The sequence below is a fragment of the Taudactylus pleione genome, unplaced genomic scaffold (genome assembly GCF_031769625.1).
Source record: "Taudactylus pleione unplaced genomic scaffold, aTauple2 ptg000584l, whole genome shotgun sequence".
In the NCBI taxonomy this organism is placed as follows: domain Eukaryota; kingdom Metazoa; phylum Chordata; class Amphibia; order Anura; family Myobatrachidae; genus Taudactylus; species Taudactylus pleione.
Genome location: NW_028284986.1, coordinates 319482 through 463660, shown reverse-complemented (window position 1 = coordinate 463660; position 144179 = coordinate 319482). Strand labels below are relative to the sequence as shown.

The following is a 144179-nucleotide window of genomic DNA, read 5'->3' as shown; positions in this document are numbered from 1 at the left end:
AGCGTCTCTCTTATGTGACTGTTCTGGGTACAGCTATGAACAAAAGTTTTGAGAATTGGTATTACCAGTTTGCTACTTCAGTGTTTTTAGACCTTTGTGTCAGATGTTACTATGGTATACTGAGATAACATTACAGCATTACATAAGTGTCAGATGTTACTATGGTATACTGAGGTAACATTACAGCATTACATAAGTGTCAGATGTTACTATGGTATACTGAGGTAACATTACAGCATTACATAAGTGTCAGATGTTACTATGGTATACTGAGGTAACATTACAGCATTACATAAGTGTCAGATGTTACTATGGTATACTGAGGTAACATTACAGCATTACATAAGTGTCAGATGTTACTATGGTATACTGAGGTAACATTACAGCATTACATAAGTGTCAGATGTTACTATGGTATACTGAGGTAACATTACAGCATTACATAAGTGTCAGATGTTACACTGAGGTAACATTACAGCATTACATAAGTGTCAGATGTTACTATGGTATACTGAGGTAACATTACAGCATTACATAAGTGTCAGATGTTACTATGGTATACTGAGGTAACATTACAGCATTACATAAGTGTCAGATGTTACTATGATATACTGAGGTAACATTACAGCATTACACAAGTGTCAGATGTTACTATGATATACTGAGGTAACATTACAGCATTACATAAGTGTCAAAGGCTTTTATTGACAATTACATTAAGTTTATGCAAAGAGACAATATTTGCAGTGCTGACCCTTCTTTTTCAAGACTTCTGCAATTCGCCCTGGCAGCTGTCACTCACCTTCTGGGCCACATACTGACTACTGATGGGCGCCCATTCTTGCCTAATCAATGCTTAGGGCGGTATTCAATTGGTTTCGCACCCGCGATCATTTTTCGCCTGCCGGACTTTTCGCCTACATCGCGTATTTTAGCCGTGGAAACTTATCGCGTCCCCGCGATTCATCCTATTAATTTCCAAAACACTCGAAAACCTGTGAATGCAAACCAGACAAAGTGCAGTTGGAAATTGGGGAAATCAGCCTTACACCCCCTAAAAGATGCACTAACATTGGGGATCAATGTACATGCCCCCGAATAGCCCTAATAGTTATTTGGGGTACTTAAGGGGTGTCAATTTCTTCTAATTAGCGTCTTTGCACAAGGGGTGAAGAATAGCATTAAGCAGTATTTTTTGGTGAAAAGAAGTACTCCTGTCAAATTTGGGTTACTTGAAAAAGGGTGCTAGCATGGTTTAACGTAGTTAAAGTAAAGTTTTAAAAAACAAACCTGAAGCAAGCACCTGCAATAAATAAACCTCACCCCTACTTGCAGACCCCCCAAAAGTCTATTTCGCTAGCTTTTAAGTTTGTACTTTGAAAAAGGGGGAGAAAAAGAGCAATTTTATGGGGTGTTCCTCATTTTTTAAGTTCTTTTGGGGGGCTGTCCCAACGGTGCTGAGTGGTTTTCCCACCATTGCACCCCAAAATCGCGATTTTGCACTTTTTTTTTTTTTTCACCTATTCATAGGCGAATCTTTTTTTGCCTATTGCATTGCATTGTGTTTTCACTTACTTGAAAAGTGAATGCAATTGAATCTGAGGAGTTTCCGCCTGGCGAAAAGTCGCAATCGGCAATACTTTTTAAGGGATTCTGACTTTTCACGGTTATTTGAATACAAGCCTTGGAGTTTGTCAGAATTTATGGGTTTTTGTTTGTTCACCCACCTCTCGAGGATTGACCACACGTTCTCAATGGGATTAAGGTCTGGGGAGTTTCCTGGCCATGGACTCAAAATTTCGATGTTTTGTTCCCCGAGCCACTTAGTTATCACTTTTGCTTTATGGCAAGGTGCTCCATCATGCTGGAAAAGGCATTGTTCATCACCAAACTGTTCTTGGATGATTGGGAGAAGTTGCTCTTGGAGGATGTTTTTGTACCATTCTTTATTCATGGCTGTGTTCTTAGGCAAAATTGTCAGTGAGCCCACTCCCTTGGCTGAGAAGCAACCCCATACATGAATGGTCTCAGGATGCTTTACTGTTGGCATAACACAGGACAAAGACTTTTGGAGGATGGCCTGGTGTCAAGAAGGGCAGCAAAGAAGCCATTTCTCTCCAGGAACAACATCAGGGACAGACTGATATTCTGCAAAAGGTACAGGGATTGGACTGCTGAGGACTGGGGTAAAGTTATTTTCTCTGATGAATCCCCTTTCAGATTGTTTGGGGCATCTGGAAAAACGCTCTTCCGGATAAGGAAAGGTGAGCGCTACCATCAGTCCTGTGTTATGCCAACAGTAAAGCATCCTGAGACCATTCATGTGTGGGGTTGTTTCTCAGCCAAGGGAGTGGGCTCACTCAAAATTTTGCTTAAGAACACAGCCATGAATAAAGAATGGTACCAAAACATCCTCCAAGAGCAACTTCTCCCAACCATCCAAGAACAGTTTGGTGACGAACAATGCCTTTTCTCCTTCATCCACTAGGGGACACTGGAGTCTCAGTACAGTGGGTATAGATGTGGGATAACCGGGAGCTGGCACTTTAATAAATCTGAATAGTAGCTAGCTCCTCCCCCTTTATACCCCCCTAATGGTCAGTCTTAATTTTGTGGGGGGGAGAAGCTAGCTACTATTAAGTGCCAGCTCCCGGTTATCCCAAATCTATACCTACTGTACTGAGACTCTAGTGTCCCCTGTGGAATCGGAGAAAGGGATTTATCGGTAAGTACCAAAATCCTGTTTTCCAGCATGATGGAGCACCTTGCCATAAGGTAAAAGTGATAACACCAGTATATATGTATACAGATGTCCTTACTCCCCTTATATGTATACAGATGTGTCCTTAGTCAGCTTGTACTAAACATTATACACAAGCAGTGATATTACATGTATAACCACCAGTATATACAGTACCAGTCAAAAGTTTGGACACACCTTCTCATTCAATGGTTTTTGTTTATTTAAATTATTTTCAACGTAGTAGATTAATACTGAAGACATCAAAACTATTGCTGGCCATACACGCTACAATTATCGGGGCGATCCGCCTGATATCGGCGGATCGCCCCGATAATTGTAGCGTGTGGGGTGGGCGACCGAGGGTTAAATATTGCTCGGTCGGGCATGCCGGATTGTCCAGCATGCCCGTCCGATGTGATATTTCCCGGTAAACTGCTGGCCCAGCCACGGCCGACAGACAGACATTTCCTGTGTTCCTTCCTACGGAACAGGGAAATGTCGGCGACATCTGCAGCCGGCCAGATAAAATGTCTGTCGGTCTGACAGACATTTTATCTGGCCGTGTATGCCCAGCATATGAAAGAACGCATGGAATTATGTTGGAAACAAAAAGTGTTATACAAATCAAAATGTTTTATATGTTAGATTCCTCAAACTAGTCCCCTTTTGCTTGGATGACCGCTTTGCACACTCTTGGCATTCTCTCAGTCAGCTTCATGAGGTATCTCCTGGAATGGTTTTCCAACAGACTTGAAGGAGTTCCCAGAGGTGCTGAGCACTTGTTGGCTGCTTTTCCTTCACTCTGCTGTCCAACTCATCCCAAACCAGCTCAATTGGGTTTAGGTCGGGTGATTGTGGAGGCCAGGTCATCTGATGCAGCACTACATCACTTTCCTTCTTGGTCAAGTAGCCCTTACATAGCCTGGAGGTGTGTTTGGGGTCATTGTCTTGTTGGAAAACAAATGATGGTCCCAGTAAGCGCAAACCAGATGGAATGGCATGGCGCTGCAGAATGCTGTGGTAGCCATGCTGGTTGTGTGCCTTGAATTTTGAATAAATCACCAACAGTGTCACCAGCAAAGCACCCCCTCACCCTCACACCACCTCCTCCATGCTTCACAGTGGGAACCACAAATGCAGAAACCATCCGCTCACCTTTTCTGCATCTCACAAAGACATGGCGGTTGGATCCAAAAATCTCAAATGTGGACTCATCAGACCAAAGTACAGATTTCCACTGGTCTAATGTCCATTCCTTGTGTTCTTGGCCCAAACAATTCTCCTCTTCTTGTTCATCCTCAGTAGTGGTTTCTTCGCAGCAATATGACCATGAAGGCCTAATTCACGCAGGCTCCTCATTACAGTTGATGTTGAGATTTGTCTGCTACTTGAACTCTGTGAAGACTTTATGTGGTCTCTAATCTAAGGTGCTGTTAAGTAGCGGTTTCTGAGGCTGGTAACTCTAATGAACTTATCCTCTGCAGTAGAGGTAACTCTTGGTCTTCCTTTCCTGGGGCGGTCCTCATGAGAGCCAGTTTCAGCATAGCGTTTGATGGTTTTTGCAACTGTACTTGAGGATACATTCAAAGTTCTTGAAATTTTCCGTATCGACTGACCTTCAATGTCTTAAAGTAATGATGGACTGTCGTTTCTCTTTACTGAGTTGAGTGGTTGGTGCCATAATATGGATTACAACAGTAGTCAAATAGTGGTGTCCACTGTGTACTTACCCTACCTCTGCACAACACAACTGATGGTCTCAAACACATTAAGAAGGCAAGTAATTCCACAGATTGACTATTGACAAGGCACACCTGTTACTCCAAACCATTCCATGAGACTACCTCATGGTGCTGACTGAGAGAATGCCTAGAGTGTGCAAAGCTGTCATCCAAGCTAAAGGGGGCTACAGACGGTGCAGCTAATCGGGCAGCACAGACGGTGTAATGGTTAGCATTACTGCCTCACAGCACTGAGGTCATGGGTTCGATACCCACTATGGCCCTAACTGTGTGGAGTTTGTATATTCTCCCTGTACTTGCGTGGGTTTCCTCCGGGTGCACCGGTTTCCTCCCACACTCCAAAAATATACTGGTAGGTTAATTGGCTCCCAACACAAATTAACCCTAGTATGTATGTGTGTGCGCGCATGTGATAGGGAATATAGATTGTAAGCTCCACTGGGGCAGGGAATGATATGAATGGACCAATATTCTCTGTAAAGCGCTGCGGAATATGTGTGCGCTATATAAATAACTGATGATGATAATAATAATACTTTGAGGAATCTAAAATATAAAACACATTTTTGATTTGTTTAACACTTTTTTTTGTTTACAACATAATTCCATATGTGTTCTGTCATAGTTTTGATGTCTTCAGTATTAATGTACTATGTTGAAAATAATTTAAACAAAAACCATTGAATGAGAAGGTGTCCAAACTTTTGACTGGTACTGTATGTGTACAGATGTGTCCTTAGTCAGCTTGTACTAAACATTATTATACAGAAGCAGTGATATTACATGTATAATCACCAGTATGTGTACAGATGTGTCCTTAGCTTGTACTAAACATTATTATACAGAAGCAGTGATATTCCATGTATAATCACCAGTATGTGTACAGATGTGTCCTTAGTCAGCTTGTACTAAACATTATTATACAGAAGCAGTGATATTACATGTATAATCACCAGTATGTGTACAGATGTGTCCTTAGTCAGCTTGTACTAAACATTATTATACAGAAGCAGTGATATTACATGTATAATCACCAGTATGTGTACAGATGTGTCCTTAGTCAGCTTGTACTAAACATTATTATACAGAAGCAGTGATATTACATGTATAATCACCAGTATGTGTACAGATGTGTCCTTAGCTTGTACTATACATTATTATACAGAAGCAGTGATATTACATGTATAATCACCAGTATGTGTACAGATGTGTCCTTAGTCAGCTTGTACTATACATTATTATACAGAAGCAGTGATATTACATGTATAATCACCAGTATGTGTACAGATGTGTCCTTACTCAGCTTGTACTAAACATTATTATACAGAAGCAGTGATATTACATGTATAATCACCAGTATGTATACAGATGTGTCCTTAGTCAGCTTGTACTAAACATTATTATACAGAAGCAGTGATATTACATGTATAATCACCAGTATGTGTACAGATGTGTCCTTAGCTTGTACTATACATTATTATACAGAAGCAGTGATATTACATGTATAATCACCAGTATGTGTACAGATGTGTCCTTACTCAGCTTGTACTAAACATTATTATACAGAAGCAGTGATATTACATGTATAATCACCAGTATGTGTACAGATGTGACCTTACTCAGCTTGTACTAAACATTATTATACAGAAGCAGTGATATTACATGTATAATCACCAGTATGTGTACAGATGTGTCCTTAGTCAGCTTGTACTATACATTATTATACAGAAGCAGTGATATTACATGTATAATCACCAGTATGTGTACAGATGTGTCCTTAGTCAGCTTGTACTAAACATTATTATACAGAAGCAGTGATATTACATGTATAATCACCAGTATGTGTACAGATGTGTCCTTAGTCAGCTTGTACTATACATTATTATACAGAAGCAGTGATATTACATGTATAATCACCAGTATGTGTACAGATGTGTCCTTACTCAGCTTGTACTATACATTATTACACAGAAGCAGTGATATTACATGTATAATCACCAGTATGTGTACAGATGTGACCTTACTCAGCTTGTACTAAACATTATTATACAGAAGCAGTGATATTACATGTATAATCACCAGTATGTGTACAGATGTGTCCTTAGTCAGCTTGTACTATACATTATTATACAGAAGCAGTGATATTACATGTATAATCACCAGTATGTGTACAGATGTGTCCTTAGTCAGCTTGTACTAAACATTATTATACAGAAGCAGTGATATTACATGTATAATCACCAGTATGTGTACAGATGTGTCCTTACTCAGCTTGTACTAAACATTATTATACAGAAGCAGTGATATTACATGTATAATCACCAGTATGTGTACAGATGTGTCCTTAGCTTGTACTAAACATTATTATACAGAAGCAGTGATATTACATGTATAATCACCAGTATATATGTATACAGATGTGTCCTTAGTCAGCTTGTACTAAACATTATTATACAGAAGCAGTGATATTACATGTATAATCACCAGTATGTGTACAGATGTGTCCTTAGTCAGCTTGTACTAAACATTATTATACAGAAGCAGTGATATTACATGTATAATCACCAGTATGTGTACAGATGTGTCCTTAGCTTGTACTAAACATTATTATACAGAAGCAGTGATATTACATGTATAATCACCAGTATGTGTACAGATGTGTCCTTAGTCAGCTTGTACTATACATTATTATACAGAAGCAGTGATATTACATGTATAATCACCAGTATGTGTACAGATGTGTCCTTAGTCAGCTTGTACTATACATTATTATACAGAAGCAGTGATATTACATGTATAATCACCAGTATGTGTACAGATGTGTCCTTAGTCAGCTTGTACTAAACATTATTATACAGAAGCAGTGATATTACATGTATAATCACCAGTATGTGTACAGATGTGTCCTTACTCAGCTTGTACTAAACATTATTATACAGAAGCAGTGATATTACATGTATAATCACCAGTATATATGTATACAGATGTGTCCTTAGTCAGCTTGTACTAAACATTATTATACAGAAGCAGTGATATTACATGTATAATCACCAGTATGTGTACAGATGTGTCCTTACTCAGCTTGTACTAAACATTATTATACAGAAGCAGTGATATTACATGTATAATCACCAGTATATATGTGTACAGATGTGTCCTTACTCAGCTTGTACTAAACATTATTATACAGAAGCAGTGATATTACATGTATAATCACCAGTATGTGTACAGATGTGTCCTTAGCTTGTACTATACATTATTATACAGAAGCAGTGATATTACATGTATAATCACCAGTATATATGTATACAGATGTGTCCTTAGTCAGCTTGTACTATACATTATTATACAGAAGCAGTGATATTACATGTATAATCACCAGTATGTGTACAGATGTGTCCTTAGCTTGTACTATACATTATTATACAGAAGCAGTGATATTACATGTATAATCACCAGTATGTGTACAGATGTGTCCTTAGTCAGCTTGTACTAAACATTATTATACAGAAGCAGTGATATTACATGTATAATCACCAGTATATATGTGTACAGATGTGTCCTTAGTCAGCTTGTACTAAACATTATTATACAGAAGCAGTGATATTACATGTATAATCACCAGTATGTGTACAGATGTGTCCTTAGTCAGCTTGTACTAAACATTATTATACAGAAGCAGTGATATTACATGTATAATCACCAGTATGTGTACAGATGTGTCCTTAGCTTGTACTATACATTATTATACAGAAGCAGCGATATTACATGTATAATCACCAGTATGTGTACAGATGTGTCCTTAGTCAGCTTGTACTATACATTATTATACAGAAGCAGTGATATTACATGTATAATCACCAGTATGTGTACAGATGTGTCCTTAGTCAGCTTGTACTAAACATTATTATACAGAAGCAGTGATATTACATGTATAATCACCAGTATGTGTACAGATGTGTCCTTAGTCAGCTTGTACTATACATTATTATACAGAAGCAGTGATATTACATGTATAATCACCAGTATGTGTACAGATGTGTCCTTAGTCAGCTTGTACTATACATTATTATACAGAAGCAGTGATATTACATGTATAATCACCAGTATGTGTACAGATGTGTCCTTACTCAGCTTGTACTAAACATTATTATACAGAAGCAGTGATATTACATGTATAATCACCAGTATATATGTGTACAGATGTGTCCTTAGCTTGTACTAAACATTATTACACAAAAGCAGTGATATTACATGTATAATCACCAGTATGTGTACAGATGTGTCCTTACTCAGCTTGTACTAAACATTATTATACAGAAGCAGTGATATTACATGTATAATCACCAGTATGTGTACAGATGTGTCCTTAGCTTGTACTATACATTATTATACAGAAGCAGTGATATTACATGTATAATCACCAGTATGTGTACAGATGTGTCCTTAGCTTGTACTATACATTATTATACAGAAGCAGTGATATTACATGTATAATCACCAGTATGTGTACAGATGTGTCCTTACTCAGCTTGTACTATACATTATTATACAGAAGCAGTGATATTACATGTATAATCACCAGTATGTGTAGAGATGTGTCCTTAGCTTGTACTAAACATTATTATACAGAAGCAGTGATATTACATGTATAATCACCAGTATGTGTACAGATGTGTCCTTAGCTTGTACTAAATATTATTATACAGAAGCAGTGATATTACATGTATAATCACCGGTATATATGTGTACAGATGTGTCCTTAGTCAGCTTGTACTAAACATTATTATACAGAAGCAGTGATATTACATGTATAATCACCAGTATGTGTACAGATGTGTCCTTAGCTTGTACTAAATATTATTATACAGAAGCAGTGATATTACATGTATAATCACCGGTATATATGTGTACAGATGTGTCCTTAGTCAGCTTGTACTAAACATTATTATACAGAAGCAGTGATATTACATGTATAATCACCAGTATGTGTACAGATGTGTCCTTACTCAGCTTGTACTAAACATTATTATACAGAAGCAGTGATATTACATGTATAATCACCGGTATATATGTGTACAGATGTGTCCTTAGTCAGCTTGTACTAAACATTATTATACAGAAGCAGTGATATTACATGTATAATCACCAGTATGTGTACAGATGTGTCCTTAGTCAGCTTGTACTATACATTATTATACAGAAGCAGTGATATTATATGTATAATCACCAGTATGTGTACAGATGTCCTTACTCAGCTTGTACTAAACATTATTATACAGAAGCAGTGATATTACATGTATAATCACCAGTATGTGTACAGATGTGTCCTTAGTCAGCTTGTACTATACATTATTATACAGAAGCAGTGATATTACATGTATAATCACCAGTATGTGTACAGATGTGTCCTTAGCTTGTACTAAACATTATTATACAGAAGCAGTGATATTACATGTATAATCACCGGTATGTATACAGATGTGTCCTTAGTCAGCTTGTACTAAACATTATTATACAGAAGCAGTGATATTACATGTATAATCACCAGTATGTGTACAGATGTGTCCTTAGTCAGCTTGTACTATACATTATTATACAGAAGCAGTGATATTACATGTATAATCACCAGTATATATGTGTACAGATGTGTCCTTACTCAGCTTGTACTAAACATTATTATACAGAAGCAGTGATATTACATGTATAATCACCAGTATGTGTACAGATGTGTCCTTACTCAGCTTGTACTGAACATTATTATACAGAAGCAGTGATATTACATGTATAATCACCAGTATGTATACAGATGTGTCCTTAGTCAGCTTGTACTAAACATTATTATACAGAAGCAGTGATATTACATGTATAATCACCAGTATATATGTGTACAGATGTGTCCTTACTCAGCTTGTACTAAACATTATTACACACAAGCAGTGATATTACATGTATAATCACCAGTATATATGTGTACAGATGTGTCCTTACTCAGCTTGTACTAAACATTATTATACAGAAGCAGTGATATTACATGTATAATCTCCAGTATGTGTACAGATGTGTCCTTAGCTTGTACTAAACATTATTATACAGAAGCAGTGATATTACATGTATAATCACCAGTATGTATACAGATGTGTCCTTAGTCAGCTTGTACTATACATTATTATACAGAAGCAGTGATATTACATGTATAATCACCAGTATGTGTACAGATGTGTCCTTACTCAGCTTGTACTAAACATTATTATACAGAAGCAGTGATATTACATGTATAATCACCAGTATGTGTACAGATGTGACCTTACTCAGCTTGTACTAAACATTATTATACAGAAGCAGTGATATTACATGTATAATCACCAGTAAGTGTACAGATGTGTCCTTAGTCAGCTTGTACTAAACATTATTATACAGAAGCAGTGATATTACATGTATAATCACCAGTATGTGTACAGATGTGTCCTTACTCAGCTTGTACTAAACATTATTATACAGAAGCAGTGATATTACATGTATAATCACCAGTATGTGTACAGATGTGTCCTTACTCAGCTTGTACTAAACATTATTATACAGAAGCAGTGATATTACATGTATAATCACCAGTATGTGTACAGATGTGTCCTTACTCAGCTTGTACTAAACATTATTATACAGAAGCAGTGATATTACATGTATAATCACCAGTATGTGTACAGATGTGTCCTTACTCAGCTTGTACTATACATTATTATACAGAAGCAGTGATATTACATGTATAATCACCAGTATGTGTACAGATGTGTCCTTAGTCAGCTTGTACTAAACATTATTATACAGAAGCAGTGATATTACATGTATAATCACCAGTATGTGTACAGATGTGTCCTTAGTCAGCTTGTACTATACATTATTATACAGAAGCAGTGATATTACATGTATAATCACCAGTATGTGTACAGATGTGTCCTTACTCAGCTTGTACTAAACATTATTATACAGAAGCAGTGATATTACATGTATAATCACCAGTATGTATACAGATGTGTCCTTAGTCAGCTTGTACTAAACATTATTATACAGAAGCAGTGATATTACATGTATAATCACCAGTATGTGTACAGATGTGTCCTTAGCTTGTACTATACATTATTATACAGAAGCAGTGATATTACATGTATAATCACCAGTATGTGTACAGATGTGTCCTTAGCTTGTACTAAACATTATTATACAGAAGCAGTGATATTACATGTATAATCACCAGTATGTGTACAGATGTGTCCTTAGTCAGCTTGTACTAAACATTATTATACAGAAGCAGTGATATTACATGTATAATCACCAGTATGTGTACAGATGTGTCCTTAGTCAGCTTGTACTAAACATTATTATACAGAAGCAGTGATATTACATGTATAATCACCAGTATGTGTACAGATGTGACCTTACTCAGCTTGTACTAAACATTATTATACAGAAGCAGTGATATTACATGTATAATCACCAGTATGTGTACAGATGTGACCTTAGCTTGTACTAAACATTATTATACAGAAGCAGTGATATTACATGTATAATCACCAGTATGTGTACAGATGTGTCCTTAGTCAGCTTGTACTATACATTATTATACAGAAGCAGTGATATTACATGTATAATCACCAGTATGTATACAGATGTGACCTTAGTCAGCTTGTACTATACATTATTATACAGAAGCAGTGATATTACATGTATAATCACCAGTATGTGTACAGATGTGTCCTTACTCAGCTTGTACTAAACATTATTATACAGAAGCAGTGATATTACATGTATAATCACCAGTATGTGTACAGATGTGTCCTTAGCTTGTACTATACATTATTATACAGAAGCAGTGATATTACATGTATAATCACCAGTATGTGTACAGATGTGTCCTTAGTCAGCTTGTACTAAACATTATTATACAGAAGCAGTGATATTACATGTATAATCACCAGTATGTGTACAGATGTGTCCTTAGCTTGTACTATACATTATTATACAGAAGCAGTGATATTACATGTATAATCACCAGTATGTGTACAGATGTGTCCTTAGTCAGCTTGTACTAAACATTATTATACAGAAGCAGTGATATTACATGTATAATCACCAGTATGTGTACAGATGTGTCCTTAGCTTGTACTATACATTATTATACAGAAGCAGTGATATTACATGTATAATCACCAGTATGTGTACAGATGTGTCCTTAGTCAGCTTGTACTATACATTATTATACAGAAGCAGTGATATTACATGTATAATCACCAGTATGTATACAGATGTGTCCTTAGTCAGCTTGTACTAAACATTATTATACAGAAGCAGTGATATTACATGTATAATCACCAGTATGTGTACAGATGTGTCCTTAGCTTGTACTATACATTATTATACAGAAGCAGTGATATTACATGTATAATCACCAGTATGTATACAGATGTGTCCTTACTCAGCTTGTACTAAACATTATTATACAGAAGCAGTGATATTACATGTATAATCACCAGTATGTGTACAGATGTGTCCTTAGTCAGCTTGTACTAAACATTATTATACAGAAGCAGTGATATTACATGTATAATCACCAGTATGTATACAGATGTGTCCTTACTCAGCTTGTACTAAACATTATTATACAGAAGCAGTGATATTACATGTATAATCACCAGTATGTATACAGATGTGTCCTTACTCAGCTTGTACTAAACATTATTATACAGAAGCAGTGATATTACATGTATAATCACCAGTATATATGTGTACAGATGTGTCCTTAGTCAGCTTGTACTATACATTATTATACAGAAGCAGTGATATTACATGTATAATCACCAGTATGTGTACAGATGTGTCCTTAGCTTGTACTAAACATTATTATACAGAAGCAGTGATATTACATGTATAATCACCAGTATGTGTACAGATGTGTCCTTAGTCAGCTTGTACTAAACATTATTATACAGAAGCAGTGATATTACATGTATAATCACCAGTATATATGTGTACATATGTGTCCTTACTCAGCTTGTACTAAACATTATTATACAGAAGCAGTGATATTACATGTATAATCACCAGTATGTGTACAGATGTGTCCTTAGCTTGTACTATACATTATTATACAGAAGCAGTGATATTACATGTATAATCACCAGTATGTGTACAGATGTGTCCTTAGTCAGCTTGTACTAAACATTATTATACAGAAGCAGTGATATTACATGTATAATCACCAGTATGTGTACAGATGTGTCCTTAGCTTGTACTATACATTATTATACAGAAGCAGTGATATTACATGTATAATCACCAGTATGTGTACAGATGTGTCCTTAGTCAGCTTGTACTATACATTATACAGAAGCAGTGATATTACATGTATAATCACCAGTATGTGTACAGATGTGTCCTTACTCAGCTTGTACTAAACATTATTATACAGAAGCAGTGATATTACATGTATAATCACCAGTATGTATACAGATGTGTCCTTAGTCAGCTTGTACTAAACATTATTATACAGAAGCAGTGATATTACATGTATAATCACCAGTATGTGTACAGATGTGTCCTTAGCTTGTACTATACATTATTATACAGAAGCAGTGATATTACATGTATAATCACCAGTATGTGTACAGATGTGTCCTTACTCAGCTTGTACTAAACATTATTATACAGAAGCAGTGATATTACATGTATAATCACCAGTATGTGTACAGATGTGACCTTACTCAGCTTGTACTAAACATTATTATACAGAAGCAGTGATATTACATGTATAATCACCAGTATGTGTACAGATGTGTCCTTAGTCAGCTTGTACTATACATTATTATACAGAAGCAGTGATATTACATGTATAATCACCAGTATGTGTACAGATGTGTCCTTAGTCAGCTTGTACTAAACATTATTATACAGAAGCAGTGATATTACATGTATAATCACCAGTATGTGTACAGATGTGTCCTTAGTCAGCTTGTACTATACATTATTATACAGAAGCAGTGATATTACATGTATAATCACCAGTATGTGTACAGATGTGTCCTTACTCAGCTTGTACTATACATTATTACACAGAAGCAGTGATATTACATGTATAATCACCAGTATATATGTGTACAGATGTGTCCTTACTCAGCTTGTACTAAACATTATTACACAAAAGCAGTGATATTACATGTATAATCACCAGTATGTGTACAGATGTGTCCTTACTCAGCTTGTACTAAACATTATTATACAGAAGCAGTGATATTACATGTATAATCACCAGTATGTGTACAGATGTGTCCTTAGCTTGTACTAAACATTATTATACAGAAGCAGTGATATTACATGTATAATCACCAGTATATATGTATACAGATGTGTCCTTAGTCAGCTTGTACTAAACATTATTATACAGAAGCAGTGATATTACATGTATAATCACCAGTATGTGTACAGATGTGTCCTTAGTCAGCTTGTACTAAACATTATTATACAGAAGCAGTGATATTACATGTATAATCACCAGTATGTGTACAGATGTGTCCTTAGCTTGTACTAAACATTATTATACAGAAGCAGTGATATTACATGTATAATCACCAGTATGTGTACAGATGTGTCCTTAGTCAGCTTGTACTATACATTATTATACAGAAGCAGTGATATTACATGTATAATCACCAGTATGTGTACAGATGTGTCCTTAGTCAGCTTGTACTATACATTATTATACAGAAGCAGTGATATTACATGTATAATCACCAGTATGTGTACAGATGTGTCCTTAGTCAGCTTGTACTAAACATTATTATACAGAAGCAGTGATATTACATGTATAATCACCAGTATGTGTACAGATGTGTCCTTACTCAGCTTGTACTAAACATTATTATACAGAAGCAGTGATATTACATGTATAATCACCAGTATATATGTATACAGATGTGTCCTTAGTCAGCTTGTACTAAACATTATTATACAGAAGCAGTGATATTACATGTATAATCACCAGTATGTGTACAGATGTGTCCTTACTCAGCTTGTACTAAACATTATTATACAGAAGCAGTGATATTACATGTATAATCACCAGTATATATGTATACAGATGTGTCCTTAGTCAGCTTGTACTATACATTATTATACAGAAGCAGTGATATTACATGTATAATCACCAGTATGTGTACAGATGTGTCCTTAGCTTGTACTATACATTATTATACAGAAGCAGTGATATTACATGTATAATCACCAGTATGTGTACAGATGTGTCCTTAGTCAGCTTGTACTAAACATTATTATACAGAAGCAGTGATATTACATGTATAATCACCAGTATATATGTGTACAGATGTGTCCTTAGTCAGCTTGTACTAAACATTATTATACAGAAGCAGTGATATTACATGTATAATCACCAGTATGTGTACAGATGTGTCCTTAGTCAGCTTGTACTAAACATTATTATACAGAAGCAGTGATATTACATGTATAATCACCAGTATGTGTACAGATGTGTCCTTAGCTTGTACTATACATTATTATACAGAAGCAGCGATATTACATGTATAATCACCAGTATGTGTACAGATGTGTCCTTAGTCAGCTTGTACTATACATTATTATACAGAAGCAGTGATATTACATGTATAATCACCAGTATGTGTACAGATGTGTCCTTAGTCAGCTTGTACTATACATTATTATACAGAAGCAGTGATATTACATGTATAATCACCAGTATGTGTACAGATGTGTCCTTACTCAGCTTGTACTAAACATTATTATACAGAAGCAGTGATATTACATGTATAATCACCAGTATATATGTGTACAGATGTGTCCTTACTCAGCTTGTACTAAACATTATTACACAAAAGCAGTGATATTACATGTATAATCACCAGTATGTGTACAGATGTGTCCTTACTCAGCTTGTACTAAACATTATTATACAGAAGCAGTGATATTACATGTATAATCACCAGTATGTGTACAGATGTGTCCTTAGCTTGTACTATACATTATTATACAGAAGCAGTGATATTACATGTATAATCACCAGTATGTGTACAGATGTGTCCTTAGCTTGTACTATACATTATTATACAGAAGCAGTGATATTACATGTATAATCACCAGTATGTGTACAGATGTGTCCTTACTCAGCTTGTACTATACATTATTATACAGAAGCAGTGATATTACATGTATAATCACCAGTATGTGTAGAGATGTGTCCTTAGCTTGTACTAAACATTATTATACAGAAGCAGTGATATTACATGTATAATCACCAGTATGTGTACAGATGTGTCCTTAGCTTGTACTAAATATTATTATACAGAAGCAGTGATATTACATGTATAATCACCGGTATATATGTGTACAGATGTGTCCTTAGTCAGCTTGTACTAAACATTATTATACAGAAGCAGTGATATTACATGTATAATCACCAGTATGTGTACAGATGTGTCCTTAGTCAGCTTGTACTATACATTATTATACAGAAGCAGTGATATTACATGTATAATCACCAGTATGTGTACAGATGTGTCCTTAGCTTGTACTAAACATTATTATACAGAAGCAGTGATATTACATGTATAATCACCGGTATATATGTGTACAGATGTGTCCTTAGTCAGCTTGTACTAAACATTATTATACAGAAGCAGTGATATTACATGTATAATCACCAGTATGTGTACAGATGTGTCCTTACTCAGCTTGTACTAAACATTATTATACAGAAGCAGTGATATTACATGTATAATCACCGGTATATATGTGTACAGATGTGTCCTTAGTCAGCTTGTACTAAACATTATTATACAGAAGCAGTGATATTACATGTATAATCACCAGTATGTATACAGATGTGTCCTTAGTCAGCTTGTACTATACATTATTATACAGAAGCAGTGATATTATATGTATAATCACCAGTATGTGTACAGATGTGTCCTTACTCAGCTTGTACTAAACATTATTATACAGAAGCAGTGATATTACATGTATAATCACCAGTATGTGTACAGATGTGTCCTTAGTCAGCTTGTACTATACATTATTATACAGAAGCAGTGATATTACATGTATAATCACCAGTATGTGTACAGATGTGTCCTTAGCTTGTACTAAACATTATTATACAGAAGCAGTGATATTACATGTATAATCACCGGTATGTATACAGATGTGTCCTTAGTCAGCTTGTACTAAACATTATTATACAGAAGCAGTGATATTACATGTATAATCACCAGTATGTGTACAGATGTGTCCTTAGTCAGCTTGTACTATACATTATTATACAAAAGCAGTGATATTACATGTATAATCACCAGTATATATGTGTACAGATGTGTCCTTACTCAGCTTGTACTAAACATTATTATACAGAAGCAGTGATATTACATGTATAATCACCAGTATGTGTACAGATGTGTCCTTACTCAGCTTGTACTGAACATTATTATACAGAAGCAGTGATATTACATGTATAATCACCAGTATGTATACAGATGTGTCCTTAGTCAGCTTGTACTAAACATTATTATACAGAAGCAGTGATATTACATGTATAATCACCAGTATATATGTGTACAGATGTGTCCTTACTCAGCTTGTACTAAACATTATTACACACAAGCAGTGATATTACATGTATAATCACCAGTATATATGTGTACAGATGTGTCCTTACTCAGCTTGTACTAAACATTATTATACAGAAGCAGTGATATTACATGTATAATCTCCAGTATGTGTACAGATGTGTCCTTAGCTTGTACTAAACATTATTATACAGAAGCAGTGATATTACATGTATAATCACCAGTATGTATACAGATGTGTCCTTAGTCAGCTTGTACTATACATTATTATACAGAAGCAGTGATATTACATGTATAATCACCAGTATGTGTACAGATGTGTCCTTACTCAGCTTGTACTAAACATTATTATACAGAAGCAGTGATATTACATGTATAATCACCAGTATGTGTACAGATGTGACCTTACTCAGCTTGTACTAAACATTATTATACAGAAGCAGTGATATTACATGTATAATCACCAGTAAGTGTACAGATGTGTCCTTAGTCAGCTTGTACTAAACATTATTATACAGAAGCAGTGATATTACATGTATAATCACCAGTATGTGTACAGATGTGTCCTTACTCAGCTTGTACTAAACATTATTATACAGAAGCAGTGATATTACATGTATAATCACCAGTATGTGTACAGATGTGTCCTTACTCAGCTTGTACTAAACATTATTATACAGAAGCAGTGATATTACATGTATAATCACCAGTATGTGTACAGATGTGTCCTTACTCAGCTTGTACTAAACATTATTATACAGAAGCAGTGATATTACATGTATAATCACCAGTATGTGTACAGATGTGTCCTTACTCAGCTTGTACTATACATTATTATACAGAAGCAGTGATATTACATGTATAATCACCAGTATGTGTACAGATGTGTCCTTAGTCAGCTTGTACTAAACATTATTATACAGAAGCAGTGATATTACATGTATAATCACCAGTATGTGTACAGATGTGTCCTTAGTCAGCTTGTACTATACATTATTATACAGAAGCAGTGATATTACATGTATAATCACCAGTATGTGTACAGATGTGTCCTTACTCAGCTTGTACTAAACATTATTATACAGAAGCAGTGATATTACATGTATAATCACCAGTATGTATACAGATGTGTCCTTAGTCAGCTTGTACTAAACATTATTATACAGAAGCAGTGATATTACATGTATAATCACCAGTATGTGTACAGATGTGTCCTTAGCTTGTACTATACATTATTATACAGAAGCAGTGATATTACATGTATAATCACCAGTATGTGTACAGATGTGTCCTTAGCTTGTACTAAACATTATTATACAGAAGCAGTGATATTACATGTATAATCACCAGTATGTGTACAGATGTGTCCTTAGTCAGCTTGTACTAAACATTATTATACAGAAGCAGTGATATTACATGTATAATCACCAGTATGTGTACAGATGTGACCTTACTCAGCTTGTACTAAACATTATTATACAGAAGCAGTGATATTACATGTATAATCACCAGTATGTGTACAGATGTGACCTTAGCTTGTACTAAACATTATTATACAGAAGCAGTGATATTACATGTATAATCACCAGTATGTGTACAGATGTGTCCTTAGTCAGCTTGTACTATACATTATTATACAGAAGCAGTGATATTACATGTATAATCACCAGTATGTATACAGATGTGACCTTAGTCAGCTTGTACTATACATTATTATACAGAAGCAGTGATATTACATGTATAATCACCAGTATGTGTACAGATGTGTCCTTACTCAGCTTGTACTAAACATTATTATACAGAAGCAGTGATATTACATGTATAATCACCAGTATGTGTACAGATGTGTCCTTAGCTTGTACTATACATTATTATACAGAAGCAGTGATATTACATGTATAATCACCAGTATGTGTACAGATGTGTCCTTAGTCAGCTTGTACTAAACATTATTATACAGAAGCAGTGATATTACATGTATAATCACCAGTATGTGTACAGATGTGTCCTTAGCTTGTACTATACATTATTATACAGAAGCAGTGATATTACATGTATAATCACCAGTATGTGTACAGATGTGTCCTTAGTCAGCTTGTACTAAACATTATTATACAGAAGCAGTGATATTACATGTATAATCACCAGTATGTGTACAGATGTGTCCTTAGCTTGTACTATACATTATTATACAGAAGCAGTGATATTACATGTATAATCACCAGTATGTGTACAGATGTGTCCTTAGCTTGTACTATACATTATTATACAGAAGCAGTGATATTACATGTATAATCACCAGTATGTGTACAGATGTGTCCTTAGTCAGCTTGTACTATACATTATTATACAGAAGCAGTGATATTACTTGTATAATCACCAGTATGTGTACAGATGTGTCCTTAGTCAGCTTGTACTATACATTATTATACAGAAGCAGTGATATTACATGTATAATCACCAGTATGTGTACAGATGTGTCCTTAGTCAGCTTGTACTATACATTATTATACAGAAGCAGTGATATTACATGTATAATCACCAGTATGTATACAGATGTGTCCTTAGTCAGCTTGTACTATACATTATTATACAGAAGCAGTGATATTACATGTATAATCACCAGTATGTATACAGATGTGACCTTAGTCAGCTTGTACTATACATTATTATACAGAAGCAGTGATATTACATGTATAATCACCAGTATGTGTACAGATGTGTCCTTACTCAGCTTGTACTAAACATTATTATACAGAAGCAGTGATATTACATGTATAATCACCAGTATGTGTACAGATGTGTCCTTAGCTTGTACTATACATTATTATACAGAAGCAGTGATATTACATGTATAATCACCAGTATGTGTACAGATGTGTCCTTAGTCAGCTTGTACTAAACATTATTATACAGAAGCAGTGATATTACATGTATAATCACCAGTATGTGTACAGATGTGTCCTTAGCTTGTACTATACATTATTATACAGAAGCAGTGATATTACATGTATAATCACCAGTATGTGTACAGATGTGTCCTTAGTCAGCTTGTACTAAACATTATTATACAGAAGCAGTGATATTACATGTATAATCACCAGTATGTGTACAGATGTGTCCTTAGCTTGTACTATACATTATTATACAGAAGCAGTGATATTACATGTATAATCACCAGTATGTGTACAGATGTGTCCTTAGTCAGCTTGTACTATACATTATTATACAGAAGCAGTGATATTACATGTATAATCACCAGTATGTATACAGATGTGTCCTTAGTCAGCTTGTATTAAACATTATTATACAGAAGCAGTGATATTACATGTATAATCACCAGTATGTGTACAGATGTGTCCTTAGCTTGTACTATACATTATTATACAGAAGCAGTGATATTACATGTATAATCACCAGTATGTATACAGATGTGTCCTTACTCAGCTTGTACTAAACATTATTATACAGAAGCAGTGATATTACATGTATAATCACCAGTATGTGTACAGATGTGTCCTTAGTCAGCTTGTACTAAACATTATTATACAGAAGCAGTGATATTACATGTATAATCACCAGTATGTGTACAGATGTGTCCTTAGTCAGCTTGTACTATACATTATTATACAGAAGCAGTGATATTACATGTATAATCACCAGTATGTGTACAGATGTGTCCTTACTCAGCTTGTACTAAACATTATTATACAGAAGCAGTGATATTACATGTATAATCACCAGTATGTATACAGATGTGTCCTTACTCAGCTTGTACTAAACATTATTATACAGAAGCAGTGATATTACATGTATAATCACCAGTATATATGTGTACAGATGTGTCCTTAGTCAGCTTGTACTATACATTATTATACAGAAGCAGTGATATTACATGTATAATCACCAGTATGTGTACAGATGTGTCCTTAGCTTGTACTAAACATTATTATACAGAAGCAGTGATATTACATGTATAATCACCAGTATGTGTACAGATGTGTCCTTAGTCAGCTTGTACTAAACATTATTATACAGAAGCAGTGATATTACATGTATAATCACCAGTATGTGTACAGATGTGTCCTTAGCTTGTACTATACATTATTATACAGAAGCAGTGATATTACATGTATAATCACCAGTATGTATACAGATGTGTCCTTACTCAGCTTGTACTAAACATTATTATACAGAAGCAGTGATATTACATGTATAATCACCAGTATGTGTACAGATGTGTCCTTAGTCAGCTTGTACTAAACATTATTATACAGAAGCAGTGATATTACATGTATAATCACCAGTATGTGTACAGATGTGTCCTTAGTCAGCTTGTACTAAACATTATTATACAGAAGCAGTGATATTACATGTATAATCACCAGTATGTGTACAGATGTGTCCTTAGCTTGTACTAAACATTATTATACAGAAGCAGTGATATTACATGTATAATCACCAGTATGTGTACAGATGTGTCCTTAGCTTGCACTAAACATTATACAGAAGCAGTGATATTACATGTATAATCACCAGTATATATGTGTCCTTAGTCAGCTTGCACTAAACATTATACAGTCAGTCGGTAGCAGGGTCTCCTATACACATACAGCAACAAGGAAAATGAAACGGCAGCAGTGACCAATCACAGCACAGTTTGGTCTCTGGCGCCGGTGTCGCTCACAGGCTGTGGCCAATGACAGCCTGAATGGGGTGTGTCCGCAGGGTGGATGATGACGCAGCATAATTGACAGCGGCACGCTGGTAACGGGTTGTGAGGGGCTCCGGTCTGGTGGCAGGTGCCAGCGGCACACAGACAAGCGACCTTAAAAAAAAAAAATAAAAAAAAAAATAAAAAAATCCCAAAAGCAAGAAACCAGTGGCAAAAAATAAAAACTTGCTAAAAAAAACCCAGTACCGCTTGCTATAAGCTGAATTGCCAGCACTGATTGTGCCTGTCTGTTTAGACTGGTACTATGCCAAGTGATTCAGAAGTGCTCCATGGCCATGAGATAATGACTTTTGCTGAGCGGTGATAGTTTTGTTCTCTGCGCAGTAACTTGTGATTGGCCCCTTCTTTACCAGTAATTTAATGTCCTCTACTTTCTGTGAATGTTTTAATGTTATACCTCAGTATAAGGAGCCAGTGGATCCCTTGGGATAGATCTCTGTTTGACGCGCTCACGTCCATTCTGTCTCCCACAGCTCCAAAGCGGACGACTTATCCACCGCAATTTTGAAGCAGAAGAGCCGACCCAATCGCTTAATTGTAGATGAAGCTATCAATGAAGACAACAGTGTGGTGTCTCTGTCCCAGGTGTGTATAACACAATGGCGTTATTATTATTTCTCATACAGGATAAATATAAGAACCCTTCACATTACCAGAGCGTAAGTACAACAGATAACGTAGCGCGCGCACACTGGGTGGAGCAAATAACAGGGGCAGAGCCACTCTGAAGCCTGAAGGCGCATGCAGCGGTGAGTCGTGGGTGCAAATCATTTCAGTACTCTATCTTGCACTCAGTGTATGGCTGTGGAGGGGGGGAAGCTGGTCTGCACACCCTAATTTTAAACATAAGTGGTGCTGCCATGCTGGGACTTGCAGTGTCATGCTGAAAATAGAAAAGAGAATGCAGGTGCACACTCTGAGCACTAAGAATACTGATGATTAGAACATTATGAAATTTACTCTAAAAATTGACATGGAGTTTCAATACGGTTCTTAGTACGTTTGTCCAAAAATGTATGCCCATCTACCACGTCACAGTGACCCTCATCAGGCGGGTCCCAAACATACAGTGCATCCGGAAAGTATTCGCAGCGCTTTACTTTTTCCACATTTTGTTATGTTACAGCCTTATTCCAAAATGGAATAAATTCATTTTTGTCCTCAAAATTCTACACACAATACCCCATAAGGACCAACGTGTAATGTGTTTTTTGTTTTGAGATTTTTACAAATATTAAAAAAAAAAAACTAAGAAATCACATGTACGTAAGTATTCACAGCCTTTGCTCAATACTTTGTTGATGCACGTTTGGCAGCAATTACAGCCTCAAGTCTTTTTGAATATGAGGCCACAAGCTTGGCACACCTATTTTTGGGCAGTTTCGCCCATTCCTCTTTGCAGCACCTCTCAAGCTCCATCAGGTTGGATGGGAAGCGTCGGTGCACAGCCATTTTCACATCTCTCCAGAGATGTTCAATCGAATTCAAGTCTGGGCTCTGGCTGGGCCACTCAAGGACATTCACAGAGTTGTCCTGAAGCCACTGCTTTGATACCTTGGCTGTGTGCTTAGGGTCGTTGTCCTGCTGAAAGATGAACCGTTGCCCCAGTCTGAGGTCAAGAGCGCTCTGGAGCAGGTTTTCATCCAGGATGTTTCTGTACATTGCTGCATTCATCTTTCCCTCTATCCTGAAAAACATCCCCACAGCAAGATGCTGCCACCACCATGCTTCACTGTAGGGATGGTATTGGCCTGGTGATGAGCGCTGCCTGGTTTCTTCCAAACATAATGTCTGGCATTCACGCCAAAGAATTCAATCTTTGTTTCTCATGGTCTGAGAGTACAGGTGCATTTTGGCAAACTCCAGGTGGGCTGCCATGTGCTTTTCTCTTTCATCCACTAGGGGACGCTGGAGGTGCAGGTGCTTACGCTGGGGTATAGAGGCGTGGATAGCTGGAGCCGGCACTTTAAATAATTTAGAAGTGTGAAGCTCCTCCCCCTCTATGCCCCACCAGCCCTCAGTTTAGAAAATGTGCCCTTGGAGCTGGTCACAACCTGCTGTGCTCCAGCAAGTCAAAGAGTTTATTTCTTTTATTTAACATATATTTATTTATTTTTGTTTTATTATTCTCTACATCTTTTACATTTTTTTTTCTGAGTACCCTTCCCCACCTCTCTAAAGGTGGGGTCCGGGTTACTGGCACCCTGTTAACTCCATGGGTTACAGGAAGGAGTGTGCAGTGCTTCACTAAAAGCATCTGCCAGCTCCTTACTGCCGCACACAGCACACACACACACGGAAGAAGAAGACTGTGAGTGCTGTTCACGAGGAGCCGTCCGGATGGGAGCGCAGTGAGTATAAATCATCTGCGCATCCCCAGTCCCCTGTCCTGCGGCCAGCTCTGGCTTGTTAGAGCGCGATAGCGCTGTTTACTATATAAAACTCTCTCCCCGCTCATGGGCGCGGCTAGCGGCTCCTACTCAGCGGGGCTTGCACAGAGGGGAGAGGATCCTGCAGGCGGGGGCAGCCATTTTCTAGCCCTTAGGGCATAGAGAAAGGGGGCGGAGCCTAACAGCGCGGGCTCACTGTCCTAATAGAGCGGCTCCCTGTCTAGAGAACGCGGCAGGGGCTGTGTGCACAGCGTGGCTGCCATGTTTAACTCATAAAAGAACTGCATCTCTCCACTACAGACTGTATGCAGTGATTACAGAAGGCTGATTCTCCTGGCTACATCCCTGGCAAAGAGGTTGTGAGTAACTGGGGTGTTTGGCAGGGAATCTAATTGTGGGAAAGAGTGGGGAGTGCCTCTTCCTCTGTGTCCCATACCAGCCTTCTGTTCTATTTCTATTTCTCTTTTCATTGCTGTACTCTGTGTCTGGGTGACTGTGTGTATCCATGTCAAACAGAACAAAAGCTGCTCAAAAGATGTTTGTCTGTTCTAAGTGTAACAACAAACTATCCAGGCCGCATGCTGCCGGGTCCACTTTATGTGAGGCTTGTATAGCAATAGATCCGCCTATGACTATTACGGCCGCACCTGCTCCCCCATGGGCCGCTGACATGGTAGGTGTGATGACGGATTTAACGTCTGAGTTAGCTGAGGCACGTAGGTCTCAACCTCCCTGGGTGGAAGGGCTAACTAAGTCTCTAGACACCCTTGTACAGGTGATGGGTACAGTGGTGCCTGCACCCTCCACCTCCTACCAAAGACCGACACAAAAGCGTACTCTGGCGACTGTTCTCCAATCAGAAGAGTCGGACGAAGAATTCCTCGCTACGGAGGAAACAGAAGAAGGGGAATTGGAAGAAGCGTTACAGGATGCTTCTCCTCAAGAATTAGAGTCCACCTCTCCAGGGGTGGAATCTCTAATTTTGGCGGTCAGAAAAGTTCTGAATCTACCTGAGGATGTACTACCTGCATCCCAGGAGTGTGAATTATTTCATGAACGACCAAAGAGCTCTACGGTTTTTCCATTCTCACAGCAGCTTCAACAGCAGCTCTCAGTGGCCTGGAAGCAACCGGATAAACGGTTCCAAATTCAGCGCCGGTTTACGTCTAGTTATCCCTTTCCATCAGCCATGATGGAAAAGTGGGAAACACCCCCTCCAGTCGATGCGTCAGTCTCCCGTCTCTCTAAGAAAACAGCACTCCCAGTACCGGGAGCTACAGTACTAAAAGATCCTTCGGATTGTAAGTTGGAGACAACGCTAAAATCAATTTATACTGCAGCGGGGGCTCAACTTAGACCCACCCTTGTTACCGCTTGGGTTAACAAGGCAGTGGTCGGCTGGGCTGACCAGTTGATTACCGGTTTGGACTCTGGTACATCAAGAGCAGAGTTACGTCTACTAGCAGAACACATCCGTGAGTCTGCAGTTTTCCTGGGAGAAGCTTCGAAAGATATTAGTCAGATTAGTTCTCGCATATCTGCTTCTGCTATTTCCGCCCGCAGAGCCCTGTGGTTGCGCGCTTGGCAGGCAGATGCAGAATCCAAGCGTGCGGTGGAGGGTTTACCTTTCACAGGCGATATGCTGTTTGGCCCGGAACTGGACAAATGGATATCCCAGGCCACGGGGGGTAAGTCTTCCTTCCTTCTGTCGGTTGCTCCAGCTCCCAGGAGATCTTATAATGGACCTTCCTTTCAGTCCTTTCGTGCGCCACATTCCTTTCGTGGTAGAGCCAGAGGTGCTCCCACGCAACATAGAGGTGACAGAGGTAGAGGTCGTCCACACCCTGTTGCACGTAGACCAGAGCCTAAACCAGCGGAAAAGCAGGTGGCATGACGGTCTTCCGTCCCACCTGGGACCTCCTGCAGTAGGAGCCCACCTGAAAGATTTTCAACAGGTTTGGAACCAGACCTCTACAGAACCGTGGATCCGCAGACTAATTTCCCTGGGGTACCGAATAGACTTCGAAGTCCCCCCTCCACCTCGGTTCTTCACCACAAGTCTGCCAACGCCTGCAAGCAAGGCCAAGGTTTTACAGGAGGCTATCCAGTCTCTAGTAGTATCCTCTGTACTAGTTCCGGTCCCGGAACATCAGAGAGGTTTGGGGTTTTACTCGAACCTGTTTGTAGTACCAAAACCAGATGGCTCGGTCAGGCCTATCTTAAACCTCAGGTCTTTGAACCTGTATCTGAAGATTTATCGCTTCAAAATGGAGTCTCTGCAGTCAGTCATAGCGAGCTTGGAACCAGGGGAGTTCCTATTATCCATGGATATCAAGGATGCCTATCTCCATGTCCCCATTTGGGAACCTCACCAGGCTTTTCTGCGTTTCGCCATATTGAAGGATCATTATCAGTTTCGGGCATTGCCGTTAGGGTTATCCTCGGCTCCCCGCGTCTTTACCAAACTCATGTCAGTAATGATCGCTCTCCTTCGGTCAGCAGGAGTGAACATAATCCCTTATTTGGACGACCTGTTAATCAAGGCTCCATCGGTATCTCTTCTATCAAATCAGGCCTTACTGACATATCAGACCCTAATCCAACACGGTTGGATAATCAACTTCAAAAAATCACATCTCACTCCGTCCCAGAAACTTCTTTTTCTGGGCATGATCTTGGATACGACCTCACAACGGGTTTTTCTTCCATTAGACAAGGCCCGGGATATCCGGTTGTTAGTTCAGCTGGTCCTCAGAACAAGGAAGGTGTCCCTGCTTCTTTGTCTGCGCCTCTTGGGGAAGATGGTAGCAGCTTTCGAGGCGCTACAGTTCGGTCGATTCCACTCCAGGGAGTTTCAGCTGGAACTGCTATCACAGGGGTCAGGGTCTCATCTGCTTCTTCATCGACAGATCCGTCTGAGCCCGGGTACCAGAGTGGCCCTTCTTTGGTGGACGCAATCCACCAATCTGTTAGCGGGCAGAAGATTCTGAGTGTGGGACTGGATCATTATAACAACAGATGCCAGCCTTCGAGGTTGGAGAGCTGTAGTCCTCGATCATCACGTTCAGGGTCGATGGTCCCATCGAGAACAGAAGTGGCCGATAAATGTGTTGAAACTCAGAGCGATTTACAATGCTCTGATAGAGGCAACAGACTTGCTAAAGGCTCGTCCGGTAAGAGTTCAGTCCGACAACGCGACGGCCGTCGCTTACATCAACCGCCAAGGAGGGACTCTGAGTCGCATGGCTATGCGGGAAGTAACTCAGATCCTTTGGTGGGCCGAAAGACAGTCAGTAATCCTGTCGGCAGTATTCATACCGGGTGTGGACAACTGGGAAGCGGATTACCTGAGTCGACAGGATATGCATCCCGGGGAATGGATGCTTCATCCAGAGGTGTTCAACGCGCTGATACGTCGATGGGGATGTCCTCAGGTGGACCTCATGGCGTCGCGATTGAATCGTCAGCTCCCAGTATACGTTTCAAGAACTCGGGATCCGCAGGCAGCAGAGGTAGACGCCCTGACAAGTCCGTGGATCTACGACTTCGTTTACATTTTCCCTCCGATTCCGCTTCTTCCTCGTCTTCTAAAAAGGATAAAACAAGAAACCGCCTCTGTAATTCTTGTAGCTCCGAACTGGCCTCGGAGAAGTTTGTTCTCGGACCTTCGGTCCCTATTGTCAGACGATCCGTGGCCCCTTCCTCTACGCCTGGATCTTCTACAGCAGGGCCCATTCGTACACCCCAATTTAGCGCAACTGCGTTTAACGGGGTGGCTCTTGAAACCGATATCCTAAGACGCAGGGGCATCCCGGACGCGGTTATTCCCACCATGCTACACGCCAGGAAACCAGTTTCGGCTGCGCATTATCATCGCATCTGGCGTGCTTATATCTCATGGTGTTCTAGTCGGGGTCTTCCGTCTAGAATTTTTCGGTTGTCCCGGTTTCTACTTTTCCTTCAGACTGGTCTGGATTCTGGTCTTCGGCTAGGAACTCTAAAGGTGCAGGTTTCTGCCCTTTCCATTTTCTTTCAACAAAAATTGACCCTCATTCCTGAGGTGCAGACGTTTCTTCAAGGAGTCTTGCGGGTGCAGCCTCCTTTTGTACCTCCGATAGCTCCCTGGGACCTAGACTTAGTGCTTAGGTTTCTTCAGTCGCCCATGTGTGAACCTTTTGGAGGAGGTTGATCTTAAGTACTTGTCTTGGAAGACTGTCCTCCTCCTGGCTCTCGCTTCGGCTTGTCGAGTTTCGGAATTGGGTGCTCTGTCCTGTCGGCCACCGTACCTTGTGTTTCATGCTGATAGGGCGGAACTCCGGACGGTAACCTCCTTTCTTCCCAAGGTTGTGTCGGCTTTTCATATCAATCAGCCTATTGTCGTACCGTCGTTGCGGGAGGACTCTGGTGGATCTTCTACCTTGGATGTGGTTAGGGCTCTCCGCATCTATGTTGCCAGGACGGCGTCTCTCCGTAAATCTGAGTCATTTTTTGTCCTCTATGATGCTGTTCGGAGGGGTTGGCCGGCATCTAAGCAGACTTTGGCACGTTGGATCCGGCTGACTATTCATCAGGCTTATAATAGTGCTGACCGTCGTCCTCCTTCCTCCATTTCAGCTCATTCCACACGTTCTGTGGGTGCGTCATGGGCGGCCGGTAGAGGAGCCTCCACGTCACAATTGTGCCGTGCGGCTACTTGGTCTTCAGTTCACACGTTTGTCAAGTTTTACAAGTTTGATACGTTTGCTACTTCGGCATCCCGTTTTGGCCGCCTTGTCCTGCAGGCGCCGCAGAGCGCTCCCGCCCGTGGGGAAAACTTTGGGACGTCCCCAGCGTAAGCACCTCCAGTGTCCCCTAGTGGATGAAAGAGAAAATGGGATTTTGGTACCTACCGGTAAATCCTTTTCTCTGATTCCACAGGGGACACTGGACGCCCACCTCAGCGCTCTTCGCCTGCCTGTTCGGTTTGTTCCGTATGTTTTAATTATTGTGTGTTCTTCTCTCCCTTTTACTCCGCTTGTTCTCAATCTCCTCTCGGTCTTCATTTTCTAAACTGAGGGCTAGTGGGGCATAGAGGGGGAGGAGCTTCACACTTCTAAATTATTTAAAGTGCCGGATCCAGCTATCCACGCCTCTATACCCCAGCGTAAGCACCTCCAGTGTCCCCTGTGGAATCAGAGAAAAGGATTTACCGGTAGGTACCAAAATCCCATTTTTACTAAGGAGTGGCTTCTGTCTGGCCACTCTACCATACAGGCCTGATGGTGGATTGCTGCAGAGATGGTTGTCCTTCTGGAAGGTTCTCCTCTCTCCACAGAGGAATGCTGTGATAGTGACCATCAGGTTCTTGGTCACCTCCCTGACTAGGGTCCTTCTCCCCCGATCGCTCAGTTTAGATGGCCGGCCAACTCTAGGAAGAGTCCTGTTGGTTCCGAACTTCTTCCATTTACGGATGATGGAGGCCACTGTGCTCATTGGGACTTTCAAAGCAGCACATTTTTCTGTACCCTCCCCCAGATTTGTGCCTTGAGACAATCCTATCTCGGAGGTCTACAGACAATTCCTTGGACTTCATGCTTGGTTTGTGCTCTGACATGCCCTGTCAAGTGTGGGACCTTATATAGACAGGTGTATGCCTTTCAAAATCATGTCCAATCATCTGAATTTACCACAGGTGGATTCCAATTAAGTTGTAGGAACATCTCAAGGATGATCATTGGAACCGGGATGCACCTGAGCTCAATTTTGAGCTTCATGGCAAAGGCTGTGAATACTTATGTACATGTGACTTCTTAGTGTGTTTTTTTTTTTTATTTTTTTTTTAATTAAATTTGCAAAAATCTCAAACTTTTTACACGTTGTCATTATGGGGTATTGTGTGTAGAATTTTGAGGACAAAAATGAATTTATTCCATTTTGGAATAAGGCTGTAACATAACAAAATGTGGATAAGGTGAGGCGTTGTGAATACTAATCGGATGCACTGTATATTATAATGATATTGGTATTGTTAGTGCTTAGAGTGCACCTGCAATTCCTTTTCTTTCTGTACTCGGTGTAGACCATGTTAGTCTCTGAAATAGGAGAAGGAGAGACAGAAGCAGAGCGTTGTATTAAGGACATACCACAGGGCAGAGAACCCTGCCCATGAGAGCTTATATACTATTTCCACCATAGTAAGAATGCTTGTGTCCACTAATTGGTCGGTGCTATATGGATTACACAGTCACCTGCAAGTTAGTAATTTTGTGTTCTGTAAAGAGAACCTGTCAGGGTGATTTCCTCCCTCTGGATACAGAAGTCTGTGCTCTATATTTACCAACGTACAATGACGTCAAGGTCTACTTGTGTTTTATGGTAACTCAGATGTGTGGCTTTAACGTGTGACCCATAGCGAAGTCCTTTAGTAACTTAGGCCGCCGCCTGTGTCTTACAGTGTAAAATGGACGAGCTCCAGCTGTTCCGCGGAGACACCGTCCTTCTGAAGGGGAAGAAGAGACGAGAAGCTGTGTGCATAGTCCTCTCTGATGACACCTGTCCCGATGAGAAGATCCGCATGAATAGGGTTGTCCGTAATAACCTGCGGGTGCGGCTTGGAGATGTTATGAGGTAATGTTTCAGCTAAATAGAGCAGACGTGTTGTTGTTGTAATATGGAAGTGACCATGTGGTCTGCATGCAGTGGAGGCCGCCATGTTGTGGACACTTCACTAGGGACTGATGACCTCCCTGAAGCACATGGACTGTATGTTCTCTGGCCTTGTACACAGTAATCCTCCTGGGTCACAGCCTAGGAGCAGCTGCTGTAGTTATTACAGTAAATATGGGATTTTGTGTCTTTTGGTCCTGTGTGTTAGAACTGGTCTTGTGTACATTTCTCAGCATAACCCGTCTCGCACATTAATGTTGTGCTGCTCTGTCACTGGATGAAAGGGCACATTCATTGGTTTAGTAGCCAGTCTGTGCTGCATTCCCTATAGAGACCCCCTGTCGGCTAGATCCAGCTGGGGAGGGTATTGGCTCTTCTGATGATTGTCTGTTTCTATGGTCGGCCCTAAAGTGCAGCTGTCTGTGCAGAAGTGTAAGTTAATTTTCTCCATGTTACATTGGGTAACCCGGGAATGACCAGAGCAGGCCCTGCTTTCTCCAGGAGTCCTCCATCTGCGCCGATACCCCAGCCATGAAACGCTTTTATTGTGGACCCGTTACCGGTTCTTTCACCCAGGTTGCCCTTCTCTTTATTTTTTTTTTGTATGCCAGACAGTTGTCAGCCTATCACTGGAAATCTGTGTATCTAGCAGAAAATGGGAACCGGTAGTCCCCATTTTCCCCCCTGTGCAGTGCCCCCAGTACTATTCCCCTTATATAGTGCCACCAGTAGTAGTCCCCCTATGCAGGGCCCCCAGTAGTGGCACCCCCTATGCAGTGCCCCTTTTACAGTGCCCCCGGTAGTGGTCCCCCCCTGTACAGTGCCCCTTGTGCCCCCAGTAGTAAGCCCCTTATACCTTTATATAGTGCCCCAGTAGTACTCACCCCCCACACCCTTTATATTGTGCCCCTAGTAGTAGTCCAGACCCCCCCCTTGTAATGCCCCCAGTAGTATCCCCCCTTGTGGTGCCCCCAGTAGTAATCCATCTCCCCCCACCCACAGTAGAGACTTAATAAAAAAATACAAAAAAAACCACTTACCTGAAACCCGCTCCTGGTCCCGCCGCCGATATCGGCTCCTTCGTCCGCCGCTTTGCATTATGGGAGTGACGTCTCTCCCATTACCCACTGCGGGAACCGGAAGATGTCCGGCAGTGGGAGCAGCAGCCGATGAGTCTGTCTGGCTCTTATCAGCTGCTAAAGCAAACACACAGCTGCCAGAGCCGGCGGCTGTGTGTTTGTGCTGTGTAGTGCTGACCGAACTCCGCCCGGTCAGCGCTACACACGCGGTGCAGCTGTGTCACAGAGACACAGATGGCCCGCATGGTATGCAGCTGAGGCGCCTTCCACTATGTGGCGTATCATGCGTAACGGGAGAATCGGCCCTGATCACTACACTAGCATATACAGTCAGGTGCATAAATATTGGGACTTTGACAGAATTTTCATATTTTGGCCTCTTTTCACCACCACAATGGCTTTGAAATGAAACAAACAAGATGTGCTTTAACTGCAGACTTTCAGATTTAATTTGAGGGTAATTACATCCAAATCAGGTGAACGGTGTAGGAATTACAATGGTTTCTATATGTGCCTCCCACTTTTTAAGGGGCCAAAAGTAATGGGACTATCAACTCAAAAGCTTATTTCATGGACATGTGTGGGCTATTCCCTCGTTATTTCATTATCAATTAAGCAGGTAAAAGGTCTGGAGTTGATTCTAGGTATGACATTTGCATTTGGAATCAGTTGCTGTTGACTCTCAATATGAGATCGAAAGAGCTGTCACTATCAGTGAAGCAAGCCATCATTAGGCTGAAAAATCAAAACAAACCCATCAGAGAGATAGGAAAAACATTAGGTGTGGCCAAATCAACTGTTTGGAACATTCTTAAAAAGAAAGAACGCATCGGAGAGCTCAGCAACACCAAAAGACCCGGAAGACCACGGAAAACAACTGTGGTGGATGACGGAAGAATTATTTCCCTGGGGAAGCATGGTGGTGGTAGTGTCATGGCGTGGGCATGTCTGGCTGCCAATGGAACTGGTTCCCTTGTATTTATTGATGATGTGACCGCTGACAAAAGCAGCAGAATGAATTCTGAAGTGTTTTGGGCAATATTATATGCTCATATTCAGTCAAATGCTTCAGAACTCATTGGACGGCGCTTCACAGTGCAGATGGACAATGGCCCGAAGCATACTGCAAAAGCAACCAAAGAGTTTTTTTAAGGCTAAAAAGTGGAATGTTATGCAATGGCCAAGTCAATCCCCTGACCTGAATCCGATTGAGCATGCATTTCACTTGATGAAGACAACACTGAAGGGAAAATGCCCCAAGAACAAGCAGGAACTGAAGACATTTGCAGTAGAGGCCTGGCAGAGCATCACCAGGGATGAAACCCAGCGTCTGGTGATGTCTATGCGTTCCAGACTTCAGGCTGTAATTGCCTGCAAAGGATTTGCAACAAAGTATTAAAAAGTGAAAGTTAGATTTAGGATTGTTTAGTTTGTCCCATTACTTTTGGCCCCTTAAAGTGGGTCGCACACATATAGAAACCGTTGTAATTCCTACACCGTTCACCTGATTTGGATGTAATTACCCTCAAATTAAATCTGAAAGTCTGCAGGTAAATCACATCTTGTTTGTTTCATTTCAAAGCCATTGTGGTGGTGAATAGAGGCCAAAATATGAGAATTCTGTCAATGCCCCAATATTTATGCACCTGACTGTATACCTAACGCCATTAGAGTTCCCCAGCTGAGGTGTAATATGGAAGTGACCAGAACTGCCTGTGCGACCTCTGTATAGTAATGTTACCTTTCACACTTCTTATTGTGCATTTCCTCATTACATTGCTTCTGTCTGCAGCATTCAGCCGTATCCTGATGTGAAGTACGGCAAGCGGATCCATGTGTTACCCATAGACGATACCGTAGAGGGCATTACCGGCAACCTGTTTGAAGTGTATCTCAAACCATATTTCCTGGAAGCCTACAGGCCAATCAGAAAAGGTATTTACCCGCTGAATAGCTCTCCGGCCCCCGTCCTCCTCTTGTGTCCACGTCCTGTGCAGCCTAATACTGTGCTCCTCACTGTCCCGTAATCTGAAGTCCTCAATTCTGTTACTACCTCGTCCTTTCTACTTGTCATTGCCCGTTTATTGTAATTGTTAGTAGCTGTATTATATTAGCCAATTTGTGCCTCTGCAGTTTCTAGTGACCCTTTAACATCTATTCCTAGTACACCGCTACAGCCGAACAATAATAACTGACCCTTATCCTCACAATGCAGTTCTTCTTCTTCGCCCTGGAGATTGGAATCCCAAATCCACAGCGCCATCGGCATTTCCTGTCTCCCATTATCTCAGTATTGGGGTGTTGGTCTCTCTGAAATTAAAGGGGCTCACTTATCGTTTCAGTTTATAACCTGAACTGTTACATCGTTCTGTGCATTCCATTAGTAAATGACTTAATGGGTGTTTGTATCCCAGGTGACATCTTCCTGGTGCGTGGTGGGATGCGTGCGGTGGAGTTCAAGGTGGTGGAGACAGACCCCAGCCCGTATTGTATAGTAGCCCCGGATACTGTGATCCACTGTGAAGGAGAGCCTATTAAACGGGAGGTAAGTACAGGGGTACACAGACCGGGTGAGCAGGGTGACCGGTAACCCGGGCTAAGTGTTACTGGGAGGATGAGTAGTAGTGTCACTTATGGCTCAGAGATGGCTGTAATGAGACCTCATCACAGCGAGACATCTATAGAGTATAGAGACATCCTTACTGCTACAGTGCTCCATGCGTCTTACGTTTTGTCCCGGCAGGATGAAGAGGAGTCTCTAAATGAAGTGGGCTATGACGACATCGGGGGTTGCAGGAAGCAGTTGGCTCAGATTAAGGAGATGGTGGAGCTCCCGCTGAGGCATCCGGCTCTATTCAAAGCAATTGGCGTAAAGGTAAATGTAGATTCTTCACTTCTCCCAGTGTGTTTCCCTTTTACGGGTCCATACGACATTATGAAATGTATTTTATTGTTAAATGCAGCCTCCCCGTGGAATCCTGCTGTACGGACCCCCAGGAACTGGAAAGACCCTCATTGCCCGAGCTGTTGCTAATGAAACTGGCGCGTTTTTCTTCCTCATTAATGGTAAGAGATCTCAGAGTGGTGAATTTCAGCAGAGACCGTGTGTGTCATTTACCTGCTCATATTGTACCTAAACCTGCTTCATTAGCCCAAATACAGTGTTCAGTCAACGGATGTCCCTACAGCCTGGTACCAGTGTTCCCTGCAGCCTGGTACCAGTGTTCCCTGTATAGGCTGCTGCTTTCTGCATCCGTATCACCCACTTCTGATGGGTTGTCCCGCTCCCTTCCGATGTGCTCCCCGGCGCGACTTGTGTCGCTCCCTTCCGATGTGCTCCCCGGCGCGGCTTGTGTCGCTCCCTTCCGATGTGCTCCCCGGCGCGGCTTGTGTCGCTCCCTTCCGATGTGCTCCCCGGCGCGGCTTGTGTCGCTCCCTTCCGATGTGCTCCCCGGCGCGGCTTGTGTCGCTCCCTTCCGATGTGCTCCCCGGCGCAGGTAGTACATCACGTGGGAAATGTCCCTGGTCAGATATGTTCTCATTCTCCTAGCATTTGTGAGCCGTTTGGCAGGAGATGCTTGGTGCGACTTGGGTGCTCTGCCACAGGCAGTTGGTCACACACAAGTGAAATGCCAGCGCCAGTAGTCGGGGCACCAGTGCATTGTACTTTTGTCGCACTAGTGATGTGAATAATTGTGTAAAAGACGCTGGATGGACATTTGGCGCGGCTAAGTTAGTGTGTGGCGAGTTTGGGCTATTTGCATTTGGACACATCTGTATGTCTGGTAATTATAAGGTAATTATTTCATCGCCTATCCTCTTATATAGCCGGATAGGTGATGAAAGTGTTTGTTCTTTTTTTCTTTTTCTGGAAATGTCGTACCCGTTATTTTTAGATCATTGATACCAATAGTACTTTGAAGTCCCCAGACACCTTGTATTGGGGAGTTAGTGGTTAGGGTAATGCCCAGTGTAATAACGTGTTCCTCACCTGCTCTGCCCAGGACCTGAGATTATGAGTAAACTGGCTGGAGAATCTGAGAGCAACCTGCGCAAAGCCTTTGAGGAAGCGGAGAAGAACGCCCCTGCCATTATCTTCATAGACGAACTGGACGCCATCGCCCCTAAGAGAGAGAAGGTATGTATGTGTGTGTACAGATTGACGTCTGTTTCCCGGCTGGTGGGTTATATGAGCATAACAGTCAGACTCATGCCCGTAATCTCTGCAGACTCACGGAGAAGTGGAACGCCGGATTGTCTCTCAGCTGCTAACATTGATGGACGGTCTAAAACAGAGAGCGCATGTCATAGTCATGGCTGCCACCAATCGACCCAACAGCATTGACCCAGCACTAAGACGTTTCGGTAAGCCCCCAGACATGGGACGTCCGTGGCTGCTGAAACACTTCCTATAATCCATGGTCACATGTCTGCTGTCACTCTTCTCCTCTAAGTTATATTGTGCCCCCTACAGGCCGCTTTGACAGGGAGGTTGATATCGGGATCCCCGATGCTACCGGCAGGCTGGAAATTCTACAGATTCACACCAAGAACATGAAGTTGGCAGATGATGTTGATCTAGAACAGGTCAGGTTTACATTTTGCATTATGAATATGGTCCCTAAAGGGGTTTTGTCATTCTGTGTATTATCATTGGCGGCTTATCCCGGACAGCTTAGAATTTGTATGTTATTACAGTGTGTCTCCCCTAAGGTGTACTAACAGCTTAATGATTCGTCATTAAACATTACAACCCACTTTCACCGCTGCCCTACGTAGCATGGCATCTGCATAGTGCAGGGGAGTGTCTGTGGGCAAACCCCCCCTACACGGCCACTCCTTTCCACAAGGCCACACCTCTTTTGGGGGCGCTTAGGTTTTCCCTCCCTCTGCCCCTATATGTTGGATGGGGGTGTGTGAAGTTGTCACGCTTTTGTTGCTGTAGCAAAACTTTCTACCAGACCGTTGAGCGCTGCAGCACGTGGGGTCGGCTGGGTACCTCTCTCCATCTTCCCACGTGGTCTTGAATCCATAGTCTGTGACCATAAATTACCGAATCACCAAAATCTGCTCTTCCAAAACAGTCGGCCCTGCGCTTCACACTTCCATATTCTCTTGGGATAGAATGCTGTAAGGTTCTACCTGTGATGACACAGGGGTCAGGGATCCATTGTGGAAGAGTCAAACCTGTAAAGCGTTAAATTCTGTAAACCTTGGAAGCTGTCTGACTGTTCCTCTCTCCTGCAGGTTGCTAATGAGACCCACGGTCACGTAGGAGCCGATCTGGCCGCTCTGTGCTCTGAGGCCGCTCTCCAAGCCATCCGCAAGAAGATGGACCTCATAGATTTGGAGGATGAAACCATAGATGCTGAAGTGATGAATTCCTTGGCTGTCACAATGGATGATTTCAGGGTAAGCGAGATGCTGTCACTTTCCATTCATCAGTTCTGTCCGGCGTAGGGACCCAGATGTAAATGTATAGTGATGGATTACAATTGTTTCTCCCCTGGCAGTGGGCACTAAGTCAGAGTAACCCCTCGGCCCTGCGTGAGACGGTGGTGGAGGTACCACAGGTTACCTGGGAGGATATTGGTGGCTTGGAAGATGTGAAGAGGGAGCTGCAGGAGCTGGTACAGGTGAGTTTATCCGGACATTTGCCCCCTCTTCTGTTAGTTGGAGCTCTGTACCTCATGTGCACCTAATACCTATGTGGGAATGGGTGGTAGCGCTTCCTAAAACTATGCCGTAACCTCGTTGTCTCAGAAATGTCTAATGTCTCTTGTGGGTTGTGTGTGACGGTAAGCTGTACATTGCAATTAGGCTTGTACTCTGTTCCATTCTCGCTTGTTTTCTCCTTTCAGTATCCTGTGGAACATCCAGACAAGTTCTTGAAGTTCGGGATGACCCCATCTAAAGGCGTACTGTTTTACGGGCCACCTGGATGCGGTAAAACTTTGTTAGCCAAGGCCATTGCCAACGAATGTCAAGCCAATTTCATCTCTATCAAAGGCCCCGAGCTGCTCACCATGTGGTTCGGAGAGTCTGAGGCCAACGTCCGGGAGATCTTTGACAAGGTGAGGAATGGCTGTCTCTAAGCCTATATGGAGATCATACTTTGCATCTCACGGGAGCTCTCTTAAGAGTTTGGCGTCTGTGTTTTAGGCTCGGCAAGCCGCTCCCTGTGTTCTGTTCTTTGATGAATTGGACTCCATTGCCAAGGCCCGTGGTGGTAACATTGGTGATGGCGGCGGAGCTGCTGATAGAGTAATTAACCAAATCCTGACCGAGATGGATGGAATGTCTACCAAAAAGAATGTCTTCATCATCGGAGCCACCAACAGGCCGGACATCATTGACCCCGCCATTCTGCGTCCTGGGCGTCTGGATCAGCTCATCTACATCCCACTGCCAGACGAGAAGTCCCGTATCGCTATCTTAAAGGCCAACCTGAGGAAGTCTCCAGTTGCCAAGGTATGCGGTCTCTTATATACAGATAGACCTAGATTATTGCGTTTTGTCTATTGTTTTCAGCGCTGGACAGTCAGCGATAGGGCTCTGCAAGGCATCAGTTTTGTGTCTCCTAACAAATGGGTAACAATCTGTGCCATAGCCTACGATAGCATTAATAATCCGTGTGTGTCCTGTAGGATGTGGATCTGGACTTCCTGGCCAAGATGACGAACGGTTTCTCTGGGGCTGACCTGACAGAAATTTGTCAGCGGGCCTGCAAGTTGGCCATCCGGGAATCCATCGAGAATGAGATTAGGAGAGAACGTGAGAGACAGACAAACCCTTCCGCCATGGTATGGATAGGGGAAACCTGATTTTTTTTTTTTTAATCCCTGTATTTTTACATTCTATGTTTGACCCGTTTATTTGATTTTTTTTTTTTTGATTTTTTTTTCCCCCCCCCAACACAGGAGGTAGAAGAGGACGACCCCGTACCTGAAATCCGCCGCGATCACTTTGAGGAAGCCATGCGCTTCGCCCGTCGCTCAGTCAGTGACAATGACATCAGAAAGTATGAAATGTTTGCACAGACCTTGCAGCAGAGTCGCGGTTTCGGCAGTTTCAGGTAAATTGCTGCCGTTATTCACCCATTACCTGTGGTCTCGGCATTCTGGCACTTAAACTGGCAAAATGACTTCTTGACCGCACAAACTTGGGAAAATCCCATTATATTGAGGTCTATAGTATCTCTGTAGTGGGCAGGAGAGCGAATGTACCATAGCTGTACAGTATAAGGTTCACTATTGGGCCGCGGAGGGGCTTAGCACTATGAGTGGTGATCTCTAGGTCCATTACAACGAGAGCGGTAACTTGTCAGCGAGGTTCTATATGTTACATGTCCACGTTCTGTGCAGGCCCCCAAGTGTTTCCTCCTTTGTGCTGATGGCAGCCTGGGAAGGTCTACAGTCCGCCGGCTTCCCGACTGTCAAATCCCGGCAAGGTACTAATGACAGGCGTCGAAACCCCGACGCCTGTCATTAGACCTATGCTGGGAGCCAGACGCCTGGCATACCGAATGAAGGTAAGCCAGGCGCGGACAGCCGCGGGAGGAGAGGGTTAGGTTAGTTCCTAAACCTTTTCTCCCCCCACCCCCCCCTTCCCTCCCGGGAGGGATAGGTTTAGGAACTTAGAGGGGGGTTAGGCACTAGAGGGGAGGTTAGGCACCCCTATATGAGGCTGGCGGTATTACATACTGATCCCCATGGGATAGTTAATTTGTACTGTTGGGGTTTATTAGTCGACTAATACCCAATGGTTCCCCTCTTTATATTCCTGTATTGGTCATTGTTTAAGACAATGAACCAATATTTTATATACGGTGTTGTATGTTTATACTGTACAATATTTGCTCTCCATAGATTTCCCTCTGGGGGCCAGGGAGGAGCCGGCCCAAGCCAAGGCACAGGTGGCGGTGCTGGTGGAAGCCACTTTGCTGAAGAAGAAGACGACCTCTACGGCTAGACGAGCCCCTGGCGCCATCTGACTTGTACAGCAGCGATATTCCTACGTTAATGGACACTTTGCTTTCCATTCCTCAGTCTGCGCACCCCACTCCTCCTCGTTTTTTGTTTTGTTATCTGGGTGTGAGAAGACGGGTGATGGGGCTGTTGGGCTGAAACCTTTTTTTTTTTTTTTTTTCTCCCCCCTCCACCTCCGGGTTACAGAGCGTCTCAGCGCTGTACGAGCTGTGTACAGCGCAGGGCAGCCGTTCCTCAGGCCTGACATTGCGACTCCGCAGTACCCGGATCCGGCCTGTATTTTGTTGCTTGATATTTTAAACCCACAGCTCTGATGCCTTCAGCCCCCTCGTCCAATCTAGAACCAGGATCCGGACCTTCCGACAAGCAGAGTCACAGTTAGCCGTGTAGTTGCCGTTGTGCGCAGGCTGGCGGGTGCTGGCCTCTGGCTTTTTAGAAGGTTAATATTTATGTGTGTTTGTGGGGCAACTCGAGCGACAAATACACGTTCGGATCCGTATTAAATAAATGCTGCACCGCGAGTATCGTACAGCAGGAGATGGAGAACGTGCAGCGGGTTTTTTTCTATCTTAGTATTGGCCATATAATGTTATTGGATTAAAGAAACAAAACGCAGGTTGACGTCTAACATGAGAATAAACTGATTTATCACTGACTTTGCTGGCTGTCAGATTTCATTTCAGTACTGTAGCTTGAAATTGTTACCCCCATCGTTCCTCTTGCTGATCTCGAGTACTTGGGATGGGCAGGTGGGACGCAGTATTGTGGTGAGAAGACCTCTGCCCTTGGCTGCTAAGCCGCTGTTTACACGGTCGGTGGGCTGGCTGCTTTACAAGTAAAGCTTATAAAAATGTAGCCGGAAAAGGGAATTATTTTTTTTCCAGAAACGCCGTGTAATATGCTGGCGCTGAATAAAGGTATTATTCCCAGATCTGTGTTCTGGCTGGACACTTGGTTATGATGAAGTACAGGGGTCCTGGGCTCTTTGCCCCAGTTCTGTGTACATGAGCTGACTGGCGCGGCCACATTCGCAATGCACTGGCCTGCTGGATACTACTAGTCATTCACTAGGCCACAGGTTCTCAAACTTGGTCCTCGGGACCCCAAACAGTGCATGTTTTCCAAATCTCCTCACAGAATCACAAGTGAAAAAACTATCTCCACTTGTGGATCTTTTAAAATGTGTCAGTGAGTAATGAATACACCTGTGCACCAGCTGGGTAACCAGGGGAATGTGTCAATGAGTAATGAATACACTTGTGCACCAGCTGGGTAACCAGGGGAATGTGTCAGTGAGTAATGAATACATCTGTGCTCCTGCTGGGTGACCTGTGTCAGTGAGTAATGAATACATCTGTGCTCCTGCTGGGTGACCTGTGTCAGTGAGTAATGAATACACATGTGCACCAGCTGGGTGACCAGGAGAATGTGTCAGTGAGTAATGAATACACATGTGCACTTGCCGGGTGACTTGAGAACTGGGGTCCTGAGGACCCGAGTTTGAGAACCACAGCACTAGGCAATAACAGTGGTGTTCATGTTCTCATTACCAAACCCGGGTGTTTTTATAATATGTTCACTGTAACCAGTTTCGTTGACTGAGCTCATTGCTAAGGTCCAGAATCTGTGTCTCTTAGGGTAATCTTATAGTACAGGGGTAGGCAACCTGTGGCCCTCCAGCTGCTGGGGAACTACACACTCAAGCATGCCATGCCACAGTTTAAGCTTAATCTAACAGCAAAATTGTCAGGGCATGCTGGGATGTATAGTTCCATAGCAGCTGGAGTGTGCTGCACATTGCTTACGCCTGCATCCACCTTCCTTCTGGGTTTTCTATTGCCTGGTACTTGTGACATAATATGTATTAGTGCTTAAGGAAATTGAATTCGTTGAAAGAGATTTTTGACACACACAGAATAGAGCATGGTTACTCGTCCCTGAGTGGGATCACTTCACCAATCCTAGGCATTCACTCAAGTAACCAACTATTACTGACTCCTCCCACTGCGTAGTGGGCGGGTAACTCTCCTGCACCACCAGACTCCTCCACCAGCACCTGGACCCACTTGTTTTATCCAGGCTCCTACCACCGGCACATGTAGCCGCCAATTTATGGGTATATGTGGACACCTACTGGTTGGTATTGGTTAATTCCCACTGTTCCTCTCTCACTACGGACCAGTCTGCACTGAGTAGCTGGCAAAGGGTTTCGGCTTGGAGGCACCAGGCTCAATCCAGAACAGCCAGAGAACAGTTTGGTTCTGCACTGGTGGTCAAAGGATACAAGCAGATGCAGGCGTCTTAAGGTTAAGATGTTTATTGCTTAAAATGTGTTTGTTTTTTTTTTTTTTTTTTAAAAAGACAAGTCTCTTGCCAAAGGTGCTCGGCACAATCACAGCAGTGCTCAGAGGATACTCCCTTATCCAGTATAAACAGTATCACAAGGGATATACACGCACTGAGGGGTCTATTTACTAAGCAGTGTTAGGAGACAGGAGCTGATTGGCTGGCACCTTATCACTTTTCACTCTGGCTCCTAACACTGCTTAGTAATAGACCCCTGAGTCTCTTAACCGATCAAGCTAAGCGCTTGTAATGTGCATGGACAGAGGGAGTGGTTACTCCACCTGGGCAGGTAATTACACCCCGGGTGCTGTCAAGTCTGGGGTGCAGGATGGTTCCTTCCAAGATTCTGCTGGGGGATCTAACTTCTCGGGCAGAGTTTGGGCTCTAGGGAGAGGGAAATCTCTATTCTACTGGCCATTGAATCAGAAGCTCTGGTAAAACAATTGGCTGACTGCTGGCCAGCTCTCCCTGCACACTCTGCTGCATGAGAAGACATTCCGGCTCTATGTGAGGTGGACTGGGGGGAACCAGACTGGGGGGCTCCAGATCCCCCTATAGCCTAGACCACCAAGGAAACTGTTAGAGCATTGTAACTAATAAATACACCCAGTGCTTAAAGTGGCTCTGGAGACATGGTGGAACTCACTCCCCCCCCCCAATATATTAATAAGGGACAGTGTGTGCCTACGCTAAGGGGTGTGGTCTCAAAAGAAAGGGTGTGGTCACAATAGTATCCCCAATTCAAATTACGCCGCACAGTGGCACAATATTCACAATACACCACAGTTATGACACAGTAGTGCCCCTTTTATACAGTGCCCACAGTATAGTGCTCCCAGTTGTGCTCCTTATACAAAAAAAAGAAACAGTAACAATACTTACCTTAAGTCCCGCTCCTGCGTCCACTGCTGTCCGTCTTGACTTCGTGTCAGGTTACCGCAGCTCAGGACTTTGCCCAGGCTGCGCCACTCAGCTACTGTTCTCTCCGTGCTGAAGGTGTACCAGGAGCTGGTCCCCAGCGCTAAGCAGCATATCTGCTCTGTAGAGCTTGGCTGCCAGGGGCTGGGCTCCCGGTCCTTAACGTTTGGCGCTCAGCCCTGCTGTCTGGGACTATGTCCTGGCTGCAGCAGTTTTCTACTTAAGGGTCCATAGGGTATCCACAGGATACCTTGGGGTATAGGTGTGACGTCAGTCACTGGGCACCATAGAGTTAAGCTTTTCAGCCTCCAGGATGCACTAGGGTCCCCCTCCTATACCCCGCCCCCGAGCCAAGGCACCTCAGTTTAGTTTGGTGCCCGGCCGGAGTCGGGTGCACCTGTCGGAGTGGGGGCTAGAAGAGCCCCTGAAGCTTTTTCTTCATGCAGCTGTGGCTGCACATCTGGATGTACAGCATGGACAGTCAGTCCTGACGTCCATGCTGTCTTCCCTACACCCCCGCCGGTACCAGAACGCCGGTACCGATCCGGGGATGCTGGTGAGCATCTGGGGTCACAGCTAGCGGTGACCCCAGATGTTCCGGACCATGGCCGGATCCAAGGGGGACAAAGGTAAGCAGCCGGGTCCCGCGGTGGGTCCCCCGCTGGTCACATGGTCCTAAGTCCCCAGGCAGGGGGCTCCCTGGGGACTAGCTGCAGCGTGGAGCCAGGCGACCAACCTGCGCTTTCCACTACCCCCTGGGACAGCGGACCGCAGCAGAGCGGTAGTGCTGCGGCGTCCCAGGGGTTAAATGCATGCCAGGGGAGCGCGCCTTCCCTGTCTCACAGCCGGCGCCTCCCCCGCTGCACACAGCCCTCTCTGCACGCTGCCGACTGGTCCTGTGGCAGCGCTCCTCCCCCAGGCCAGCCTCTTCTCTGCTCCTCGGCGGCCATCTTCTCCAGAACGCATGGTGAACGCTGCTGGAAGCGCTGGACGGAAGCATCGTGGTCTGGGTCCCCCCGCATACCTCTCCTCCGCTGTGGTCAGGTCTGTGTATGCAGCGCTGTGTCCTACCAGGCCCTGTGTCTGCGTAGTTGAGTGATCAGCGCTGTTAGTGCAGGAATTGATTTTCTTAGCATTGTATGTGACTGTGCTAGCGCTGCTGCCTGTAACTTTTCTCAACTGTCAGCTTTATTACTGTCCCTGTTCTTTCTGCTAAGCCCTTGCGGTGCGGTGCTGCAGGGTGGTCTCTCGCCTATTTAAGTTATAATTGGTGAGAGAGGTCACATACGTGGTGCCATCATGTCCAAAAGTGATTTTCCCCTCCAGCTACAGTGTACTACGTGTAAAGTACCGTTAGCGGAGGGGGAGGGTAGCGCGGAGGGCCTTTGCCGGCAGTGTTTGTCCATGGCGCGGCCTCTTACGGTTACAGCACCGGTACAAGAGCCGCCCTGGGCTTGTTTCGCTCAGGCGCTTACAGCCTTAGTGGGCCAGTTAGCTTCGCAGCCCGCGTTTACACCGATGGGTTTATCCCAGCAGTCAGTGGTGTCGTCACCCATGCAGGGTTTCCCACGACAATTGGTGGTACCCCACAGTCTCCCTATTTCCCCGCTCCCGGTTTCTCAGGAGCCAGCGTGGGTTAACTCCCTGACGAGTTCTGTACAGCACTTGTCGGATGTGTTGCAAGGGGAGTCTGTGATGCGGCCGCATAAACGGCCGGTGGCGTCTCTGTCGGCTCCTTATGAGGATGACGAGAGGACGTCTGATGATGGGGAGATTCTGGATCCTTACGATCAGGAACCTCTCCATACTAAGGACGCTGATGCTAAGTCCAAAGTATATATTCCTGGACTTATTCGGGCGGTCCGCACAGCCTTGGTGATTGAGGACGAAGTTCCCCCAGCGGCTAAATCTAAGTATGCCTTTTTCAAAGATGTGAAGGGCGATGCCACAGTCTTTCCTCTTTCGGGTCAGTTGGTGGACCATTTAGAGGAGGCGTGGAAACAGCCTGGCAAAAGATACCAGCCGCAGAGACACCTGGCGGTGGCTTATCCATTCGCGGATAATTATTTTGCAAAGTGTGAATCCCCTCCACAGGTGGATTCTCACGTGACCCGTCTTGTCCGTAGTGCCACATTGCCGATGCCATCTATGTCCTCCCTTAAGGATGCTACGGACCGCAAGGTGGAGATCTGCCTGAAGTCCGCTTATTCCCTTGCGGGGGGGGGGGGGGGGCAGCACGGCCGGCTATGGCCATTTGCTGGGTTGCCAGAGCGATGGAGCGCTGGGCGGATTCATTAGAGGCTTCTTTTGATTCCGACTGTCCGGCCGAACAGGCGGAGTTGATTGGTAATCTACGTGATTCGGCCACTTATATCAACGAGGCGGCCCTAGACATTAGTTCTCTGGTGTCTAGAATTTTTTCAGCAGCGGTGGCTGCTCGTCGCACCTTGTGGCTGCGATTCCAAAAAGGGTCTGGAGGCGTTGCCGTTTACCGGAGAAGTTCTCTTCGGTCCGGATCTGGATAAGATTGTGGCCACGCTGGCGGCAGCCAAATCGGCTTGTCTCCCGCCAAATCGGCTTGTCTCCCGTCGGCCGCTGCTCCTTCTGGTTCTGGACCATCGTCCTTTCGGTCATCCAGGGCAGGCCCAAACCACAGTCGTTTCCTCGACAGGCTGGCCCTAAGAAATCGGCCAAGCCCCGGAAGCAGGCATGGAGTACCAGACGTCCGGCCCCCAAGCCAGATGACAAGCCTGCGGCCTGACGGTCCGGGCCTCCCTTTGGGGGATCCCAGGGTGGTAGGCCGCCTGCTGCAGTTCGCCCAGTGTTGGTCGGGTTCTGGAGGTGGTTTCCCACGGATACGCCTTCTCCTTCCAGCACAGACCCCCGGCTCGATTCTTCACCACGGGTCTACCATCAGACCGGAACAAGGCTACGGAGCTGCGGAAGGTATTGCACACTATGCTCCAGGCTGGAGTTATAGTGCCTGTTCCATTCTCCCAGGGGGGCCAGGGTTTCTATTCAAATCTATTTTTGGTACGGAAACCCAATGGGTCGTATCGTCCGATTCTCAACCTCAAAGCACTCAAGTCTTTGCGGGTTCCGAAGTTTTGGATGGAGACCCTACAGTCCATCATTCTGGCGCTGGAACCTGGGGACTACATGGTGTCATTGGACATACAGAACGCTTACCTGCATGTCCCTATTCTTTTGCGCCATCAACAGTTCCTCAGGTTTGCAATCCGCAGCGACCACTTCCAGTTTCGGGCATTACCTTTTGGCCTGGCGATAGCACCACGTGTTTTCACCAAGGTGATGGCGGTCATGGCGGCTTCTCTGCGGCTGCAGGGAGTCCGCATGTTGCCGTACTTGGACGACCTGTTATTGGTGGCAGGATCTCCAGAGCTCCTGTTACGCCATTTGGACCTGACCATTGCACTGCTGCAGCGGCACGGCTGGCTAATCAACTGGCAGAAGTCCACTCTAATCCCGTCTCGGAGGATTCTGCATCTTGGAGCCTTATTGGACTCGGGACAGCAAATGATCTTCGTGACGGAGGACAAGATCTCTGCTTTACAGTCAAGGGTGTCCCTACACTCGGCGATGAGGTTACTGGGTTATACGCCCAGTTTCACTCCAGACCTCTGCAGCACCTGATCCTGTCCAAGTGGAACGGGCTGCCTCAGTCTCTGAAGTTCCAGACGATTGTGATCACCCCGGAGGTTCGCCTGTCCCTTGCGTGGTGGTTACAGACGACCCACCTCAACAAGGGACGTCCGTTCTGGGTTCCAAATTGGGTCCTGTTGACAACGGACGCCAGTCTTCGGGGCTGGGGAGCAGTTTCGGGTCCACACTTGTTCCAGGGCAGGTGGACGCCGACAGAAGCGGAGCTTCCAATAAATATCTTGGAACTCCGTGCGGTCTTCAATGCTCTCCAGCAGGCACATCGGTTTCTCCAGGGTCACCCGGTGCAGGTCCAGTCGGACAACGCTACCACCGTGGCCTACATAAACAGGCAAGGAGGAACTCGCAGTCGGGCGGCTCTCGTAGAGGTCTCTCGGATCCTGGTTTGGGTGGAGCGCAATCTTCCGGCCATATCAGCGGTCTTCATCCCGGGAGTGCTAAATTGGGAGGCGGACTTTCTAAGTCGCCAGGACGTTCATCCGGGGGAATGGTCCCTGCACCCGGACGTTTTTCAACTGCTGGTGGACAGGTGGGGTCTTCCAGAGATCGACCTCATGGCGTCCCGGCACAACAAGTTGCCGGTGTACGGGTCTCGCACAAGAGACGAAGGGGCGTCTCTGGTGGATGCTCTGTCCGTCCGGTGGACGTTCCGGTTCGCATACCTGTTCCCTCCGGTCTCCCTTCTTCCACGGGTAATCCGGAAATTCAAACAGGAAGGAGGGACGCTCCTGTTGATAGCTCCCGCGTGGCCCAGACGGCACTGGTTCTCAGACCTTCAGGGTCTGTCCGTGGACAGTCCTCTGCGGTTGCCGCTACGACCGGAACTTCTGTCTCAGGGTCCTTGTCTTCACCCGGGCCTGACTCGACTGTCTTTGACGGCGTGGCTGTTGAGACGGCCATGCTGAGGTCCCGGGGGTTTTCCAGCTCTGTGGTACATGTTGCGAGCACGGAAACCGTCTTCCGCGAGGATATACCATCGCGTGTGGCATACGTTCTTCCAGTGGTGTCGACCGAGAGGTTATGCACCGCGGGAGTTTCGTCTGTCTCGGATTCTCGCCTTCCTACAAGCGGGACTAGATGATGGGCTTCGCCTTGCTTCTTTGAAGGTACAGGTTTCGGCCCTATCTGTCTGGTTTCACCGTAGGATTGCTACAATCCTGGATGTGCGCACCTTTATGCAAGGTGTTCTTTGCATTCAGCCGCCCTTTGTTCCACCTGTGGCGCCTTGGGATTTGGCTGTGGTCCTGAGGGCTCTCCAAGGACCGCCGTTTGAACCACTGGGCTCAGTGGATCTTAAATGGCTTACAGCTAAGACTGTTTTCCTTCTGGCTATTGCTTCGGCCAGACGTGTTTCTGAGTTAGGGGCTCTTTCTTGTAGACCCCCTTTCTTGGTTTTTCATGGGAACAGGGCAGTGCTCCGCACTCGGCCCGAGTTTCTTCCCATTGTTGTTTCCCAGTTTCATGTTAACGAGGAAATCGTTGTTCCAGCCTTTAACTCACCGGGTCTTTCCGTGGGTGAGGTCTCTTTGGATGTTGTGCGGGCCTTAAGGACTTATGTTGACCGCACTTCTTCGTTTAGGAAGTAGGACGCTTTGTTTGTCCTCTATGGCTTCCGTAAAAAGGGTTGGCCTGCTTCAAAGCAAACTTTGGCAGCCTGGATCCGTATGGCTATTTCTGAAGCTTACCTTCATGAAGGCCTACCGGTTCCTCCTTCTCTGAAGGCTCATTCCACTAGGTCTGTGGGTCCTTCGTGGGCAGCTCGACGTGGTGCCTCGGCAGTTCAGATCTGCAAGGCTGCTACGTGGTCCTCTGTCCATACCTTCGTGAGGTATTACAGGTTTGACACCTACGCCTCTCAGGATGCTTCCTTCGGGCGGCGGATTCTCCTTTCTGCACAGGAGCGTCCCCACCCTTAAAGGATACTGCTTTGGGACATCCCCAAGCTATCCTGTGGATACCCTATGGACCCTGAAGTAGAAAATATGAGATATGGTAAGAACTTACCCTTGTTATCTCTATTTCTACGAAGTCCATAGGGTTCCACAGGACTCCCGCCCTGTCGCACCTGTGCTGCAGATGGGCTTTGCTCTGGCCACCGGTTTTCCGTCTCCCTCTGGTGAGAATGTGATTCTTGTATGTGTCCAGATCTTTTTTCTCTCTCTTCCTTCCCCTCCTCCGGCCTATGGCTTGATAACTAACTGAGGTGCCTTGGCTCGGGGGCGGGGTATAGGAGGGGGACCCTAATGCATCCTGGGAGGCTGAAAAGCTTAATTCTATGGTGCCCAGCGACTGACGTCACACCTATACCCCAAGGTATCCTGTGGAACCCTATGGACTTCGTATAAATAGAGATAACAAGGGTAAGTTCTTACCATATCTCATATTATTCATTTATTAACTGAATCACCTGGTCCAGACAACACCATTCTGTGGTGGGAGCAAATTGCTGATTGTCATTTACTTTCATACCTTACCAGATTTTCATTCCAACCAATCAACTGGATGGTTGGATAGAAAATCTTTACGTGTGTACCCAGCCTTACTTGATAAGCCAGATAATCTTTTGTTTTTGAAGTGTCAAAGATTCTGCAAGGAAAATACATAGTAACAGTGTAACTTGACATATCAGAAGTACTATAAAGTGTATATTGACATATCTAGGAACAACAATACACTAGGTTGGGGATTTGGGCAGGGCAATCCATGATCTTTTTGGGCAAGTGTACAGTATCTGTTATTTGAACATCCCTTGAAGACAAGAAGCATAGGTGGCATGGATAATGCTAGGGGAAAAACCAGAGGTTAGAGGTCCCTGCCTATGAGATCTTCCTGTCTCTGAGGGCATGTCAGTTGATCTGCTTGTGAAGTAAGATTGAACAAAGTTGTTCCTTCGTTCTTTGGGACTTAAGTGTCACCATGCATGCTAGCCTTCAGGTCTGTGCATATTACTCTTAAGTGTCATCTGCAGGCACTTTGGTCTCAAGGAGTCATAACTCTTCCTAGACCCTCTAGAATGGAGTGGGGAAATGCCTTTAAAGCTTTAGTCAGACAATGTTTTGGTGGTGGCATCAAGCTCCTGGCCGATGAAGGAGATACTTTGAATCCTTGGATTTAGTGGACTTGAAATTACTTTTTCTTTTGGCCACGTGCACAGTGTGGAGAGTTTTGAAACTTGGGGCTCTATCTTGCAGATCTCCATATCATATTTCTTGAACACACAGCTTCCAAATTCCACTTATATCAGGATTTTGTCATACTGAACTTAGGCAGTCTCCATTGGGTGATCTTAAGGCTTTGAGGACTAGAACTTTGCAAAACGAATTAACCTTTTTAGTACTCTTTGAAGTCCACAGGAGGCTTCCAGTGACTCTGACAGGCTTGCAGTCCAATGTTCCTCAAACTGTAGGTGCAACGTCTATTAGATGGGCTAGTGCCCCCCTCTCTCTCATATATGGTCTGTTTACACCATCCTCTGGACCGTAGACTAGTGGGTGGCAATTTGGTCATCAGACCGTTATCTAACCGATTACAACAGTGTAGCAGAGTGTCTGCCCTAAGTGGCAGGAACTCATGCCCAAGATGTGAGAGACAAATACCACCACCACATGTCTCCCCTATATGGGGTTACCCCAACCAGCCATCCTCCCATCACAGGGTATACCGCAATTATTAGTCTTCCCCTGGGCCTCAGACTGTTAATCCATATACGGGGTTACCTATGTATTTTCAGTCTCCTCCGGTGACACAGCAGTCTGTCATTCCCTTTAAGGGACTTCCTCAGGCGGGTCAACCACCTTGGGTGGATGTGTTTTCCAGTTCAGTCCAGAGTTTGGCGGCCTCATCTTCAGCCTTTCAAACTGTTACGGAGTGACAACAGGGCGTTTAGACGCCTTCTGAGGCTTATGTCATCCCAGTCTGCGCACCTATCAGACTCTGATGCGTCCTCGGATGATGAGGACTCTGACTTGGATTCCCCTGACCGGGAAGTGGAAACTAAATCTTCCTGGCATTGGAAAGGGCGGTTTGATCCATTCTTGATATAGAGGATGGCGCACCGGCCCCTAAATCCAAATTTCAAACAGGCAAAAGTGACTGCGGCTGTTTTCCCTCTCTCTGATCATATGGCGGAGGCCTGGCAGTCGCCTAGTAAAAGGTTCCAGCCGCAGAAACGGTTAGCGTCTAGTTATCCATTTCCTTCAAGTCATTGCAAAAAAGTGGGAAACTCCTCCTGCGGTGGATTCTCATGTTACTCGCTTAATCAAGAGTGCTACCTTGCCTATGCCTTCCATTTCATCCTTAAAGGATCCCACGGACAGGAAAGTGGAGACTTGTTTAAAATCAATTTGTTCTCTCTCAGGGGCTGTGGCCTGTCCGTCCATGGCCATCTTCTGGGTGGCTAAAGCTATTGAGAGCTGGGCCAATGAGCTGGAAGATACCTTTCCTGAGGAAGCTCTTGAGGTTCAGAGAGCTTTAGTGGGATAGATGAGGGATGCTGCTACCTATACCTATATTGGGGAGGCATCTTTAGATGCCAGTCTTCTCACTTCTAGAGTGCCTGCAAGAGCGGTCTCTGCTCGCAGGTCTTTGTGGCTACGTTCTTGGATGGGGAGATATTGTTTGGCCCGGACCTGGACAAAATTGTAGATACCCTGGCAAAGTCTGTCAGCTTTTCTACCTTCGGCGGCTGCGCCTTCTAAGGCTAGGACCTCTGCTTTTTGGTCCTTTCGTACTCAGGGGATGTCCAAGGGTCAGTCTTTTCCTGAGGCAGTCGGCAACCAAGGCCGCCCCTAAACCAAAGAAGCAAGCCTGGAGTGCTAGACGCCCTACTTCCAAGCCGGAGGATAAACCTTCAGCCTGATGGGACGGACCTCCCTCTGGGGAATCCCAGTGGGAGGCCGACTTCTTCAATTCGCCCAGTGTTGGTGCAACACCACCACGGATGCTTGGGTACGATAAGTGGTCTCTCATGAGTATGCCCTTTCCTTTCGTCACAGACCTCCCAACCAGTTCTTTTGCATGAGTCCTCCTCAGGACGAGACCAAGGCCTTGCAGATTTAGAGAACCATAGAGTCCTTGCTGAAAGCAGAGGTCATTGTTCCCGTTCCGCTTTCTCAACTCGGGACGGGTTACTACTGTACTCTGTTTCTGGTTCGGAAACCCAATGGATCTAATCGACCTATCCTCAATCTAAAGTCACTGAACAAGTTCCTCAGAGTGCCCATAATTCAGGATGGAAACTTTGCATTCCATAATTCTGGCTATGGAACCTGGGGATTACATGGTCTCCCTGGCTATCCAGGACGCCTACCTCCATGTACCTATAGCATCTTCACACCAGCGGTATCTGCGGTTTGCTACACGTCAGCACCACTTCCAGTTTCAGGCTCTGCCCTTTGGCCTCTCCACAGCTCCAAGGGTATTCACCAAAATTTTGGCTATCATGGCTGCCCATCTACGGAGCCAGGGTATACGGCTTCTGCCGTATCTCGACTACCTCCTATTGCTGGCAAGCTCTCCGGAGGTACTTCTACAACATCTACACCTGACGATCACTTGTCTGCAAGCGCACAGGTGGCTGATAAACTGGAAAAAGTCCTCCTTGATTCCGTCACAAAGGATGGTTCATTTGGCTGCCCTCCTGGATTCTCGTCAGCAAAGGATCTTTCTGACTCCAGAGGAGATTTCTCCCTGCAACTATGGGTGCGCAATTGTCTGAAGAGTTGCCGGGTGTCTGTTCACTCGGCAATGAGGGTTCTAGGGTCCATGGTGTCGGCGTTCGACATGGTGGAGTTTTCCTAGTTCCATTCCAGGCTCCTGCAGGGGCTGATTCTATCCAAATGGAACAGGTTACCACACGGATCCGGACTCGGATGCTGGTGTTGCCTCTGGAGGTGCACCTGTTGCTAGCTTGGTGGCTTCAGACATCTCATCTCACCAAGGGTCGCCCCTTTTGGATCCCAGATTAGCTTCTGCTCACGACAGATGCCAGTCTCCGGTTTTGGGGTGCAGTGACAGGTCCCCTTTCACTTCAGGGCCGTTTGACTGTGGAAGAAGCTGTTCTCCCGATCAACATTCTGGAACTTCGGGCCGTGTACAGGGCCTTCCAGTTGTCAGGTTACGCTCTTCAAGGAAGGGCCATGCAGGTTCAGTTCGACAACGCCACCACGGTGGCGTACATCAACCATTAAGGGGGCACTCGCAGTCTAGCAGCTATGGCAGAGGTATCACGCATCCTGTCTTGGGTGGAGTGCCAACTTCCGGCCATCTCGGCAGTCTTCATTCCAGGAGTCCTCAATTGGGTGGCGGACTTCCTCAGCCGTCACTTCGTGCATCCCGGGGAATGGTCGCTTCAAACAGAGATGTTTCAGCTACTCATGGACAGGTGGGGACTGCCGGAGGTGGACCTCGTGGCCTTGCGTCACAATCACAAATTTCCCGTGTACGGGTCCAGGACAAGAGATGCCGACGCAAGCCTGGTGGATGCGCTGTCGGTGAAATGGACGTTTCAACTGGCATATCTATTTCCTCCGATATTCCTGCTGCCTCGGGTCCTGCAGAAATTCAAACAGGACAGCGGCACGCTTCTGCTGGTGGCTCCGACTTGGCCCAGACGTCCTTGGTACTCCGATCTTCGGAGCCTCTCCATCGACGTTCCGTTCCTTCTGCCTCAACATCGGGACCTGTTGTCTCAGGGTCCCTGCCTTTACCCAGATTTGGGCCGTCTGACTTTGACGGCGTGGCTCTTGAGACTTCCATCTTAAGGTATGGGGGTTTCTCCAGCTCAGTCATCAGCACGAGTGTGGCATTCTTATTTTCAGTGGTGTGAGTCGAGAAAGTACGATCCTCAGGTGTTTCATGTTTCTAGGATTTTGGCGTTCCTTCAGTCTGGTTTGGACCTAGTCTTACGCCTAGCTTTTTTTGAAAGTTCATGTGTCTGCACTATCTGTGTGGTTCCAGTGAAGGATAGCTCCACTACCAGATGTCCGCACCTTTTTCCAGGGTGTTCTCAGGATTCAGCCTCCCTTTGGTCCCCCAGTGGCTCCTTGGGATTTGCCGGTTGTGCTTTGGGCCCTCCATTCGAACCGCTTGAGTCGGTGGAAATCAAGTGGTTGACAGTTAAGACTTTTTTTTCTCCTGGCGATTGCTTCGGCCAGGAGGGTGTCAGAATTGAGGGCGCTTCCTGACTTCCTCCATTTCTGATATTTCTAAGTTCCACATTAATCAAGAAATTGTTGAGCCGGCCTTTCAGTCACGTGATCTCTCGGCTGGTGAGGCTTCCTTAGATGTCCGTGCTCTCAAGGTTTACGTGGACCGGACTAGTTCCATTCGGAAGTCTGATTCCTTGTTCGTCCTCTTTGGTTTTCACAGGAGGGGTTGGCCTGCCAACAAACAAACTCTGGCCCGTTGGCTTTGTTTGGTTATTTGTGAGGCTTCTACATGGGTAGTGTTTGCCTGTTCCAGCCTCTATTAAGGCTCATTCTACTCGGACTGTGGGTCCCTCATGGGCAGCTAGCCATGGTGCCTCGGCTGTCCAGCTGTGTAAGGTGGCCACATGTTCTTCCATACAGACTTTTCTGAGGTTCTATGACACCTTTGCCTCTCAGGCTGCTTCCTTTGGGCGCCGGATTCTCCTTTCAGCACAGGAGCATCCCCGTCCTTAGTTGGACTGCTTTGGGACATCCCCAAGGTCAACCCTGTGGACCCCTTATGGACCCTGAAGAAGAAAATGAGAGTTATGGTAAGAACTTACCATTGTCATCTCTTTCTTCGAAGTCCATAGGGTCCTCAGGGCGCCCGCCCTGACGCACCTGGCTTCATATGGGCTGTGTGGCTGGTCACCGATTTTCCGTCTCCCTTTCTGTGAGTATGGTTTCTTGTGTGTTCCAGTCTTCCTTCTCTCTGTTGTTCCTCCTCCGGCCTTGGCTACTTACTAACAAAGGTGCCTGTGGCTTGGGGGCAGGGTATAGAGGAGGATGGGCCCAGTACATCCTGGGAGCTGAAGTTTTAACTGTGTGGTGCCCGTGGATCCAGATTCAGCTATAACCCAAGTTCAATCCTATGGACTTCGAAGAAAGCGAGATAACAAAGGTAAGTTCTTACCATATCTCTAAATTTTTTTAATGGATACTTCTTTGACTTGCCAGCTCTTAATGATCTAGTTATGCAGGGAATGGACAGATCATTATCTATTTAGTTATTTATACAGTACATACATGTTCCACAGCGCTTTACAGACAATATATGGTTATTTGCATCAGTCCCTGCCCCAATTGAGCTTACACTCTATATTACCTATCACATGTACAGCCGTAAATTTATGTCTGACGCAAAGTAACCAACCAGTGTGTTTTTGGATTGTGGGAAACTGGAGCACCTGGAGAGAGAAAACCCACACGAACTCGGGTAGCATATTCAAACCACCCAGTTAGGGCCATGGTGGGAATGAAACCCAAAACCTCAGTACTGTGAATCAGTAATTCTAACCATTACACCAACCGTGTTGCCCCCATCCTGGCACTTTATTTTTTTTTTTTTTTAATACCTTTAACAATATTATCAATTCGAATAACCCTTAACTCAGGGTGACCTGTTCATGGGAACATTTGCACCACTGGACCCCTCCTTCTCCCAACTGTACTACTCAAATCAGTATATGACTCCTACCTGCACTACCCACAGTAATACATCTCTCACACTTTTCCTCCTCCCCCACCCACCCTACTCGCACTGGTACACCCTCACGCCTCCCCTCGCACTGGTACATCCTCACGCCTCCCCTACTCCCCACATACTCTACTCGCACTGGTACACCCTCATGCCTCCCCTACTCCCCCGCCTACCCTACTCGCACTGGTACACCCTCACGCCTCCCCTACTCCCACACCTACCCTACTCACACTGGCACACCCTCACGCCTACTCTACTCGCCACCTACTCTACTCGCACTGGTACACCCTCATGCCTACCCTACTCGCCACCTAATCTACATGCACTGGTACACCCTCACACCTACCCTACTTCCCACCTACTCTACTTGCACTGGTACACCCTCACGCCTACCCTGCTCCCCCACCCACCCTACTCACACTGGTACACCCTCACACCTACCCTACCTGCACTGGTACACCCTCACGCCTACCCTGCTCCCTCACCCACTCTACTCGCACGGGTACACCCTCACGCCTACCCTGCTCCCCCACCCACCATACTCGCACTGGTACACCCTCATGCCTACCCTGCTCCCCCACCCAGCCTACTCGCACTGGTACACCCTCATGCCCACCCTGCTCCCCCACCCACCCTGCTTGCACTGGTACACCCTCACGCCCACCCTGCTCCCCCACTCGCACTGGTACACCCTCACGCCCACCATGCTCCCCCACCCACCCTACTCGCACTGGTACACCCTCATGCCTACCCTACTCCCCCACCCCCCCTATTCGCACTGGTACACCCTCACGCCCAACGTGCTCCCCCACCTACCATACTCGCACTGGTACACCCTCACGCCTACCCTACTCACACTGGTACACCCTCACGCCTCCCCTACTCCCCCGCCTACCCTACTCGCACTGGTACACCCTCACGCCCAACGTGCTCCCCCAACTACCCTACTCGCACTGGTACACCCTCACACCTCCCCTACTCCCCCGCCTACCCTACTCGCACTGGCGCACACTCACGCCTACCCTACTCCCACACCTACCCTACTCACACTGACGCATACTCATGCCTACCCTACTCCCCACCTACTCTACTTGCACTGGTACACCCTCACGTCTACCCTACTTCCCACCTAATCTACTCGCACTGGTACACCCTCACGCCCAACGTGCTCCCCCAACTACCCTACTCGCACTGGTACACCCTCACACCTCCCCTACTCCCCCGCCTACCCTACTCGCACTGGCGCACACTCACGCCTACCCTACTCCCACACCTACCCTACTCACACTGACGCATACTCATGCCCACCCTACTCCCCCCACCCACCCTACTCGCACTGGTACACCCTCACGCCTACTCTACTCGCACTGGTACATCCTCACGCCTACCCTACCTGCACTGGTACACCCTCACGCTTACCATGCTCCCTCACACACTCTACTCGCACTGGTACACACTCACGCCTAACCTGTTCCAAGTCCTACTCGCACTGGTACACCCTCACACCCACCCTGCTCCCCCACCCACCCTACTTGCACTGGTACACCCTCACGCCTACCCTGCTCCCCCACCCCCCCTATTCGCACTGGTACACCCTCACGCCTAACATGCTCCCCCACCCACCCTACTTGCACTGGTACACACTCACGCCTACCCTACTCCCCACCTACCCTACGTGCACTGGTACACCCTCACGCCCACCCTACTTCCCACCTACTATAGTCGCACAGGTACACCCTCACGCCTACCCTTCTCCCCCCACCCACCCTACTCGCACTGGTACATCCTCACGCCTACCCTACCTGCACTGGTACACCCTCACGCTTACCATGCTCCCTCACACACTCTACTCGCACTGGTACACACTCACGCCTAACCTGTTCCAAATCCTACTCGCACTGGTACACCCTCACACCCACCCTGCTCCCCCACCCACCCTACTTGCACTGGTACACCCTCACGCCTACCCTGCTCCCCCACCCACCCTACTCGCACTGTTACACCCTCACGCCCACCCTGCTCCCCCACCCACCCTACTCGCACTGTTACACCCTCACGCCCACCCTGCTCCCCCACCCACCCTACTCGCACTGGTACACCCTCACGCCTACCCTGCTCCCCCACCCCCCCCTATTCGCACTGGTACACCCTCACGCCTAATGTGCTCCCCCACCCACCCTACTTGCACTGGTACACACTCACGCCTACCCTACTCCCTACCTACCCTACGTGCACTGGTACACCCTCACGCCCACCCTACTTCCCACCTACTCTAGTCGCACAGGTACACCCTCACGCCTACCCTTCTCCCCCCACCCACCCTACTCGCACTGGTACACCCTCACACCTACTCTACTCGCACTGGTACATCCTCACGCCTACCCTACCTGCACTGGTACACCCTCACGCTTACCATGCTCCCTCACACACTCTACTCGCACTGGTACACCCTCACGCCCACCCTGCTCCCCCACCCACCCTACTCGCACTGGTACACCCTCACGCATTCCTTGCTCCCCCACCCACCCTACTCGCCCTGGTACACCCTCACGCCCACCCTACTCACACTGGTACACCCTCACGCCCTCCCTGCTCCCCCACCCACCCTACACGCACTGGTACACCCTCACGCCTACCCTGCTCCCCCACCCCCCCTATTCGCACTGGTACATCCTCACGCCTACCCTACCTGCACTGGTACACCCTCACGCTTACCATGCTCCCTCACACACTCTACTCGCACTGGTACACACTCACGCCTAACCTGTTCCAAATCCTACTCGCACTGGTACAACCTCACACCCACCCTGCTCCCCCACCCACCCTACTTGCACTGGTACACCCTCACGCCTACCCTGCTCCCCCACCCACCCTACTCGCACTGTTACACCCTCACGCCCACCCTGCTCCCCCACCCTCCCTACTCGCACTGTTACACCCTCACGCCCACCCTGCTCCCCCACCCACCCTACTCGCACTGGTACACCCTCACGCCTACCCTGCTCCCCCACCCACCCTACTCGCACTGTTACACCCTCACGCCCACCCTGCTCCCCCACCCACCCTACTCGCACTGGTACACCCTCACGCCTACCCTGCTCCCCCACCCACCCTACTCGCACTGGTACACCCTCACGCCCACCCTGCTCCCCCACCCACCCTACTCGCACTGGTACACCCTCACGCATTCCTTGCTCCCCCACCCACCCTACTCGCCCTGGTACACCCTCACGCCCACCCTACTCACACTGGTACACCCTCACGCCCTCCCTGCTCCCCCACCCACCCTACGCGCACTGGTACACCCTCACGCCTACCCTGCTCCCCCACCCCCCCTATTCGCACTGGTACATCCTCACGCCTACCCTACCTGCACTGGTACACCCTCACGCTTACCATGCTCCCTCACACACTCTACTCGCACTGGTACACACTCACGCCTAACCTGTTCCAAATCCTACTCGCCCTGGTACACCCTCACACCCACCCTGCTCCCCCACCCACCCTACTCGCACTGGTACACCCTCACGCCCACCCTACTCACACTGGTACGCCCTCCCTGCTCCCCCACCCACCCTATGCGCACTGGTACACCTTCACGCCCTCCCTGCTCCCCCACCCTACTCGCACTGGTACGCCCTCCCTGCTCCCCAACCTACTCGCACTGGTACACATTCCACATAGCTAGTTTGAATAATTCTGTACAGTATGTGTATGAATCATTCTATTAATGGGTTATCTGTGCTTTCACACTGTGCTTTGTTAATTTGACAGAAAAATACATTCTTAATGACCTTTAATGCAGATTTTTTCTTTAATTTGGGTAAAAAAGTTTTAAATTTGTGACTATCAATTCCTAATGGTCACAGCTAGAGGGCAGTGTGGCAGCATATAACAGTTACCTGTAGTTAGTGACCAGCAGTGATCTGTATTTGAGAATTCTGCACAAAGCAACCAAAATTTCTGTTATTTTTTTAGAGTAAACTTGATGTGTAGCTTTTGAAAATAATGGATCTTTTCCATGCAAAACATAACATGCACTCAACATAGATATTTACTTTCTAAGAGGTTATATGGTTTTGTTTGAGAAATGTGACCTGTCCTGGCTACTGACACAGTGCAGGGAGGAGAGAGACCTGTACAGAGCACACACCAGTCTCCTGCTCTAACCCCTGAGTATTAGTGTGTAGTAAGTGGTGTGAGATCCTGGCTGCTGTGTGACCAGTCCTGGCTACTGACACAGTGCAGGGAGGAGAGACCTGTACAGAGCACACACCAGTCTCCTGCTCTAACCCCTGAGTATTAGTGTGTAGTAAGTGGTGTGATATCCCGGCTGCTGTGTGACCTGTCCTGGCTACTGACACAGTGCAGGGAGGAGAGAGACCTGTACAGAGCACACACCAGTCTCCTGCTCTAACCCCTGAGTATTAGTGTGTAGTAAGTGGTGTGATATCCTGGCTGCTGTGTGACCTGTCCTGGCTACTGACACAGTGCAGGGAGGAGAGAGACCTGTACAGAGAACACACCAGTCTCCTGCTCTAACCCTGAGTATTAGTGTGTAGTAAGTGGTGTGAGATCCTGGCTGCTGTGTGACCAGTCCTGGCTACTGACACAGTGCAGGGAGGAGAGAGACCTGTACAGAGCACACACCAGTCTCCTGCTCTAACCCCTGAGCATTAGTGTGTAGTAAGTGGTGTGATATCCCGGCTGCTGTGTGACCAGTCCTGGCTACTGACACAGTGCAGGGAGGAGAGAGACCTGTACAGAGCACACACCAGTCTCCTGCTCTAACCCCTGAGTATTAGTGTGTAGTAAGTGGTGTGAGATCCCGGCTGCTGTGTGACCAGTCCTGGCTACTGACACAGTGCAGGGAGGAGAGACCTGTACAGAGCACACACCAGTCTCCTGCTCTAACCCCTGAGTATTAGTGTGTAGTAAGTGGTGTGATATCCCGGCTGCTGTGTGACCTGTCCTGGCTACTGACACAGTGCAGGGAGGAGAGAGACCTGTACAGAGCACACACCAGTCTCCTGCTCTAACCCCTGAGTATTAGTGTGTAGTAAGTGGTGTGATATCCTGGCTGCTGTGTGACCTGTCCTGGCTACTGACAGTGCAGGGGGGAGAGAGACCTGTACAGAGCACACACTCTGTTCTAGAAGGTGCTAGATAAATGTTAAGTAGAATCTGATTGGTTGCTACAGGCAACATCTTCACTTCAAAAAACCCTGCACTTTAGTAAATATACCCCCTAGCGGCTAGCGTCTATACACCATACGGCACTACTTAGACACTCAGAGGACTAGTGTACCATATTTTACATCTTACTGGCATCATAGAAGCATCTTACCACCAGTCAGTGTGGGCTAGAGTCGCAGTCAGAACTTAGCGTGATTCAGACTTGGTTGCGCACGTTCAAATGACGCAAGTCACATTAATCTCTAGCAATGTAGTTTTCTTCCTCCAAGTTGTTTAATTTGTGCCAAGAAAAAAAACATTTTAAGCAAGACAGCCACTCGGCACGGACAAGACGCCCGGATCCTGGTGCGCTGAGGGGGGCTATTTGCTGCGACATGAGCAACAGTGTATAAAAGGATACATCTGTATTTGATCATTTAGAAACAAAGAGAAAAAATAAAACTTATTTGACATACAAATTATTGGTATTAGACAGGGCTGTAGTATTCATAAGGCTGAAGCCTTAGAGGCCCTGCAGGGAAGAGGTGTAAAGGCACACTTGTAGTCAGCTGAGCTTTGTTTTGAGACAATGGTGGAAGGGGACCAAGTCAGAGTTGTTACACCTCCATGAGAGGACACGTGGCTGCCACCATCACAACTGCGGTCACCACCGCTCCCTGAAGGAGGTTCTCGCTCCTCCAGATCTCAACACACACACAGGGACAGGAGATTCCGCAGGACTTGTGGGGATTCCAGCTGCCCACTAGAGAGTCACCATCAAGTGCAGAGCAAGGAGACCCCCAGCATAGGGACGGAGCCAGCTGGATAGAAGATACAGATTGCACACACCAGGAGGGACGCTGCAGCCTACTGGCCCCCCCAAACCCTGATGACCACCTTCAAGGCCCGAAATCTTTGGATTAATATGGCCCTGGTATTAAGGTGTATATAAATACATCTGTCCCGTGCAACAAATCCTCACTATATACATACACATCACAAACTGCAGCTGGAAAACTCATCCAATAACATTGCTTTACTGTTGGCATGACACAGGACTGATAATAGCTCTCACTTTTCCTTCTCCGGACAAGGGTTTTCCAGATGCCCCAAACAATCTGAAAGGTGATTCATCAGAGAAAATAACCTCAGCAGTCCAATCCCTGTACCTTTTGCAGAATATCAGTCTGTCTCTGATGTTTTTCCTGGAAAGAAATGGCTTCTTTGCTGCCCTTCTCAACACCAGGCCATCCTCCAAAAGTCTTTGTCCTGTGTCATGCCAACAGTAAAGCATCCTGAGACCATTCATGTATGGGGTTGCTTCTCAGCCAAGGGAGTGGGCTCACTCACAATTTTGCCTAAGAACACAGCCATGAATAAAGAAAATATCCTCCAAGAGCAACTTCTCCCAACCATCCAAGAACAGTTTGGTGATGAACAATGCCTTTTCCAGCATGATGGAGCACCTTGCTATAAGGCAAAAGTGATAACTAAGTGACTCGGGGAACAAAACATCCAAATTTTGGGTCCATGGATAGGAAACTCCCCAGACCTTAATCCCATTGAGAACTTGTGGTCAATCATCAAGAGGTGGGTGGACAAACAAAAAACCCACAAATTCTGACATACACCAAGCATTGATAAGGCAAGAATGGGCGGCCATCAGTAGTCAGTATATGGCCCAGAAGTGGATTGACAGCATACCAGGGCGAATTGCAGGGGTCTTGAAAAAGAAGGGTCAACACTGCAAATATTGACTCTTTGCATAAACTTAATGTAATTGTCAATAAAAGCCTTTGACACTTATGAAATGCTGTAGTTATACCTCAGTATACCATAGTAACATCTGACAAAAAGGTCTAAACACACAGAAGCAGCAAACTTTGTGAAAACCAATACTTGTGTCATTCTGAAAACTTTTGGCCATGGCTGTAGATGGCAAATACATGTTCTGTTATACTTAGGGGTCTATTTACTAAGCTGTGTTAGGCGATAAAGTGAATGGTGTTAAGGTACCAGCCAATCAGCTCCTAACTGCCATGTCACAGGCTGTGTTTGAAAAATGGCAGTTAGGAGCTGATTGGCTGGTACCTTATCACTGTTCACTTTATCTCCTAACACAGCTTAGTAAATAGACCCCTTAGTGTTTTGTTGTGATGCTGTGGCCTGTGGCATCACAGGATAACCTACTTCCAACAGTGAGATCCGCTGACCTAAGTTGTGGCATCACAGGATATAAACCACTACAGGCAGTAATATCCGCTGACCTAAGCTGTGACATCACAGGATAACCTACTACAGGCAGTAATATCCGCTGACCTAAGCTGTGACATCACAGGATAACCTACTACAGGCAGTAATATCCGCTGACCTAAGCTGTGACATCACAGGATAACCTACTACAGGCAGTAATATCCGCTGACCTAAGCTGTGACATCACAGGATAACCCACCACTGACAGCGATATCCTCTGACCTAAGCTGTGGCCCCACAGGACAACTCTATCCCAACAGTGAGATCCTCTGACCTAAGCTGTGACATCACAGGATAACCCACCACCGAATGCTGACCTAAATAACAGTACCATTTAATTAGTGAAATAAATGACAAATTTAAAATAGATTTATTCTTTGACAGCATATTAAAAAAACATATATATATAGATTATTTTTATTTCTTTGCGTCTGGATCCCGAGCTAGTAATAATGTAGCACTTCAGCCAAGTCCCAGGTTGCCGTGTCTATGCTGGATAATCAGAGTGCTTACATAGAACGTGTAAAATAGAACATAAATATACACATACACACATAAAACATAGAAAAAAAGAGCAAACTGTACATACAGGCAATATTACACTGTTATTCTCTTTAAGGAGCATTAATTGTCCAGAACCTCCTGGAATAACCTCTGAATTGCTGGGAAAAAAATCCTAAACAAAAATTAGCTACTTCTTTGTAGAGAAAGTTTGAGAATCAACATCTTCATGTCCAGGTGGTTGGTAAAGTCATTTGTGATTTGTTCTCACAGCTTAAAAAGTGGATTCAAATATACAAATGATCCACAAAATAAAAATGTTTTGTATAGAAGTAATAAAACATGTATTAAAAAAATGCCTGCACTCATCAGAAGAGCAAATATACTGCAGCTGGGGGGTGAGGACACATGGCAGGTTACAGCTGATAACAGAATTGGGGGGTGGGTACAATGGGGGTTGTGAGGACACATGGCAGGTTACAGCTGATAACAGAATTGGGGGGTGGGTACAATGGGGGTTGTGAGGGGACACGGCAGGTTACAGCTGATAACAGAATTGGGGGGTGGGTACAATGGGGGTTGTGAGGGGACACTGCAGGTTACAGCTGATAACAGAATTGGGGGGTGGGTACAATGGGGGTTGTGAGGACACACGGCAGGTTACAGCTGATAACAGAATTGGGGGGTGGGTACAATGGGGGTTGTGAGGGGACATGGCAGGTTACAGCTGATAACAGAATTGGGGGGTGGGTACAATGGGGGTTGTGAGGACACATGGCAGGTTACAGCTGATAACAGAATTGGGGGGTGGGTACAATGGGGGTTGTGAGGGGACACGGCAGGTTACAGCTGATAACAGAATTGGGGGGTGGGTACAATGGGGGTTGTGAGGGGACACTGCAGGTTACAGCTGATAACAGAATTGGGGGGTGGGTACAATGGGGGTTGTGAGGACACATGGCAGGTTACAGCTGATAACAGAATTGGGGGGTGGGTACAATGGGGGTTGTGAGGGGACATGGCAGGTTACAGCTGATAACAGAATTGGGGGGTGGGTACAATGGGGGTTGTGAGGACACATGGCAGGTTACAGCTGATAACAGAATTGGGGGGTGGGTACAATGGGGGTTGTGAGGGGACACGGCAGGTTACAGCTGATAACAGAATTGGGGGGTGGGTACAATGGGGGTTGTGAGGGGACACTGCAGGTTACAGCTGATAACAGAATTGGGGGGTGGGTACAATGGGGGTTGTGAGGACACATGGCAGGTTACAGCTGATAACAGAATTGGGGGGTGGGTACAATGGGGGTTGTGAGGACACATGGCAGGTTACAGCTGATAACAGAATTGGGGGGTGGGTACAATGGGGGTTGTGAGGACACATGGCAGGTTACAGCTGACAACAGAATTGGGGGGTGGGTACAATGGGGGTTGTGAGGGGACATGGCAGGTTACAGCTGATAACAGAATTGGGGGGTGGGTACAATGGGGGTGAAGGAAGTCAGTGGGTCTATCAGTAGGTGAGCACTAGGTTTATAGTGTGTGACTCAGTACTGTGCACTATGGTTTTGGGTTAGTGGAAGGCAAATTAATGCTGCACTCATTTATGTTGGACAATGAGGCTAATACAGTATGTGCATCTCTAGGGCAATATAAAAGGGCGAGGGAAGGATTCCCTGTGTTTGTAGGCAAGATAGAGGAGGGGGAAATTGGTAGTGCGCCTAAGTGAGAAAAGAATATGGGGGCATGAGTCAGTATTCCATGCATATATTCATAGGTAAGAAAGGGCGGTGCTACTAAGTGAGAAAAGAATATGGGGGCATGGGTCAGTATTCAGTGCAAATATTCATAGGTAACAAAGGGCAGTGCTACCAAGTGAAAAAATTATATGGGGGCATGGGTCAGTATTCCATGCATATATTCATAGCTAAGAAAGGGCAGTGCTACTAAGTGAGAAAATAATATGGGGGCATGGGTCAGTATTACGTGCATATATACATAGGCCCCATATGATTGAGGTCACAGTATTAGAGCATAAGTGAGGATCCTATATTCATTGTTTGGATAAGCCAACAAGTACAGAGTATGGGAGCATGAGGAGAGCATCAGGATAAATCTATGGAAGCAGTTACTGGGAGGACAGTTCGGGAGGTGAGGACAGTGCAGTTTGGGTAGGACAGATGAAGGGGGGTGAGAAGCAGATCTTTGAGTGTTGATGGACTATATGCGAGTTCTCAGGATACAGTACTTCCAGTTATACCCAGTACTGCCTGCTGCAGATGACTGGGCGATTGTGGTTCTGCCTGTTCTCCCTGCGGAGTCGGTTCTTCCTCATATAACAGGGGTCATAGTAATCCCATTCCATACCAGAGGCCCAGGACAGGGAGCAGGAGTCGCTGTCCGAGGAAAGGATGTGCAGAGAGATACCTGCAGGGAGGAGATACAGGCCAAGTTACAAACCATGACAGCAATGGTCACTACATCTCATCATCAGACTCTACATGAGCCATCATAGCTCCTGCCAACACCTCCATCTGCTCCAACTTATCTTCTTATTGCTGTAATCTATGTACTGACCTGCACTGACCCCAAAGTCACTGTCCAGTCCTGGCCCAAGGAAATTGCTGATGGCGGAAGTGGACCTGGTCTGCTGAGGGATGCTACTGGCATGGTCAGACAGTATAGAGCCCAAAGGGGTAAAGGGCACAGCTCTCCCAAGTGGTTTCCTCTGCGTACTGGTTTTGGGGCAGAACTTCACCTTTGGAGTGGTTGTCTGCAAAAAAAGTGGGTCAATAGAGGTAGCACTGGTAATGATAGAGTGGGTCATGCAAATGCTTGATATAGAGATGGTTCATAATTCATATGGCCGCTTTCCCTAATTCACTGCTTCTGTCCTGGTAGTCCAAACTACTGTCAATTTCCTGTCCAGGTGCACCTTCACCTTTTCCTGTCCTCTCTAGATCTCTCTCACCTTACCCTGTCCTGCTCTCCAGACTCCCTCTCACAATTTATTGTCTTGTTCTCTACACCCGCCATCACCCTCTCCTGTCCCCCAGAACCCACTCACCCTCCCCAATCCTGTTCTCTAGCCCCCCTCTCATCCCCCCTATGCTGTTCTCCAGACTTACACTCTCCCATCTCACACTCACCCAGTTCTCTAGACTCACTTTCATTCTCTGCTGTCCTGTTCTGCAGAACCCGCTCACCCTGCCCTGTCCTGTCCTCCAGACCTCCTCTCACCCTCCTCTATGCAATTCTCCATAATCACTCTCTCCTGTCATGTTCTATGAACCCACCCTCAACCAGTTATCCTGTCCTGCAGAATCACTCTAACCCTCTCCTGTTTTGTTATCTAGACTCCCGTCTCACCCTCTACTGCTCTACTCTCCTGAAGAAAATTACACAGTCACTAATGTAATTTCTTCTAAGACTGCAGATGTCCATTAGATAACAGTAACTAGTCAGCCATCTTCTGAAGCATACTCAACTTTTATCCATAGACGAAATAGCCTCAACTTACTCCATACGCACTTCAGCCCTCCACTGTTCTGCTGTTCAGACTTCCTCTCACCTTGTCCATTCCTGCTCTCCAGGCACCCTCTCGCCTTCTCCCGTCCTGCTCACAGGCACCCTCTCGCCTTCTCCCGTCCTGCTCTCCAGGCACCCTCTCGCCTTCTCCCGTCCTGCTCTCCAGGCACCCTCTCGCCTTCTCCCGTCCTGCTCTCCAGGTACCCTCTCACCTTATCCTGACCTGCTCTCCAGGCACCCTCTCGCCTTCTCCTGTCCTGCTCTCCAGGCACCCTCTCGCCTTCTCCTGACCTGCTCTCCAGGCACCCTCTCGCCTTCTCCTGTCCTGCTCTCCAGGCACCCTCTCGCCTTCTCCTGTCCTGCTCTCCAGGCATCCTCTCACCTTCTCCTGTCCTGCTCTCCAGGCACCCTCTCGCCTTCTCCCGTCCTGCTCTCCAGGCACCCTCTCACCTTCTCCCGTCCTGCTCTCCAGGCACCCTCTCACCTCCTGTCCTGCTCACAGGCAGGTCTGTTCATTTCAGTCCAAATACAACTGAACTCACACACATGCAAAACACAATTCCATACACCATCGGAAAGCACGATTCAGTCAAACATAATTCTTGGTAAATTTGAGTGTGTTTGATTGGGAAAAACGCACTTGTGTCCCTGCCATACACAGTGTGTTTCAAATTCAGACAGACACGTTTCTTAGTAAATATACCCCCTTACAGTAGGACCTGCACATCACCTGTTAGGCTTAAGAAACTTGCAAAACTTGACTAAAAGGAACTGTCACAGTTGATCAACAAGGATAAATTGATGCAGTACTTAAAAGTATGCAATGTCAAATGCAAAGCCAGTAAATACTCTCATTGACAAAGGCACAAAATTAACAAAAGCCATGTCACCAATAAGCGAGGAAGAAATAGAGTATATGAAAAAAAATCCTTATAATAGCACTGTTGTATGCAAGCACTGGAAATCGATCTGACATTATGACATTATGCATGCCATAGGCCGAGTGAGTCAGTTTGCCAGACTGCAGTTAAAATACTCCTGAAGTATATAAATGGCTCAAATTCCTTGAAATTACAGTTTTCAACAGGGGCGCCAAGAGGGGGGTGGAGCGGGCACTAATTACACAGTTCCGAGCTTGTTGGAGGGGCCCTGGTCCAAACCCCCCCTCCCTTTTACCTGCTATCAGCTCAACACATGGTGCAGTGGAAGACCAGGGAGACTGAGCAGCAGTCTCCTCTCATCTGCCTGTGTGGTGGGGGGCAGGGAGTAATCACACTGATCATGCCCCCTTGGATTTGCTTGGGCTGAGGGGCTCACAGCACCCCTCTGCCCATGGTGCAGCACCATCTCGTGGTGCTGCAAATAGGGTTTTTTAATTTTTCTAAGACGGAATGGCCACACCCGTCAACAGTAATGGGACCCAGGCCAGCTCTCTTTGGCCCTGGTTTTCAAAGCATGGAAATTCTAAGCTGAAATCCTTCTGTGATACCGACTAGGAAGCAGATGACCATCACTCCTACACTGGATATCTGTTAGTACTGGTAGGTTCAGCAGTCAGCTGGGCAAGCAGGAAGTACACCACTGAGGCAGAGTATATGGCACTTATAAGCCAAGGAAGCCTTATACGTAAAGGAGACTATGTGAATTGGGTTTTCTGGAACAGGATGAAACAATCAACAGAGTGTGACTATAGAGGTGCAATAGACTTGTCCTACTGCACAAAGCTCTATGGATGGCACATTGCTATCAGACATCACTTCATGCATTCCGACACCATCTCCTCTCTACTATATATGATGGGTACTAGGACTCAGTCAACGGGAAGCGCAACCTCTGACCTGATTAAGTCATCGCTGAGCTACTTCTCATGTGCAGCTGGCACCATCTTTACGGTGTAGAGTTCCACAGTATTTACTGTAGCTTCTGAGGTGAGACCTAAATACTGCTAATAACCCTTGCAGTACCACTATTCTGCCTACCGCTGATACCCGTCACCTTGTTCATATCAGTAAATGCAGAATCCTGGTAAAGGGCTCTCTGTGTGTGGCCTACTGTAACATTCACTTTCACATTTCGTCTGAAACCAGTTGTGACCATCCGCCCAATAGGCTATATAAATACTGTGCACTCACCGGCAATAATGTTCCCCTCAGCAGATATCCCCCCAATGGCTGCTGCCTATGAGAGGCCCAGGTCCCAATGACACAAACCCCAGCAGCCCAGCCTCACTTCTGTGGGTAGAAGGTGACTGTTCTCCCTGGGAAACATCTCTGTGCTGGTGGCAGCTGGCATGCAGCATCAGGTGAGGGTGATGGTGCACAGACAGTGTAGGTTTCACCACTAAGTCTCGCAAAAGGGCCCAGGAGCACCTGTCACCATGGAGATGGAGAGTACCAAGATGGCGCTCCCAGGCAGCTGACCTTGGCCATTCCAACAATCCCAGGCCCAGTAATCAGTGCCCTCTCCCCCCCTCTCTGCGCCCATCCATTAGGAAGTGCAAGTCTGGACAGGGAAGAGACGTAGAAGAAGACTGCAATGCTGCTAGTCGGAGGGCGACTTGTCAGATGCATAAAAACACAACACTGCCCCCATAGAGGGCCTAGTCGGTCCCCTGCGGCACCAGCATTTGGCTTGTAGGGTGCTTTGGTTAGCACCCTACAGCCCTGAGAGCCACCCAGGGCACGCTTAGGATGCTCCAGTCACTTGGCTCCTTCTTGGACCCTTTGTTGGGATGTCATAATGTCATATGTTTGGGAGGTGGGGCTGGTGCAGGGTAGATTATTGCCCAGCTATGGCCCTGGGTAGAGGTCTTGATGGATACAGCAGGGCTTTTTGAAGGGACTAAGACAGGGCTCGACAAATTCTGGTTGCCATGGTGACTAAGATTTTAGTCAACTAGGATTTACATGTGTCGAAGAAACAAAAATTGCTCCTTCAAAGATTGTTACAGGACTGTGCGGGACATTGCGTGCCCGTTACATGAGTAGGAATGCGTGTCTACTAGAGTCAGAGTGACTCTGCTCCTCCCTTCTGTCCAAAGATGCCGCCAAGAGGGGACCATAACCGCAGGGGAGCCTGTACTTGCCAGAGCTGCGCCAAATCAACCTTCGACCTAGCCAGCTAGATGAGCTACTGCGCACACGCTCCTTGTCCATGCTTCTTCAGCTCCGTCCTCCATTGTGGAAGGACGTGCCCGTGTGGCTCTTCTGTGTGGATAGTGTGGTTTCTACCAAAGACTGTAAAAAAACTTTTGGGCCACAGACAGCATCTCCTGCACGGAATCAGTATGTTTACCGCCGGCTGCCTAACCCTAACCTCCCCCCAGGGGTGCCTAACCCTAACCTCCCCTGCGGCTGCCTTCTTGCCTTCGGGTGTCGGGCTCCCGGCATAGGTATTTCGACGCCTGTCATTAGTACCTTGCCGGTTTAGACAGACAGGAAGCCGGCGGTCGGGATTTCGTCCGTCGGCTTCCTGACCGCTTCCCCTCCTGCACGGCCCTGTAATTTTTTAAAAAAATTCTGCACTACCAAAATTGATTGCGTGAGCAAAACATGACATATTCGAAATCACCCAGCTGTAATGTTCTCACAATATTTGTGGCGTTGTCAGAAATCCCAAATCCCGAGGAGAGTTCAAGCGGGGTAAGCCATTTTGCAATGACTTCCATGAGTTTTTCTTAGAGGTTGACACCGGTATGCCTCTTAGTGAGGCCGGTGATACACAGAGTAGCCTGCCTCTATATGAGCTGCCGTTTGGTAGATGCTGCTGCTCGTGCTGCTGAAGGCAATACACCCACCCAGTGGGCTGTCACAGACATGTAATCTTTAGTTTGCCCTGTTCTGTTTGTCCATATATCTGTGGTTAAGTGGACAGTGGGTACAACAGCATTTTGGAGGCCACTAATTAAAGTTTTTTTTAACGTTCATGTACAAGTTGGGAATTGCTTTTCTAGTGAAGTGGAATCTAGATGGAATTTGGTAGCAGGGACTCTATTAACAGTCAAACTCACTGCATTAATGGTGGATATTGAACGCAAGTCTAATACTAGCATAACTGTTATGGTGTCAGTGATCTGCTGTGCAACTGGGTGACAGCGGTCATACGTTCTTTAACAGTAGTAGTTTTCCTGGTCCCCTTCTGGGATAAAGTTCCACCCCCAGCAGCAGCAGCAGGCCTAGCACTTAAGGATTCCTCGGAGGAATCCTGGATAGGGGAGGACTGAGTTAGCCTTATCAAATTGGATGCAGGACTACTTCCGATCATGATTGAGGATATTGTTGATGAAAGTGTCGGTGGTGGAGATGGCAGGTGCTTGGATCTAGCAGAGAAAAGGAAACTAGCTGACTGTTACTTTTTTAGCATAAATTTCTGATTTTGCCAAAATCTTTTAATGCATAACAGGGAGGAGGTGTCTAGATGGTTAAAGTCCCTACCTCTACTTACTGTGGCTTTACAAACGCTACAGATGGTAAAACAATTGTTGTCCATATTTGGGTAAAAGTAATTCCACATGTAAGAGGTGGATTTTTTTGGTCTTCTGCGCAGGCATGATAATGGCCTTCTTATCATGGGCAAGAACTGCTTCCACTGGTGCCTCACTTACACAAACAACATCTTCATTAGCGCCTGCATCAGCTACACAAATATCTTGTTGCACTTCTACCATAGCATCCTCACTTTCTAGGTCAGCAACTTCTTGACTTGTGCTGCTCATGCCCACATTGGCATGCAGAACTGGAGGAAGGAGGCTTCTCTATGAGTACAGAAAGGTCAGGCTCACACATAGCACGCACAGACACACTTAGGGGTAAATTTACTAAAGTGAGAGTTTTTAGAAGTGAGTTTTAGAAGAGATGTTGCCCATAGCAACCAATCAGATTCTAGCTATTATCTTCTAGAAGGTGCTAGTTAAATGTTAGGTAGAATCTGATTGGTTGCTATGGGCAACATCTCTTCTAAAAACTCTCACTTTAGTAAATTTTCCCCTTAGATTCTCCTCAGGGATTTGTGAAGTTTCTGAACAACACAGTTTGTTCTACTGCCTTATTTTTTTTTTTCACCACTGATATTCCGGTTTTACATTTTTTGTGAGATGCTCTTGCGTTGTCATGTGAGTCAGAAGCAGATGCCTGACTGACAGCAATTGCAGAACCACCACTCAGAAATAAAACCTGAGCCTTTCCTTGCCACTGTGTGTGGTTCATGGTATGTTCGCAATTGTAGGTTTTTCAGCCTGAAACTTTTCTTTTATTAAAGAGGTTTTTTTTTCTTTAGCAATGTAGTATTTTTTTAAATTTTATTTTAGATGCCGTGACTGTAGTGAATCACTGGCCACCCAGTGGTGAAGCTCTGTATTGCATGCCGTAGATGTCAAGTCTCACAGCGCCTTACTGCGCCAGGCCGTGCTATTCTCATGCCGCGACTTAGAAGCCTGTATGGCGTGCAGGGAGTAAAGATGTAGCCGGACACATCTGTAGAATAAGTGATGGTCCTTGACCTACTTACCGTTACTGACTGTTCTATATCACGGAGACAGCATCAGTTTTATCACACAAAAAAAAAAAATTACTATATCAACGACGGTCACTAAACCTGTCCTACTCCTGTCACTAACAGACTAACTGCCGGATTAACAATGGGGTGGATGGAGCTTCAGCTCCAGGCCCTCCAATGAAAATAGGCCCACACCACAAAGATCCGCAGGGAGACAACAAAATTCCCCGTCAACAACCAGCGGCCATTTGAGACTGCGCCTATTCCATCCCCTTGGGCCCCCCCCATGAGAACCTCTCCGTACTTCGCTAATCTCAGATGCCGGCGCAGTAGAAAGCTTCAGAGGCCCTCCTTGCGCCGCGTACTATCACAGCCTCAGTGCGTCCCTCGCTCTGGCACGTTGAGTGACGTCACTTAAGGGGTGGAACTAATGGACATGTGTCTCCTCCGGTGCCCCAGATACTGGAATTGATTTTGCGTCACAATTAGCGCTGTGTAATCCAGTCGATTGGCTGAAGAGGCTCATAGGTCCCGGCTCCCCAACACCTGACCTCATCTCTGCTATGATGAGGTCTCCACACTGCTGCTGCCTATCGGACGAGCAGGGGCATCAAGAGGGGGGGGGGGGGGGGAGTGGGTACAATTTACCGGGGCCCGGCAGCGCTCTCAACGGCCCTGTGGACGAGCCCTTTCAATGAGGAGAGAAAACAAAAACAGCCTAAGGTAAGTTACCCTACTGGAGAGCTGTGGGACCTCTGTATAGATAGAGAAGGAGGAGGGGGGGGGGGGTAAACAGCACAGCAGGGAAAATACAGACACTGGGGCACAATATATTACATATGGGTGGTAAAGAGTCACTAACAAATGTATAGATGGGGCTGGGGCACAATAAGGAACATACTAGGGGATTACGTACACAATACAGAATATACAGATGGGGATGTGGAACACATTAAGGGAATGAAGAGCTCAGAAAGGAAAATACAGGCGGTGATAGGGAGTACATATAACAAATAACAGATGGGGAATAATACAGAACACAGAGGGGCACACACAGACACATAGAATATTGTAAAATGAAAAAAATAATTCAAAAAACATTACTAATGTTTGTATAAAATATAGGTTACCTATTGAAATATATTATAAACATCAAAGCATCAAGGTAAACCGGATCTGTATATAGAAGAGATAAATGGCAATTACTAATGTAAAATATCCTAACTACAGAACTCATTTACCTTCTCTATAAGGTGTTTAGAGATTAATACTGTATATTAGACAGCTATTATACGAAGTTTTGCAGTCAACATAACTATTGCAGTCATGTTATATATTCAATTTATGTGTATATTTACATTTTTTTAACATTGCTTTTGTGAAACCCCCCTCTGTTTTTTTTTAACCAAGGCTGGTGCTGGATAGAGCAAAAGCTTCAGAGAAATGGAGTGCCATTAGGAGGCAGGAAAATGTAATTAAAGAAACAAAAACATTTTCTGTAAGTTTTTTTTTTCCCCCGGGGAAGTGTATGTTGGGGGAGAGCAGCTCTATGTAGGTGACATCCTTGTGACTGGGAATGTATTTCATCATGGTAATTCCCGAGATCTAGGGGTAATATATTACATTAGGGCTATCTGACGACTCTCCTAGGTCCTGGGAAAGTCAAAGAATGGCCCTAATGTAATACATGCAGTGCTCACAATAGGCCCTTTTTACATTTCAGCTCCAGGCCTATGTGGACCTCAATCTGGTACTGACTAACTGTCACTAGCTAGCCTACCATCCTCCCCTCCCGCGGTCCTGTCAGGGGCAAATGCAGCATTTTTACAGGGGGGTTTACACACACACACAATAATAATTATATATTTATACATGCATACTGTATATAATATATATATTATTATTTAGTGTGCATGTGTAAATAAATATATATACATACACACAATATACTTACACATGTACACTGTATATTATAATTTATATATATATATATATATATATATATTTATTAGGGGTGAGCGGGTTCGGATTTCTGAAATCCGAACCCCCCCGATCCGAGTCAGGCTCGACTTTTCCCGCCTGACTCGGATCTGAAATCGAGGCAAAACGTCATCATCCCGCCTTCCGAGTCTCGCGGGTTTTGGATCCTATATAAGGTACCCGCGTCGGTGCCATTTTCTCACTCGGCTGTGGACAGTGAAGAGGGAGGGTGGGAGTTAGGGCTGTGTAGTGTAGTGTAGTGTAGTGTAGTGCAGAGTAGTGTTGTGCTGCGCTGTGCTGCTGTTGTCCACTACTTCAAAGTCCATAGGGGCTGGCTGTGTTGTGCTGTGCTGCTGTAGTTAATAGGGGCTGTGTCCACTACTTCAAAGTCCATAGGGGCTGGCTGGACTGTGTTGTGCAGTCAGTTCTCCATAGGGGCTGTGTCCACTCCAAAGTCCTGTGCAGTGTCCCAGTCCTAATGGGGTGCTGTAGTGTTGTCCAGGGGGTGCTCTGTCCATCAGGGGTGCTCCCCCCAAGTGCTAAAAAAATAATATATTTTCTGTGTTTGTGAATTGTGTGCGCAGTAGCCGCACGTGCATCAACAAAGTAGTGCCAAGCGTGCGCCTGTGTCATAAGTAAAGGGCCGTCTGGCTTGACCGTTAAAGGGTGCTGTAAACCCCAAAGTACACTCCAGTCCAAACCAAAAAAAAAATTATTTTCTGTGTTTAGCCGCACGTATATATCAAATCGATATAACATAAATGGAGGACCAAACTTTCTCCGATAAAAATAAAATAGAGAAAGATCAAGAACCACTTCCTCCTAGTGCTGAAGCTGCTGCCACTAGTCCTGACATAGACGATAACATGCCATCAACGTCGTCTGCCAAGGCCGATGCCCAATGTCATAGTAGAGGGCACATACAATCCCAAATGGCAAAGTTCAGGAAAATGACCTTGAAAAAGACATTTAAATCAGCTGAAGAGAAACGTAAACTTGCCAATATGCCATTTACGACACGGAGTGGCAAGGAACGGCTAAGGTCGATCCCTAGTATGTTCATGACTAGTGGTTCAGCTTCACATGACGATGGAAGCCCTCCTCCCACTAAAAGAATCAAAAGAGTTAAGCTGGCAAAAGCACAGCGAAGAACTGTGCTTTCTAAGAAGATATCACAAATCCCCAAGGAGAGTCCAAGTGTGGTGGTGGTTGCGATGCCTGACCTTCCCAGCACTGGACGGGAAGAGGTGGCTCTTTCCACCATTTGCACGCCCCCTGCAAGTGCTGAAAGGAGCACCCACAGTCCACTTGCTGATATGCAAATTGAAGATGTCACTGTTGAAGTACAACAGGATGAGGATACTGGTGTAGCTGGCGCTGAGGAGGAAGTTGGCGAGGAGGATTCTGATGGTGATGTGGTTTGTTTAAATAAGGCTCCGGGGGAGACAGTTGTTGTCCGTGGGATGAAAAAGCCCATCACGGTCATGCCTGGGCAGAAGACCAAACATTCCACCTCTTTGCTCTGGCAATATTTCTATCCAAATCCAGACAACAACTGTCTTGCCATATGTACCATATGTAAAGGTGAAATAAGTAGGGGTAGGGACGTCAACCACCTAGGAACATCCTCCCTTTTACGGCACCTGCAGCGCGTTCATAAAAAGTTACTGTCAAGTTCAGAAACTTTGGCTAAGACCGTAAGCAGTCCAGGGACACCTAAATCCCGTTGTATCCAAGCGCCTGCAAACCACACCGTCAACTCCCTCCTCGTCAATTTCCTCCTTAGTCAGGATCGAAAGTAGTCCTGCAGGCCATGTCACTGGCATGACTGACTCTCCTATCCGGGATTCCTCCGGAGGATCCTGCATTGCTACGCCTACTGCTGCCGCTGCTGCTGTTGCTGCTGCTGGGAGTCGTTCATCATCCCAGAGAGGAAGTAGGAACACCACTACTTTTACTAAACAATTGACCCTCCAACAGTCCTTAGCGAGGAGGATGAAGTACGACAGCAGTCATCCTGAAGCAAAACGTATAACTGAGGCCTTGACTGCTATGTTGGTGTTAGACGTGCGTCCGGTATCCGCCATTAGTGCAGTGGGATTTAGACAATTGATGGAGATAGTGTGTCCCCGGTTCCAAATCCCGTCTAGATTCCACTTCACTAGGCAGGCGATACCGAGACTGTACAGAAACGTCAGAAAAAGTGTCCTCAGTGTCCTGAAAAATGCCGTTGTACACAATGTCCACTTAACCACGGACATGTGGAGAAGTGGAACAGGGCAGACTAAGGACTATATGACTGTGACAGCCCACTGGGTAGATGTATCACCTTACGCAGCAACAGCAGCAGCGTCACCAGTAGCAGCATCTCAGAAACGCCAGCTCGTTACAAGGCAGGCTACGCTGTGTATCACCGGTTTCAGTAAGAGGCACACCGCCGACAACCTCTTAGAGAAACTGAGGGAAATCATCGCCCAGTGGCTTACCCCACTTAGACTCTCCTGGGGATTTGTGATATCTGACAACGCCACCAATATTGTGCGGGCATTACATCTGGGCAAATTCCAGCACGTCCCATGTTTTGCTCACACAATAAACTTGGTGGTGCAGAATTTTCTGAAAAGCGACAGGGGCGTGCAGGAGACGCTTTGGGTGGCCCGAAAAATTTCTGGCCACTTTCGCCATTCAGCGACTGCGTGCCGAAGACTGGAGCGCCAGCAAACACTCTTGAACCTGCCCCGCCATCACCTGAAGCAAGAGGTTGTGACGCGGTGGAACTCAACCCTCTATATGCTTCAGAGGATGGAGGAGCAGCAAAAGGCCATACAAGCCTATACATCCACCTATGACATAGGCAAAGGAGGGGGTATGCACCTGACTCAAGCGCAGTGGAGAATGATTTCTGTGTTGTGCAAGGTTCTCCAGCCCTTCGAACTTGCCACATGTGAAGTCAGTTCAGACACTGCCAGCTTGAGTCAGGTCATTCCCCTCATCAGGCTTTTGCAGAAGCAGCTGGAGAAAGTGAAGGAGGAGCTAAGATGGAGCGATTCCGCTCGGCATGTGGGACTTGTGGATGAAGCCCTTCATTCGCTTTGCCAGGATTCCAGGGTGGTCAATCTGTTGAAATCAGACCACTACATTTTGGCCACCGTGCTCGATCCTAGGTTTAAAGCCTATGTGGTGTCTCTCTTTCCGGCCGACACAAGCCTGCGGAGGTGCAAAGACCTGCTGGTGAACACACTGTCAGCTGAAGCGGAACATGACACGTCAACGGCTCCTTCTTCATTTTCTCCCGCAACTGGGGCTGCCAGGAAAAAACTTAGGTATCCTAAGCAACCCGCTGGCGGTGATGCAGGGCAGGCAGGACCAAGTTTGGACATCTGGTCCGGACTGAAGGACCTGGCAACAATTTCTGACATGTCTACTGTCACTGCATATGATACTGTCACCATTGACAGAATGGTGGAGGATTACATCGGTGACAGCATCCAAGTAGGCATGTCAGACAGTCCATACCTGTACTGGCAGGAAAAAGAGGCAATTTGGAGGCCCCTGTACAAACTGGCTCTATTTTACCTGAGTTGCCCCCCCTCCAGTGTGTACTCCGAAAGAGTGTTTAGTGCAGCCGGGAACCTTGTCAGCGAAAGGCGTAGGAGGTTGCTTCCACAGAATGTGGAGAAGATGATGTTCATCAAAATGAATTATCAGCTCTTCCAGGGAGACCAGCCTCCAGAAGGTACAGAGGGACCTGTGGTGGTGGATTCAAGTGGGGACGAGTTAATACTTTGTGAGGATGAGGATGTACACACTGAAGAGGGTGAGGAATCGGTGGATGAGGAGGATGAGGATGACATCTTGCCTCCGTAGAGCCAGTTTGTGCAGGGACACATTAATTGCCAGCTTGTTTTGTGGGGGCCCAAACGAACCAATCATTTCAGCCACAGTTGTGTGGCAGACCCTGGCACTGAAATGATTGGTTTGTTAAAGTGTGCATGTCCTGTTTATACAACATAAGGGTGGGTGGGAGGGCCCAAGGACAATTCCATCTTGCACCTCTTTTTTTTCTTTGCATTATGTACAGTTTGGGGCCTAGTTTTTCAAACTGCCATCCTGTCTGCCACTGCAGTTTCACGCCTAGATGGGTCACGTGTTTGTGCCGCCCACTCGTGTCACTTAGCATAGTCATCCAGCTACCTCGGTGCAACCTTTTGGACATAAAAACACTATTGTGAGGTGTGAGGTGTTCAGAATAGACTGGAAATGAGTGGAAATTAAGGTTATTGAGGTTAATAATAGCATAGGAGCAGAAAAACCTACAAATTCTGTGATTTTAGCTGTTTTTATGCTTTTTTGCAAAAAAATACAGATCCAAAACACAAAACCCAGAACCCAAAACACGGAAGGGTGGCTTTGGCAAAACCAATCCAGATCCAAAACACAAAACGTGGCCGATGCACACCCCGCATGGCACGCCTCCAAATAACGTCAGGCTGGGGGTAAAGCCCAGCAATCCGTCACTGGCTGGGCTTCCCCGAGCCCTCTTCCGTCAGTGAATGGATGCCGCGCATGCGCGCGGCATCCATTCACACTCCGGGGGGTCCAGCACCGCTGCACAGCTGTGGCGGTGGGGGTCCCCAACCTCCCAATTAGACCACCCGCGGGCCTCTTCGGCCCGCGGATGGAGCAGCGGGACAGTACTGTCCCGCTGAAATCGGGATGCTGGGGAAGGGTGTCGCCCCCTAGGGGTGGCGCCCTTGTGCGACCGCACTGGTCGAACACCCCTAGAGCTGGCCCTGTTACACACACACACACCTACTATATGTCACACATACATTACATAGACACTTACGTTGCAGCAGCTTCGGGTTGTAGACCTGATAAGGATGGGACTTGGCAGGCCGGCACCATGTCATTAGGCCCCTCCTTCTAGCGACAACATGCCGCGATTCGCAGGTCACTCATGAGGGGGCGGAGCCAAATGACGCGATTCTAATGGAGATCCGAGCAGTGGTTAGGATCTCCTCGGTTTAGTTAAGTTCGGGAGGGTTGTGTTTCCAGGAAACTGAACCCACTCATCTCTACTTAAAACTGAAATTTGCAAGGAATGGAAATTTGGGATTATGAGCCTTTTGCGATGCCGATCGGGTATCAGACGAGTATAACAGACGTTCCTATCCTACACCAGATTCCTGTTCTCTTTGGCAGGCGCTGGTCTAGCAGGAAACAGCCTACTGTTGCCTTGTCCATGGAGTAGATGGTAGCTTTAATAAGCCTAAAAATTAAACCTGGCAGTGTTGCCTATTCCAACCAATAAAATGAATGCTACTATTTGCTAGAATGCAGTAGAGAAATGATAGCCAGCATCTGATTGGTTGCTATAGAAAACACCTCCAACTCTTCCTTTTTGGAAACGTTAGTAAATTAACCCCCAGGTTTTGATTGAGGTACCTGACGATGCGGACAGCACCGGCACATGTTGGAAACACAGGTCTTGCTGGAGCAGGGGTGTGACTAGTGGGGGGTATCAGGATATTGGTTTAGTCTTCCGGAAACCACTTAGCAATGCGTGTGTTGGATTGGGATTGACCATGTATGTACTAATGGCCATTGCCCACTGTTATTATTGTGTACCGTCAGTGGTGTAATCCAGGGGTCCCACTGCATCACATCCTGCTGAAGCATACATTCTGGAGCAGGGGTGGGTTGGGCTGAGGGGCAGCAGGCATGAATCACCCCCCCCCCAGGCTGGTCTACTCTGAAGGATTTAGGGTGGCATCTGGCTTAAGGTGGTCACGGGCGCCTATGCACAGTCTCTGTACAGATACTATGCCATTCTTGGTTTAATGAATGACGCAGGAGTACTGTAGCAGCCAGTGCCCACGCTCCATAGTAAGTCTGATTTCTACTATACAATAGGGGATTTATTTATATCCCCAGTGATTGGCTGGCAGGCGGCTTTATGCCCTACCACGCTGGAACTGACTGTCCATTGCCTACAGAACAAAAAATCCAAATTCCTAACCAAACCCAGGGTGGTAACATGACAAAATGCTGCCCCCCTACACCCTGGATCATGGGCAACGGCACCACTTGCCTACCCCTAGTTTAGGTCAGTTAGTGGGGTTAGCGTTAGGTTTGGGGGGGGATATTAGGTTTAGGCACTAAGGGGGGAGGGTTAGTGTTTGGCACGAAGGGGCAGGGTTACGGATAGGGTGCATGGTGGGGAGGGTTACGGTTAGGCTATAAGAAGGGAGGGTAATTATACTTACCCGACCCCCGTCAGGATTCCAACCATCGGGATGCCCCTGTCCGTAATGTGACAGGAGGCACCCCGACAGCCGCCATTACATACCCATTCCTGGCAGGTCTATGACGTAAGTTTCCAGTAGGGAGGGGGTGAGCTGTAAAAAACGCTACAACTGGTAGGAAAGGCGTATTCACAGGCAATAAGGCTTCTTTCTTTTTCCTCTGGCGACAGCGGTAAGATCTGCTGGCCCTCGCTGGTGCTCACTTACCCACCCAGCCTTCCCATGTGGAAGACTATTTAACAAACTCAATTGCAATACTTGTTCTATTATTGTAATCTCCAGATGGTTATGTCTAGAAAATTCATAAAAATTTGCCGTGTTTCTTGAAAAGTTAACATTTATTTTAAATAAATAGTACGTTAGATCTTTTCTTCCTGAAGAGCTGAAATCTGGGCCGTCATTTGCCCAGTGCATGATGCACATTTTTATAAACAACTGTCCCTCCCAACTAGAGATCGAGCAGCTGCCATTCCACTGACCATACCCCCACCTAGCCATGCGCTATAACTGGCCACAAATTCTGCACATACTCAGAGTTGTTTATCAACAACTGAACTGACCTCATCAATCAGCAGAATGGTAACAGGTGGAATAAGCAATATAAGTCCTATTTACTTTGCCTGTGACCTACAGTAAGGAGTGCAGCTAGGAGCTCAGCCTGCTCACCTGTAACAGACTGTGACCCCAACCCCTACACTGGACAGCGGAGGATGTGTCCCCAACCCCTACACTGGACAGCAGAGGATGTGACCCCAACCCCTACACTGGACATTGGAGGATGTGACCACAACCCCTACACTGGACAATGGAGAACATGTGACTACAATCTCTATACTGGTCAGCAGAGGACATGTCCTCTCCTGACCAGTATAGGGGTGGGTCACATGTTCTCCGTTGACCAGGATAGGAGTGTCTCACATGTACTCTGCTGACCAGTATAGGTGTGGGTCACCCCTCTACTGGTCAGAAAGAGACATGGGACCCCAACCCCTATACTGGTCAACAGGGGACATGTGACGCCAAACCCTACAATGGTCAGCAGAGGACATGTGAGGCACCTTTATACTGGTCAGTGAAGGACATGTGACCCACCCCTACAATGGTCAGCAGAGGACATGTGAGGCACTACTACACTGGACAGCGGAGGACATGAGAGGCACCTTTATACTGGTCAGTGGAGGACACGAGAGGAAGCTCTATACCTGTTAGAGAACATGTGACACCAACCCCTATACTGGTCAGCAGTGGACATGAGATACCAATCCCTATACTCATCAGCAGAGGACATGTGATGCTAAACCCTATACTGGTCAGGGGAGGACATGTGACTAACCTCTATATTGGTCAGCAGAGGACATGTGACGCCAAACCCTATACTGGTCAGTAGAAGACATGTGACCCACCCCTACACTGAGGACATGTCCTCTGCTAACCAGTGTAAAGGTAGGTCATGTGTCCACTGCTGATCATTATACTGATTCCTCACATGTCCTCTGCTGTCCAGTGTAGGGGGTAGTCACATGTACTTAGCTGACCAGTACAGGGGTAGGTCACCTCTATGCAGAGAACTTTTGATGCACCCTTATACTGGTCAGCAATGGACATGTGACACCAACTCCTATACTAGTCAGCAGAAGACATGTGACTAATCTCCATACTGGTCAGTAGAGAACATGTAACACCAACCCCTATCCTGGTCAGTGGACGACATGTGACACGTGACCCTATAATGGTCAGCAGAAGACCTGTGACTAACCCCCATACCCTTTGATTTATTAACTCCTGAGTTCCTTTTAAGGATTGGGCATTTCTCACGGGTCAGTGCTGTGTACTAGTCGCCCAAGCTAACATTTGCTGACTGACCTATGTGATGGAGCAGAACACAACAGGAGGCCTGCAAGCAAGCTGAGGACCAGGGGAGGTCCACAGGCAGCCCTGGTAATTAGTCACTTAATCCCAGATGAGTGTGTGGGGTAATGGAATGCCCATCTGAAGCTACTACCCCCACCATGTGATCATCAGATGGTAATAGATACAGGGCAGAAAGGGGCATCTACTGGACAGTGCTGATGCAGGGTTACAGTTCCTAACAGACTATTTACAGGGTGACGAAGCTTTGTCTATAAGATGGTGAAGTCTATGCAAACTGTTCTTCTGTGCCTACCAGCCAAAACTAGGAGGACATTGTGCTTTGTTCCTACAATGTCAGACTAATGCGTCACCCATGGCTTAGCTGGCATCTCAACGTGGGTTAAATAATTCACCTAGACCAGTGGTTCTCAAACTCGGTCCTCAGGACCCCACACAGGTCATGTTTTGCAGGTCACCCAGCAGGTGCACAGGTGTAATCATTACTCACTGACACATTTTAAAAGGTCCACAGGTGGAGCTAATTATTTCACTTACTTCAGTTTGGAGACATGGAAAACATGCACCGTTTGGGGTCCTGAGGACCGAGTTTGAGAACCTGTGACCTAGATAATAAGTGCGGGAAATGCACAATAATAGCAAACATGCGCCGTGCGAGAAGGTTCACCACAGTGCAAATTATAGTCTTCATTCCAGCACCTGTCACACCCCATGCAGTTCCTTTTTCCTGCTCTGGTGCTTCTAGCAATCCCTTAGTTTCAGGAAAGCTGTTACAGTAGAGGTGGGGCAGCCTGGCATTCAGCTTTGTTGCCATCAAGTCCACCTGTCAGCATCCAAATCTGCTTATCAAGAGATAGAACATCCCCAAATAAATTCTCATTCCCCAGACAAAACATGTCTCCGTCTCAGGAAAGCTGCAATAAACACTGTATACAGACATAGGACACTACATCCCCAACATGACCTGACCACTGTACATGATCATAATACACATCTATTACACTGTATACAGACATAGGACACTACACCCCCAACATGACCTGACCACAGTACATGACCATAATACACATCTATTACACTGTATACAGACATATGACACTACACCCCCAACATGACCTGACCACTGTACATGATCATAATACACATCTATTACACTGTATACAGACATAGGATACTACATCCCCAACATGACCTGACCACTGTACATGACCATAATACATCTATTACACTGTATACAGACATAGGATACTACATCCCCAACATGACCTGACCACTGTACATGACCATAATACATCTATTACACTGTATACAGACATAGGATACTACACCCCCAACATGGCCTGACCACTGTACGTGACCATAATACATCTATTACACTGTATACAGACATAGGATACTACACCCCCAACATGGCCTGACCACTGTACATGACCATAATACATCTATTACACTGTATACAGACATAGGACACTACACCCCCAATATGTCCTGACCACTGTACATGACCATAATACATCTATTACACTGTATACAGACATAGGACACTACACCCCCAATATGTCCTGACCACTGTACATGACCATAATACACATCTATTACACTGTATACAGACATAGGACACTACACCCCCAACATGGCCTGACCACTGTACATGACCATAATACACATCTATTACACTGTATACAGACATAGGGCACTACACCCCAACATGACCTGACACTGTACATGACCATAATACACATCTATTACACTGTATACAGACATAGGGCACTACACCCCAACATGACCTGACACTGTACATGACCATAATACACATCTATTACACTGTATACAGACATAGGATACTACACCCCCAACATGACCTGACCACTGTACATGACCATAATACACATCTATTACACTGTATACAGACATAGGACACTACATCCCCAACATGACCTGACCACTGTACATGACCATAATACACATCTATTACACTGTATACAGACATAGGACACTACACCCTCAACATGACCATAATACACATCTATTACACCGTATACAGACATAGGACACTACACCCCCAACATGACCTGACTACTGGTAATGATTAGCCATTGACCATTACTTACTAGTACATAGATAACAGGGGGGTTTGATTTATATTGACATTGGTGATGGACTAGTTTATGACTCTAAACATCATGATCACCATTTAAAGGCAGAGCACTCACCCCTGGAGCATTTGTTGCAGCTGCTGGAGTGTTGGGTGGAGCTGCGTTGTGCTCCGTCTCTTGCTCACTGTATGACCTCATTCCTCCTCCATCATCTTCCATCTCATTCCAGGTCATCTCCCTCTCCTGGGACATGCCGCAGGATCTGGGTGAGCAGCAAGGCATAATCAGCAGTCGGGGTGGACGCAACGAATACGGGCGTTCTGGGGTCTCATCCAGTTTGTGGACCCATTCCCTGGACCGGAGTCTATCCCGAGACATCCGAGTGCTTTCTCCCATGGCCTGCGTGGCCTCCAAGCCTTGGTTGATACTGTCACAGTGGCCATGACACATTGGGAGTGGACAGCTGGGCTGTAACCTGCTATGGGCAGATTTATCATTCCTAGTACTGTGTTTGTGTCCCCTGACCACCCCTCGGCGCTGACTCCTCTTCTGCAGGGGGAGTGCTGGCAAACGGTGGAACAGCAGGAAGCAATTGAGGAAGAAGAGCAGGACTACACATGGGATGAGGATAAAAACCAGGAGCATAAGAGAGGGCTGGAGAATCAACTTCTCCTCTGCTGATGGAGCGACACGGGGGAATGGGGTCCCCCCAGGGAAGGGAGTGAGGTTGGACGTCACAGACACCATTGTATTTGCAAGCACACCAGGCTATTTGGAATAGGAATAAGGGGGAGGGGAGACTGGAAGGGGAGAGTCAGCCGCAATACTTGGAAAAAGTAATCGGGATTGGGGAACTGGGTCATGATTCGTCTACATTGAGATATGGGGCTGATTCTTAGGTGGGAGTAAAGCAAATAAATCAATATGTCAAACCCCATGTTATTATATATGTCATATAGTATGTGTGCATGCAGGGTAAATACCTGCTGCTATTGCATGTAGCCCACAGATGCTGAACAGCTTTATTCTTACACTGCAATATAGAGGAGTGAGGACACCCCCCTCCCAAATCTAATCTCCCTGCACATCTTACATCTGCCCCCCTGCAGTGCAGCACGGTCCTGCCAAGGTGCACAGTTACTGGCTCCCACCCCAGAATCTGGACCTCACTCACTTGTCTCAGGTTCATTGGTCCAGTTGGTTAGTGGACAATAAACTTCTTATGGGAGAGATGTAATTCTGTGCATGTATTAAACCACAGGTTCTCAAACTCTGTCCTCAGAACCCCAAACAGTGCATGTTTTCCAGGTCTCCTCACAGAATCACAAGGGAGATAAATGAGCTCCATCTGTGGATTTTTAAAAATGTGTCAGTGAGTAATGAATACCCCTGTGCACCTGCTGGGTAACCTGGAAAACATGAACTGTGTGGGGTCCTGAGGACCGAGTTTGAGATCCACTGTATTAAACTATATATAGGTAAAAGTTGAGACCTAATTTATGTATACTCGGAAGTAAACTTTTACCATATAACTATAGGCTTACCATACTATCCCTTACATACAGTATATACATAGGCTTACCATACTATCCCTTACATACAGTATATACATAGGCTTACCATACTATCCCTTACATACAGTATATACATAGGCTTACCATACTATCCCTTTATATACAGTATATACATAGGCTTACCATACTATCCCTTACATACAGTATATACATAGGCTTACCATACTATCCCTTACATACAGTATATACATAGGCTTACCATACTATCCCTTACATACAGTATATACATAGGCTTACCATACTATCCCTTTATATACAGTATATACATAGGCTTACCATACTATCCCTTACATACAGTATATACATAGGCTTACCATACTATCCCTTACATACAGTATATACATAGGCTTACCATACTATCCCTTTATATACAGTATATACATAGGCTTACCATACTATCCCTTACATACAGTATATACATAGGCTTACCATACTATCCCTTTATATACAGTATATACATAGGCTTACCATGCTATCCCTTTATATACAGTATATACATAGGCTTACCATACTATCCCTTACATACAGTATATACATAGGCTTACCATACTATCCCTTACATACAGTATATACATAGGCTTACCATGCTATCCCTTTATATACAGTATATACATAGGCTTACCATACTATCCCTTACATACAGTATATACATAGGCTTACCATACTATCCCTTACATACAGTATATACATAGGCTTACCATACTAGCCCTTACATACAGTATATACATAGGCTTACCATACTATCCCTTACATACAGTATATACATAGGCTTACCATACTATCCCTTACATACAGTATATATACATAGGCTTACCATACTATCCCTTACATACAGTATATATACATAGGCTTACCATACTATCCCTTACATACAGTATATACATAGGCTTACCATACTATCCCTTTATATACAGTATATACATAGGCTTACCATACTATCCCTTTATATTCAGTATATATACATAGGCTTACCATACTATCCCTTTATATACAGTATATACATAGGCTTACCATACTATCCCTTACATACAGTATATACATAGGCTTACCATACTATCCCTTACATACAGTATATACATAGGCTTACCATACTATCCCTTACATACAGTATATACATAGGCTTACCATACTATCCCTTACATACAGTATATACATAGGCTTACCATACTATCCCTTTATATACAGTATATACATAGGCTTACCATGCTATCCCTTTATATACAGTATATACATAGGCTTACCATACTATCCCTTTATATACAGTATATATACATAGGCTTACCATACTATCCCTTTATATACAGTATATACATAGGCTTACCATACTATCCCTTACATACAGTATATACATAGGCTTACCATACTATCCCTTACATACAGTATATACATAGGCTTACCATACTATCCCTTACATACAGTATATACATAGGCTTACCATACTATCCCTTACATACAGTATATATACATAGGCTTACCATACTATCCCTTACATACAGTATATATACATAGGCTTACCATACTATCCCTTACATACAGTATATACATAGGCTTACCATACTATCCCTTTATATACAGTATATACATAGGCTTACCATACTATCCCTTTATATACAGTATATATACATAGGCTTACCATACTATCCCTTTATATACAGTATATACATAGGCTTACCATACTATCCCTTACATACAGTATATACATAGGCTTACCATACTATCCCTTACATACAGTATATACATAGGCTTACCATACTATCCCTTACATACAGTATATACATAGGCTTACCATACTATCCCTTACATACAGTATATACATAGGCTTACCATACTATCCCTTTATATACAGTATATACATAGGCTTACCATGCTATCCCTTTATATACAGTATATACATAGGCTTACCATACTATCCCTTTATATACAGTATATATACATAGGCTTACCATACTATCCCTTTATATACAGTATATACATAGGCTTACCATACTATCCCTTACATACAGTATATACATAGGCTTACCATACTATCCCTTACATACAGTATATACATAGGCTTACCATACTATCCCTTACATACAGTATATACATAGGCTTACCATACTATCCCTTACATACAGTATATACATAGGCTTACCATACTATCCCTTTATATACAGTATATACATAGGCTTACCATGCTATCCCTTTATATACAGTATATACATAGGCTTACCATACTATCCCTTTATATACAGTATATATACATAGGCTTACCATACTATCCCTTTATATACAGTATATACATAGGCTTACCATACTATCCCTTTGTATACAGTATATACTGTACATAGGCCTGCAGGTGGGGGCTGGGGTAGTTTATATCTGAGTCTTGCTCTTTTGGACTTTGCATTCCCTGTACCTCAGCATGAAGAGAGAGTTATCATTAAAGTAGGAGGAGCTTCTTGCAGGAGCAGAGCTCCACATTTAGGTAAGTGCTGCGGAGCGTGATTGTCCTGGGTCGGGGTGCCTCTCAGGGGGCGGAGTCAGGGCAGTTTATAGGTCTGTAGGGCATTTTGCCCTCTCTATACCTGCAGCTGATTGTATGTACACAGTCTGTTCCCTCTGATACAAATCGCCGGGGTGAAGGATACAATGGGGGCACAAAGCATTGGTGACATCTGATATATTAAATGTGCTGTACTATTGGTGGCAACTACCATGCAGAAATCAGTCTTCAGTCCTTCCAAAGTAATCTCACATTGCTATAACAAGAGATATGGTAAGAACTTACCTTTGTTATCTCTGTTTCTACGAAGTCCATAGGGTCCACAGGGTTGACCTTGGGGTATAGCTGGATCTGGATCCATGGGCACCACGCAGTTAAAGCTTTCACTGCTCCCAGGATACATTTAGGTCCGTCCTCCTCTATACCCCGCCCCCGAGCCACAGGCACCTCAGTTGGTAAGCAGCCAAGGCCGGAGGAGGAGACTAAACAGAGAGAAGGAAGACTGGAACACACAAGAAACCATACTCACAGAAATGGGAGACGGAAAAACCAGTGACCAGCCACACAGCCCATTTAAAGCCAGGTGCGTCAGGGCGGGCGCCCTGTGGACCCTATGGACTTTGTAGAAACAGAGATAACAAAGGTAAGTTCTTACCATATCTCTTGTTTTCTACTTCAGGGTCCATAGGGGGTCCACAGGGTTGACCTTGGGGATGTCCCAAAGCAGTTCAACTAAGGGCGGGGATGCTCCTGTGCAGAAAAGAGAATCCTGTGCCCAAAGGATGCATCCTGAGAGGCAAAGGTGTCAAACGCATAAAACCTCAAAAACGTCTGAATTGAAGACCAAGTGGCTGCCTTGCACAGCTGAACAGCGGAGGCACCACGTCTAGCAACCCAAGAAGGACCCACAGACCGAGTGGGGGAAGCAATCGGGAAGCCGACTGCCTAAATACCGGCAGCCGGCTTCCCGACTGTCATATCCCGGCAAGGGTGAAATGCCGGGTGTCTAGATGTAGACGCCCGCATTTCCCCGACGCCGGGAGACCGGCGCCCGGCATCCTGATCATAGTGATGCCGGGCGCCGCGAGCAGACAGCCGCGGGGGGGAGGGTTAGGTTAAGGGCCCCCGGGGGGGACTTAGGGTTAGGCACCCCCCCGGGAGGGTTAGGGTTAGGCTAGGGTCAGGGTTAGGCACCCCCGGGGGGACTTAGGGTTAGGCACCCCCCCGGGGGACTTAGTTTTAGGCAGCGGGGAAGAGGGTGGTTAGGGTTAGGCACTTAGAGGGGGGATTAGGATTAGGCACTTGGGGGGAAGTTAGGGTTAGGCACCCCTAAGGAGGGTTAGGGTTAGGGGTGTTAGGTTGGTACATACTTACCTATCCACGATCGGGATTTCCAGCGCTGTAGGGCTTCCGCTGCTTCTAACTCTGCTCTTGTCGGGCTGCCGCTGACGGGAATCGAACCGACGGCCATGCGGCCGGCGGTATTTCATACCCATTCCCCGAGTGGAATGAGCCTTAACAGAGGCCAGAACAGGTAAACCTTCCTGTATACAAGCCTCACGAATAACAGAACAAAGCCAACGGGCAACAGTTTGTTTGTTGGCAGGCCAACCCCTCTTATGAAAACCAAAGAGGACAAACAAAGAATCGGACCTTCTAACAGAAGCAGTCCTGTCAACATAAAATCTGAGAGCACGCACAACGTCCAACGAAGCCTCACCAGCTGTAAGATCAGGAGACTGAAAAGCTGGCACCACAAGTTCCTGATTGATGTGGAACTTAGAGACTACCTTAGGCAAAAACTCAGGACAAGTGCGAAGCACTGCTCGGTCCTGGTGAAAAATCAGAAAAGGGGGACGACAGGAAAGCGCCCCCAACTCTGACACCCTCCTGGCAGAAGCAATTGCCAGGAGAAAAACGGTCTTAAACGTTAACCACTTGAGTTCCACCGACTCAAGAGGCTCAAAAGGAGGACCCTGCAGGACCCGAAGAGCCACCGCCAAGTCCCACAGGAGGCACGAAGGGAGGCTGGATTCGGAGAACACCTTGGAAAAAAGTGTGAACATCTGGCAGTGTAGCGATCCTTCGCTGGAACCACACGGACAGTGCGGACACATGCACCTTCAGGGAGGCAAGGCGTAAGCCTAGGTCCAAACCTGATTGTAGAAATTGCAAGATCCTAGAAACTCGGAACACCTGAGGATCATAGTTTCTGGACTCACACCACTGAAAGTAAGTGCGCCACACCCTGTGGTAAATCCGTGCGGAAGCAGGCTTGCAGGCCCTGAGCATGGTACTAATAACCGAACCCGAGAAGCCCCAAGACCCAGACAGCCGACCCAGATCTGGGTAAAGGCAGGGCCCTTGAGACAGTAGGTCCTGACACTGAGGAAGAAGGTACGGAGCGTCGATGGAGAGGCTCCTCAGATCGGAGTACCAAGGACGTCTGGGCCACGCTGGAGCCACCAGCACGAGCGCGCCGCCGTCCTGCTTGAATTTCCGCAGGACCCGAGGTAGCAGGGATATCGGAGGAAACAGATACGCCAGGTGAAACGTCCATTTCACTGACATGCGCCTGCGTCTCTTGTCCTTGACCTGTAAACGGGCAACTTGTGATTGTGACAGGAGGCCATCAAGTCCAGCTCCGGCAGCCCCCATCTGTCCACGAGTAGCTGAAACACCTCTGGGTGAAGCGACCATTCCCCGGGATGCACGTCGTGACGGCTGAGGAAGTCCGCCTCCCAATTGAGGACTCCGGGGATGAAGACCGCTGAGATCGCTGGAATGTGGCACCTCCGACATCGCAGCCCGACTGCGAGTTCCTCCTGGTGGTTGATGTACGCCACCGTGGTGCCGGACTGAACTTGAACCACCCTTCCTTGAAGAGCGGTGCCGGATGACTGCAGGGCCCTGTACACTGCCCGCAGTTCCAGGATGTTGATGGGGAGAAGTGCTTCCTCCGCAGTCCAACGTCCCTGAAGTGACAATGAGCCTGTCACTGCCCCTCAACCCCGGAGACTGGCATCTGTTGTGAGAAGGACCCAGTCCGGGATCCAAAAGGGGCGCCCCTCGACCAGATGAGCTGTCTGAAGCCACCAGGCCAAAGACTGCCGAACCTCTGGGGACAACACCAGCATCTGAGAGCGGATCTGGTGAGGTAACCCGTTCCATTCTGATAGAATCAGCCCCTGCAGGGGCCGTGAATGGAACTGGGCAAATTCCACCATGTCGAATACCGACACCATGGACCCCAGAACTCTCATTGCCGAATGGACTGACAGGCGGCAACTGCTTGGGCAACTGTGTATCCGCAGCTGTAGGGAGGAGAGCTTTTCTGGAGTCAGGAAGATCCTTTGCTGACGAGAATCTAGCAGGGCTCCCAAATGAACCATCCGCTGTGATGGAATCAGGCAAGACTTTCTCCAATTTATCAACCACCCGTGCGCTTGCAGACAAGCGATCGTCAGGTGGAGATGTTGAATCAGTACCTCCGGAGAGCTCGCCAGCAAAAGGGGGTCGTCCAGGTACGGCAGCAGCCATACGTTCTGCTTCCGAAGATGTGCGGCCATGATTGCCATCACCTTGGTGAATCCCCTTGGTACCGTGGAGAGGCCAAAGGGTAGCGCCCGGAACTGATAGTGATGTTGAAGGATAGCGAACCTGAGATACCGCTGGTGTGAAGGTGCTATCGGAACATGGAGGTAGGCGTCCTGGATATCCAGGGACACCATGTAATCCCAAGGTTCCATCGCCAGAATGATGGAACGTAACGTTTCCATCCTGAATTTGGGAACTCTGAGGAATTTGTTCAGAGACTTCAAATTGAGGATAGGGCGATGAGAACCATTGGGTTTCTGCACCAGAAACAGAGTAGAGTAGTACCCCGTCCCTCGTTGTGATTGAGGAATGGGAACAATGACCCCTGCTTTCAGCAAGGACTAGCCTCCTGAATCTGTAAAGCCTTGCTTTTGTCCTGAGAAGGACTTGTGCAGAAAAACTGGTGGGGCGGCCTGTGCCGAAAAGACAGGGCGTACCCCTGGGAGACCACTTCTTGAACCCAGGCATCCGTGGTGGTATTGTGCCAGCACTGGGCAAATTGAAGAGGTCGGCCTCCCACTCTGGGGTCCCCCAGAGGGAGGCCCATCCCATCAGGCAGAAGGTTTATCTTCCTGTTTGGAAGCAGGGCGCCTGGCACTCCAGGCCTGCTTCTTGGGTTTAGAGGCAGACTTGGTTGCCGACTGCCTCGGAAAAGACTGACCTTTGGCCTTTCCCTGAACCTGAAGGACCGAAAAGCAGAGCTCCTCACCTTAGTAGGTGCTGAAGCCGAAGGGAGGAAGGCAGACTTGGATTTAGCCAGAGTATCCACTATTTTGTCCAAGTCCGGACTGAATAGCAACTCCCCATTAAAAGGTAAGGCCTCCAGGCCTTTTTAGAATACGCGTCCGCCTTCCAGGACCGCAGCCACAAGGACCGATGAGCCGACACAGCTGCAGCCGACACCCTAGAGGCCAGCAGGCTAGCATCTAATGACGCCTCCCCAATATATGAAGCCGCGTCTCTCATTTGTCCCACCAATGCCCTCTGGATATCCGGAGCATCGTCCGGAAAGATATCTTCCAACGCGTTGGCCCAGCTCTCAATGGCCTTAGCCGCCCAAGAGATGGCCATGGACAGACGGGCCACAGCTCCAGAGAGGGAATAGATAGACTTTAAACAAGTCTCCACTTTCCTGTCCGTGGGATCCTTCAGAGAAGAGATAGATGGCAATGGCAACGTAGCGCTCTTAATTAAGCGGGTGACATGGGAATCCACCGCCGGTGGTGTTTCCCATTTCCTGCAATGTGCTTCAGGAAAAGGATAATTAGACGCCAACCATTTCTGCGGTTGGAATCTCTTACTGGGCAACTGCCAGGCCACCGCCATATGATCCGTCGATTGGTCAGACAGGGGAAAAACATTCAAAGTTACCTTAGCCTTTTTAAAATTAGGAAACTTCGACCTAGGAGCCGGCGCATCATCCTCTATATGGAGGATAGCCCGCACCGCCCTAACCAATGCCGGCACATTAATGGAGGACTTAGTCTCTACCTCCTGGCCCACGGCATCAGAGTCAGAGTCCTCATGAATCTCTCCATCATCTGACCCGTCCGAGTCCGACAAATGCGCCGTCAGTGAACCCACAACAGGACGCTTAGACGCCCTTGGTGGCACATCACTTTGCAACATCGACTGAAACGCTGAAGATGAGGCCGCCAGATTCAGTACCGAGCTGGAGAGAGCATCTACCTAGGGCGGAGGAACCGACTTAGGAAAACTCTGAACAGGCACCACAGACTGCTGCGTCACAGCGGGAGACTGGACATACACAGGCAGCCCTGTATAGGGACCCACAGTCCGGGATCTGGGGGGAGACTGCAAAAACTGCGTAATACCCGGGGAATGGGGGATGTTCGGCTGGGGCAACGCCTGAGAAGGGAGCGTTGTTGGGACCGATAAACGGTCTGCAATAGATGCCAGCACCTGGGAAAACATCGCCCAAGGAGGGTCCTGCGATATAGGGGGTTTAGAGGGATCAGGTACCAGCTGGCACCGCCTGCACAGACCATCTGGAGATAAATCTTCCCTATCCACTCTCGCAGAACAGCGTCTGCAGGAAAACAACACAGGAGCACCGGGGCTCTCAATCTCCTCATCAGACATGATACAGTAAATACTTAATGAATACGTATCACCAGAGGAATTACGGTGTTAACAACCGCGCACTCACCAGTATGCAACACAAACAGCCCAGATATGGTACTGTGTAGCACACAACAGTATGTGACTGACCTCACAAATACGTGATTTATATAAATGAGGTTACCAGAAAAATGCCCTTTCCCCACACACCTGCCGGCCGTAGGAGAAGGACAGGGATAGGTATAAGCTGACAGTTATGAGAATAAGTCACAGACCGGCAGCACTAGCAATAGTCACATACAATGCAGAAAAGTTAGTACTCACTGCACCATTCGCTACAATCAACCGCCCAGATTCAGTGTCTGGGAGGGCTATAGCGCTGTGTACACTGGGCCTGATTCAGAGCCGGACTCTCTGAACGAGCGCCCGCTATGAATCAGGGCGTTTTTTTTATTTTCTTGGAGCGTCCTCCTGGACGCTCGCATAGCTGTGGGTTACCACCCACAGCTTATACGAGTGTCCATTATGATGGTCGCGATGGTCTTGACCATCGCGACCATCGGGCTTGCGATAGGGTCCTGCGGTAGGGTCTCGGTGACCGCAAGCCCTGGAGTGATTTTGGCTCTATCAGATCCAAAATCACTCCCACTGACATCTGGTGATGTCAGTGGGGCCGGACCCAGACGGTAGGCGTTCCCATGGGAACGCCTCCGTCTGGCAGCCACGCCCCCGGCACGCCCACCAAAGGGGGCGTGCTGTCAATCAACATTGACAGCACGCCCTCTTTGGTGCGAGACCTGGAGCGACGGCTTCCCCGTCGCTCCCCGGGTCTCGCACATGCGCACGACGGAGCTCCCTCCGTCGTGCGCATGCGCACTAGGGCATCATCGACCCGCTTGCGAGCGCTCAGCCCTCTCTGAGGAATACCCCGCGTGACCGCTAGACCACCAGGGTAGTAGGCTGGAAGCGGGACCAGCAACCCGGGGGTTAATTGCTAGCCAGGGGAAGGAAGCCTTCCCTGTCTAGCGGCTCCTCCCCTCAGCTCAGCGCACCTTTCAGCAAGCAGTCTGGCGTCGCTGAGCTGCTCTTATCTCTCGGCCACTCCTCCTCTCCGGCGGCCATCTTTACTGGAAGGCATAACAGAACTCCCAGGCGGTTTCAAGTGGACCGGTCCCCCTGTATACCTCTCCCCTGCTAAAGGACAGTGGGCCTGATTCAGCCTCTCTGAGTGTAAAAAAGAAAGGAAAAAAAAGAAAAAACTTTTCTCTTTAAAATAAAGCTTAGGGGCTGCTCCTGCAGCCCCACTGCAACAGGGTGACCCGACTCCGGCCGGGCACCAACTAAAACTGAGGTGCCTGTGGCTCGGGGGCGGGGTATAGAGGAGGACGGACCCAAGTGCATCCTGGGAACAGTGAAAGCTTTAACTGCGTGGTGCCTGTGGATCCAGATCCAGCTATACCCCCCCAAGGTCAACCCTGTGGACCCCCTATGGACCCTGAAGTAGAAATAATAGTATACACTGTGTGACCCGGGAATGCCTGCAGGCCATCTGCTAATATAGGTGCCCGCTGAGAGGACATGTTCCCTACATTTACAGTAGGGATTTATTGGTTATAAGATCACAGCGGCCAGGGGGCTCACATCATTATAGGCTGGGTCTGTATTCTCTGAATGCCACAAGCTGTGCTCAGTTATGGGGCTCATCTGAAATGGATTCTATTTCCACATCAACTAATGGAACCCAGGTTATTGCAATGGAAACAATGGTGGAGAACCAGAAGGCGGCTATGAGGTCTAGCAGGTGTGCGCACACCTAGATGAATAGCGAGAAAGTGGCTGTCCGTCTGTCCTTTATGTACGGCCGGAGTTTTGGACCTAGCTCCACCAAATTGGCATGGTGTTGTACAGAGCCGACCCTAGGCATAGGCATTCCTGGCAAATGCCTATGGCATGTGGAATGCCTTAGAGGAATCCCACGGCTCTGCAGCTACGCCATAGCGACAGAGCTGCCAGCCGGGCATGGCAGCAGCCGTCACCCAGCCTGCCGCTAAGGGGATCGTTGCTCAGCGGTCTGGATACAAGTAAGACGGCAGTGGGAGGGCAAGTTGCGCATGTCCAGCCACGGCCACTCCTCCAATGGGCCTTTGCAGAGCTGAGTTGTGAGTGACAACTCGCGGCTCCACCTCCATTAGCCGCCATCGCCCAGCACCCGTCATCCAGGCATCAAGAGAAGCCACTGCAGCAGGGATGGTCCCACTCCCAGGCCTGGCTGAAGAAGAGACAGACAGACCGTCAGACCAGAGTCGGTCTCTAAGTAAGTTCGCTCAGCTGGGAGAGGGACGGGCACTAGGCAAAGGGGTGCTGCCTGGGGACCAGGGGCTGATGGGCACTGGGCAGAGGGGTGCTGCCTGCTGGATAGATCTGACTGACCTGAGAGATGCTGCTGAAGGGGTACTGTGTGGTGTAACGTGAATAAGGGGCACTACCCATTGTGTAATGTGAATAAGGGTGCACTACTATGTGGCTTCATTTGAATTGGGAGGAACTATTGTGTGGCCACTCCCCTTCGGTGCGCACTGTCCCTGTTTAATATATGGGTAGTGGGGGCGCCAATGCACTTGCTGGCACTGGGCAGCAAAATATATAATTACAGCTCTGTAGGTGAAGATTGCTGTGGGAGAAGGGTGATGGGTGTTGCTGGCTGCTGTTGTGATCTGTGCTGCTGGGTGATGTGTGCTGTGCTGGCATAGGCTGCTGGGTCAGAGGCAAGGGGGCACCAGCCAAAATCTTGCCTAGGGAATCAAATTTGTTAGGGCCGGCTCTGCTGGTGAAGTTTGACCAGGATTAGCTTTGTGCCTAGGTTTAAACTCTGTCAGGGCCACACACTGTCATGTAATCCCTAAAATGGGGACTCTTAAATTACACAGGTTCCGGGTTGGCTGAAGTGGAAATTGGCAGTCTGACAAAAATCTGTGTGAAAGCTACAAAAGTATAATTTTACCCTCACAGTCTGAGCAAGTGTCAAACTTTATGACTCATGCCAGTTCATATTAAATCTAGAGTTAAGGCCAGTACACACAAGACTATGTCTAGTGTGTACTGACCTTGTAAGCGACGGTATCGGCATCGGGGTGCAGGCATCGGAAAGTACATACACACTTGCCGATGACAGCCGCGAGGGCGGGGGCCATGCTGCATTCGGCAGCATGGCATATGGTGAACCGCGCTATTATCAAATGGAATGCTTCAATATCTTTCAACAGTAAAAAATAATATGCATATTCATAAACATGGGTAATATAATCATATAGAATATAAATTGTTTAAACATACACAGTGGCTTGGTTGAGTGTAATCAAATGGTTTAATATCAAATAAAATCACATAACAAATTGGAAAATGTAATAAAATCAATGAGGATCACCTCATATATAGTAAGCAAGGTTCAGTCCAATGCAATGGTGGGTCCAATAAATTATATTGGCATGAAAGGGACAGTCTTGTGACAATCATGTGGTTCAAGTTAATTGTAACCTGTTGTATACAGACATGAGTCACTGTTCAATCCGGATTAATGTCCAGCAATAAATAATTACCAGCCTCCAGTGGAGCGTCACGTCCTGATAAAGTCCAAAACTAGGCAGTATATTATGCGTGGTTCCAGATACAGGAGTGGGCTGGAATAGATGTGTTAGCCGGTCCGGAATCAAATTAGTGATATCCCAATTGGAATGATGGTGGGGGAAAAGCCAAACGCGTTTCAATGTGGAATAACCCACACCTTCTTCAGTAGCAATGCTACAATTATCAGGACGTGACGCTCCACTGGAGGCTGGTAATTATTTATTGCTGGACATTAATCCGGATTGAACAGTGACTCATGTCTGTATACAACAGGTTACAATTAACTTGAACCACATGATTGTCACAAGACTGTCCCTTTCATGCCAATATAATTTATTGGACCCACCATTGCATTGGACTGAACCTTGCTTACTATATATGAGGTGATCCTCATTGATTTTATTACATTTTCCAATTTGTTATGTGATTTTATTTGATATTAAACCATTTGATTACACTCAACCAAGCCACTGTGTATGTTTAAACAATTTATATTCTATATGATTATATTACCCATGTTTATGAATATGCATATTATTTTTTACTGTTGAAAGATATTGAAGCATTCCATTTGATAATAGCGCGGTTCACCATATTTCTTGTACTTGTATATCTATTAGGGGGCTGACTACCCCCTTTGGACCTGCAGCTTAGACAGCGCCTCTGATATCCATTTGTATTATTCGGCAGCATGGCCCTTGCTAATGTTGTCGCCCATCGCCGATGTCTGACAGGCGATGTAGCTGACTACACACACGGGAGCGCACACAGTCTAGTGTGTACCCGGCTTTAGTCCTTTTTAAAGAGACGATATATATTAGTCAGCCCTCTGCGTTTGCATGCAAGGGTGTAACTAGAACTTTGGGGGCCACATAGCAGGGTCGTAAAAGCCTCCCCCCCCAGAGGTAAAAAGAAAACACATACATTTTCCCACACACACAGAGCCCATTCAGGTTATGCCACACAGTAGTACCTTATACTCATTATGCCATGCAGTAGTAGTGCTACTTACACATTATGCCACACAGTAATGCCCCTTACACATTATACCACACATTAATGCCCTTTACAGATTATGCCAAGTACTAGTAGTGCCCCATATAACACCTTATTCCACACAATTGTAGTGCCCCTTACACATTATGCCACACGATAATGCCCCTTATAACTTTATGCCACACAGTAATGCCCCTTACACATTATGCCTCCCCCCCAGAAACTCACCCCCCGTGTCCCTCCAGCAGTCTCTCGCCTTCCCGTGTGCCATCAGCAGCCACCAGGTGTGGATTTGGTTGCCGGGCCGCCAGCTAACTACAGCTGGTGCACCTGCAGGCAGCGACCGACATGGGCAGACAGCGCCGGCGCAATTTGAATCTGGCACCGGTTGCGAGCCAATCGGAGCTCGCAGACCGGCAGCCAATCAGGAGCCGCCACTGCTTCAAGCCTCGCGAGCAGCGGCATTGTCTCTCCATGTCTGCCTGCCAGTGCGCCAGCTGTAATCAGCTGGCGAGCAGGCACCAAATCAACATCTCTGCCACCCAGGCCCCCCTCAGCGGCCCTGACTGTACCATCCCACCGTGTGTGCGTGACTGGGTGCAGGGGGAGCAACGGGCCACAGAGGCAGCTCGGGCACCATAGCAGCCTCACCCTTTGCACCCCTGGTAGTTACGCCACTGTTTGCATGCATGGCAGCAAGCAGTAAGGTCCTTTTCAGGATGAATGGAATGGGGTTATAGGCAAGGACAATGTAATGGGGTTATAGGCAAGGACAATGTAATGGGGTTATAGGCAAGGACAATGTAATGGGGTTATAGGCAAGGACAATGTAATGGGGTTATAGGCAAGGACAATGTAATGGGGTTATAGGCAAGGACAATGTAATGGGGTTATAGGCAAGGACAATGTAAACAAATAAAGGCTGCAGATGTACTTCAGGGTCCAGTCTTCAACCGGGCACCCCCGGGTGTCTCAGCTAGTTTGTAATAACTCTCTAATAAGAGCATTAATCCAAGGCAATGTAACATGGCTGTCCCAGGCACATGCTGAATACTATTCGTTATTCTGCCTTTATGTGTGGGTTACATACGTAGTCCATACTTACCGGCATTTAAAGTCTTGTTCCCGGGAGTAGTGGGCAGTGATGGGGGCGGGGCAGGACTATTGTGTCATTAGGCCGCACCCCTCTCAATGAAATGCAGAGAACTGTGGGCATTTGAATAGTGGGAGGAGCCAAATGTAACCATGAACATAGGATCGCGCCATTAAGCCCCGATGGATCGTGGAATCGCAGTAAGATGCTCCCCATTGTGTCCACATTACTAGGGAGTGGGCAGGATGCGGGAGAAGTGCCTACTCTCCCAGGGGGTTACCCGAAAAACCGGGAGCAACCCACAACTTCCTGGAGAGTGGGCATGTATGATGTATCAGGCAGCTGTTTAATTTCTCCTGCAGTAATGCCTGATACAGGCAGTGCCAACCCTCTGCTGCTCGCCTCACTTGGACTAACACCAGCTTTTAAGAGTATATACTATATTTAGAAAATGTCTCAAATGTTAAACAATAAACTATATAAAATGAATGAGAAATAAACTCTCCAGTTATTCCCCTTTTCTCACTGCATTGCCGGGATGCACCAGGAATGTGTACTGTACACGGGTCCATCGTGCCTGCGACCCGCTGACACCTCTATTAGACTGGCTGCCCGACCAGGCTTATTGCCAGGCCGATGACATCACCGCCGTCATGTACTGACGGCGATTGGGTAAGAGATCATCTCCAAGCGCTGACTTTTCCTAAGCTGTGAAAGGGTCCTAGGTCGCATCGACCCAAGTTACCCATCCACACTGCACCGTGAGCCGGGCTGAACACACGTTCTACCCTGCTTGTTACCCGGATTGAAATGCTGGGTCGCTCAACCTGGGTTATTTCAACTGGGCCCTTTCACACTGAGCAGCATCCCAGGTTGCTGCACGTTCACGTGTAATAACCCGGGTTATTGCTGGCAGTGTGATAGTGGTATTATTGTATCAGTCATGTATCTCTCAGATCACACGCGACTACAGAGTGTTGGCCATATGGGCTGTACAGACGGCCCCTCGAGTCTTTGCCTGCGCCCCCCCTCCCCCCTCTAGGCTGCGTTTTGTCGCACTTGTGTAAAATGCTGCTGATATACTATCACAGATAGGGGTCTCTTCCTTTCATTAAATGATTTCTGTGGTGTCACCTCCAGCTAAACCCCAGGTCTCTGTGCTAATTAACCCCTGGATAGCTGGTGTGTAGTGCCAACCATTTATAGATGGTCACATAAAGAATAATCCATACCACCCCCCATGTCCTATTCACTGGCCCACCCTACACAGGCAGCACGCCCTCTTCTAGACCAATAGGAGAGCTGACGAATGTTTGGTGTAATTGGTTGGAGAGTTACCTGGAGACCCAAGAGCTTCTGATCTACACAGCGCTTCACCCAACCAGCGACACAATGTCACATATATAATCACTATTTACATATGGCACCACCAAGTGCCCACAGCGCAATTTCCATGAGCGCATTGCTGCGGAGCGGGAGAACTTAGGCGTGCCGGTCTAGATGGAATCTGGATACAATAGAACTAGTATATAAATGGACCTTGTGTCTATGGCAGTGGTTCTCAAACTCGGTCCTCAGGACCCCACACAGGTCACGTTTTCCAGGTCACCCAGCAGGTGCACAGGTGTATTCATTACTCACTGACACATTTTAAAAGATCCACAGATGGAACAAATTATTTCACGAGCAATTCTGTGAGGAGACCTGGAAAACATGCACTGCTTGGGGTCCTGAGGACCGAGTTTGAGAACCTGTGGTCTATGGCGTCACAACTACTGTATTCATGCACGGCGGACGCAGGGGGTGGAGAAAACGTGACAAGCTCATTTCAATCAGGCTCCGATTTTCTAGTAATAATTATATATTAAACACACCTCTTTAATGGATCAATACACACAATAGGAGGAATTGTGTTCTGCAGTGAAATGTACACAGGCACATTCCCTGGCCCAAATATTAAAAAAAAAAAATCAGGACACTGCAGATTAGGGACTGTTGGCAGCGATACATGAACCTACCTGAAGCTTGGGTAATAACCGGCGTCTCCAGATTCAAAGTTTCATCCTTTCCTGGAAGCCGCTCCTGAATCAGTGAGGCCCCGGCGCTAAACCTGTTCTGTTTCCTATTTCTAACCTCCGATAAACTGTATCCCAGCTATTCCCTCTGTCCCCTTCCTGTGTCAGCACAGAAAACCCTTCGCCCTGACATGCTCTGTGCTGCCATTTCTGCCTTATGCTGTCACCCAATAAGTGACACCTGGGCTGTAAATAGACAACGCGTCACAGAAATGGCCTAATGATGGGAACATGGGGGGATACGCTCAGCCGGGATGGAGTTATACCACTGTCCCCTACGCTGACTGGTTCCTGGCTCGATATTTACGTTCATCTCCGATGCGCGTGTGCAGCGGTTTCTGCGATCTCGGTCGCAGTGCCCCAAAAGTCGCATGATTGACAGGCTGCTGGGATTGGGCGGCGTCGACAGGCAGCGTCCCAGAATGTGGAATCTAAACCATCCGCCTCTGCACGTGATACACCGTAATGTGCAGATTACACCGATGACGTTATATAATAAATCGGGTGCCAGTTAGTCACCGCTCACCTGCTGTGGTGTCTGCCAGGGTGTAAGTCACTAGGAATTAGTATCATCATTAAGGTGTGAGGCATCTTGTGCTTCACGCCTCAGTGATGTCACCGGCTCTCAGAGAACGGGTAATCTGCATTATTTATTCTGCCAGTCTTTCATCGTAACTTTCCCTTCATAGCTGATTTCTCCTCCCCAGCTGGCAGAGGAACATGATGGAGGACATTCGGGCTGTTCCCTGGCACTGCAGCGTTCTTGGCAGAGTCTCTTCAGCTTTTAATCATGTTACAATGTGGAGCTGTCGTGCCCCCAAGTGCAAAATGGAAAAAGTCAGCACAAGGAGCTGCTGCTATTCCTGCACGTGACCCCCCTCCCCCCTATCTATGGGGAGAGCTGACGTATCGCAGTGATAGAGACCATAATAGGTGCCTTGTGCCCGGCAGACAGCAGTACCTGGCTCTCCCAGCTCTATAACATAGTGCCAGCCTGCGGAAAAGTCCTCTCTGTTCCACTATAAACGGTGGCACTTAGGGCCTGATTCAGAGCCACTCGTAAGTGGCAGCTCGTTCGCTCCGAGCGATGTTTGCCCAACTGCGCATGCGTACGGATCGTTATACGCATGCGCGAAACAGTCAGTGCGGCCGAAATTCATGTGCTCGCAAAATAGCGAATGCCTGATAATTTGAGTGACAGAATGAGGCGTATGTGGGTGGTAACAGGGGAAGGTGCTTGAAAACGGGGAGTGGAGATCCGATCGCAGGCGTTCTTACAGGTCAAAACGGGCGTTTTATGGGTGTGCATATTTAAAACAGCAGCGTCATTGACCACGTCACTGGGTTTTTTTTAAGCCAGAACTGCTCACAAAATTGTGGTAGCAAAAACCAACCACAAGAATAGCGAGCAGTTCATACGCTGGTCGATGTACTCGATTAATCTAATAAATAGCGGACATGACGTAGGATGCGAGCGGCCAGGGGGCGTAGTTTCCCAAAAAACGACCGCAAGTTTTGTACGCTCGATCAGACCTAGAGGCGTGAACAGACCGCAAACAGCGAACGGTTCATTTGAATAGCCACCCCTATTTTCAGGACGAGCGAGCGCTAATTGCGTCCAGCTCTGAATCAGGCTCTTAGTGTTAGACAAGCGAGGTGTGACAAGTCAGCAGTTTGGTACAGCACGAGGTTAGAGAAGACCAAGGAGGGTACAGATAAGTCCTCGTACACTACTGCCGCAGTTGCGACATGCAGCCTATCTCGGCGTGCCAGGACCGCCTGACTGACGCTTGTGCGGAGCATCTTTTTCAACAAACCGGGAGACAGCGCTGACTAATGTGATGTGTGACACGTCTATATCTTTTTAAGTCTGATTGTGTATATAAAGTGCTACGGTGCCACAGCTTTATCCACGCCAAGGTCCGTTGTGCTTCGTATAGGCTCAGTCGCACACAGATATACAAGTGTCGCATATCGCATTAATCAGGGGTGGTTAGAAGAACATAGGCGTCTGGCTGTTGAAGCACCGTTTCGTGGGCGTACATAAATTAGCCGTTGCGATTTCCTGCGCAGCACGAGAGCTCTCTGTGTGTCAGGAGAGACGCAGTGTTTGTGGCTGGTCAGACGTCACTTAGAAGCTGCCTGCTGTGCGTCGATGTTACCGATGTTTACGTGGTTGCACATCGTCGGACGGATATGAGAAGACGGCGTTTCTATGCTCGGCTAATCTTTGGAAGCTATTAGCAGATATTAGCAATTGTGATCCGTGAGAAAGCTCGTGTGATTGTAGTAGCGTAAATCTCAGAATCGAGCCATAACTGCAAAGGCAGCCGGTATTTAACCTGCATGCAGACATAATACATGTATTTCCCCCCCTGGCATTGCAGCATGGTTTGTTCTGGATACAATATTACTGCTTTGCTCCCTCTTTAGAATCAGCTCCAAAATTCACTTTTGTAGTTTCGCGCTCAGACCGGGCTTTCAGGAACCTGAGGATGATGATGTCACTGACACGGGGTTAATAATAAAACATTTAACTGCAATTTATTCCACAAACAAATCTTTTATTTTTTTAACCTCTTTATTATAACCTAATAAAATAGACAGCAGGAGCCAAACCGGTTTCAGTACCAGAGCGCTCATTGCGCCCGGATCCATTTCAGATGCATTATTGTTGGCCGATCATTATATACTAGGTGAATATCATTGCGAGATCTGGTGCTTAGTATAGAGTATAATTCTATAATCTGACCCCAGAGCCCTCCTGTCACTCTTATTCCTCCTATGTGATAACCTTCTGGCACTCTTATTCCTCCTATGTGATAACCTCCTGACACTCTTATTCCTCCTAGGTGATAACCTCCTGACACTCTTATTCCTCCTAGGTGATAACCTCCTGACACTCTTATTCCTCCTATGTGATAACCTCCTGGCACTCTTATTCCTCCTATGTGATAACCTCCTGTCACTTTTATTCCTCCTATGTGATAACCTCCTGGAGCGACATGACCTATGTTTGTAAACAAAGATTCTTATTCTGGTCTTAGCACCATTAGAAGATGATCTGTATACAAGTTACAGAGCTAAGATTGGTGGGGTTCACCAGATCCGGCATGTCCCCCCCGACATCTGCTATGGTCAAGTAAGGACAACATATTGTTTGTATGAATGCAATGACTCAGTCTGAGTGAGGGTAGGCCCCCAGGGTCTAAGGATGGCGTAGTGGTTAGCATTACAGCACCGAGGTCATGAGTTCAATTCCCCATGAAGGCAATCTCTCTGTGTGGAGTTTGTATATTCTCCCGTTAACCCTAGTGTGGGGAAGGGATTTGGGTGCCTCAGGTATCCTCTGTAAAGCGCTGCGTAATGTGTGTGCCCTATATAATAATATCAGGCCACATGTTGCGCAGCGAGGACCGTTTCCTACAGGCGACATAACCGCTCTGTCCAAACGTCGTGAGGTGCACCAATCGCCACAAGTAAAAGACCATTCATTAAACACAGGGATTCGTCATGGGAAAATCCACAATAGTTTTACTTTATTTCTGCTCAGTGTGTAGAAATGTCAAAAGCACCGGTCACTTTAAATTATATTTACAAATCTTTTTTTTTTTTTTTTAACTTTTAAAAAAAAGGTCGTTTAAAAGTCACTTACTTCAATGAAGTTTATCTGTGTGGAACTAGTGTTAAAAATACTTCTAAAACCGAGGGGTGAGGGGAAACCATTTACATGAGCACCACCTGAAAGTCTATGTTTCTACAAAGATAATATACAAGTTCTCGTCATCGTCCTTTCTCCAGTGACGCGGCCAGCAGGGCCCGCGTGACACTGCCTCAGGACGGGATAGAGGTAGCGCGTTCCCATATTGGCACAATCCCGTCACCTGTGACCTGAAAACGCCGCCCGGGTTCTGTTGCGGGAGCGTCGAAGACTTGGAAAATGCAAACTCTGAAAAAAGGAAGATACAGTTTATCAAACCATAGAAAGTAGTGTTCTTCTGCATAGAACGTGTGTTTATAGACAGTCATCCCAAGTAACAGGTACAGAAACTGCAGGTAGGATAGAAGGTTTTCTTTGTGAAGCCCTGGCACAGGTCTGCGACGTAGTGTTTGGGGCCAGGGGCCCCTCTCTCCTTTGTTACGGTACTAGGAACAGGGCAGGTGCTGTTTGAGGAGCTCCCGGGTGGGCTGAGGTATTCTGTCAGGGAAGCGCACTTGAAACTCCACTATTAAGTCGGCCCGTTGATTGGGGACTTTCGGGAACGGCAATCCCTCTCCTCTTAGCCGCTTAACGGTGCCTGGCTTGATGACATCACTACAGGGCAGCGGGATGACCCGTCCATCGATTGTAGGAATGTTGACAGTACAACCACACAGAGCCTAAAGGAGAGGGACAGAGAACCAGGTAAGAGCGTTATAATATATCGTAACAGTTCCACAGTCCTCATTGGGTACACAAGGCTATTATATCACAGCTATAGCATGACTTAGTTTCTGCTAGCCCTCCTGTGGGAAGAATGGATCACCCCCCCCCCAACTGACAATGACACCCTTAAATGCACCTGTTCCACCCTTTAAATCTATCTAATGTCACAAAACATGTCCTGAGACGGTCATGTGACCACATTGTGTATATAGAAATCACAGGGGCCCTGCACTCACCATAATAACCAGCAATAATAATACACAGTGGGGCTTTGGTTCATGAATTGATAAATGTATTTAAGCTTGCAGCCCCCATCAAGAGACCATGTTGCACCCCAAATCTAGGAATGGTGAATGCCGTGGATTAGTGCTAATTATATATATATATATATATATCATAAATACATACACACACAGGCCACCTTCATCCACTCATCGCACACACATTATATATATATATCGTATGTACATACATACAGACGCCTTCATCCACTGGCTTCTTTAATTGAAATAAGAAACTATAACTCCTTTCTGACTATTAAAGAGATGAAGACGGATTCCCTCAGTTTAGGAGAAGGCTGCCAGGCCGTGCTGGGACTTCCAGTTCCCCAATAGTATGTTATAGCTGTGACATTACATTAATATCCCGACACCCTGCAGGGGTGCTTGGTGAACCCCATGCTGCAGGACCTCCAGGCTATAGCACGGGTTACTTATTTGGGCACGAGAGGCCGAGCTAGTTTCCCTATTTATACATTTAATTCACTTTAAAACATATCTGCTGATATCATCATAAGACGTTACCGTAACACCAGACCACTGGGACCGGCGATAACTAGGCCGTATCCCCAGAGCACATTGTACATTACATTTAGATATGCTGGCCCCTGGTGCGGGACTACGGCAGGTTAGATCACTCTATAAATACAGACACTTACTGTGCATTGGAGCAAATGTATTTTTACAGCTACTTCAAGATTACACAGTCACCCCTCCCGCAGGTGCCTGTAACTTATCACAGCACCTCACTGTATGTACTATTCATCTCTGTCATGTCCTGAGATGTTATATGTGGGAGTTACTGATCTGTCTACTTGTAATGCGTCAGTGAGGACAGGGCTGCATGTGACAGGGACAGTGACATGATGTGAGGAGGGGAATGGAGGCAGCAGGAAGTCACATACTGAGAGTTATATAGTGGGAGGAGCAGGGTCCCCAGCAGCACAGAGTATATCAGGAGATGAGTGATGTGTTAGTGATGACAGAGCTGTATGTGACAGGGGCAGTGACATGATGTGAGGAGGGGAATGGAGGCAGCAGGAAGTCACAGATCGATAATATATATATATATATATATATATATATACACACACACACACACACACACACACACACACACACACATATATACACATATATACATACATACATACATACATACATACATACACACACCTAGATGACCGGTGTCAGGACCTTTTACAGGATAAAAGTATAACTATATCTGAAAACAATGTTTTTAGAGATTACAGACCGGTGCGGCATTATCCTAAACTGTCAGAACAGATCTGTTTAATCTGAAAGTTATTGGAAGTTTGTTCAGTGCTGCTATAAATTCTAATCACAAACCAAGGACTCATTAGGTGTCACCAGCCCTGTGCACTGAGTGGGTAATGACCATATCTCCTCCCCCTCCTCCTGCCAGTCTGATACATGTGTAATCATATAGTTGGTGTGCCCCTGCCTGAAAGGTGTCGCCAGCCCTGTGCACTGAGTGGGTAATAACCATTTCTCCTCCCCCTCCTCCTGCCAGTGTGATACACGTGTAATAATCTAGTTAGTGTGCCTCTGCCTGAAAGGTGTCACCAGCCCTGTGCACTCCACACAGTGGGAACTGAACCATTGACCTTATTGCTCTAAGGCAGTAATGCTAACCATTACACCATCTGTGCTGCCCTAATTATTACAGGGATAGTGGAATTAAACTCAATGAAAGGTTCTGGGCTACATGGGTAATAATAGTGATGTATATCAGCCCTGGTATCTGTGCCTTTGCTAAATAGGAGCAGCCATGAAGTAGATGGCACATTACACAGTAGATGTGTAAGAGACAGCTGGTGACAACCAGGCCCCAGGTCAGAGAGAGACCAGTCAGGTTATGAAGCAAACTATCTACACAACGTATGTCTATTCACGCTAGTGCCCATCAGTAAGTGCCCATATAGTCACACACTCCCTCAGACTATCTGCTACACAACTTATGTCTATTCACGCTAGTGCCCATCAGTAAGTGCCCATATAGTCACACACTCCCTCAGAATCCACGGTGGTCACACAGGGAAGTGGATGAGATCCTGCTGTTCAGTGATCAGTTAGATCTATTCTGTCGCCACAGCGCTCTGGTCAGTGGACGCCCGCACACAGAAGCGCACAGATTTCCGGCATGTTCACCAGCGACCAGATTATACTGCCTATATCAGCCCCAACTGCCTCATGATGCCCATAATCTGCCTAGGTGATTTCTATGGTGCCCACTGGACGGATCAGCTGGTTACTCTCTGTGCAGGTGACAGTACGCCAAATATACTTACAACACAGATGGGAAAGAGTACAGCGTTAAGTATAAATTACATGTATTCAGGAAGAGGAGGTTTTCATTTTTGAATGTAGCCCCTTACTAGTTGGTCAGTGCGGTTACAGTCTTGTATATAGAGGATTGTCTGATATTATGAATGGATAGTAACAAGAGTTGAAGCGACAGAACCCACAGAAATACCCAGGACTGTAACCCCTCTCACGCAGGTGTCGGCAGCCCAGCAGAGGACACCAGGTACTGAAAACGCTTTCTCCTCATTAGCGATTCACATGCCTATAGCCGATCCTGACACCGTTGTCTATTCCTGGAAGAGGAGAGCGCCGCTAAATATGGCAATAAGCAACTTTGACAATGCCGTCCTGGGGGAGAGAAGTGCGATGCTGGGAGAGACCCTCATCTTCTCTCACCTTCATGGATCGGCGCTGCTCACCTTGGCTAACTTACACAAAGGAAGGGGGTCATCAAGATCTAGGCTCTGAACTCCATTCAGCAGGTGCTCAATCCAAGAGGACTTCACACTCGCCATCCTGGTCTGGCTTTCATTACCCGGTCAGGGGGACTTAGCCGGAAAGCTGTCTCCTTGGTCGGTGGTTCCCAACCATTGTGTCAGTACAGATATGTGTCGCAATACCAGGCAGAACGGGTCATAGCAATATAGGAGTCAGCGGAAAGGTGTGGTAGCTAAGAGATGAGAGGGTTAACGTCAGGTGATAACACAGGTCTGCGATGAAAAAGCTTTTAACAAATTTATGTGATACTTATAGATTTTTGGCTTCTGAACCCGAAAATTACTCCTGATTTTGCATATAACATCACTTTTTTCTGCAAAACGTGTATTTATGAAGAAGTCATTTTTTTTTCATATTCTTTAAAGAATTAAAAATATTCTGCCTACATTTATTATAAAACATGGTCTTAAATGAATTCAGTCGGTTGTATAGAACATTGCAATTCAGTTCTCGGCATAAAACTCCCCCCCCCCCCCCCCCCCCCGCCACCCCCCCCCCCCCTGCCCAGTGCCAGATTAAGGTCCACATGGTCCTGGAGCTGAAATTTACAAAGGGCCTAAACCCCATACTGTCTAAATTAACATACATAACAAATACAACGTGAGCTGGCGAAGATGCAACAGTTTTGCCCTGTGCCGGCTCGGTTTAAACCCTGCCTACCACCACATACACACACAGTACACACTACACACACACTTTAAAAATATTTAGGCAATGTCAAGGATCCAAACTACAAAGAAATTGTCAGGGAAATGCTTAATATTTACAGAAACCTTGGCTGCAATATGCGTTTAAAGGTAAATTTTTTGAATTCCCATATTGAGCATTTCCCGAATAATCTCGGAGACTACAGTGAAGAACAGGGTGAACGGTTCCACCAAGACATTAAAGATGTAGAAAGTACCAGGGTCGTTGGGTTGTCAGCATGATGGTTGTCTACTGCTGGATGATACACAGAGACGACACAGAAAAAGCTTATAAGCGAAAAAACGAAGTTTGAAGACAAAAAAAGCCCAAGATATTAACGATTTTTTCAATAATTATGGTTTTGTTTCTATTATGGTTTGATTTTATTGTTATTTTACTATGTAATTAAGACAAAAACACAGTGATATCAGCTACACTGCTTTGTGTTTTACAATAAATGTCAAAAACAATGAAACTTCTTGTTTTTTTCTTAAAAATGTATGTAACCCCCTTATAGGTAAATGTGATGTGGTAATATTTCTTGATGTACACAGGAGTATAATTAAGAATATAAAAGTATTATTACAAAAAAAAGCTTTCAAAACCTTAAATTTCGCAGACCTGCGTAGTTTGTCCAGCAGCTTGGTCAGAAAACGCCAGACGTGAATTTCTGTTTTACTGCCCCCTCCCCATTTACTTTTGTTACACAAGATATTCATTCATTCATTCATTGCGTGAGCCTATAGATTATAAGCCTGAGCAGGGCCATCTATTCCCTGTCTGTTAATGCCCCATCTACTCTTATTCCTGTGATTGCTCCCATCCGTAAAGCTGTTGCAGACAATACTGGAGCAACGTAAGGTAACAATAGTAATTGTCCTGCAACGATTACTACATTCCAGTCATGTGACCAGTTGGCGGGGCCAGTGGCCATGATTTATACTTTTTCAATTGCCTATAGCAGAATTTCCCAAAAAGCGGTCCCCAAGGCACCCTAACAGTTCAGGTTTTAGCGATATCCATGGTTGAGCACAGGTTAAATCAAAATTGACTAAAGCACTAATTAAGTCACCTGTGGTCAAGCATGGCTATCCTTAAAACATGGACTGTCAGGGTGCTATAAGGGCCGCGTTTGGGAACCTACGGTCTATAGCAAAACATTCTAATGATCCCTCGTTATGTTGTTTATAGTAACTAGAACCCCATCCTGGAAACACAATCTATTATAATTCTCCAAAACCGAGTGGTGCCAAGTCACAAACATTTCAGTCATGTCCCAATTTACGGAGGAAGAGGCGTAATTGGCCGTTCCCGTGTATCAACAGAACTGCGGGCTGTGCAGACTCTAATCTTTTACACCCAGCAGTGCGCAGTGATGATGGGTATTCGTAGCGAACCGATTGTACGGACTCTGTACGCGAGCGTTTATACGCATTTTCCCCTCTGCACGTAATGTGGGAGTACCAGATTAATGTCCGACATAGCCTCAGGTCCGGCCCGTGCACCTTCCCGTACCCCTCTCCTGCATGAACTCAGACGACAGCTTCATAAAACTGTACAGGTCGGCCAGAACCACGAGCCAGATCTCCCCCCCTCGTGACTCCCTGGCAGGGTATAAATACACTCGGCTTTATATAGCTGTGATGGAAATTCTGCATCTACCAGGTGGAAATAGATAAAGGTCAGTGAGAGGAGGATCACGCAGGGGCTACACGGCACCAGTATGGCCCACAGCTCTGTTCTCTTCACTGGAAAGGACGGAGGGGAATGAGGGTTGGGCTGTTAAAGTGACAGAGCCCCAAAAACGTCAGACCCACCCATGACGGCCGCTCTGTACACAACGCAGATCTCGTGTTGTGTAACAGCCCGTTAGTTATTAGTAACTTGGACCCGGACGTATGCAGTTATAGAACCTGGTCGCTGGCATTGGAATACGGGACACATGGAGTTTATATACTTTAGTATAGGTCAATTAGGAAGCGTCTGCGACAGAGAGGAAATAAGTAACCAAAAATAAAAGCACCCCCCCCACCCCCCCGATTACCTGGGAAAAGACGGCTGTGCCATACGTAACACATGAGCTGGGCGGTGACAGGAGGTAGGACAGCCCGCTGCTCGGTGTGACTCTCCTACACTAATGACTTGCTTTATTATACTGGCCAGGGCTCTATCTCTCCATTGGCAGCACAGATATACAGGGGGCAATCAGATAAATGTACACTGGCTGCGCTAATTACAGCCCCCTCGTCCCAGGAAAGAAGACTCTGTGTTTCTTCTCCCTTCTAAAGTTATCCTGTGACAGATGAAAAATCCACGTCCCCCCCCCCCCCCTGATTTATCATCACTAGAACATTAAATCTGACATCATCGGCCTAGTCTCATCCTGAAATATTTACAGCGCTGTATAAATCCCTCAGTCTGTTCCTGGTACCCGCCCAAATAACTAATCACACAGCACCAGCAGCTGTCCCGTGAACACGCCTGTAACATGCATGTACAAGCTATGAAGCTTCAGAGTAAAGCCTCTCATTACAGGGAAAACGATCTGCATTATATACGAAGGCGCGGAGACTGTTGGGTGTGATGAGCCCAAGGCTAGAAACCCGGGAAACCACCAGAGCTAACAGGCAGCGGTTCCTATAGCGAGAAGGACCTGTAGGATTGGGTACAGCTGCTGCACATGGGGTGACTAGTCAGCCCCCGAGACTGCTTGGGCCACATTGTAACAATGGAAGATGCCATATGTTTATAGTCTTGTACTGTATGTGCCCTCATACATCTTTTACCACATTGATCTTCCGTCTTTGGGGCCCGATTCAGAGAAGGACGCTACTGCGATCGCACCTACAAAAATATGCAAATAGTTCCAAAGCTTCCCCGATCATAGGGACGCCCATCGCTGCCTTCTCATATGCGCCCAACGTCACGTACCTGCATAAATATCGGTAACATCAACGCTCATCGACCAGCCCTTACGGCAAGTCTGACCTGTCTCAAATACAGCGTCTCTCCTGACACGCGGAGAGCTCACATGCTGCGTAGGAGATGGTAGTGGCTGATTTATGCACGCACATGTAACAGTGTTTAAACGGTAAGACAGGCCTGCGTTTTTCTAACCACCCCCCATTACTTCCATCAAACGCTGTTTACCTGTCACCCACTTTGCGAATGGGTTCTCTGTGCATGCGGAACCGCAAAACAATCAATGTGCTTGCGTAATGCGACTGACGCATTGCTCATTCTTTGTAAAAGCCGCCATTGCGTCCATCTCTGAATCCGGCCCTTGAGCCAGTCTCATTTCCCCTATATATGATGCGTCTCTTCTATTGTAACTGCAGCTAAGGAAAAGCTCTAACTTATATACCAGGAAAACAAAGAGGCTAAGAAGGTAAATACACGGTTAATAGAGAGCAGAGCAGGAATAACATAAATGTATCTGGTATCTTGCAGTGGAGTTTGTATTACTCCCAGGAACTGCGGTTGTTTGTTTATAGACACCGCAGTGAATGTTCATACAGGAGCAAACGTACATTCAGCCCCCTAGGTGCTTGCAGAAAATTTTGTCACAATAATAGGACATACCGTAGTCAGTTTTAAACCTGGAAGTTCACCTCCTGGACCTAAAAAATTGAGCACAGACTTTTCCTAGACATTGGTACTCCCAAATCGAAGCTCACTTTAAAAATTGTTGCACACTCATGTGAAAAACTACTGGAGCTGGGGTGTCACACCAAACGAAACAAAAAGGGGCGATTCAATTCAGCGCACTGTGAATATCTCCAGGAAGAAGTTCCCGTAGCTATGCAATTCAGCGCACTGTGAATATCTCCAGGAAGAAGTTCCCGTAGCTATGCAATTCAGCGCACTGTGAATATCTCCAGGAAGAAGTTCCCGTAGCTATTCAATTCAGCGCACTGTTAAGTCGATCAAAAGGATTTCTTTTCCATCTAAAGTGCCGGCCACAAGGCTGTTTGCCGGCTTAGCGCGGCTGACACTTTAATCGAAGAATGCCAGTTACCGCGACTAAACACCCAGTTAAGTCGCGTGAACCGTTATTCTCTGACTTAAGATTTGTATAGCCGGACAAAACAGCGCGGTGAATTGAATATCTCCTGGACCTACTTCCCGGAGATATTCACAGCGCGCTGAATTGAATCGCCGCCATAGAAAGGCTTCCAATGTAAATAGGAAAAAAAAAAAAAAGGGTGCACTCACCAAAGTGTTAAATAGGTGTACAGTAGCTTTATATTGGGACATCAGAATAGTTGTAAGTCTTTCAATCCATAAAGACTTTAACGAAGGTCTTTCATGGACCGAAATGTCAGATTAGGATCTACATTATTCTAAAGTCCTAATGAAGCTACACCTCTCTTTATCTATTTATCTATAGTAGATAGTGGATTTTACTTAGGGGAATACACATTAAACAGCACACTAGGAAGTTCTCAGTAGCCTTCCCCTTTCTATCACAGCTTATTGGTTAGGTAAAGTCCCTGCTCCTCTGTATAGTTTTATATACACAGTGTATGAAGCCCAGCTCATGGATCATACCGGTGGCTTGAGTCAGGCACTTCGTAGTTACAACATATTTTTGCACCAGCTACTGAATGGCAATCTCGGTGTATGAGAAGGTCCCGGGTAATCACCACGGTATCAGGACACAGTAGCTGATAGTCTAAAAGGAAATGTAGCATTAACAATATCCTCTAAAAAATGCTCACCGACTACAAGTCGCTAGTACAGTCCTATAATGGCTCAGGAAAAATACAGAACATCACAGCTAGGACAGTCAGGAGAATGCTGGGAGCACTCCCAAGTGTCCGGTTATTTTGGATTTTAGGGATTCTATAGCAGAGGTTGGTGAACATCTGAAGACCTATATACACTATGAATTTCCCACTGCTCCTATACAACTGGATATCTCGTGACAGGGACTTGAAGGAGAGGAGATACATGGAAAGGTACCAGTGATGCTATTAGGAAGCTTATTTGCTAATACCAAGGATTCATGCTCACCTCTTTCAGTGTGATCTTGGCCGTATACACAATGTTGGAGCCGTCCCTCTTATAATGTGCATGAGGTTTGTCCTTCAGTAGGAACACAATATCTGCGGGGATATTTTCAGACGTGACATCACCCTCTTTGGGGAAGGTGATCTTGGTCCCCTCTTTCCAACCTTTCTTGATCACCACATTGAGGATCTTGTCCTCAGTTCTCACTGTGCGGCCGTCTGGGTTCAGCCGCCGGCGCGTGATCTTCATGCGCTTGGTGCAGCCGTGGTAGATTTCCTCCAGCGACACTTTCAGCTCATGGACCACGGGCGGGTCCTGTACCTTCCGACGGTTGTGCAGCTGGTCTGGGTGCCGCCGGTGGAAACCGTTGAAGCCAAAACGCCCAAAGCCGCCAAAGGGGTCGTCCTCGTCATCATCGATGTCCATCTCTTCGTGGTCAAAACCATTGGACATACGAGAGCGGTTGGACCCAAAGAAGATGTCAAAAGGATTGGAGCCTCCAAAGAAAGAAGCGAAGGTAGCGTGGGGGTCGCCATGGAAAGTGTAGTGGAAAGAGCTGCCGGTGTTCCCAGATGAGCCCCCTCCGGTCTTCAGGCCTACGTCAGGAGGAGAGAACATGGATTAGGAAAACAGTGGTTAAGGTTCTTGACACCTCCATACAAGCACTTTGCTCATGATAACAATACACCGGACTGAAACCGTGGATCAGTTTGTCAAATGCCCAGAAGGAAAGAAACATTGGGAAGGAGATCAACGCTAGAACTAAAGAGCAAGTTTTGGAGTTTCTGGGGAACTCAGGGGTAACTCAGTGATTAACTATCTTACTTTCTTGCATCAAATGTAAACTATTTTATGATAAAGACCTACTGGCCACATGCTCGCATCTGGTTATTAACTAACACAGATAACAGGCCAGATATGATGGTCTTGTTTATCTATATCCTGGAAAGAATTATGCGAATGTAGGCACACAATAGGCACGCCTTCATCATGCCAACATGTGTTGGTGTAGCGAGTAAAAACTTGCAGGTTCAATAGTCATGTGCCACCCTTACCTTCCTCGCCATACTGGTCGTACACCGCCCGCTTCTTGGGGTCGCTTAGGACGTCATAGGCTTCTGCAATCTCCTTGAACTTGTCCTCGGCGTTGGCGTCTTTGTTCTTATCTGGGTGGTATTTCAGAGCCATCTTGCGATAGGCCTTCTTAATCTCATCCTCATTGGCCCCAGAAGGGATGCCCAAGATCTTGTAGTAATCCTTCCCCATGTCCAACGTTTGAGGCTTCTGATCGAGAATCCTCGCCCCTAGGAGAAGAACATGGAAATGTCATAAGTGTGCGACGTCTGTTCCCCAGTTCCCAACCATCAATAGCTAAAACGGGATAGGTATGTCCAAATGACTCATCGGAGATATATTATGCACTGGATGAATCGCACTGATGCTGTATAATCCTGAATACAATGGTTTCCTCATCTGTTACAGTGCTCAGTTATACATTTACAAGACGTTATGGGGTAGTTGCCCACATCCTGCTTTTCTCCTGCACGGGTCTCTACATCTGTAATGCCCTCCCATGTCCAATATACTGGCAGCCAGCCTCACAAAATATAAATGTACCCTTAAAACCGACCTCTGTATTGAACTCACCCCTTTAATTTAAAATTCACATCTCCATTTATTAGTCTAATGGGTTGTACGGGTATTTGCGATAACTGACCCCTGGGGAGATTTGATCACCCAGCATCTGACAATAACTTGCCGACCTCTGTGGCACTGAATGCCACCCCTCCCACCTCCCGAAAACACTTTGGCTGAAAGATGCGTCATGAACTTCCTTACCCCCCGTGTGGCACTAGATGTGACTATTATGGTGCCTTCAACGTAACCTCTCTGCCCCTAGGACCCCCCGATAGCATTGTACTTGTTTGTTCTCTGTTCATCGTTGTAACATTCTGTCTCCTCAATCAATAAAGTATTTTATAGCGGAAAATAAAAAATTGTTGTCAAAACAAGTGATCGTCATGCGACACCGGTCATTGCCGAGTTTCCAGCAGTGCTGTTATTTCTATATAAAAGGTGTTGGAATAGTTATAACAATTCAATATTGTAACCCCATAATTCACAGATCAAAGCCCAACATATTACCACTGTTCTACGGCTGAACATTTGAGACCTCCGTGAAAATACCAAGGTTAGCCTGCAGGACAAGCATGGGTCTGGAATCTACAAGTCTTCCACTACACGTGCTGATAGCCACCTATTAAATAGCTTCATTATTCACATATTAGCCAATCTGATTGCCGTACATTCAGCTCTACAACCAATTCAACAACGCGCAGGACATTGCGAGTGTACCGATGAAGTTTTCGCACGCATGCTTCGCATTCGGCTGTGCGATCACACAATGTGTCACCTGACTCATTCATAATAAACGTGATGTACTACATTTAAGAGGAGTCAATTAGTGAAGAAGTAATCCGCTGTCACAATAACATCCCTTCCTGGCTCCCTAATGGCAATCACATGGATTCCCTGGACCAGCGTAAATCACCTATTTGTTACAGTGGCAGATACGATTTCTCGTATCAAATCCACTTTTCTATCCAGCCAATGAATTGCTCAGCAGACGTTCCCACCTGATTCCCACCTGCTGCCTGGGACATTGTGAGGAATACAGAGTTACAGCAGCAGTAGTGCAATGCATAATTCCCAGAACCCCAGGCAAATACCTACCCCCGAAATGTGCCGACAGAATTCCCAAGGTAATGCCCACTCTAAAGAACGTGGTCTTGCGCTTCTCTTGAGCGCCGTCCCCGATAGACTTGATAAAAAAATCGTTGCCAACTTTTTGCCTGGGTTCACACTTAAACATGATGTGTCCTGCAGGCTCGGCGGGCGTGGGCTTGGCGTTCCCACGGTGGCAGGCTTCCTCCTAGTGTTTAGCCAGACATCTAGTAGAAGGAAACACAGTTTTGGAGGCAGCCAAGAACCAAAGAGCATGTCATTTAGTATATATAATGATCCTTCAAATGGGCACAAAAAACATGACACGGGAATGTAAGCGAGATGAATGAAGATGATGAAAGTCTTAAGTCACTCAAACATGATAAAGAATCACTCTGCCTTACTAAAATAAAACGTGCATGATGTCACAAATGATGGATACAACATGGTACTTGGAATAGGACTTATGCAGGAAATAACCAGTTAAAGACTCTGCCATGGCGGTTTTGCCACCTCTGTAGCAACACCTGTAACCATGGCAATGAAATGGACTGAAGAATGTTCCCGTGGATACAGATGTTGCTACGAAATAACGGTTACTCAGAACAGTAACAGCTGTGTCCCAATCCCAGTTGGGCAAAAGTAATTTTTTTTTTTTTAAGTATTATGGGTTATTCCAGCAAATTTCAGGAATGATGAATGATTTTATGCAGGCAATATAAATATATATATATTTTTTAAATCATCTTTAAGTCACAGTGACTCTTGAAGTGGGAAACAAAGTCCCAGTAGGGGTAGAAGGACATACAATGACACTTGTAATGGATGTGGGTCACCATGTCAAGACTGATAAGGTGCTAGACCCCGGACTTTCTCCCTTGAGTTACTGGAACCCTGAACTCCCCCAGCAATATGCTCAGAGGTCCGTTTCAGGTGCAGAAGAAGTAATATTCTAGGACAATGCTCCACATGGCAAATCCGTCATTCAATAATACTTGAGAAAATCGTTTGGTTTAAACATCAAATGTGTTTGAATAGAAACAGATCTGAAATCTGAGATGCGGAACAGGGCGAACATAATCCAGGACGGGGAGAGGGGCTCCGTGTAATGAGGGGTGGGGGGAATGTACTGTAATGACATGTAATGGATGAAAAAAAAAAATCTAAGAGATACAAAAAAAACCCCAAAAAGATGCAATAGGATTTGTTCGTTTTTAGAAAATCTTGCATTCACAATTTGTCATGGAATATAAAACATTGGGTAAGACGATACATACGTAGGAGACAAAGTTTACACTTATGAATGGTAACTGGAACAAACACCGGAAGAAGGGGATTTCATCATGGAACAGCTCAGAGGGTATTAGGAACAGATGCAGATTAGGACAAAATACTCTGATTAATTTGTTACAGTGAAATCTTGCCCCCTTATTAGAATTGCATTTCCCTCTCACATTCCAGCACTAATGAGACCATGTCCTGCGTGCTGATATTTGGAATACAGATGATAGAGCCGTATTATCACCACAAGTAAGACAATTCTACAGGCCTGTAAAGTACAATTATTGGAGACAAGTATGCTGGAAAGCAGCGAGAAACGTTCTGCATTGTGGCCATGGAAGGGCGGGAGCTACCACCAAACCGATGGAGGAAACCAGATCGCCTGCAGAAGATGACACATTTTGTAAATACTAATAATATTCTCCCTCATTTCCTATAGAGGTTGAATAAAACTTGGTAGAACCTAATTTCTCTATTCACGCACATTACATCGGGGAGACTCCTTCTGTTAAAAAGCGAAAACGTGAGAACCTTCCTTGCCGACAACATAACACCGCCACCTAGCTGTCACATTACAATGGAAAATTATTCCTGGATGGAAAACGTGTGTTGGGGCCTGCCATACGAGGTCTCAAAGTACGTTCAGTACAGTAAGAAATTCGGCCCAAAGTGTCGATATTGTACCAATTAGTTTTCCGCTCATCAGACGTAGTTCTTCAGCTTTGGCAGCACTAGAAGTCCCAGTAAAGTCTGTCACCTTCTAGCTGCAGAGATATAAGAACCATGAAGGAAAAGTGTTTGGAGCAAGTAAAAGTCACTGAATCGTCCTAAATCTCAGGTTGGCAGTATATACAGCAGCTTCCTCTGGATTTGCCCACTTGCCGGGGAGTTTATGCCGACCTCGCAGCTATGAGAAAGTTCTGCACATCCTATTAATGAATTAGCTGCGGATGGATCACTTAATGCTCGTCCACGCTCACTTAGCTTTAATTATCCGGTTATAGAGCTGCTGCCGTACTCGTGCTGTAAAGATTACAATTAGCTCCTAAAGTGCATTAGTTCTGCCAGCATCATTCCCTCATAATGTGGCGTTTAGAGGCATCCCTTACCTCAGACATAGTACAGACCAAGCTCAGACACCCTACGGTGTAGCACTACCTGACAGCACATGCTGGGAATTATAGTCCTACAACAGTCGGAGAAGCACAGACTGCCAAGGCTTGGGATAGTCTAGGGTTGCACATCCTGTTTGGTCAGATGGCCGCATGGGGGATAGGACTTATATGAAGTGGCTGCAATAAGGCTGAATTTGCTTTAACATGTAAAATATGTCAAATTTACTAAGAAGCGGAACCTGTGTGCAGTTAGGCCGTACCTCTTAACCAGGTCATAAATGACTCAAAGGCCAGAAGTGTTCCAGAGGGTACGGGCCATCCCATGCAGTGCACGTGATCATGTCACATAAGGGGCGAAACATGCTGCTCCCCTGTAACACACATGTCCGTATTACGACATATTACATACCGGTCCTCCCCACCAGCGAGGCACCCCAGGACAGGTAGAATTCATTCTGATTTGCTGCCAGACTGTCCGACCGTACCCACTAATACCGGGGAATCAGTGCCGCTACTGGGGTGGCCACCGAGAAACTCCCCACTCCCATGGCGAGAAGTGGTACAGAGATACTACAGTCATAGCGCAGGGTCTCCCCATATCAGACCTGCTTCCCGGGGGTTGTGTATGTGTGATCTAGTCTGACCCAGATGCTTCTTTCTACCCACACATTGTACACATGGAACCGATAAGGGCAGCTCCAATCAATACACTCTGTACATCTAATGAGTCACAATACAAACCTTACTATAGTAGCATAAAACCAGGGAAATAAAGTCACGCCTGCTATATCAAGCGGTAAAGGCATGAGAATGTCTGCGATGTTCATGATCATTTCACCACCGGGGGCAGCGTTCCAAAGTAGTTTGTTAAGATTTATATGGGGCCTCATCCACCAAATGTATCCAAATTCACAGAAGCGAAACGAGAGTTATCATCGCCTTTCTCCAGCTCGCCGTTTAAGGTCTCTCTCCTACGTAAGTGAGCCGTCTTCACAATTCTGCGCAATTAACAACGTTCCTGTCACATTGCTTTATATGGCTTCTATAACAGCGATCGGCAGAACATACCTCACATGGATAAAAGGAGAGTTAAACAAGTCCTTGAGTTTATAGAGGGGGAAATACAATTCCCGCCATTGGCGAGATGTCCCATTCCGGAAAGGCAGATCACCTCATCGCAAGTTTTTCCTTGCACTCCATAAAGGGTGCGATAGCAGCGTTACCATAACTGCCCGATATGTGCGCAGCCGCTCAATAAAGGTCGTACAGAGGGATAAACCGAAAACTATGCCCAGTATATACACTACCCTTTGCTGGGCACTATTAAACAAATGCAATTCAGAGTTAAAGGCCTTTTACATTTGAAACCACTAAAAGCAAGTACACAACATCCATTATCAGCACTGTGACTTCCTGTACATGTGATGATCAGCACTAGGGGCCTGGCGAAGAGCTGGGGGGTAAATGGGACGCATGTTGCTCCCAAACTGCATACACAGAAAAATGTGTATATACCCCCATACGCAGAGTGTATGTATCTTGTGCTGTGCAGTCACCCAATCTGCTCGCTTCTAGTTATCATCATCATCATCAGTACAGACCTGTCCCTACCGTATACTAGATAGGTATTATACACCTGGAAATAAGCAGGTTTACATTTACGTATAACTCTATACAGCTCGCAGCTATGCAGACACTGGACTTTGCCTACGTGAGATTGCCCCGGAATTACCCAGTTACGGTTCTTTGGTGGTAAGTGTAGGTGCAGTCAAAGCTGCCTGTAGTTATGTGCGCTCGGTTCCCAGGCACGTGCAGTGCGTATAATATATATATATTCCCATACATAATGCACATACATGGGGCCTGATTCAGCAATGTACGGTATTGCACAGCTGCAGGGAAGCACCGTACAGGCCGATTCCTGCAGGAGGCGCCTGAGGGAAAAAAAAAAAAAAGACGCCTACAGCCGGCATCGCAGCTCCGAGTGCTGCATTCGAAGACTCAGCATCTGATCAACATCGCCACTATCGGTCGCAACGTTTGTAACATCGGCCATCTGAGTAAGCCAAAGCTTCCATAAGACTGGCCGCCTCCTGCCGCTTGCGAGGCCAGGAAATTTGCGCACTCCGACGCAGACCCTGGTCTCGCCACTCCCGGGAAAATGGGGGTGACACGCCACCGTTTCTGGGAAGGCAGGCAGGTGACACACCCTCCCCGCACCCAAATGGCTGCAGCATGTCAATCCTGTGCAGGCCCACAACAATCAGATATGTACGTAATCCAATCGGGTTTACGTACATACCTAAATCTGGTCTTTTATTAAGTAGAATATTTAAAAGTAAGACAGCCAGCTTCACAAGTGCCAGGTAATCTTTATTCCGCCTGAGGAAATGACAAGTTATGAAGCACCAAGCAGAGCGCTACGTCAGGAGCAGCCTTATTCATGTATAAGTCAGACAACGGACTGGGATTGCAGGGACAGGAGGAGGAGGAATCTGCGTGCTGCAGCGAGGGAGTGAAAGGGTTACAGCGCCAGCGCACTCCCTGTCTTTGTGCTGGAGACACTGTGTGCTAGCGGATCAGCGTGTGGGTGGCTGAACTGTATTGTTGAAATGCTCTCTCTAGGGAACATAGGAACATAGCCTGCTATCACACGGATCGGATCGTGGAAACGAATTGCACAAGGATCAGCCCCCTCTCACAGCAAGTCCATATACAGGAGTCCTGCTGAAGACAGACACATTCACTTCTCACAAACACCTTAAAGTGCACCTGGCAGAGCTAAGACATTAATATCAGTTCCAGCTGGGACAAGAAGACTCGATTGGGGTGTTCACCTACATAAGAGAGCACAAGGTCATCTGCTGACTGGTCCAACACAGATGCTAGGTACCACCCCCACCCCACATGCAGGAGGGGTATTATCATTGACATAAACAAGAACTGCACTATTTAGATGTGTGTGAGAGCTGTACACCGTTACCTCTGCTCACCCAGAAATCAAGTACAGGCAGGGCCAGTTTAACAATGGGGCGCCACATAAAAATCGTCCCATCGCCATGACAGCATGATGATGACCAGCCACCAGCTGGCCACACGGCCGACAAAACTGGGTTTCTCTTTTCCTAAAAAATGATGCAAGTTTTACATATTTAGGGAGACATTGGGGCTGATAGTGTAGGGGTGTACACGCCCACACAGCACTGGCCACACCTCCTCCACTTCTCACCATAGGTCCTTGAACATTTTCAGCCTCATATACTGTAGTCCTAAATCCGGCCCTGTGTAGAGATTGCTCACTGAATGTTGCCATATTTCTGATAGTTCATCCCACTTGATAAATAACGGGAAATGTTAGCAACAATGGATATTATGTTATATATATATATCTAATTCCCAGGTGTATGTATTGCAATGAAATAAAAAGAAAGAAAAACATGCACTCGGTGTACGTCAGGACGAATCCCTGCCCATTCCATTCCAGCACCTCTTCTGCTGAGTTCTGCAAAAGTTGAGGTCCACTTTTGGCCAACTGTGTAATATACTGCATTGCAGTCATGTACACCTGGCTCCAAAGTAACCCGTCTACCTGATCTATACACTGCTAAAACCCACAGTGTTAAAAGTTGCAGGATGTCACGTACAAGCCAAACAAAGTGACCCGAGGGTGGAGAACACTATATAAACCTGCTGTGGTGGACCAAAGACATTACTGATCGCTGGGTTTAGTTTCACAATGGATAACATTATATTTCCAGCATTAGCAACAGGTAAGTTACAGAAACCGTCAACTCCGAGGCTCGATATCTGCCCAACGACTGCAGCGCAGGAATAAACCCCACATTAGAGTCATATTTGGCAAATGTCAGTCCTCGGATGCTGGGCGCACCTCCTCCTCCTCCCAGCAGCTGACGGCCCCGGCTCTGCATCTTGGGTAATTCCAGGAATTTCTCTCCCATGTGTCAGCCGGCTGGGAGGAATGAGTCCTGTGCAGTACTTCACTCATGCTCTTGTTAGGCGGCTATTAATAACATGCTGATGCTTTACACCACCTCTTTCATGTTTGCAGGCGGCCCGCTATGTGATGCGCTTATATCTCAGCGTGCCAATGTTCTGCACTCCAAGAACCCATATTATTATTAGCCCTGTGAATCAGGTAGTGTGACTTATACGACACAAAACACTCACTTTACACTTGGCTGGCAGATCCTGCACTGACTGTAGGATGGTGTAAGAGCCAGTGAGAGGTTCCCCCACCACCTCCAGCCTTACAGACCCCCGATAACACTATTCCCTCCCCACCCTCATCCTAATTGCAGGCACCCCTCAATGGCTACTAAGACCACAACCCTGGCCATTTCCTCACCAGCATAAGTGCAAATCTGAACACTGCTCATTTGCAGAACACAACTAGAGACGCTTAACCACAAAGCAATGTAAGCAATATACATCGGCATCTCCGTGTATAAATTACGCCCCAGTCATCACTGTAATAAGTGTACGAGCAGGCTGCCGGCTGTGATTATGTCCTAAAAAGGAAAACCGGAAGGATGAGATTCCTGCTGTATGCAGAAAATGATGACAGGTACTGAGGCACACACGTGTGTCTATGGCTAGCCTGCCTACTACAAGCTGTCTGCAGCCAAACGGAACCAACATGAAACACAAATGCTGCAATCTGCTGCCAGGGATCCCGGGAGCTCATCCAGAACTTTGCCTTATGCCGAGCCAATAACCGACGGTGCTCCGACTTCCAGTTCTTCCTACCATGTTACATCATTATATATACACCTGAGAGGTGGCCATCAGATTGAGGGAAGAGGAGACAGTAGAAAGGACTTATAGGCACCAGCAGTAATAATAGGTGCATTTGTTCAGACATGTTTAAAAGACCTTATTTAGGCAGTCACTGGGCATCTTTGGCGGCAGCTAGATCCAGGTATTGGGACAGTGATGAACCAATGTGTAAGGGGGGGACCCATGCCATGGGCAGTGAGGGGTTACCTGAGCTACAGGTAACATTGGCCACGGTCCTGGATTGTTAGAGCCTAAAGGTCACCGCTGTACATAGGTCCACAATCCATCCTCCACAACCAGCCGCCCGTCAGAGCCAGACTCAGCATTTTCTAGGCTATATGAAGACTAGGTAAACTGTGTCAACTGTATAATCCAATACAGGCTTATGGTAGGTATCCCATGCCAATCTGCAAGGTGGCACTTTACAAAATGATGACAAGTCCCCAATTTTGAATCATTACGAATGTCCTATAAGAAAAACAATCAGGCTTCTCTCACAGAGCTGCAATCTAGGGGGTGGGGGGGTGGAGCACATTCCAGTGCTGCATATAGGAGTCAGCAGCCTCTGATTCTCACCGAGGGCCTGTTATGTAGGAAACTACCAGAGCACTGTGTGCATAGGCCGAGATTTACTGTGCGTGCCGGCGTATGACACAGAGGGATCTGTACAATTCACGAATGCAACCATTTGTGCCAGGTTCCGTTGGCCCTTGCACATTCCACATGCCACCTTCAATCTGGATGGCACCAAGAGACAGGATGGATGGGAACATAAACGCCATGGCTACACAGCTATAGAGAACAGACTGCTTGGCCGTGTCCCCTGTGAGGAAGCTTGTGCTGTACAATTCATGTCACATACACCATATTTTCCATGTTTGTTCATCTCTGAATCAAGACCCTCACAGAATGATGAACAGGGTATGCACAAGACAATTCAGTGCTGGAACTGCGATGGAGTGGGTGCCACAGCCCAGAAGCCAGCAGTTACAGGGTTAACCAACACCCAGCGGCATCATCGCCCACGGCCCCCCCAAGCCCGCCTTTGTTCCATTTTCTTTTATGTGTAATTAGAAGGATGAAGTCAGCATAGGGGAGAAGAGGGCTGTGCGAGATTCTCCATGTACTCCGAGAAATTCACAATTTGTACCCGGCCCGAAGTACCCAATAAGAGAGCTGAGAATGGACTCCGCCTGCCGGGCACCATGGCAGCAGTTCCAGCTCCACATTCTCAATCAATGAAGCAGCTTCTGCCTTGGTGAAATCCTGGTCACGTTACTAAGCGTGAACTCCGTGGTGAGGACACAGTGTAGTAGAAGCGGCCGGGAAGCAATGAGATGGCGGCGCCCCCTTGTAGGAGTTACACCTGAACGAGGACGCCTGTATCTTTGGGTAACAGGCACAGGACAGATGTAACATCTGTGCGGCAATAACGCTGCTGAAAGGCACAGCAAAGAAATGAAGCACACACCAGAACCACAGACAGCTACAGCTGTGCGAATGCTTTGTTTCAATTCACGCATAAAGCACAATGAGGGTGCACGTGCCAACTACAGACCCGGCTCCTAACCCTACATAGACCGAGAGTTCACAGCAGAAAACTGAATTCAGGAGATCATGCCCGAGTTATGCCAAACACACAATAAGACGGGGCATTTCCCGGGGTTTACATGTCTCTATGCTCACCACTCAGAACACTTTACTATAGTAATCACTGATTTTCTCACACCATTACGAGTCCTATGTATAATTATCATTAACAGTAATAACACCCAATGAGCACAAGAGGCTCAGAAAATAACGCCCAACATGTAAGGGAAGATGGGGCATCAGCACAGACAGATGTGACACATAATACACAATTTGAAATCCTGGATGAGAGGACCTTGTCCATGGGTGGTAAGACCATGGTGGTACAGGGGATATACAATGATGGTGGACAGGGGAGGCTAGGTGTCAGGTCATGATGGGATCACACAATGGAGGGGTGAAGATCATTTTGGGGAGCTAAACATAATGTGTTTACCTAAGATAAAAGGGGTGGGGGTTGGAATGTGTGGTCAGACCATGGTGGGGGGATACACAATGTGTGCTCAGACCATGGCGGGGGAATACACCATGTGTGTTCAGACCATGGTGGGGGGATACACCATGTGTGGTCAGGCCATGGTGGGGGGATACACCATGTGTGGTCAGGCCATGGTGGGGGGATACACCATGTGTGGTCAGGCCATGGTGGGGGGATACACCATGTGTGGTCAGGCCATGGTGGGGGGATACACCATGTGTGGTCAGATCATGGTGGGAGGGGGGAATACAAAATGTGTGCTCAGGCCATGGTAGGGTACACAATGGGAAGGATGATAAATAATGAGGTGGGGGGGGGGTCACACAGTGAGGGATACAGATAATGGTGAGGGCTGATACACAATGAGATGGGTACAGATGACTGAGGGTATACAAAATGGCTAATCAGAGTGTGGCATTGGGCAGGATGTGACTTAAACTGGACAGTCTGGCAGGAGTGCGTACGGTGGGTGACCTGAACTGGAAAGCCCCCTATGATTGGCAGGAGTGAGAGGGGTGATGCCCTCTGATACTAGTGACTGTGCCCAGCATTTCCAGGTCATACAGGGCAGTGGGCACAACAAAAGGGAGAACACCTATAGATAAAGGGCAGTGGGCACTGCAGATTGGAGGAAACCTGTAGATAAAGGGCAGTGGGCACTGCAGAGGAGAAGACACCTGTAGATAAAGGGCAGTGGGCACTGCAGAGGGGAGGGCACCTGTATATAAGGGCAGTGGGGACTGCTGAGGAGAGGACACATGTAGATAAAGGGCAGTGGGCACTGCAGATTGGAGGACACCTGTAGATAAAGGGCAGTGGGCACTGCTGAGGGGAGGACACCTGTATATAAGGGCAGTGGGCACTGCAGAGGGGAGGACACCTGTAGATAAAGGGCAGTGGGCACTGCTGAGGGGAGGACACCTGTAAATAAGGGCAGTGGGCACTGCAGAGAGGAGGACATCTGTAGATAAAGGGCAGTGGGCACTGCAGAGGGGAGGACACCTGTAGATAAAGGGCAGTGGGCACTGTAGAGGGGAGGACACCTGTATATAAGGGCAGTGGGCACTGCAGAGGGGAGGACACCTGTATATAAGGGCAGTGGGCACTGCAGAGGGGAGGACTCCTGTAGATAAAGGGCAGTGGGCACTGCAGAGGGGAGGACACCTGTAGATAAAGGGCAGTGGGCACTGCAGAGGGGAGGACACCTGAAGATAAAGGGTAGTGGGCACTGCAGAGGGGATGACACCTGAAGATAAAGGGCAGTGGGCACTGCAGAGGGGAGGACACCTGTATATAAGGGCAGTGGGCACTGCAGAGGGGAGGACACCTGTAGATAAAGGGCAGTGGGCACTGCAGAGGGGAGGACATCTGAAGATAAAGGGTAGTGGGCACTGCAGAGGGGAGGACACCTGAAGATAAAGGGCAGTGGGCACTGCAGAGGGGAGGATACCTGTATATAAGGGCAGTGGGCACTGCAGAGGTGAGGTCCTGTAGGTAATGTGACACACACCTGGGGATTATGGGTAAAAACATGCAGAGTAGCAGGGGACACGCATGCGCACAGCGCCGCTCTCTTACCCGTCCGCCGCCTGCCCGGCTGCTGCTTCCTCACTGACTGACTGACTCCAGAGCGAGAGCCGGCAACTAGCAGCAGCCGATGTGACGTCGCGGGGAACCCGCCTCCGCAAACTGTCACGCAGTCCCGGTGCCGTCTCCTATTGGCTGCACATTAGCAGAGTTCACCAATAAGCACCCCAGCTGTCACTCAGTGCGAGGGGCGGGGCGATGTTACACTTTTATTCATATACCGTTATGCGCTCGCTGTAGCCGCCTCTGATTGGCCTGTCGCCTGCTCGCTGTCTGATTGGTCACGGCGCTCGGGAACGTTCTGGAGACAGGAGACGTCACTGCCGGATAGTTACACACATGGGCATCATCATGTAGTAGCGTCCAGCCACGCCCACTGCTCACACACGTGACACATTCTCCTCCTCCTCAGTCATCATCACCCTGTTTATAATACCTGTAATCTTCCTTATCACCCTCCTTATCTCCCTGCTCCACATGCCCCCACCATCACTCCCATCATCCTCCCCCTCATCCTAATCATTCCCCTCACCATCATTCTCATCATCCTAATCATTCCCATCATCCTAATCATTCCCCTCACCATCACTCCCCTCATCCTAATCATTCCCCTCACCATCACTCCCCTCATCCTAATCATTCCCCTCACCATCACTCCCATCATCCTAATCATTCCCCTCACCATCACTCCCAGCACCCTCCCCCTCATCCTAATCATTCCCCTCACCATAACTCTCATCATCCTAATCATTCCCCTCACCATCACTCCCATCACCCTCCCCTCATCCTAATCATTCCCCTCACCATAACTCTCATCATCCTCATCCTAATCATTCCCCTCACCATCACTCCCATCACCCTCCCCTCATCCTAATCATTCCCCTCGCCATAACTCTCATCATCCTCATCCTAATCATTCCCCTCACCATCACTCCCATCATCCTCATTCTAATCATTCTCCTCACTATCACTCCCATTCTCCCCCTCCTTATCCTGCTCCACATTCCCAACAGTCATGCTCATCATCCTCCCCCTCCTCCTTAGCATCCTGCTCCACATGCCCCCACCATCACTCCCATCATCCTCCTCCTCATCCTAATCATTCCCCTCACCATCACTCCCATCACCCTCCCCCTCATCCTAATCATTCCCCTCACCATCACTTCCATCATCCTCCCCCTCATCCTAATCATTCCCCTCACCATCACTTCCATCATCCTCCCCCTCATCCTAATCATTCCCCTCACCATCACTTCCATCCCCCTCCCCCTCATCCTAATCATTCCCCTCACCATAACTCTCATCATCCTCATCCTAATCATTCCCCTCACCATCACTCTCATCACCCTCCCCCTCATCCTAATCATTCCCCTCACCATTACTCTCATCATCCTAATCATTCCCCTCACCATCACTCCCATCACCCTCCTCTCATCCTAATCATTCCCCTCACCATAACTCTCATCATCATCATCCTAATCATTCCCCTCACCATCACTCCCATCACCCTCCCCTCATCCTAATCATTCGCCTCACCATCACTCCCATCATCCTAATCATTCCCCTCACCATCACTCCCATTCTCCCCCTCCTTATCCTGCTCCACATTCCCCCCAACAGTCATGCTCATCATCCTCCCCCTCCTCCTTAGCATCCTGCTCCACATCCCCCCACCATCACTCCCATCATCCTCCTCCTCATCCTAATCATTCCCCTCACCATCACTCCCATCACCCTCCCCCTCATCCTAATCATTCCCCTCACCATCACTTCCATCATCCTCCCCCTCATCCTAATCATTCCCCTCACCATCACTTCCATCATCCTCCCCCTCATCCTAATCATTCCCCTCACCATCACTTCCATCCCCCTCCCCCACATCCTAATCATTCCCCTCACCATAACTCTCATCATCCTCATCCTAATCATTCCCCTCACCATCACTCTCATCACCCTCCCCCTCATCCTAATCATTCCCCTCACCATTACTCTCATCATCCTAATCATTCCCCTCACCATCACTCCCATCACCCTCCTCTCATCCTAATCATTCCCCTCACCATAACTCTCATCATCATCATCCTAATCATTCCCCTCACCATCACTCCCATCACCCTCCCCTCATCCTAATCATTCCCCTCACCATCACTCCCATCATCCTAATCATTCCCCTCACCATCACTCCCATTCTCCCCCTCCTTATCCTGCTCCACATTCCCCCCAACAGTCATGCTCATCATCCTCCCCCTCCTCCTTAGCATCCTGCTCCACATCCCCCCACCATCACTGTTATTTATTTATTAACAGTTTCTTATATAGCGCAGCAAATTCCGTTGCGCTTTACAATTTGAATCAACATTAACATTTTACTGGGTTGTAAAAGACATACATACATACGTAAAAGACATCATAAGGGTAAGAGGGCCCTGCTCGCAAGCTTACAATCTATAGGGAAATAGGTGTTGATACACAAGTATAGGTGCTACATATTGCAAATTGGTCCAGCCCGATTGCAGATGTTCTTGGTGGGCTGTATGATCCAATCACACTGGAAAGTTGGCTTAGGGTTAGGAGGATGTTAAATTGAAGGAGAAGATGTGATAGGTCTTTACTATGAGAAGAGAGTTAGATAGGGAAGCTATAAAAGGTTAGGTGGGCGGTCCTGGAATCTGATAAGCTTGTCTCAAGAGGTGAGTTTTCAGAGAACGCTTGAATGTTTGGAAACTAGTGGAAAGTTTATTGTGTGTGGTAAGGCATTCCACAGGGTGGGGGGAAGCCCGAAAAAAGTCCTGTAACCGTGCATGGGAACAAGTAATGCGCGGGGATGAGAGACGCAGATCTTGTGCAGAGCGGAGATGTTGGGTTGGAAAATATATTGAGATAAGTGAAGAGATGTATGTTGGTGTGGTTTGGTTAATAGCTTCATGTGTGAGTATTTTAAATTTAATACGGTAGAAGACCGGCAGCCAATGGAGGGACTGACAGAGTGGATCAGCAGACACTGAACGTTTGGTGAGAAAGATCAACCTCGCAGCGGCATTCAAAATGGATTGTAGTGGGGAGAACCTGTTTTTGGGAAGACTAATAAGCAGACTATTGCAATAATCAATACGGGAAATAATGAGAGCATGTATTAGAGTTTTTGCAGTGTCTTGCGTAAGATATGGTCAAATTTTGGCTATGTTTTTTAGATGTATGTAACAGGATTTAGAGACAGATTGAATGTGGGGAACAAAAGACAGTTCAGAGTCAAGGATGACACCTAGGCAGCGAGCTTGTGGGGTGGGGTTGATTGTCGAGTTGTCAACAGTGATAGAGATATCAGGTTGGTAACTACTATTGGCTGGTGGAAATATAATTAATTCTGTTTTGGATATATTAAGTTTGAGGTGGTGAGATGACATCCAAGATGAAATGGCAGAGAGACAATCAGTGACACGGACCAGCATAGATGGTGACAAATCTGGGGAGGGTAAGTAAATTTGAGTATCGTCCGCATACAGATGATACTGAAAACCATAAGAGCTAATTAGTTTGCCAAGAGAGGTGGTATAGATTGAGAAAAGCAGAGGACCTAATACTGGGCCTTGTGGTACTCCCACTGATAGAGGTAGCGAAGTGGAGGTAGAATCAGAGAAGCGAACAGTGTAAGAGCGATTAGATAGGTAGGATGAGAACCAAGAAAGGGCTGTGTCTTGAAAACCTAGGGATTGTAATGTTTGCATGAGAAGAGAGTGGTCAACAGTGTCAAAGGCAGCAGAGAGATCTAGAAGAATTAGAAGTGAATAATGGCCTTTAGCCTTGGCAGTGATCAGATCATTTACTACCTTAGTCAGTGCTGTCTCTGTGGAGTGTTGGGAACGAAAGCCGGACTGAAATGGGTCCAATAAGTTGTGGGTATTAAGAAAGTGTGTGAGGCGAGTGTAGGCAAGTCTCTCCAGTAGCTTGGAGGGTCAAGGTAGCTGGGAGATAGGACGGTAATTTGAGAGAGTGTTAGGGTCAGAATTTAGTTTTTTCAAAATAGGAGTGATCACTGCATGCTTGAACAGTGATGGAAAGATACCAGTAGAGAAAGAGATTACAGATTTTAGTTAAGTGTAGGATGAGCACAGGAGACAGCTTTACTGATTTGTGAGGGTATAGGATCAAGAGGAGAGGTAGTAGAGTAGGAGGATGAGAAGAGTGTAGATACTTCATCTTCATTAGTGGGGTCAAATGATGAGAACATGTCACTGGGTTCAGGTAGTGAATTGAACAAGTCCCTGGCTGAGGAAGTGCATACCATTTCATTTTGGATATTATCTATCTTGTTCTTGAAATAGGTAGCAAGATCTTGTGCACTGATAGTAGCAGGCGGGTTTTGTGACGGAGGGGTAAGTAGTGATTTAAATGTATTAAAAAGTCGCTTGGGGTTAGAGGCTTGGGCAGAGATGACAGATTGGAAATATGTCTGTTTGGCATTATCCAGTGCATTACGATAAGAGTGGTAGATAGTCTTATATGTGAGGAAGTCACTTGGAGTATGAGACTTTCGCCACTGACGTTCTACTTTACGTGAAAGTTTTTGTAGGCGTCTTGTGAATTTGGAGTGCCACGGTTGACATCTAAGTCTATGCGGAATGTGATGGGTTGCTGGAGCTACTTCATCAAGGGCTAGTTCTAGGGTCTGGTTCAAGTGTGATATAGCAGTCTCAGGAGAAGTGAAGGTATAAATAGGTAAGAGTGATTGTTGCAGAGAGGTGGATAGTTGTTCAAAATTAATAGCATTAATATCTCTGCGGGTTTTAGGAGGTTTGATTGATTTGCTTGGCATTGAGGTTGAAGTAATGGAGGAGAGTGTGCAGGTGATAAGGTCATGATCTGAGAGAGGGAAAGGAGAATTAGTGAAATCAGAAACTGAGCATAGTCTGGTGAATACAAGATCAAGGCAGTGGCCATCTTGATGAGTAGAGAAGTCAGTCCATTGGGAGAGGCCAAGGGAGGATGTTAAGGAGAGAAGTTTGGAGGCATGAGGGGATTGTGGACTGTCAATGGGGATATTGAAATCACCCATGATGATGGTGGAAATGTCAGAAGATAGGAAGTGAGGGAGCCAGGCAGAAAAATGTTCCAGAAATTGATTGGGTGGTCCGGGTGGGCGATAGCAGCAATGCGCAGAGAGAAAGGAGTGAAAGTCCTAATAGAATGTTCTTCAAATGATGTAAATGAAAGAGAGGGTACCTGTGGAATAACTGTCTATGTAAAAGATTGAGACAGTAGTATTCCTACTTCACTATCATCATCATCCTGCTCATAATTATACATTCCTCCCCCTCTTCCTCCTTATCATCCCGCTCCACATCCCCCCACCATAATTTTTAACATCTTGCTCATAATAATAATCCATCCCTCCCCCTCATCATCATGCTCCACATCCCCCACCATTACCCTCATCATCCTCCCCCTCCTCCTTATCATCCTGCTCCACATCACCCTCATTACCCTCCCTCTCCTCCTTCTCATCCTGCTCCACATCACCCTCCTCTTTATCATCCTGCTCCACATCCCCCACCATTACCCTCATCATCCTCCCCCTCTTTATCATCCTGCTCCACATCCCCACACCATCAGTCTCATCCTCCCCCTCATCATCATCCTGCTCATAATAATCAGCTCCTCCCCCTCTATATCATCAGCTCCACATCCCGCCACCATCACTCTCATCATCCCCCTCCTCCTTATCATCCTGCTCCACATCCCCCCACCATCACTCTCATCATCATCCTACTCATCATTTCCCTCACCATCATTCTCATCTTCTGCTCTTCCATATCATCATAATGATCATCATCCTCCACTCCCTCTTGCATATCATCCTGCTAATCCTCATCATTCCCCTCACCATCATTCTCATCTTCCGCTCCCTTCTCCTTATCATCATCCTCCTCATTCCCCTCACCATCATCCTCCGCTCCCTTTTCCATATCAACATCCTCATCATTTTTCTCACTATTATTCTCATCCTCCGCTCCTTCCTCCATATCATCATCCTCATCACTCCCCTCACCATCATCCTCTGCTCCTGCCTCCATATCATCATTCCCCTCACCATCATTCTCATCCTCCTCCTTATCATCATCTTGCTGATTTACATTATTCATCTCACCATCATTTTCATCCTCCGCTCCCTCTTCCATATCTTCATCCTGCTCATCCTCATCATTCCCCTATGCAGTGTGTCGAAGTCAAATAATTGGTTATGATTGTTTGTAATTATTATCTGACGATCTAGTCGTTTATGGGCTGATAATGAGTAAAATCGGATGCTACTCTGTGTCGGAAGTAAGCCAATGCGCACAAATGCGCACAAATGCGTATATATGTATTTATCATTCAAGGTTTAGCCAAGTGTGTGAGAAGCAGGAGTATGTCTGTGACAAGTAATTAAAAATACACAAAGATACTGTGAGAGCATATATATTTAGAAGCTCCGTATACAGTATGTCTGGCAATTGAAATGTAACATGAAAATTAAGTGTTCTGAATGTAGAGTTAGAAACAATTGTCAGAAGTTTGGCTATCATTAGCAATTGTATGCCTTGTGTCCAATGCTGATGTGGTTAAGAAGAACTGACAATTGTATTCTAAATAAGCATAGGAAAGCCTTTGTTATCAGACTTTTTACCAAGGCTTGCTCCACCTGTGAGCAGGGCAAACTTAATTTTATATGACCTTTTGTAATTAGATTCAGGCGGATATAATATCAAAAATACCAGTAACCGGATAAACATATATATATATATATTAATCCATGACACAAACACTAATGCACATTGCACACACATGCATACACATAGACAATCGCATGTGTATCCACAATGCGAACACATAGACGCTCTTATGCTTACGCACATACCCACAAACATACCCTTGTAAATATTTTAATATGAAGACGTACAACGCACACTGATGAATTCCTGTAAATATCTCACATTCATTTATGAAAGCACACATATAAAAGGTTCTCTAGCATTGAGTGTAATAATATATAGTTTGTTAGCAAATCATTATGGTCTAAAATGTACATATATGATATGTAAGGTATAGAACTTAGTAGACATGTCATGTTTGGTATCATACTGACACCCTGTTTAATTCCAGATATCTGAATCTATCGGCGAAGGAGTCGCATCTTGCGTTCGGTGGTTATGGATTATAGGGAATTATTGATTAGAATATGTACTTTGTATGTAGTGTTATCTCGTCTGGAGGGATGGACCATATCCCTGTTGTCACCATATGAACTGTCCTATGACCTGCATCGTACCAGAATGACAAGAACCAATGGAATTATGCCAGCTCGTTCCTATTGTGTTGTCCACTATATATTCAAGTGCTCTCATTCCTGTAGTCAGTCATCTTCTTTCTTTCTTATGACGGAGGCTTCACGTTTGATGCCGGGAATCTGGATTCAGAGCGCTTGCGTATGTATTGGCTGTACTTATTGTATTTAATTGTCTTTGCGCTAATTGTGATAGATCAAAGCGTGTAAATTTCTTTTTATCAATGAGAACTTTTTGTGCTTTGGAACCACAATCCAAGTCTGGAAAGCAATTATTTCATGTTTAGCGATATTGGGGTATTCATAAGTGCCCCCAGGCTGGCACCTTATGCAGTGCCCCCAGGTTTAAATAGTGTCCCTTATGCAGTGCCCCCAGGTTTAAATAGTGCCCTTTAGGCAGTGCCCCCAGACTGGTCCCGGTCCCAGCCCAGAATTTACCTTTACTTGCTCGCCGCTCGCGCTCCCACTCCCGTTGCCTCGCTCTGACTGGATCTAACTAGATCCAGCAGGCGCACGGGGCAGGCTTCTCACGTTGTGAATGATGTCACCCGCGCAGTACATCACTGGGAACGCTTGCTTCTGAAGCGATCGGAGGCTTCTTTAGCCTCCGGTCATTTCAGAGGCCAGCGTTCCACAGCAGGGGTCGGCGGGGAAAAGTGCAGGGGGGTAGGCTGTTTCTGCTGGGCGACGCACCCGCAGACAACAGCCAGGGGAGAACACTGCTCTATATCATCATCCTCATTCCTCTCACAATCATCCTCCGCTCCTTCCTCCATATCATCATCCTCATCATTCCCCTCACCATCATCCTCATCCTCTGCTCCTTCCTTAATATCATCATCCTCATCATTCCCCTCACCATCATCCTCATCCTCCGCTCCTTCCATAATATCATCATCCTCATCATTCCCCTCACCATCATTCTCATCCTCCGCTCCTTCCATAATATCATCATCCTCTGCTCCTGCCTCCATATCATCATTCTCATCATTACCCTCACCATCATTCTCATCCTCTGCTCCTTCCTCCATATCCTCATCATTACCCTCACCATCATCCTCATCCTCTGCTCCTGCCTCCATATCATCCTCCTCATCATTCCCCTCATCCTCCGCTCCTTCCTCCATATAATCATCATCCTCATCATTACCCTCACCATCATTCTCATCCTCCGCTTCTTCCTCCAGATCATTATCCTCATCATTCCCCTTGCCATCATTCACATCCTCTGCTCCTGTCTCCATATCATCATCCTCCTCATCATTCCCCTCACCATCATCCTCATCCTCCGCTCCTTCCTCCATATCATCATCCTCATCATTGCCCTCACCATCATCCTGTGCTCCTGCCTCCATATCATCCTCCTCATCATTCCCCTCATCCTCATCCACCGCTCCTTCCTCCATATAATCATCATCCTCATCATTCCCCTCACCATCATCCTCATCCTCTGCTCCTTCCTCCTCACCATCATCCTCCACTCCTTCCTCCATATCTCCTCCTCATCATTCCCTTCGCCATCATTCTCATCCTCTGCTCCTTCCTCCATATCATCCTCATCATTCCCCTCACCATCACTCTCATCCTCTGCTCCTTCCTCCACATCATCATCATCATCATTCCCCTCGCCATCATTCTCATCCTCTGCTCCTGCCTCCATATCATCTTCCTCATCATTCCCCTCACCATCATCCTCCGCTCCTTTCTTCATATCTTCATCCTCATCATTACCCTCACCATCATCCTCCACTCCTTCCTCCATATCATCATCCTCATCATTCCCCTCACCATCATTCTCATCCTCTGCTCCTGCTTCCATATCATCCTCCTCCTCATCATTCCCCTCACCATCATCCTCATCCTCTGCTCCTGCCTCCATATCATCATCCTCCTCATCATTCCCCTCATCCTCAGCTCCTTCCTCCATATCATCACCATCCTCATAATTCCCCTCACCATCATCCTCATCCTCCGCTCCTTGCTCCATATCCTCATCATTACCCTCACCATCATCCTCTGCTCCTTCCTCCATATCATCATCCTCATCACTCCCCTCACCATCATCCTAATCCTCCGCTCCTTCCTCCATATCATCATCCTCATCATTCCCCTCACCATCATCCTCATCCTCTGCTCCTTCCTCCATATCATCCTCCTCACCATCATCCTCATCCTCCGCTCCTTCCTCCATATCATCCTCCTCATCATTCCCCTCGCCATCATTCTCATCCTCCGCTCCTTCCTCCACATCATAATCCTCATCATTCCCCTCGCCATCATTCTCATCCTCTGCTCCTGCCTCCATATCATCTTCCTCATCATTCCCCTCACCATCATCCTCTGCTCCTTCCTCCATATCATCATCCTCATCATTCCGCTAACCATCATCCTCATCCTCCGCTCCTTCCTCCATATCATCCTCCTCATCATTCCCCTCACCATCATTCTCATTCTCTGCTCCTTCCTCCATATCATCATCCTCCTCATCATTACCCTCACCATCATCCTCCACTCCTTCCTCCATATCATCCTCATCATTCCCCTCACCATCATCCTCATCCTCCGCTCCTTCCTCCATATCATCTTCCTCATCATTACCCTCACCATCATCCTCCACTCCTTCCTCCTTATCATCCTCATCATTCCTATCAAAATCATCCACATCTTCTGCTCCTTCCTCATCATCCTCCTCATCATTCTTCTTACCATCATCCTCATCTTCCGCTCCTTCCTCCTTATCATCCTCATCATTCCCCTCACCATCATCCTCATCCTCTGCTCCTTCCTCCATATCATCTTCCTCATCACTCCCCTCACCATCATCCTCATCTTCCGCTCCTTCCTCCTTATCATCCTCATCATTCCCCTCACCATCATCCTCTGCTCCTTCCTCCATATCATCCTCCTCACCATCATCCTCATCCTCCGCTCCTTCCTCCATATCATCCTCCTCATCATTCCCCTCGCCATCATTCTCATTCTCCGCTCCTTCCTCCACATCATCATCCTCATCATTCCCCTCGCCATCATTCTCATCCTCTGCTCCTGCCTCCATATCATCTTCCTCATCATTCCCATCACCATCATCCTCCGCTCCTTCCTCCAAATCATCATCCTCATCATTCCCCTAACCATCATCCTCATCCTCCGCTCCTTCCTCCATATCATCCTCCTCATCATTCCCCTCACCATCATTCTCATTCTCTGCTCCTTCCTCCATATCATCATCCTCCTCACCATCATCCTCCGCTCCTTCCTCCATATCATCCTCCTCATCATTCCCCTCGCCATCATTCTCATCCTCCGCTCCTTCCTCCACATCATCATCCTCATCATTCCCCTCGCCATCATTCTCATCCTCTGCTCCTGCCTCCATATCATCTTCCTCATCATTCCCCTCACCATCATCCTCTGCTCCTTCCTCCATATCATCATCCTCATCATTCCGCTAACCATCATCCTCATCCTCCGCTCCTTCCTCCATATCATCCTCCTCATCATTCCCCTCACCATCATTCTCATTCTCTGCTCCTTCCTCCATATCATCATCCTCCTCATCATTACCCTCACCATCATCCTCCACTCCTTCCTCCATATCATCCTCATCATTCCCCTCACCATCATCCTCATCCTCTGCTCCTTCCTCCATATCATCTTCCTCATCATTACCCTCACCATCATCCTCCACTCCTTCCTCCTTATCATCCTCTTCATTCCTATCAAAATCATCCACATCTTCTGCTCCTTCCTCATCATCCTCCTCATCATTCTTCTTACCATCATCCTCATCTTCCGCTCCTTCCTCCTTATCATCCTCATCATTCCCGTCACCATCATCCTCATCCTCTGCTCCTTCCTCCATATCAACTTCCTCATCACTCCCCTCACCATCATCCTCATCTTCCGCTCCTTCCTCCTTATCATCCTCATCATTCCCCTCACCATCAACCTCATCCTCTGCTCCTTCCTCCATATCATCCTCCTCACCATCATCCTCATCCTCCGCTCCTTCCTCCATATCATCCTCCTCATCATTCCCCTCGCCATCATTCTCATCCTCCGCTCCTTCCTCCACATCATCATCCTCATCATTCCCCTCGCCATCATTCTCATCCTCTGCTCCTGCCTCCATATCATCTTCCTCATCATTCCCATCACCATCATCCTCCGCTCCTTCCTCCATATCATCATCCTCATCATTCCCCTAACCATCATCCTCATCCTCTGCTCCTTCCTCCATATCATCCTCCTCATCATTCCCCTCACCATCATTCTCATTCTCTGCTCCTTCCTCCATATCATCATCCTCCTCACCATCATCCTCCACTCCTTCCTCCATATCATCCTCATCATTCCGCTCACCATCATCCTCATCCTCCGCTCCTTCCTCCATATCATCTTCCTCATCATTACCCTCACCATCATCCTCCACTCCTTCCTCCTTATCATCCTCATCATTCCTATCAAAATCATCCACATCTTCTGCTCCTTCCTCATCATCCTCCTCATCATTCTTCTTACCATCATCCTCATCTTCCGCTCCTTCCTCCTTATCATCCTCATCATTCCCCTCACCATCATCCTCATCCTCTGCTCCTTCCTCCATATCATCTTCCTCATCACTCCCCTCACCATCATCCTCATCTTCCGCTCCTTCCTCCTTATCATCCTCATCAATCCCCTCACCATCATCCTCATCCTCTGCTCCTTCCTCCATATCATCCTCCTCACCATCATCCTCATCCTCCGCTCCTTCCTCCATATCATCCTCCTCATCATTCCCCTCGCCATCATTCTCATCCTCCTCTCCTTCCTCCACATCATCATCCTCATCATTCCCCTCGCCATCATTCTCATCCTCTGCTCCTGCCTCCATATCATCTTCCTCATCATTCCCCTCACCATCATCCTCCGCTCCTTCCTCCATATCATCATCCTCATCATTCCCCTCACCATCATCCTCATCCTCCGCTCCTTCCTCCATATCATCCTCCTCATCATTCCCCTCACCATCATTCTCATTCTCTGCTCCTTCTGCCATATCATCATCCTCCTCATCATTAGCCTCACCATCATCCTCCACTCCTTCCTCCATATCATCCTCATCATTCCCCTCACCATCATCCTCATCCTCCGCTCCTTCCTCCATATCATCTTCCTCATCATTACTCTCACCATCATCCTCCACTCCTTCCTCCATATCATCTTCCTCATCATTACCCTCACCATCATCCTCCACTCCTTCCTCCTTATCATCCTCATCATTCCTATCAAAATCATCCACATCTTCTGCTCCTTCCTCATCATCCTCCTCATCATTCTTCTTACCATCATCCTCATCTTCCGCTCCTTCCTCCTTATCATCCTCATCATTCCCCTCACCATCATCCTCATCCTCTGCTCCTTCCTCCATATCATCTTCCTCATCACTCCCCTCACCATCATCCTCATCTTCCGCTCCTTCCTTCATATCATCATCATCATCATTCCCCTCACCATCATCCTCATCCTCTGCTCCTTCCTCCATATCATCCTCCTCACCATCAATCTCATCCTCCACTCCTTCCTCCATATCTCCTCCTCATCATTCCCTTCGCCATCATCCTCATCCTCTGCTCCTTCCTCCATATCATCCTCATCATTCCCCTCACCATCATTCTCATCCTCCGCTCCTTCCTCCACATCATCATCCTCATCATCATTCGCCTCATCCTCCACTCCTTCCTCCATATCATCACCATCCTCAACATTCCCCTCACCATCATCCTCATCCTCCGCTCCTTGCTCCATATCCTCATCATTACCCTCACCATCATCCTCATCCTCTGCTCCTTCCTCCATATCATCATCCTCATCACTCCCCTCACCATAATCCTCATCCTCCGCTCCTTCCTCCATATCATCATCCTCATCATTCCCCTCACCATCATCCTCATCCTCTGCTCCTTCCTCCATATCATCCTCCTCACCATCAACCTCATCCTCCACTCCTTCCTCCATATCTCCTCCTCATCATTCCCTTCGCCATCATTCTCATCCTCTGCTCCTTCCTCCATATCATCCTCATCATTCCCCTCACCATCATTCTCATCCTCCGCTCCTTCCTCCACATCATCATGCTCATCATTCCCCTCGCCATCATTCTCATCCTCTGCTCCTGCCTCCATATCATCTTCCTCACCATTCCCCTCACCATCATCCTCCGCTCCTTTCTCCATATCATCATCCTCATCATTACCCTCACCATCATCCTCATCCTCCACTCCTTCCTCCATATCATCCTCATCATTCCCCTCACCATCATCCTCATCCTCCACTCCTGCCTCCATATCATCATGCTCCTCATCCCCCTCACCATCATCTTCATCCTCCGCTCCTTCCTCCATATCATCTTCCTCATCATTCCCCTCACCATCATTCTCATCCTCTGCTCCTGCCTCCATATCATCATCCTCCTCATCATTCCCCTCACCATCATCCTCATCCTCCGCTCCTTCCTCCATATCATCATCCTCATCATTACACTCACCATCATCCTCATCCTCTGTTCCTGCCTCCATATCACAATCATCATCATTCCCCTCACCATCATCCTCATCCTCTGCTCCTGCCTCCATATCATCATCCTCCTCATGATTCCCCTCATCCTCATCCTCCGCTCCTTCCTCCATATAATCATCATCCTCATCATTCCCCTCACCATCATCCTGATCCTCAGCTCCTTGCTCCATATCCCATCATCATTACC

The 144179-nt window shown here is 46.4% G+C and overlaps 3 protein-coding genes across 5 annotated transcripts in view; 1 reads left to right on the top strand and 2 right to left on the bottom strand.

The window, feature by feature from the left end:
* Nucleotides 1-41620, top strand: part of VCP (valosin containing protein) — a 54818-nt gene extending 13198 nt beyond the window's left edge. Inside the window, exons 2-17 of the mRNA XM_088453604.1 lie at nucleotides 23337-23448; nucleotides 31687-31859; nucleotides 34770-34912; nucleotides 35392-35522; nucleotides 35721-35852; nucleotides 35941-36043; nucleotides 36982-37115; nucleotides 37207-37342; nucleotides 37452-37564; nucleotides 38225-38389; nucleotides 38491-38613; nucleotides 38839-39051; nucleotides 39140-39448; nucleotides 39625-39780; nucleotides 39898-40052; nucleotides 40846-41620. Of these exons, the coding sequence (XP_088309730.1) occupies nucleotides 23337-23448; nucleotides 31687-31859; nucleotides 34770-34912; nucleotides 35392-35522; nucleotides 35721-35852; nucleotides 35941-36043; nucleotides 36982-37115; nucleotides 37207-37342; nucleotides 37452-37564; nucleotides 38225-38389; nucleotides 38491-38613; nucleotides 38839-39051; nucleotides 39140-39448; nucleotides 39625-39780; nucleotides 39898-40052; nucleotides 40846-40948 (2401 nt within the window). The 3' untranslated portion in view covers nucleotides 40949-41620. The remainder of the gene's footprint in view (nucleotides 1-23336; nucleotides 23449-31686; nucleotides 31860-34769; nucleotides 34913-35391; nucleotides 35523-35720; nucleotides 35853-35940; nucleotides 36044-36981; nucleotides 37116-37206; nucleotides 37343-37451; nucleotides 37565-38224; nucleotides 38390-38490; nucleotides 38614-38838; nucleotides 39052-39139; nucleotides 39449-39624; nucleotides 39781-39897; nucleotides 40053-40845) is intronic.
* A 22744-nt stretch (nucleotides 41621-64364) lies between these two features.
* On the bottom strand, nucleotides 64365-86939 carry LOC148481356 (protein huluwa-like). Its single transcript, XM_088453603.1, has 3 exons — nucleotides 85900-86939; nucleotides 67086-67281; nucleotides 64365-66935 (listed from the first exon to the last, which is right to left on the bottom strand). The coding sequence occupies exons 1-3, from the start codon at nucleotides 86527-86529 to the stop codon at nucleotides 66763-66765; spliced, it is 999 nt and encodes a 332-aa protein (XP_088309729.1). The 5' UTR covers nucleotides 86530-86939; the 3' UTR covers nucleotides 64365-66762.
* A 19885-nt stretch (nucleotides 86940-106824) lies between these two features.
* Nucleotides 106825-130257, bottom strand: DNAJB5 (DnaJ heat shock protein family (Hsp40) member B5). 3 transcript variants are annotated; one of them, XM_088453600.1, is made up of 5 exons: nucleotides 130102-130257; nucleotides 119272-119489; nucleotides 117594-117842; nucleotides 116542-117134; nucleotides 106825-107688 (listed from the first exon to the last, which is right to left on the bottom strand). In XM_088453600.1, exons 2-5 carry the CDS (start codon nucleotides 119408-119410, stop codon nucleotides 107455-107457), a joined length of 1215 nt encoding a protein of 404 aa, XP_088309726.1. In that variant the 5' UTR covers nucleotides 119411-119489; nucleotides 130102-130257; the 3' UTR covers nucleotides 106825-107454. The 3 variants fall into 3 exon arrangements, with proteins under 3 accessions (XP_088309726.1, XP_088309727.1, XP_088309728.1); XM_088453601.1 differs by lacking the exon at nucleotides 119272-119489 and having other exon boundaries at nucleotides 130102-130253; XM_088453602.1 differs by lacking the exons at nucleotides 119272-119489; nucleotides 130102-130257 and adding an exon at nucleotides 129974-129997.
* Nucleotides 130258-144179: the final 13922 nt, after the last annotated feature.

Excerpts from the sequence above, each read along its gene's own strand:
- LOC148481356 (XM_088453603.1), bottom strand. The coding sequence starts at position 86,529 with ATGGTGTCTGTGACGTCCAACCTCACTCCCTTCCCTGGGGGGACCCCA. Across the intron at positions 67,282-85,899 it reads CTGCAACAAATGCTCCAGGG|ACAACCACTCCAAAGGTGAA; the intron begins GTGAGTGCTCTG and ends CTTTTTTTGCAG. Across the intron at positions 66,936-67,085 it reads TGACTTTGGGGTCAGTGCAG|GTATCTCTCTGCACATCCTT; the intron begins GTCAGTACATAG and ends TCCTCCCTGCAG.
- DNAJB5 (XM_088453600.1), bottom strand. The coding sequence starts at position 119,410 with ATGTTTAAGTGTGAACCCAGGCAAAAAGTTGGCAACGATTTTTTTATC. Across the intron at positions 117,135-117,593 it reads CGACCAGTATGGCGAGGAAG|GCCTGAAGACCGGAGGGGGC; the intron begins GTAAGGGTGGCA and ends CTCCTGACGTAG. Across the intron at positions 107,689-116,541 it reads CCAAGATCACACTGAAAGAG|GCTCTGTGTGGTTGTACTGT; the intron begins GTGAGCATGAAT and ends CCTCTCCTTTAG.